The 144,179-nt window shown below is 42.7% G+C and overlaps 2 protein-coding genes across 10 annotated transcripts; both read right to left on the bottom strand.

Moving 5' to 3' along the window:
* Nucleotides 1–94,940: 94,940 nt before the first annotated feature.
* LOC129817498 (ubiquitin carboxyl-terminal hydrolase 25-like) lies at nucleotides 94,941–135,864 on the bottom strand. 6 transcript variants are annotated; one of them, XM_055872804.1, is made up of 26 exons: nucleotides 135,611–135,864; nucleotides 131,816–131,893; nucleotides 130,593–130,794; nucleotides 127,969–128,092; nucleotides 127,592–127,754; nucleotides 126,877–126,963; nucleotides 125,203–125,340; nucleotides 122,808–122,884; nucleotides 122,435–122,508; nucleotides 120,525–120,679; nucleotides 111,281–111,408; nucleotides 111,033–111,128; nucleotides 109,572–109,736; nucleotides 109,154–109,383; nucleotides 108,956–109,026; nucleotides 108,518–108,746; nucleotides 108,003–108,242; nucleotides 107,622–107,764; nucleotides 107,162–107,404; nucleotides 105,929–106,024; nucleotides 105,352–105,530; nucleotides 104,365–104,443; nucleotides 101,470–101,549; nucleotides 100,858–100,981; nucleotides 98,963–99,155; nucleotides 94,941–95,767 (listed from the first exon to the last, which is right to left on the bottom strand). In XM_055872804.1, the coding sequence occupies exons 1-26, from the start codon at nucleotides 135,650–135,652 to the stop codon at nucleotides 95,595–95,597; spliced, it is 3,609 nt and encodes a 1,202-aa protein (XP_055728779.1). In that variant the 5' UTR covers nucleotides 135,653–135,864; the 3' UTR covers nucleotides 94,941–95,594. The 6 variants fall into 6 exon arrangements, with proteins under 6 accessions (XP_055728779.1, XP_055728796.1, XP_055728788.1 ...); XM_055872821.1 differs by having other exon boundaries at nucleotides 107,210–107,404; XM_055872813.1 differs by having other exon boundaries at nucleotides 122,808–122,881.
* A 393-nt stretch (nucleotides 135,865–136,257) lies between these two features.
* Nucleotides 136,258–140,082, bottom strand: LOC129817522 (arsenite methyltransferase-like). Of its 4 annotated transcripts, XM_055872865.1 has the most exons (11): nucleotides 139,984–140,049; nucleotides 139,671–139,730; nucleotides 139,422–139,552; nucleotides 139,038–139,188; nucleotides 138,791–138,927; nucleotides 138,431–138,500; nucleotides 137,832–137,913; nucleotides 137,498–137,629; nucleotides 137,117–137,259; nucleotides 136,863–136,985; nucleotides 136,258–136,435 (listed from the first exon to the last, which is right to left on the bottom strand). In XM_055872865.1, the coding sequence occupies exons 2-11, from the start codon at nucleotides 139,701–139,703 to the stop codon at nucleotides 136,298–136,300; spliced, it is 1,140 nt and encodes a 379-aa protein (XP_055728840.1). In that variant the 5' UTR covers nucleotides 139,704–139,730; nucleotides 139,984–140,049; the 3' UTR covers nucleotides 136,258–136,297. The 4 variants fall into 4 exon arrangements, with proteins under 4 accessions (XP_055728840.1, XP_055728870.1, XP_055728848.1 ...); XM_055872895.1 differs by lacking the exon at nucleotides 139,671–139,730 and having other exon boundaries at nucleotides 139,984–140,082; XM_055872873.1 differs by lacking the exon at nucleotides 139,984–140,049 and having other exon boundaries at nucleotides 139,671–139,922.
* Nucleotides 140,083–144,179: the final 4,097 nt, after the last annotated feature.

Here is a 144,179-nt window from a genome sequence, read left to right as displayed (position 1 = left end):
TATGTTTTTTTAGACATCAAATCCAGATCAATCCAAATTCCTAAGTATTTATAAGCAGGAACATGTTCAATTAGAGAACCATTTAATGAGTGAACATGTAGTTCATCTGAAACATTGTTACGACAGTTTGAAAACAACATGTATTTCCTTTTGCTCGTATTAAGAAAAAGTTTTAAAATCAGCAAGGGATTCCTGCATAGCAATAAAATCTGACTGTAGTTTTGACACAGCCAGATCAACAGGCGGGGCAATAGCATATAGAATAGAATAGGGTCATCCACATATATATGAAGTTTACCATTTTTAACAGATTGACCAATAGTGTTTACATAAATAGTGAAGAGAATAGATCCCAAAATCGACCCCTGTTGTACACCTTTATGTACTTCAAGAAGACTTAACCCCATTAATCACGATGGCCTGAGTCCTGTCACTAAGATAATCATGAAACCATGAACAGGCGTCAGAGCTCAGGTCTATCGAGGACAACTTGTTCAATAAAATAGCATGATCAACAGTATCAAAAGCTTCTGACAAGTCCACAAACACACAGCACATTTCATTTTAGTGTCTAAAGCATTGACAAGATCAATAACAACTAAAGTGGTTGCTGTGATAGAGATAAAGTAATTTTAAAGTTAATTTCCTGCAATTCTACACGTTTTGCCACGGGATGTAGAGAAAAGGTTGCCGTTTCAAACTACGTTTTCTGTAGTTCTACACATTTCACCATGGGGCAGAGAGAAAACGTAGCAATTTTATAACACAATTTATGCAATTCTATTCATTTTTCCATGAGTGAGAGTAAAATAGAATCTGTTTTACAGCAAATCTTCTGAAATTCTACCCATTTCGCCATGGGATGGAGATAATTTCAGTTTTAAAGCAAATTTTCTGCAATTCTACACATTTTGCTATGACTGATTTCAAGTGCCTAGTTCCCAGTGGGAATTATTATTGTTTGGGGTTTTGGGTCGGGGCCCCATAGCAGCCTGGGGCCCTAAGCGACCGCTTATGCCTGGAGCTGGCCCTGCTTAACCCGACATTTGGATATGAAGCCTGACCCAAAACCAAAGGGCTCAAGTATGCCAGAATATTCTACATGTAATTATTAACAGTGTGTTAACTGTCCAAACTATTTGTTTTAGCTAATGGAATGGGTACTGAAATGCCCAACAATTTTACTTGAGTCCATCTGTCAGGTGGAAACCAAGTAGAAAATACCATGGAATGACTTGACAGAAATAGCTGATGTATAGGGCTACATGGAATTTTTTAAGTACTCTAATCATGCTTATAATATAGCACATAATTGTAAAAATGTATGATTTTATTTGCCACTATATACCTCAATTTACATCAAACCTTTTATTCTTTATGTTAAGATATACTGCTTACATCAACAAAATAAATAATATTTACTTCGCACATCTATTTACACAGACCTATCTATGCCCTCACAAACCACAATGTATCATGTCTAATATTTGAAAAAGACAAGTTGGTGTTCTCACACAACCACTTCCAATGAAGGATTACAAAGAAAAGGTGCCAGAAGAGAAGTATATTGTACCTACGATAAGAAAAAGGTCATGCAGCGCCACACAGTTACCATGAAAATCTAGCAAGTTAAAATATAATAATAATTCCAATATACTTCAATTATTTGAAAAGAAGATTGAGAGAAAATATTTCCCATGGATTACCAACACCCGTTTAAGCAGCTCAAAACCAAACGCAGCATTAAGGTGTGCCTTAATGAGTCCCTTTCTCTACGTTAAGAGTTCATTTCTCTCATTGGTATTTAATCCGGTCGCAGCTCCCTGAGCAGGTGAAGTCAGCCAAAGACTTTCCCACGGTCCGGGAGCAAATCCTCCGCCCCGAGCCCTTCCTCAGGGGCGGCCATCTGTCCGTTCTGTTTGGTGTGTGTTAGGGGGCAAGCATCAGCTGCATGACCAAATTCAACGTTCCAACACTCCCCCTGCCTGCCTGCCTCCCACTCTACCCCTATCCCCCTGCCCCCTAAAAGACATCAAACAAAACAAACTCAATGGTCACAGCCCAGGCCCTAAAAAACTAAAACAAACAAATGTGATTGCTATTTTTTTAGGTATGTGACTTATCACTGAAAAATATTTTTTCGCTTAAAAATGTATGTTATTACATTATTAGAGAAGGTTAAAATAAACAACTATACAGTGGCAAGAAAAAGTATGTGAACCCTTTGGAAATACCTGGATTTCTGCACAAATTGGTAATAAAATTTGATCTGATCTTCATCTAGGTCACAACAATAGACAAACACAGTCTGATTAAACTAATAACGCAAACAATTATACGTTTTCATGTCTTTTTTAAACACACCGTGTAAACGTTCACAGTGCAGGGTGGAAAAAGTATGTGAACCCTTGGATTTAATAACTGGTTGACCCTCCTTTGGCAGCAATAACCTCAACCAAACGTTTTCTGTAGTTGCGGATCAGACCTGCACAACGGTCAGGAGGAATTTTGGACCATTCCTCTTTACAAAACTGTTTCAGTTCAGCAATATTCTTGGGATGTCTGGTGTGAACTGCTCTCTTGAGGTCATGCCACAGCATCTCAATCGGGTTGAGGTCAGGAGTCTGACTGGGCCACTCCAGAAGGCGTATTTTCTTCTGTTGAAGCCATTCTGTTGTTGATTTACTTCTGTGTTTTGGGTTGTTGTCCTCTTGCATCACCCAACTTCTGTTGAGCTTCAATTGGTGGACAGATAGCCTAACATTCTCCTGCAAAATGTCTTGATAAACTTGGGAATTCATTTTTCCATCGATGATAGCAAGCTGTCCAGGCCCTGAGGCAGCAAAGCAGCCCCAAACCACGATGCTCCCTCCACCATACTTTACAGTTGGGATGAGGTTTTGATGTTGGTGTGCTGTACCTTTTTTTCTCCACACATAGTGTTGTGTGTTCCTTCCAAACAACTCAACTGTAGTTTCATCTGTCCACAGAATATTTTGCCAGTAGCGCTGTGGAACATCCAGGTGCACTTTTGCAAACTTCAGACGTGCAGCAATGTTTTTCTGGGACAGCAGTGACTTCTTCCATGGTGTCCTCCCATGAACACCATTCTTGTTTAGTGTTTTACGTATCGTAGACTCGTCAACAGAGATGTTAGCATGTTCCAGAGATTTCTGTAAGTCTTTAGCTGACACTCTAGGATTCTTCTTAACCTCATTGAGCATTCTGCGCTGTGCTCTTGCTGTCATCTTTGCAGGACGGCCACTCCTAGGGAGAGTAGCAACAGTGCTGAACTTTCTCCATTTATAGACAATTTGTCTTACCGTGGACTGATGAACATCAAGGCTTTTAGAGATACTTTTGTAACCCTTTCCAGCTTTATGCAAGTCAACTATTCTTAATCTTAGGTCTTCTGAGATCTCTTTTGTTCTAGGCATGGTTCACATCAGGCAATGCTTCTTGTGAAGAGCAAACTCAAATTTTGTGAGTGTTTTTATAGGGCAAGGCAGCTCTAACCAACATCTCCAATCTCGTCTCATTGATTGGACTCCAGGTTAGCTGACTCCTGACTCCAATTAGCTTTTGGAGAAGTCATTAACCTAGGGGTTCACATACATTTTCCAACCTACACTGTGAATGTTTAAATAATGTGTTTTCAATATAGACAAGAAAAATGTTATTAGTTTAAGCACACTATGTTTGTCTATTGTTGTGACTTAGATGAAGATCAGATCAAATTTGACCAGAAATCCAGGTAATTCCAAAGGGTTCACATACTTTTTCTTGCCACTGTACATCTGGTTCAATAATAATGTCGTATTATACAATACACATTAAAATATATATATAAAGTTGGTCATCCATTTTAGACAATAAAGAAACGAAACAATTAAAGAGTACAGCCAGTTCCGCAGTCATTTGCTCACATTATGAATCTATTAATTGCATTTGACAAACTGAGGCTAAAACTTTTAAGTTAAAGGCTGGGGGTGAATCCTCATTAAGAAGCTATCCCTGCCTTTCAAAAAAAGAGTTCACCACATAAACCTTGACCTTTGTTCTCTGGGAAGATAAATCATCTACGCTGCTGACTTACACAGAACAATACCCTTCCCGCAAACAAAAGCAAAGCCGCTTAAAAGCTAGAAGAATAAAAATGATATCTCACCTCCTCATCACAAAATATTTTACTTTGAATTTTGTTTCGCAGTGATCATGTGACGCACTTTCCTTTCCTCTCTACTACGCACCCCGTCGCCCCCATCCCCAAACGTATCCCCCTACTCCTATTTTTTCCTCAAACATGCCATGTGCTTTAATTTTCTTTACCACTCTGGTGCTGCTGTGGATATGGTCCTCGCCCCAGCCCGGCCCGCCCGTATTTTAAAATGCGTGACATTGCCTCAGAGGGAGCATGAGAACGGAGCTTCCTCAATAGCGGGGTTCCCATACCCGGCCCGTAACCATGGAAGCAGATGCCTGCCCTCCCGGCTCTCCTTACCTCCTGGCAGCCGCGGGCTTTGAGCTGCTCCGGCACTGAAAAGAAGGGCCCGCCTGGCTTTCTCCTCGCCCTGACTGAACTTGCACCGCTCCTCAAAAGGAGCCATTGAACAGGTCACTGGTCTAGACTTGTTTGCACGGTCCAGGGAGCAGCCTTGATGTAACCCTTGCTCTCCCCTCACTCTTTCTCTCTCCTCTCCTTCCACTCCGCCTGCCACACCAGCCGCCGAGCGACTGCAGACTGCGGAAGGGTGGCGGGGGGGACATCGGAGACGTGGATTTGAAAAGGAGTCCGTCCGATTTTGCCATTGTGCCTTTTCATTCATCGATCGAATGAATATCGAACCTTCTGTTCGTGCATGTGTGAAACAGATAGCTTAGCAAGCATTTTTTTTCTGCTCAGGTCTGGTTCGTGTTGTGGGCCAGATCAGTGTTTATTTTTCCGTTCTCTCTTATAAGACTAATTTTCCTTTCAATCTCTTTTTACTGATGCTCCAACAGAACCATTATTCAATCATTGACTTACCTTATTTTAGCTTGTTATAACTGACTTAAATAATAGCGGTTATCTAATAATTTCAGTACAACTCACTGGTATAATTTGTTCTCCACTATATCTATTGATCTTGTCAAATTTTGATATTGTGATTTTAATACATTCCCCCACCATTAATTTAGATGAATAATTATGAATCCATGGTAAATAAAATGACTCATTAGCATCTGTTATTATCACTATGATGAAGTACAGAGAAATAGCTGAAATTGTATATTGTTACAAAAATATTTTAGTTATAGAAATAATATCCTCGGTATTCATTAAAACATGATCATTTCTGAAATTATTTCTAACTTCACATTTTTACTCTTTAGCTTGTTTTCAAAATGGTCACATCAATTTAAAGGGATATTATATCTCTTTTGCCTCCTTTATATTTTAAAAAGGTAAGTAAGTTAATGATTGCATATTCATACTGTCCATATGAAGATTTTTATTATACTTTGTTTAATGATGTTTTATATGTATTATTTGTTTGCATCATAAAAAATGTGGAAACAATGCTTTAATAATAACTATTTTCAGCTTTCCGCAATCAACAGTAAATCACAAATGGCAGTCTATCCCAACATAAAAGCCCAGACCAAAACAACTCAAGATAATGATGGTTTCAACACAAACAAAGTTACATCTGACATTTATATAGTTTGTGTTTTCAGTTAGACTAACCTCCTGCTGTGCACATGTTTATGTGTGTGTGTGTGTGTGTGTGTGTGTGTGTGTGTGTGTGTGTGTGTGTGTGTGTGTGTGTGTGTGTGTGTGTGTGTGTGTGTGTGTGTGTGTGTGTGTGTGTGTGTGTGTGTGTGTGTGTGTGTGTGTGCATTAGGTGGATCAGCTCTCCCAAACTCACCAATAGCCTTAGCGAACGACTGAGAAGATCAATGTCAACATTTCACCGTTGCTCAATTGAAGATGTGTTCACAATGATCTGTAGCCCCATCAGCACAAGCTCTGCTTGCACATGTATTACATTTTAGCCATGACTTTTTACCTCTTATTTTTGACTCACTAATGAGTTTGCAGTAAAATGCAAAAAGTAGGAATAGATTTCTAGGCAAGAAAAATAATTGTAAAAGTGTGACTAGGGCCTACACAAAACCTACACACATTCACATACAGTACATGCGCACACGCACTCCCCCCCACACACACACACATACATAATTTGCTGCGGGCACTCTGTTCTTTATTTTTACTCTTTTTGTTCTTCTTAGTAGTATTATTATTTATCCTGATGCCTAGTCACTTTACCCTGTCTTCATGTACATACTTACCTCAAGTACCTCGTACCCCTGCACAGTGATCTGGTACTGGTACTCCCTGTATATAGCTCCACAGTGATCTGGTACTGGTAACTCCTGTATATAACTCCACAGTGATCTGGTACTGGTACTCCCTGTATATAGCTCCACAGTGATCTGGTACTGGTACTCCCTGTATATAGCTCCACAGTGATCTGGTACTGGTAATTCCTGTATATCGCTCCATTCTTGTGTATTTTATTTTATTCCTCATGTTACAATTTTATTTATTTTTATATCTAAATTGTAAAAAAAATGTTGGTTATTGATTTGTTTTCCTTAATTAATCGGTGACTTATTTTACATAGATTTTGTTTAGAAGCGAATGTGCAACAAAAAAATAGATATTTTGCTTTGTGAATATAATTGAGGACATTTTTTGAGAAGTTCCTATTCCATTTACTCTATTGTCTTGAATATATTGGTATGCTACGCACGTTGTCAGGGATACAACTAAATACGTATGTAAATGTAACATATTTTTTAATGCCGAGTTAAACATACGACCCATGTCTATTGTCACTGGTAATGATGGCTTATTTTACACACTAAAATGTGATTACAATAGAACATTGAAAAATCTAATTCAGGAGAGAAAACTTGCTAAACATAATTATGTTGATTTTTGTAGTTCTAAATTCTAGAGCCTTGCAATGAGAAGCAGCTATCTACTGCTGTCCATTTGACATGTTGCTATGGAGGAGGAGGAGGAGGAGGAGGCGGGGCATAAGCGGGACAAAACGGGGCAGAAAATGAGCAAATTCAAAGGCAGAGGAAGGAAAATAATGTGTGGACTGAGAAGACAAAGGCATTGTGTCCTCAGGATCCCTAAAACAATCAAGGCCTCCATAATGAACACTAGCCTGCCTTGAAACACATTGCTACTGCTGCTGCCACCACTTCCACTGCTGCCACAGCCCACATCCACCACAGAGCAACACACAGTAAAGGAAACAGTGCATAAACACACAACCACATCACTTTAACAGACAGACTGAGGGGGCTGGTGTTGGGGTTATACCACAGAGATAGAAAAGAGAACAGATGAACTTCCTAAGCACTTTGTTCTGAGCTACAGAAAAACACATCCAGGCAAGTATGTGAAACCTGGGTGAACATAAGCATCTAAATGCATATGATGACTACATGTAAATTGCTAAGACGGCATGTTGTGGCAAGGAATAAATGAAATGGTAGATTGTGGGTAAAATGGACTAATAGATTAGTATAATTGAAAACTTGAATCAACATACAAACCACAGAGTGCATACAACTATGACAATGGATTTAAAATAGTAACATATAAATACACCATACTGACATGTACACATAACATCAGTTGAAGTATGATTTTAAATGTTTAGTTCAAATGTTTTGGGAAGTTGAGTTTAAGAAAGTATATTATTTGAAGCCAACCTTTTGGATTTCTGTCATATTAATATTGTGATAATAATCTAGGCTACATTAGATATTATATAGTATTATAAACTGACATTGAATAGTTTATTATGAATTAGGTTCAAATAATACCAATCCAACTATAACAATTAAACCATTGTTTCTTTTACTTTTATGATTCCACTTGTGTGAAAACTAAGCATCAGGTTATAAATTCATTAAAGTAGGTATTTCTTGGTCAAATAAAAACACTTCAATATATTTGTATATGAGCTTCAGTCTGTATGATAAGTGCGGTTTGTGAGAATTTATAACCAAAAACTAGTTGGACTTTTATACGAAAATTTATGAATGTAAATAATAGATATTTAACAAAGAAGTTGTACTTTGCTAATTCAATTTAACTGCTTGAAATAAAGCACATTACATGCCTGATATGGGAGCATGTCAACGTCTGAAGGGTGAAAGAGTGAGTTGTGAGAGATATGGTGAGACATCTGAGGAGAGGAATGTGTATTGAAGTCTAGAGAAACGAAGAGGGAGAGAGTGGTGGAGATAGGGAGGGAGATAAGTATGTGACTGGGGGCTCATTGGCCAGGAGAGGACATAATGACTGCCACACAGACAGTGCCCTGAATTCGGTGGGAACAATAGCCCAAACGTGGTCACAGAGCGCGGAGGGTTCGAGTTTAAACCTCTCTGTGAAGATATGTGCCGCACCGACACGGAAAGACTGAAAAAATCAGCCACTGTGTAGGGCAACATGAAGACGGGCACGCTCAAACATGCAGGCACATACACATAAAACCCAATGATAAAATACAGCAAATACTTTATGTTGCATTCATTATAGTATTATTAATAACATTGAATTCAGTTATTCTAGAAGCAATTCATGTATTATATTTACTCTCTGCAATCTCAGTCTATTTAATGAACTAATCTGCATGGGATAAAGTACTGCCATAATATAAAATATACAATTTTAAATAGAATTAATAGCTATGAGCATCTTCTCCTAAAATAGTCAAGCCACAGCAAGTGCAGGAACAAATCAGTCATGTCATCATGATAAGACACAATTCAGTTCAACACAATTGTCAACTTAACCTTGACCACCACTTATAATGAAAAGCCGAGCAGAATTAAAGCAAGCTTTCAGCATTGGACCAAGCGGGTCCAGCCTGATATTGCACATATTGTAAACCATCCATCACATTTGGCTCATCATATTTGAATGACAGCAGAACAGAAATCGATTAAAAGGTAACGAGACATCTTTTGATTTCCTCAGTGCAAGTCACTGTCTCGGTCCCTGTTACCCCCCCCCCCCCCCCACCACCAGCTATCCTCATCACAAGCCCATCTCCGTTGGTCAGCCTGGCCCGTGACCTGAACGCAAACAAGCAGCTCCGTCACCATGGCCCTGCCTAGAGACAGCAGCAGCATCAGCAAACTACACACTACAATACAATCTAGCGACGCAATGTCAGAGCAGCAGAGAGGTGACCCAAGGATCCTAGCACAGAGCCATTACACATCGTTAAGAGCAGAGAATGTCAATGAGCTACAAGGGAAACTTTAGAAATATTCAAAACTTGGAGAAATGCACAGTCCATTCAGTTGTCAGATAGATAACTCTGTCTGTCCCCTACGTTTTGGTCGTGTCTAGACCATTCTTGCCTTTTTGAATGGCGATTGGATGGGCAGCATACCATGTGACTCATAAGCTAACATGTGACATCTCTGCATTGAAGTTTTGATCCCGGTACTGTGTGCTTTGGGGATGGGATCTTCACTGACACTGTTGCTTTCCACCACCATTCCATATACTAGTGCACATACACCCCCCGCCCCCCACACACACTAGTTTAACACTGACACTGTCGCTCTCAATCCCTCTTCCCCTCTCAAACACCCACAAAGGCTTGTCACACCCTCTCTCAGGTCAAGCCCACAGGCACCCACACAAAGCATTGAGTGCATCATAATCTCCCCATCCTACGTAGTTAGGGCCCTCCAACACTAGCCTAAGGCATGCAGGCAGTCAGGCAACAGCAGAAAACATAATTAGTAATCTGGCTCTTCATGGTTGCCCAATATTACCACAACATTTAAAAGTTTATTTAAAAAGAGAATTACACAAGCTGACGAATTACATTTAAATGGTTCATTTTAAAGCAAATAACATGAGCTGACAAAGTAATTTGAGTAAATTTCCCTAAAATCCACAACTCTGCCAGAATACTGTATTACACACATACCATATTTGGCAGTGCTCAGAAATGTTTTCCATCATTTTATTGTGAACAAATTCTGTAGTTGACTGCAAAAATAACATTTTTGTTGACTCTCTCACAAACACAGAAACTAGGATAATGACTGTGGTAGATTGGTACAGTTGTGTAGTACATACAAACACAGAAAAGGCTCTCATTTCAACAAATTTAGTTTGACAAATGAACCTGATAAACTCATGTATATCATTTGCAAGAGGATAGGCTAAGCAGCAGACTACTTTAGGATACAGAACCTATGCATAGTGTGAGAAATAATCACAAAAGCAGTGTGAAAGCCAGCTACTGTTTGTGTCGCCATAATGTAAGGCTCCACTTCTGTCACCACAGAAAAACACTAGCTTCAGAAGATGCTGTTGTGCTTCAGAACAAAGAAGCCAGTCCCATTACCACAACTCAGAATGCCCTTTAATTAGGTGGAAAGCAACAAATCCTCCCTATTCACCGAGAAGAGGACACTTGTGGTGGTGGAGTGGACCGTCAGTGAAAGACACTCGTCGTCATAACGCCACTGAAGGAGCGTCCCTCTCACTAAGACACACACACCGCGCCGCCTTACAAATAGCCTGTGTGTGTTAACAAGCCCACCGTCTGCTTGTCCTGCTCAATTGTTGTTTAAATGAGGCCTAATGGAGAAACAAAACAGCAGCACACAGTCATTTAGGAGAGTGGTTGCTCTTTTAGTGATCACCACACTATGGTGTATTTTACCTAATGCACTACACATCACTGCTAATGAGCTGATGACAGTCTTGAAAATGTCATAAAGAAAACGGTAAATATCAAGATCAAAATTATATGATTAAATGGTATACTGTCAGGGAACTGTATACTCCCATATTACTAAATACATATGACTAAATAAACATGCAAATTAATTAAATATATATTTCCCCCAAAAATCAAAAAATAATATTACAATTTCAGGGAAAAATTACACATGCTTTATCAGCCTATAGATTTTAAGGCAGACCATTTTCTCTCATTTTCTGAGCAGCCATAATTACTACAACCTATATCATTATGTAAACATGTTTTTTAATGGGGTTTCTCAGATGAAAAATAAATAAAAGTTATGCAACAATTTGTGATTATTCTTTAATATGTGAAGATGATTTTGTTTGACACGTGGGGGGAATAGACTGCCAATTATTGTTTGAATAAAGAACATTTCTTTCAATGTGTGATTACATATTTTTGAAATAATGAGCTATTCATTATTTTTAAGAAACAAATAACTATATCTCTTTTTAAAATGTTTAAAATAAATAAGTGCACAAACATAGCACCCTGTCTGTATTTAACAATTTTGCAACACAGAGTATTATTAGCAGCCAATCGGGTGATAGCATTTAATCCTGTAGGACAAAAACAGCATATCCACTGAGAAAAATCTCATTATGGAACCTTGCTGATATAGTTCAGTCTGGAAATGCCTTTACTTTGTATGACAGGAACACATACAAGGAAATGCAATAGAAAGGTATTAAAGATGGAGGTCCTGAAATATGATACAAATTCACATATAATACAAGGAGATATTCTAAAATACAAATAAAAACACAATCTCTTTTGTTTACGAATTACCATGGAATTGAATTAAAGAACATTTGAGGTTATACATTGTGACTCATTCGTCTTTAGTCAGCCACAGTACGTTTTGGCAAGAAGCCTAGGATATTGAATGACCTTTTACACTTAAAATATTGCTTAGCCAAACTGAGTGCAATACACAATTTAAACAAATACAATAACTAAAATTAATAATGCAAAATCTGAACAACAAATGTCAAATTCAATTGATCTAAGAGAAAAAAAAATCTAAGAACTTTGAAATTGGTCAGTAATATTGTTGGGTATTAGGTGGCTTAGTGTGAAAACTTTAAACCAATCAAAATATAAATTGAAAAGAAGGCCGCTTAGGAAATGCATCCGCTTAGTCAAGGAGAATCATGGTCATAGAGCTATACTAACAGTTTGGCTGGGCAACACACGAAAGAGAGAGCATGAGGAGGGGAAAGGATACGAAATGACAGAAGAGGACGAATCTTGGGGCATGACTATCCGTCTACTGTATATTCATGTGTACCTAATTGTGCAAGTGTGTGTACATTATGAGAACGAGTTTCAGTGTCTGTTGGTGAGAGTGTGTGTGCGCGCACACATGTGTGTGAATGTATGAGTTTGAGTGTGTGAGTTTCAGAATGTGTGTGAGTGTGAGTGTGTATAGTGCTGTTGAAATGTGATTTCCTTTCAGCTCTCTCCTGGTCCGGGAGCCGAAGGCCGCCAGTGGCATTAAAACTGGAATCCGTAGTGATGAAACTGCCACGTCCGTTTGCGATATTACACCAACAAAGACATTACTTCAAACAACGAACACTGTTTACTTTTCTTCTGATTGCACATCAGTGCATGCGTGATAGAACAGCAGAGGAGATTAGGCTTGGCCGGTATACCGTATACCGGGTATTTGGAAATAGCCACAGGATGGTTTTTCAATACCGTCAATAAAGGTGAGTCTAGCTGTCTATTGACAGGGTCACAATTTATATTGAAAGTCACAGTTTTTTTTGCTTCAATAGAGTGATCAGGGACGTGCAACTATAGTTTTCCTTCACAGAAAATACATTAGTGCCACACAATCTGCAGAAAATAGCTTAATTGTTATCAGATGACAACAGAAGTGCAACACTATTTGGCTGGCAGCCACACAAGTAAATGAAAAAGCAAGGTATTTTTTTGCAAAAAAACAATGCATGGCCATCATATTTCTAATGTTTATCATAGAAAGAATGTAACCAGCTACATTTCCTAATGTTTTGCTTAAAGTTAATCTTGCATTTTACAAGAGAAAAGTTGGCTGGCTATATAGAGAAAAGAACCAGAGAAAAGTAGATACACAGCCTATCTTTGCAATTTTCATTTGCGCTCGTTAGCATATTTAGCTAGCAGTCTCAGTGGAAATGTACTATTACTTGTGCTAATTTTGTTAGCATTCTGGTAATAGACGCTCAATGGGCTTTTTTGTGTATTTTTGTGTGCGCCCCCTTGTGTTCTAAATCGGTAATACCGTAAATCCCGGTGTGAGAGAAGAACGGTATGAGGATATGAAAATCTGGATACCGCCCCAACCCTAGAGTAGATAAAAAAAAATATTCTTGATGCTCGAGCTCCTCTCAAGGTTTTAAGAACCAAAACCAAAACAATAACAAATGTGCCTGTGGCGGTCAGTGGCACTGTTTCCCCTAATGCAGATCTCAGCTTTAAGCCAGCTATTAGTCAGCCCAAACACTGGCTGCCATTCATTACCACATCAAGCTAATGTGAGAACCTACCCACCATTTCCATATGAATGCTTAAGAAAACCGCAGGATCCCTAGAACAAGGAGGCGGCGCAAGGAGGGAAAACACACATTTTCTCCCCTGGATAATACATAGCTCACAGACCCCCTGCACCTCCCCAGCTCTCAGATCATGTGGATGACCCTGCCATATGCACGTCGTAAACAGCAAACACAGGCACACACACACACGGACAGCCGTGCGTGCACTCACACACACAAAGGTCAACCCCATTGTCAGCACAGCAGCTTGTGAATCAAAACACTAATGCATACGCACGTGCAGACTCATACACACACACTTCAAATTCCACCCAAGCTGCACCCCAGCACCAGAGTTCATCTAGACAAAGAGTGGAGCCAGAGTGACTCTACAGCGAGGAGCAGTAAGCAGCACTGCGACAACGCTAGCGACTCACACTGATATTTCAAACAGTCACACATGCCGGATAGACACAAACAAACCGAGAACAAGAGAAAATCAGAACACCTTTGTTCTCACATATGTATACAAAAAAATTATTACGGACATACACTTGCAATAATTAATACATTCACAAACTTGGACTGGCCATAAGAAACGTGTGGTGATGTACATAGCTCCTCTATGCAGACACAAGAGAGATCAGCTTGTATGGTTTATGACCACCACAGAGCACAGTGCAGAGCCACCGCCAGCCTACCTCCACCACTGGATCAGACCGCACAGTAAGAGCAGAACATCACACGAACACAGACACACACCACCTGATGCAGTGGATGAGGAATCCTGGCTGGGAGACATATTTTAAGTTCAACTTCACAGTATCTAAAAGAAAAAAACAAATAATATACTCAGGTCATCAACCACATCAAAGCTTGTTTGGAAACGATGAAACTGTGCTCTCCTTGTCTGAAGGAGGGGCTATAGCGCAAGCCGCAAGCTGGCTGTACGGCAGTAATCATAAACAATCAACACAGCGCAAAAGCAAGCAGCACTCCACTATGATAATATCGCAGTGTGATTTGGTTAAAAACAAGCTGGGCGCTAGCTAATTGCATTCATATAAAACGGTAAATACTTGGCTGCACTGAGCGCTTGGCGGGAGTGAAGCTCTCCTCCTCCATCTCTGTTATTTTTCTCTCTCACATCAGTGTTTTCCTGAGGAGGACTCAGAGCAGACCAGGCTTCCTTCCACACGTGCCTAAGTCCCACGCGCGCGCGAGAGAGAGTATCAGAAATATTTGTTGCTGTGCATCGTTGGCACACAGTGAGCATTGTGTGTGTTTTCTATTTAGAAGGAGCCAATCAGGAGGCCAGGATATAGGCTCCTCATCCAGGGAGGACAGACAGCCTCCTTTCCTCTGGTGGTGGATACACTGGAGCATACTAGCAAAGGATACCACTTACAATGCATGCCGATGAGACATTGATTCATTCTAGGTTTTAGCCTATTGCCAGTCTGGATATTATAACATAGTCACAATCTCTGAACTGTGATAGTGTACTTTCTGTGACACACATTTACATGAACACGAATAATTCAAAATTAAACTCAATATTAAACAAGACAAAGGAGATGATTGTAGATTACAGGGAAAGATGGACCGAGCAAGCCCCCATTCTCATCGACAGGGCTATAGTGGAACTGGTTGAGAGCTTCAAGTTCCTTGGTGTCCACATCACCAACAAACTATCATGGTCCAAACACACCAAGACAGTTGTGAAGAAGGCACAACAAAGCCTATTCCCCCTCAGGAGGCTGAAAAGATTTGTCATGAGTCCTCAGATCCTCAAAAGGTTCTACAGCTGCACCATCGAGAGCATCCTGACTGGTTGCATCACTGCCTGGTATGGCAACTGCTCGGCCTCCGATCGCAAGGCACTACAGAGGGTAGTGTGTACGGCCCAGTGCATCACTGGGGCCAAACGTCCTGCCATCCAGGACCTCTATATCAGGCAGTGTCAGAGGAAGGCCCTAACAACTGTCAGACTCCAGCCACCCTAGTCATAGACTGTTCTCTCTGCTACCGCACAGCAAGCGGTACCGGAGCGTCAAGTCAAGGTCCAAAAGGCTTCTTAACAGTTTCTAACCCTGACATCTACTTTGTGCATGACACAAGCCATTTTTCCAACAATTGTTAACAGACAGATTATTTCACTTATAATTCACTGTATCACAATTCCAGTGGGTCAGAAGTGTACATAAACTAAGTTGACTGTGCATAATAAACAGCTTGGAAAATTCCATAAAATGATATCATGGCTTTAGAAGCTTCTAATAGGCTAATTGACACAATTGGTGGAATACATGTGGATGTATTTCAAGGCCTAGCTTCAAACTCAGTGCCTCTTTGCTTGACATCATGGGAAAATCAAAAGAAATCATCCAAGACCTCAGAAAAACAAGTCTTGTTCATCCTTGGGAACAATTTCCTAACGGCTGAAGGTACCACGTTCATCTGTACAAACAATAGTACGCAAGTATAAACACCATGGGACCACGCAGATGCCATACCGCTCAGGAAGGAGATGCGTTCTGTCTCCTAGAGATGAACGTACTTTGGTGCGAAAAGTGCAAATCAATCCCAGAACAACAGCAAAGGACCTTGTGAAGATGCTGGAGGAAACAAGTACAAAAGTATCTATATCCACAGTTAAACAAGTCCTATATCGACATAACCTGAAAGTGTGCTCAGCAAGGAAGAAGCCACTGCTCCAAAACCGCCATGAAAAAAGCCAGACAAAGGTATGCAACTACACATGCGGACCAAAATCGTACTTTTTGTCCTGTGGTCTGATGAAAAAAAATAGAACTGTTTGGCCATAATGACCATCATTATGTTTGAAGGTAAAAGGGGGAGGCTTGCAAGCCGAAGAACACCATTCCAACCGTGAAGCACGGGGGTGGCAGCATCAGGAGTGGGGGTGCATTGTTGCAGGAGGGATTGGTGCACTTCACAAAATAGATGGCATCATGAGGGACAAAAATTATGTGGATATAATGAAGCACCATCTCAAGACATCAGTCAGGAAGTTAAAGATTGGTCGCAAATGGGTCTTCCAAATGGACAATGACCCCAAGCATACTTTCAAAGTTGTGGCAAAATGGCATCAGGACAACAACGTCAAGGTATTGGAGTGGCCATCACAAAGCCCTGACCTCGATCCTATAGAAAATTTGTAGGCAGAACTGAAAAAGCGTGTGCGAGAAAGGAGGCCTACAAACCTGACTCAGTTACACCACCTCTGTCAGGAGGAATGGGCCAAAATTCACCCAACTTATTATGGGAAGCTTGTGGAAAGCTTCCCTAATCGTTTGACCTAAGTTTAACAATTTAAATGCAACGCTACCAAATACTAATTGAGTGTATGTAAACTTCTGACCCACTGGGAATGTAATAAAATAAATAAAAGCTGAAAAAAATAATTCTCTCTACTATTATTCAGACATTTCACATTCTTTAAATAAAGTGGTGATCCTAACTGTGCTTAGGGTCGTTGTCCTGTAGGAAGGTGAACCCCAGTCTGAGGTCCTGAGCACTCTGGAGCAGGTTTTCATCAAGGATCTCTTTGTACTTTGCTCCGTTCATCTTTCCCTCGATCCTGACGAGTATCCCAGTCACTGCCGGTGACAAACATCCCCTATGCATGATGCTGCCACCACCATGCTTTACCAAAGGGATGGTGCCAGGTTTCCTCCAGACGTGATGCTTGGCATTCAGCCAAAGAGTTCAATCTTTCTTTCATCAGACCAGAGAATCTTGTTTGTCATGGTCAGACAGTCCTTTAGGTGCCACCTTTTGGCAAACTCCAAGCGGGCTGTCATGTGCCTTTTACTGAAGAGTGGCTTCAGTCTGGCCACTCTACCATAAAGGCCTGATTGGTGGAGTGCCGCAGAGATGGTTGTCCTCCTGGAAGGTTCTCCCCTCTCCACAGAGGAACTCTGGAGCTCTGTTAGAGTGACCATCGGGTTCTTGGTCACCTCCCTGACCAAGGCCCTTCTCCCCCTATTGCTCAGTTTGGCCATGCAGCCAGCTCTAGCAAGAGTCTTGGTGGTTCCAAACTTCATCAATTTAACAATGATGGAGGACACTGTGTTCTTGGGGACCTTCAATGTTGAAGAAATGTTTTGGTACCCTTCCCCAGATCTGTGCCTCAACACAATCCTGTTTCAGAGCTCTATGGATAATTCCTTCGACCTCATGGCTTGCCTTTTGCTCTGACATGCGCTGTCAACTGTGGGACCTTTTATAGACAGGTGTGTGCCTTTCCAAATCATGTCCAATCAATTGAATTTACCACAGGTGGACTGCAATCAAGTTGATGATCAATGGAAACAGGATGCACCTGAGCTCAATGTCGAGTCTCATAGCAAAGGGTCTGAATACTTATGTATATAAGGTATCTGTATTTTATTTTATAAAAATTCGCTAAAATAATTCCATTTGTCAGTATGGGATACTGTGTGTAGATTGATGAGGCAAAACATTTCTTTAATCCATTTTAGAAAAAGGCTGTAACGTAACAAAATGTGGAAAACGCTAGTTTAGCCTACTCAAACACCCGGCTCAAACAGAGGGGGATGCTATGTTATCTAGCTGGCTATGGCCATCAAACTGGAAGTCTTCCAAGTCAAAGAAAGCTTTTGATTGTATTAATTTATTGGCAACTGGGCCCGCCGTTGTAACTGCTAAATTGCTTGCTATAGACTGTACATTGTACTGCATGATTGTAGTGGGTTTACTAATGAGTTATTTCTAGGAGCTATGTTGACTATGACGTTAATATGGCGACAGCGATGTAGGTTGTGTGTAGCGGTTAGCAGTTATGATATGGAGGTTTGGCTTGGAAAGTTTTTTTTGCCTGGTCACAGACATCATGTGTGTTGTACACTGAAGTCCACAAGTGAAGTGAAAATGTGAGAGGAGGAGAGCACGTAGATGTGAGAAGTAATTATAAAACGACCAAAGGGATCATGCTGTTTGTATGTGGCAGCTGTGAAAGTGAACTGTACTTAAGTGTAATCAGCGGTGTATTAATTTAGCAGATTCTGTTGAAAAATGTTTCTTAAACAGAAGCAAACAGAACGAAACGGGAATAAACGTACCTGAATTTGTCCAATAGAAACTTTTGTTTGCAACTGTAAATCAAATCAAATTGTATTTGTCACATCTCGCCGAATACATTAGGTACCTTACCGTGAGAAGCTTACTTACTTGCTTACTTAACCAACAATGCAGTTAAGAAAATATATACATATTTTCTAAATAAACTAAAGTAAAAAAACAAACAACTAACACAAGAAATGTACATGCTGTAACAATAACGAGGCTATATACAGGGGGTACCGGTACAGAGTCAATGTGCGGGGGTACTGGTTAGTTGAGGTAATTTGTAAAGTGACTATGCACAGATAATAAACAGCGAGTAGCAGCAGTGTAAAATCAAGGGGGGGGTCAATGTAAATAGTCCAGGTGGCCATATGACTAATTGTTCAGCATTCTACGAATTTGGGGGAGAAGCTGTTAAGGAGCCTTTTTGGTCTTAGACTTGGCGCTCCGTTACCACTTGCTGTGCGGTAGCAGAGAGAACAGTCTATGACTTGGGTGACTGGAGTAGTAGACCATTTTTAGGGCCTTCCTCTGACACCGCCTAGTATATAGGTCCTGGATGCCAGGAAGCTTGGACCCAGTGATGTACTGGCCAATACACACTACCCTCTGCAGCACCTTACGTTCAGATGCCGAGCAGTTGCAGTACCAGGCGGTGATGCAACCGGTCAGGATGCTCTCGATGGTGCAGCTGTAGAACCTTTTGAGGATCTAGGGACCCATGCCAAATCTTTTCAGTCTCCTGAGGTGGAAAAGGTGTTGTCGTGCCCTCTTCATGACTGTCTTGGTGTGTTTGGACCATGATAGCTAGTTGGTGATGTGGACAACAGGGAACATGAAACTCGACCTACTCCCATTCAGCCCCATCGATGTTAGTGGGGGACTGTTAGGCCCTTCTTTTCCAATAGTCTACAATCAGCTCCTTAGTCTTGCTCACATTGAGGTAGAGGTTGCTGTCCTAGCACCACACTGCCAGGTCTCTGACCTCCTCCCTATAGGCTGTCTCATTATTGTTGGTGATCAGGCCTATCACTGTTGTGTTGTTAGTTAACTTAATGATGGTGTTGGAGTTGTACTTGGCTACACAGTCGTGGGTGAAGAGGAAGTACAGGAGGGGACTAAGCACGCACCCTTGAGTGGCCCCAGTGTTGAGGATCAGCGAAGCAGATGTGTTGTTGCTGACCCTTACCACCTGGGGGTAGCCCGCCAGGAAGTCCAGGATCCAGTTGCAGAGGGAGGTGTTTAATCCCAGGGTCCTTAGCTTAGTGATGAGCTTCGTGGGTACCATTGAATGCTGAGCTGTAGTCAATGAACAGCATTCTCACATACTGTAGGTGTTCTTTTTGTCCAGGTGGGAAAGAGCAGTGTGGAGTGCGATTGAGATTGAGTCATCTGTGGATCTGTTGGGGCGGTATGCGAATTGGAGTGGGTCTAGGGTTTCTGGAATTATGGTGTTGATGTAAATGATGAACAGCCTTTCAAAGCACTTCATGGCTACCGACCTGAGTGCTACGTGGCGGTAATCATTTAGGCAGGTGACCTTCGCTTTCTTGGGCACAGGGACTATGGTGGTCTGTTTGAAACATGTAGGTATTACAGACTCAGGGAGAGGTTGAAAATGTCAGTGAAGACACTTGCCAGTTGGTCAGCGCATGCTTTCAGTACACGTCCTGAGAATCCGTCTGGCCCCGCAGCTTTGTGAATGTTGACCTGTTTAAAGGTCTTGCTCACATCGGCTGCGGAGAGCGTGATCACACAGTTGTCCGGAACAGTTGGTGCTCTCATAAATGCTTCAGTGTTGCTTGCCTCGAAGCAAGCATAAAAGGCATTTAGCTCGTCTGGTAGGCTCGTGTCACTGGGCAGCTCGTGGCTGGATTTCCCTTTGTAGTCCGTAATAGTTTTCAAGCCCTGCCACATCCGACGAGCGTCAGAGCCGGTGTAGTAGGATTCAATCTTAGTCCTTTATTGACGCTTTGCCTACTTGATGGTTCGTCTGAGGGCGTTAGTGTCCCGCTCCTTGAAAGCGGCAGCTCTAGCCTTTAGCTCGGTGTGGATGTTGGCTGTATTGCATGGCTTCTGGTTAGGCTATGTACATATGCTCACTGTGGGGACAATGTCGTCGATGCACTTATTGATGAAGCCGGTGACTGAGGTAGTATTCTCCTGAATGCCATTGGATGAATCCCGGAACATATTCCAGTCTGTGCTAGCAAAACAGTCCTGTAGTGTAGTATCCGCGTCATTTGACCACTTCTGTATTGAGTGAGTCACTGGTACGTCCTGCTTAAGTTTTTGCTTGTAAGCAGGATTCAGGTGGATAGAATTATGGTCAGATTTGCCAAATGGATGTCGAGGAAGAGCTTTGTATGCGTCTCTGTGTTTGGAGTAAAGGAGGTCTTGAGGTTTTTTTATCTCCTCTGGTTGCACATGTGACATTCTGGTATAAATGAGGCAAAATATAATTCATTTTGCCTGCATTAAAGTCCCCGGCCACTATGAGTCTTGCTTCTGGATGAGAATTTTCTTGTTTGCTTATGGCCTTACAGCTTGTTGAGTGCGGTCTTAGTGCCAGCATCGGTTTGTGGTGGTAAAGAGACGACTACAAATAATATAGATGAGAACTTTCTTGGTAGATAGTGTGGTCACAGCTTATCATGGGGTATTCTACCTCAGGCGAGCAATACCTCGAGACTTCTTTAATATTAGACATTGCGCACCAGCAGTTATTGACAAATAGACACACACCCCCGCCCCTCATCTTACCTGACGTAGCTGCTCTGTCCTGCCACTGCACGGAGAAGCCAGCTAGCTCCATATTATCTGTGTCGTTGTTTAGCCACATCTCAGTGAAACATATGATATTACAGTTTTTAATGTCCTGTTGGCAGGATATTTTAATCGTAGATCGTCCAGTTTGTTTTCCAATGATTTCACGTTGGACAATAATACAGAGGGTAGTGGTGGTTTACCTACTCGTCTGCGAATTCTTACAAGGCACCCTGCCCTCCTCCACCTTTTTCTCTATCCTTTCTTCTGGCGGATGACGTGGATTTGGGCCTTGTCTCGACAGAGCAGAATATCCTACGCCTCTGACTCATTAAAGAAATAATCCTCTCCAGTTCGAGGTGAGTAATCGCTGTTCTGATGTCCAGAAGATCTTTTCGGTCATAAGAGACGGTAGCAGCAACATTATGTACAAAATAAGTTGCAAACAATGCAAACATTCTGGGGGAAAATAGCACAGTTGGTTAGGAGCCTGTGAAACAGCATCCATCCCCTCCAACAAATGATTACACCCTAGATCAGCTAGATGCATGCAAGAGTATGCAAGGCCGTATTCAATGTGTCAGTGTCTGTCACCTTGATTACTCCAATTTCTCTCAACCTGTGCACGTACGTTTCATTCATAGGCTAGGTTGTAGTAACCTCATGATGGGTATAGGGAAAATTAGAGTATCATGTATTAGCCTAAACCTGTCGCTGCTACATTGAGCTGGCTGAATGGAATATGAATGACAGTCATCCAATGTGCTGTAATAGAAATAAGGATATGCTCATGAAAAAAAATGTGTCTTCCCTTAAACGGCACTGACCGCCACTGGTAAACACCTTAATCGGCGTGTATTTGATTTACGCGTGTGATAGCACCAGCTGAGCGGGCCAACAACTGAATGTATGCGTCTTAGAAGTAGTTTTCACATACACACTTCATATGTCCGAATTTATCAGAGGTGTCCATGTAAATAGGATTATTAAGGAAATCGTTCATTTTGCAAAACATGTAAACGTTTTAATCAAACTATTATATTAATCTGACTATCCACATTAAATCGCATTATTGTGTGCATGTACTCATTGTGATATTGTTATTTTTCTTTTATGATATTGATATGCTGTAACAAACTGGGATTCATGACTTCTATTCTTCTAATTGTTCTTCTGTGACACTCATACACCAGAGGAAGCTGGTGAGAGGAGCTATAAGAGGATGAGCTCATTGTAATGGCTGGAATAGAATAAATGGAATGGAATCAAACACATTAAAACGTATGATACACAGTGATAAAGTTATATTGGATATTTGGGTCTCTGTCTGATTCCCTTCAGGCCCTCCCTGCCTGGCCAACTGTAGGCCAGTCTCTCTGCTGTATTTACACTGGGGTAATCACACCGGGATCTCAACCAGATTGGGTGTCTTATCTACAAGGGTGCTCACTCTCGCCTGGATCAAAAAGCTGCCTGCCAAAAATATGAGCCAAGTCTGATAAAATCCTCCAGTTTAAACAAACTCCAGTTTAAACAAACAAATTTTTCCTTTGATCATGTCGAACCCAATCAAAGGAAAAATACAATCCAACAAAGGCAACAAAAAAGTTGTTTGAAGTCATTACATTTTTTTCTAATCGAGCCATAGAGTTTTGTGGTGAGAGAGTTATAAAACCCAAAAGATAAAAAGGCCTGTGGTTTTTATCTTCTTGTTTGGATAGTGTCCTGATGGCCCAAACTGTGTGTGTCCTAACTGAGTCATAGAGTAAGTAAGGTCTCCCTCCGCCTCTCCTCAGCTGTACCAGCTAGACAAACACAGAGAGAACATGACATCATTCCTCTGTCATCCCAAAGATATGCTCAAGGCTTACAGTTCAGCCGGCTACGCACAAGAAGGCTAATGTTAACTCACTATGGCAGATCCCTCATACTGTACGCACCATTTCTTCAACCAGCCGTCCCACCACCGTCCCTTTTAAACAGACCTTGGCAGTCATCACAAGGAGATCGTGTTACTGCTTGGTCTGTGGCTTTTGACCCCCCTCCCCCTAGCCGCACTCCTGACCCCCCACCACGCCAGACCCCCATATGTCTGGCGACAGAGAGCTTTAGAGAGCTCCCCCCTGCTGCGGACTGACCGGGCTGGACTGTAAGTGAGCAGCAACCGAGAACAGTCTCTTTCGGTCTCCCTCTTTTCTGGCCGTCTGTCTGTCGGTCTGTCTCTAGCTCTCTCTCTGTGGGCCCAGTGACTAGGGCAGATGTTCTGTCTGTCTGTCTCGAGCTCTCTCTCTGAAAGTGAGACCAATCACAGCAGGAGTTTTATTAAACACACACATTTGAACACATGCACGCAGGCATGCATAGTTAATGTCGCACTGTTCATTGCGAACACTAGGAAATTATTTGGAAATAGCCTTCTATGACAAACATGCGCTTCCCAATGTTTGAAACTTTGACAGTGAGTTTAGGGCAGGGTTCCCCAACTAACGGGTCACGTGCCAAATTTTGTACATGGGTGGTTTTATTTGGCCCCCTAAATTCTGAGCAAAAAAAACCCACCCGGAAGCCAGCTCCAAGCGATTAGAATTTTAGAAATCTGTTCCCAAGTATTCCCATACATAATAGGAAGTCACATCTGATAGTATACACATGTAAGCAAGGTTTGAAATGATTATGTCAGTGTACAAATTATTTGTAATTTTGTTCCAGAAGACATAATAAAACGCTCATGAAAAAAACATCTAGTTGATGATCCCTGGTTTAGGGTGATTCCTCATCAAACTAGAACAAGAACAATACCAGGATTTGTTTGATTTTCATGACATTTAATACAAATAAAAGTGTCCTTCGCAGGAAGAATTGTTGACATATTTGAAAATGAATTGAAGTTGGAACATTTGTGACATTTTGGCCTTACCCCATAATTACTCCATAATGTTTCATCTGTAGGTGCTACATAGCAAGAATGTGTGTTAAATGAAGCACTACAGCTTCCTTTAATATGAGTAGTATTTTGTTTTCTTACATTAATAAAAACAATATTTGGCTAATTTGTCAATATATTGTTGAACATAGTATACTCTATGGGTATATCATAGTTCCAGTGTGGGATCTCTGCTAGTTTCAAAGGTATGGCCCATTTTACACAGAGAAATTGGCATAGTAGGCACTGTAACCAATCACAGCCCTCCTTTTACTTGTATCATCGCACATCCTGCAAATCACCTGCATAGGGTGACCATTTAAAAATCAATTTTCACATTCACATTGTTGGTAATTCTGACAAATTGGATCATAACTAAAAGTAGCTGAGATCCCATTCTGGAACTTTGATATGCCCATAGAGTACATTATGTTCAACAATATATGGAACATATTGCCAAATCAAACATAGTATATTTTCAATATTTATAAATTAATCTAAATCATTGTTATTGAAATAAAAATAATACTCCTATTATAGAGCAAGCGGTAAAGCTTAATATGACACCAATGTTTGCTTTAGCGCCTACAAATAAAACCTTATGTTGTCATGAATCATAAAGGAGGCCTGAGTAAGGACAAAATGTCACAAATATTCCAACTTTAATTATTTCTCAATTATACTAGAAGATACAAATGTCAAACATATGTCAACAATACTTCCTCCAAAGCACCCTTTTGATTAAATATCGTGAGGAATCACCCTTAACATACAATTATAGAAACACTATTTTAGTTCTCCTTAAAGAATGGTGGTCATAACCACTACATAAACATATCACGACCTGTATGTTTTTTATTCACTCATCATAAAAGAATGAGGTTTCACCAGGTTTCTGGTTTTTACAGGAAAATATGTCAGGACAGATGGAGGGAAAAAGAGAGGGGAAAACAGCAGTCCTCCATTAGGCCCACCATCTATTCATTGGCTCTTTTATTTCTTTTGGGTGCGTAATCCTTTCACTTTTAATGGCAAATTTAACAGTCCCCAAGGCCCCCGCACCAGACTGGTCAATAGAAAACCAGACAACTAATTACTGCGCACACCACACTCCCTCACTCTCTTCCGTCTTCCCTCTTTCTATCCAGCAGCTGTAAGGTTCATGTACACAGAGCAACAGCCAAGCAGTGTTAGGTTTCCACTCCCCCAATCTTCCTTAAAAGCTTCTAAACCTGTCTCACTACAGCCCTTTAGTCACACATATGCAGAATAACACACATACACACCCTCACTTGAAACATTTTGAAAAATAGTAAATAGATATTTGTCATGTACCTGATTTGAGTGTAATGTTCACATTTATCTAGAATTAAAATGGTTCCTAAAATGTATCTTCTTAAAATAAACCCGATTAATAGTAGATTTACATTTAGTAAAAAATATGAGGGAGAATCTAAAAAACAATAGCAAGAATGTTTTGTCCTCTAGCTTTACTAGCACATAATAAGCACACCATTGTCATGTTATGGTAAAGGATTTCATGTGGTAAAGTGTGTCATTACTGAATAAATAGTTAATACCGTTGTTGTAAATGCTCAACTAAACTATCATCATTATCTGGGCAAACACTGCTGATTATATCAGTAGATAACTGGATAATAAAATATTTGTTAAACCAAACGTATGACAGTAATTTATACATTAGGGTCATTTCTTAATGGTCTGACATAAGCATGATTTTTTTTGTCACCAAGAATCAAGAATAATATTTTCGGATTTTGAATTTACAGTCAAAGCACCTTGTCTTTAGAGAACTGTAGCCTTTAAAATGTGTATTATTCTAATTGCAACTGTGTAACATGTTGATAATATCAAAAACAATCACTTTTTCCTCAACAACTAATATCTATAGGTCATCAGATAGATGGGAAGGGATGGGAGTGCTCTCCCCCTGGCTCCCCTGGTCTGAGTAAATAGCCTGGCTATGATAATCCCATAGTGAACATTCAGGCTCTGTGTTAACCCAACCCCATGTTGTGTGGTGCTGTGTCTGACTGACTGCTGTCCAAACTACAGCCTTCCTCTCTCTCCCCATCTTCCAGGCTTTGACCATGACCCTACCCTACACCCCAGTGTCTCAGCACTCAGTTGCAGAGTCCCTAATTTGCCAGTGGGGTTTAAAACCGAACTCAATTAAGATCACTAGTGTCAGACAATGGGACGAGTTAGCCCCCCGGTGACCTGCATAGGGCAGTCCTTTGTCTTACAGCCAATGTTTGCCTTAGCCTTTTGTGCCTGCATTATCCTCCCCCTCTACCCCACCCCCTCTACACACACACACACACACACACACACACACACACACACCCCCCACCCCCCCACCCCACCCCCCCCCAAGATGGCGACAAAAAATATAATTATGGAGGCCATTTCCAAATATACCCCCTAAGTACAGCACGTCCACTCCTCCCCCTCACAGTCCCCTCCCACTCACCCCCACCTCTGTCTGTCTGTCTGTCTGTCTGTATGACTGGCCCATCAAAAGGCTGGCCTGGAGCAGAGGTGGTTAAAATGGTCCAGAGGCTAGTGTCATGTGGCTCACACCAGTCAGCCCAACACACAACTCACAAGCCAATGAAACAAGCCCCCCTTGCAAACACAGAGGACGAGCTCCTGTCAGCTCCAAAGGAGAGGAGACAAATTGCCCCATGATCTCTTGACCCTCAAACACAGGGTAACTGCCCAAAATAAACTGCTCTTAAACTGATGAAAAACAAAATTGGACAACTTAGTTCTGCCCAATGGAAAATACTGTAAAACTTCAAATAATAGCCCAGGTGTTTATTTGTTTAAATTACTGAACACAACAGGTGCTTATTAGAGACAGGGTTCTATTTGAGCCAGGCTTCTATTTCCTTAATGCACACAGCTTTTGCTTATTTGCATAGTTAATTGTTTAATTCCAGCATTTTAATCAATTTCTTAATTTCCTGCACTAGTGTGTTTTAATTTACGCACTGTCACGTTTCTTTTGTCTTAATGTGCCTCCATAAAGAAAAATACAAAAATAACTTTTTCTTGACAGAATAATAATTCTCATCTTTGACTGTGAATTTTCAGCAGTTCACCACTAGAGGGAGATCGGCCGATTTCTAGGTCTACTTCCAAAGTTTTTGACTGTTTTTGTGCTTGCCAGTAAGCTAGCAGTTCTCAGCTGTTAGCAGCCAATGTCTAGCAGTTTCTTACTAGTGATAAAAATGGATGATTGATATAATTATTTACAGTCATTACTGAAATATATAATGTAACAAATCAACACATTAAACCTCGTAAACAATTCATTTAGACTTGGCATTTCTTTGAAGCAGGCGTTTATCTGCTGAAATGTGTGCCATTGCCCGGCTATTAAAAGCGACAGGTGGCTTTTTGAGAATCTGCATTTAATTGAAATTTTACAATACGTAAATCGGCAAGCAACCAGCTACAGAAGAAACAGCAGCACTTTACATAAATAACGTGTTGGAATCGTTCAAGTTTGGGCAGAGTCTCTTAGTCTGGCCCTAATCTCTTTTATTAGTCGTGAATACAATTATCTATGTAAAGCTGGCTAAATAAAAAACAGGATACATTTGCTTGAGAATTGGGAATGGTGGTGGGTGGCATTGAGGGAGAAAATACCCCCCCCCCCCCCCCCCCACACACTTTCATTCTCTGTTTTGTGTCAGTCAGGACAGCTGGATAAGAAACGGATCAGTGGTGGAGGGACACAGTCGCCATGGCAGACATGACATCATTCTCTGTCCAACTATCCCGATGGGAGCCAGTAGTGAGAGAGCTCTATCCTGTGCAGGTCCAACACTACAAACACACACACATGTGTGTGTCTGCATATGTGCTGCATATATTTGATGGATTTGGATGCCCTATCAATTTAATTGACATAGACCTACTAACTGTACCAATTTCTTCCATATGGAATATGGGCTTGTAACATATCATATCTGATTTATACAAGGCCAAATCAATGAGTGTGATAATGATATCAACGTTCACATCGAGGCACTTGTTTAAACCCCTTAACTATGGCTCAGCATCACGTGCGCCAAAAATGACATTAATAAAAAATCAGTCCATACACAAAATAACTCATAACACCTTCAAACCATGGCAACATACATTACACGACGCAAGCCTCTCTATTTCCTGCTGTTCTGAGAAAAGCCTTTCCTGAATCTGTTAGGGTCTCTGGGTTGTGTTTTCATCCTGAATGGTACCTCTGTCAGTCACTTAGCAACTAGCAGTTGGCGGCAGGCTAGCAGTTAATAAAACACTAGGGCTAAATGAGCTTTTCCTTACATTCCTCACTAACAGCAATGAGACTAATATATAGAATGATGAGAGGCTGAGGGAGGGCCACACTGAGTAACCTGTCACAGACAGACATACAGACACGGGCTAAACAACATTATAGAAAAAGACATGACCTGGTACAGATACAGGCAACTTACTTTTACAGAGGCAGCAACATAGACACACCTGACATAAGCTTAAGGTACAACACAGGTTAATAAGACACTCACCCCAACCGGACACAGGTAAAAGATGTCACCAGATCTCCACCAAAACAGCCAGAAAGAAATCATTCTGGCTTCACAAGTCTGGTGGTTCTTGCCACCGTGTTTCCAGAAATTAGTTGAAGCTACTCTGCTGTATTATAGAAGCGCACATCTCCTAGAAAGCACCTATAGTTCAGTTTGTCTCAGGTTACTTTCGCACCAAGAATAGCTGGTGGGATGTGATAGATAGCTGGGATTAAAGGAGGACAGATTGAAAGCCATGTGGCGAGAGAGAGAAAGAGAGAGAGAGAGAGAGAGAGAGAGAGAGAGAGAGAGAGAGAGAGAGAGAGAGAGAGAGCGCGGTAGAAGTAGGTGTATGACTGAAGGGCCTGTAATGTGGAGCAGCAGCCACTTCTATCTGCCCAAAATAAAACCACAATGACTTCATCATCAGCCCTCGTTAGGGAAGGTGTGTGATTCTGCTACTTCAGGAGATAGTGACCTACATGCCCAAAATAGAGAACTAGATTCTGTAGAGGACATACTTTGTGTGTATTTATAAAAGTGCAGGGATGACAGACAGTCAATGCCCTTGATATCTTGCCTCTCTTCATACGAACACTTCAAGTTGTGCCCCAGAAAAAGACGTTGGCAGTGACAGCGAGCGGAGCCCAAAATAAAATCATGCTAGTGTTACTCCACGTTTTTTTTGCTTTCCTTTTCCATGCCGGGGGCCATGTTCTGAAATACCAACATTCACAGGAGAAAGCAGTCCATTAACGCCTGTCAAAACACTTCATTCCTGTGTCACAGGGACATTTGATAGATGGACACTCAGGAAAGAGAGAAGGAGGAGAGCATTTGAAATGTCTCTATTCTTCTGAAACTTTTGTGATGAATGTTACCTGTTAATTTCTGATTATTTATTTCATTTTTGTTTATTGCCTATTTCAGTTGCTTTGGCAATGTAAACAGACAGTGCATTCATTAAGTATTCAGCTCCCTTGACTTTTTCCACATTTTGTTACGTTACAGCCATATTCGAAAATTGATTAAATTGTTTTTTTTTTGCGTCAATCTACACACGATACCCCATAAATACAAAGCAAAAACATGTTTTAGAAATGTTTGCCAATTGATAAAAAATTAAAAACAAATATCACATTAACATAAGTATTTAGACCATTTATTCAGTATTTTGTTGAAGCACCTTAGGCAGTGACTACAGCCTTGAGTCTTCTTGGGTATGACGCTACAAGCTTGGCACACCTGTATTTGGGGAGTTTCTCCCATTCTTCTCTGCAGATCCTTTCTTCTTTCAGGTTGGATGGGGAGCGTCGCTACACATTGCTATTTCCAGGTCTCTCCATTCACAGTGGGTTGTGCTGTTCACCACAGTAGTATACACTCTTAGAAAAAAGGGGCCATCTAGAACTGTAAAGGGTTCTTCGGCTGACCCCATAGGATGAACCCTTTGAAATAACCCAAAATAGTTCTACCTGGAACCAAAATAAAGTTCCCCTATTGTGGCAGCCAAATGTCCTTTTCCGAACCCTTTTTTCTAAAAGAGTGTAGCAGAGAACTCCATCAAGGAGGCTAGATATTCTGTCTGTAGGCAAAAAAAAGTTGCTGCGTCATTCAGATTAAAATCGACTGTAATTCTCAGAGTATTGCTAGTAGCTATTTCACGTTAAAAAGCCTGTGTCTACATGTCAAATAATAAGGTCCTTGATATAGTCTAATGCAATTTCATATAGTCTAATGAGAAGTGAGAAGAACCAACTCAACCCGTTTCATAGTTCTAATCAGTCAGACAAATCAGATTGATTGATCCCTTTGAGCGAGGATACAGTAGTTAAGCAATAAGGCACGAGGGGACGTGGTATATGGCCAATATACGACAGCTAAGGGCGTCGTGCCTGGACACAGCCCTTAGCCATGGTATATTGGCCATATACCACAAACACCCAAGGTGCCTTATTACTATTATAAACTGGTCACCAATGTAATTAGAGCAGTAAAAATACATGTTTTGTCATACGCATGGTATACAGTTTGATATACCACGGCTGTCAGCTTTCGAATTATTAGGGCATGTAAACAGCTTAATCGTCGTTCCAGCAGTGTATTTGATCTTCGCATGTGCTAACACCGGTAGTGCAAGCCTCTCTCTTATGAGCAAGTGAAATTCAGAAAAACTGAAAGTATGTATCTTAGAAATGGCTTTCACAGGGTCCTCCTGAGTGGTGCAGTGGTTTAAGGCACTGCATTGCAGTGCTAGCTGTGCCACTAGGGACCCTGGTTCAAGTCCAGGCTCTGTCGCAGCCGGCCGCAACCGGGCGGTGCACAATTGGCCCAGCGTCGCCTGGGTTACGGGAGGGTTTGGCCGGCAAGATTGTTCTTGTCCCATCGCATACTAGCAACTCCTGTGGCAGGCTGGGTTAAGTGAGCAGTGTGTCAAGAAGTCTGGCTTGGCTGGGTTGAGTTTCGGAGGATCTTGACCTTCGCCTCTCCCGAGTCCATACGGGAGTTGCAGCGATGGGACAAGACTAACTACCAATTCGATACCATGAAAAAGGGGTTATTACTTTTTTTATATAAAAAAAATTAAGAAATAGTTTTCACATACAAACTTGATATGTCTGAACTCAGAATCAAATAGGCTTAGCGAAAATATAATATATAACGTGTATTTTGATTGCAGATTTTCTACATTCATCAAAAGTCACATCAGGTAGACTGACTTCAGACGTGTCCATGTAAACAGGATTATTAGGGAAATAGTTTTTCTTGCAAAGCATGTAAATGTTTTAAACGTACTATTATATTACATCTGACTATCCACAATAATCAAGTTATTGTGTGCATGTAACTGTCTTTATAAGGCTGTTTTTAATCCTTCAGCAGTCGAATTCACACACTTCTTTGATATGCTAAATCCTTGATATGCTAAATCCTTTAACGCCAAAATAGCAAAGTTCCTCTGAACAAAAAGCCATATTTTCCTCATAACCAGTTTCGAGATGCTACTTCATAAAGACGAACCCCAAACAAACTGCCAACAAGCAGCCTTTTAATAACTTTTTCATTGAATCAGGATTCATGAGGCATACTAGCAGTCCAGAGCCTGACAAAGTCAGGATTGTGCCTCTGTCTGTGGACAAACAGTGAACCACACAGTGCAAATGGCACACTCTAAATTAGCTCAATGAGCTGCAACACAATTTATTTATTTATTCTGCATTTTGCAGGATGAAATCTCTTGAGATGCACCATCTCGTTTTCAAGAGTGTCCAAATACAATAAAACAAATAAAAACAATACTTAGTAAAAATAATAATATGGCTGTCTAATAATAATAATAATAACAATGAAATTCTAAAACACAAAAAACGTATATTAACTGCATAAAAGTTGTTGTACAACTATTAATAGGCCTACAACTAATAACAACTTGTGCAACTACTAATACAAATAATAAAGCCAGGTTAATTTCTGGATGAAAATGGGACTTAGGTTGTGGCCGTGGCGAGGGCGTGGCCAATGGTCCATTCGCTGCCCGAAAATTTTTGAGGCCCTCCTGCTGGTAGCAGTGCCAATTTAAAAACATTTCTAAAAGCAAATTTCCTGCAATTTACACATTTTACACATCTGTTTGGACATAGGCGGCCCGCCATATATACATGCATATTTACAAATATTTTCACATTGTGATGATTCTATTAGTTAAAAACACAGTTTGTTCTTGACATTTGAAAAAGTGCTTTCTTAAACTCACTGTGTGATTTTAATTCTCAGATTTCCATAGGTAAATTATTCCAGTCAATTGGGCCTTTGTGTTTGAAAGATCTTACTCCAAATTACATGATGTACCCTTGGAATTTGTCATTGCTGCCATTGCTGTTGTGTGAGTCTTGTAAATTAAGGTGTTCCTTAATATATATGGTGAAATTTAAGTTGACACGTTTAAAAAGAAATTGGTACCAATGCAGTCATCTTCTGTTTGGGAGGGACAGACAATTTATTGATTCATATATTGTTTAATGTGTCTTATAATGGCAAACAAGAATGCATCTGCAAAGATTGTTATAAAAGACAGTCTTAGTTGTGTTGTGATAGATGATGTCACCATAGTCTAGGATAGGAAGCAGCAGTTGGGTTACTAAGGTGTAAGTCGCTCTGGATAAGAGCGTCTGCTAAATGACTTAAATGTAAATGTAAATGTCTTTCTAATGGATACAGTAAACAATTCTTAGATCTTTATAGTAACCTAAGGTTATAGTAATATATGCTTTCCAAAAGATATTCAGAATCTATCCTCTAACCCAGGTATCAACATTTTTCTATCACTTGCATGAATTTTGAAATTGCCAGTTGTGGAGTTTATTCTTTGCTGTGTACCAAAAAGCATGAAAAAGGACTTTGTTTTATTTAAAACCAACATATTTGCTAGAAACCATTTTTGTTGCGCTAAAATCTGCAAAATATTTTAACTTGATGTATAGAGCTCTGTATCATCAGTGTGTATTCTGACAAATTAGAAGTAATTCATTTATGAATATAGAGAAAAGGGGGGCCAATACTGAGCCTTCAGGTACACCTCTACTGAGTCCAAGAAGTTGTGATTTTTGTCCTATGAAAACATATCTTCTATTGCTAAGATATGCATGGAACCATTTTAGTGATCTGTTAGTGAAACCAATGTTTAAGTTTTCCTAGTAAGATAGAATGATAAACTAAATGCTTTCGATAAATCAATGACGATGGCACCAGTAATAATAAAGATAACACCAACGAGCCACAGTTGAGGCTCAGTCCTTTTCCAGTTTAAGGCTTGCATGTTTCACTAGAACAAGCACCAGCACTAGTTGACAAGCACTGTGAGCTGTGCTGAGGAAAAAGACAAGCAGAAGTCTTGCTGAGTTTATGCCATTATTATTGACCTGATATTAAGAATCTGGTTTTGTTTAAAACGCACAACCCCCTCACACACATTCCCTTCCCCCATCACCCTACCTTGTACCCCCCCCCCCCCCCCCCACCTTCTACCTTGACCCTCCAACACGATTCAAAAGCACAAAGCCCTCTTTTCACTGTAACACTGCAATTCAAACACATAATACATCAACAGTTCTCTGCCGACTAGAGACCAAGAAAAGTTAGAAATCAAAATAGAAAAAGGAAAAGATTGAAAAGTATGATAAGAAAATAGAAAATGATGATAAGGAAATAGAGATAATATACATAAACAACAAATAATGAACAACAAGAATATGAAGAATCAGTTTCAGAACCCGCGCATTCCTAAGAGCACAATTAGGTGCTTAAGTAACTGTTCCACAGAGTAAGAAAAAGAAGGAGAAGGAGAGAGAAACAAACACTCACCACTACGCAGAGCAAAGCGTTACATCCAGCACCAGGAGTGAAAAGATTCCTCTCTCTCTCCTCGGATCCACTCCATGTTTCTGAGCTCCTATATGGCAACCCCCCCCCCTCCCCCCATCTTCGGAGAGGGAGGATGGCGGTAGTCCCGTTGTTGGGATGGGGAGCTGAAGAGTGAGAACTGGCTTCTGCTTCCTCCGTGCAGCTGTGCATCCCCATCAGTATCTTCACCAATCCTCTACACTATGTGTGCCTGCGGCACAGCAGAAAAAGGCAATGGAAACAAAGTGATACACACACACACACACACACACACACACACACACACACACACACACACACACACACACACACACACACACACACACACACACACACACACACACACACACACACACACACACACACACACACACACACACACACACACACACCAGAAGCAGCAGCACAGAGAGAGGGAAAGAGGGAGCACAAAATAAAACAAGTAGGGCAGTCAGTGAGAAGGCAGTGGCAGCTGGAGAATAGCAGGTTTACGTTTTTGCCGTTTCCTTTAGTTTGTGGGAGAACCGCTCAGCTGGGAGAGGGGAGGGTACAAGGCAAGAGCTTCCAGGCAAGGAAAAAGCACATAATCCCTGCCGGCAGAGACTTCCTTCTCTCCCACACTCCCTCTCTCTCCCCCCTCTCCTTCTCTGTTAATAAGCCTGGCTACGACCCCCTCCTTGGGGCCCTGGAATGTAAAGGCCAGAGTTTCAAGAGGCCCAGTTAGACAAGCCTTAGAGTCACTGCACAGTGACCCAAGGGTCAGACACAGCGAGCGAGCAATGGAGAGGTGGGAATGGAGAAGAGGGGGTTGAAGTGAGTGTGTGTGTGCGTGCGTGCGTGCGAGTAAGAGTATACTAAAATCTCTGTGGCCAGTTTTGCCTCATGAGATCGCATAACCTGACCTAGAGCCACTTAACAAAGATAAAGCGGTATCTAGTTACTCTCATAGCAGCAGACGTAAATACTACTAGCATCCCTCACATGGTTAAAGCATGGTTATTAGGGCTGTGACGATACCAGTATCGCAATATTTTTTTTTATGGCAAAAATGAAAACACGAAGCAGACCAAACTATTTAGTCATTTAAACATCTGCTGTATGTAAATATTGTGTGCAATAGCCTGGAAAATAAATGTGACTCTGGATGACAACATAATGATGTTTGTTTCCAACATTAAGACTGTTTTCCTAAAGTTACCTTCCACTTCGTGTTGCTTCCTTGCCAAGATACTAATGCATTTTGTGATACTGGCATCGTCCCAGACCTAATTTACTGCAAGATAGTAATTTTAACATCACTATGATTCACAATTCAACTTTACTACCTAATACTAAGATTTTCACAAACTACAGTGCCTTCTGAAAGTATTTATACTCCTTGACTTGTTCCACATTTTGTTGTGTTACACCGTGAATTCAAAATGTATTAAATCTATTCACCAATCTACACACAATACCCCACAATAACAAAATTAAAACATGTTTTTAGAATTGTTTGCAAATTTCTTGAAAATGAAATATAGAAATATCTAATTTAGATAAGTATTTAAACCCGAGGAAACACTTTGTAGAAGCACATTTGGCGGCGAATACAGGTTTGAGTCGTCTTGGGTATGTCTGTATTAACTTTGCACGTCTGTATTTGGGGATTTTCTCCAAAAATTGATTTTCTCTAAAATGGCGCCGGAAGAAATGGCAGTAGTTTTACAGGCAACAAACCAATTGTGCTATTATGTGTTTTTTTCCCGCTTTATTTGTAACTTATTTTGTGCATAATGTTTCTGCAATCGTATCTTACGGCAAAAAGAGATTCTGGATATCAGGACAGCGATCACTCACCTCGGATTAGACAAAGATGTTTTCTACAACAAGGAGGACGCACAAGACATTCTCCAAACACCCGACAGGGCCGACATCCCCGTTATTTGCAAGAGGAAGCGACGCAGGTACAGAGGACAAAGAGCCGGATGCCTGGTCAGGACCCGGCGAAGGCGACTGGGAAAGCTGCCGTTACCGTCAATACTACTCGCCAATGTGCAATCATTGGACAATAAATTAGACGAGGTACGATCACGAATATCCTACCAACGTGACATCAAAAACTGTAATATCCTATGTTTCATGGAATCGTGGCTGAATGACGACATGGATATTCAGCTAGCGGGATATATGCTGCACCGGCCAGATAGAACAGCTGGTGCACGAAATCTAAGGAAGTCTCTAGATTTTGCCCATCTGAAGTAGAGTATATTGTGATAAATTGCAGGCCACACTACTTGCCTAGAGAGTTTTCAGCTATACTTTTCGTGTCTGTTTATTTACCACCACAGACAGATGCTGGCACTAAGACCGCACTCAGTCAGCTGTATAAGGAAATAAGCAAACAGGAAACCACTCACCCAGAGGCGGCGCTCCTAGTGGCCGGAGATTTTAATGCAGGGAAACTTATATCAGTTCTACCAAATTTCTATCAACATGTTAAATGTGCAACCAGGGGGGAAAAAAATTCTAGATCGCCTGTACTCAACTCACAAAGCTCTCCCTCGCCCTCCATTTGGTAACTCCGACCACAACTCTATCCAACTGATTCCTGCTAACAAGCAAAAATTAAAGCAGGAAGCACCAGTGACTTGGTCTATAAAAAAGTGGTCAGATGAAGCAGATGCTAAACTACAGGACTGTTTTGCTAGAACAGACTGGAACATGTTCCGGGATTCTTCGGATGGCATTGAGGAGTACACCACATCAGTCACTGGCTTTATCAATAAGTGCATCTAGGACGTCGTCCCCACAGTGACTGTACGTACATACCCCAACCAGAAGCCATGGATTACAAGCAACATTCGCACTGAGCTAAAGGGCAGAGCTGCCGCTTTCAAGGTGCTGGACTCTAACCCGGAAGCTTTCAAGAAATCCTGCTATCCCCTGCGACGAACCATCAAACAGGCAAAGCGTCAATACAGGGCTAAGATTGAATCATATTACACCGGCTCTGACGCTAGTCTTATGTGCAGGACTTAATAGCAAACTATTACAGACTACAAAGGGAAGCACAGCCACGAGCTGCCTAGTGACACGAGCTTACCAGACGAACTAAATCACTTCTATGCTCGCTTCGAGGCAAGCAATACTGAGGCATGCATGAGAGCATCAGCTGTTCCGGACGACTGTGTGATCACGTTCTCCGTAGCCGACGTGAGTAAAACTTTTAAACAGGTCAACATACACAAGGCTGCGGGGCCAGACGGATTACCAGGACGTGTGCTCTGGGCATGTGCTGACCAACTGGCAGGTGTCTTCACCGACGTTTTCAACATGTCCCTGATTGAGTCTTTAGTACCAACATGTTTCAAGCAGACCACCATAGTCCCTGTGCCCAAGAACACAAAGGCCACCTGCCTAAATGACTACAGACCTGTAGCACTCACATCCGTAGCCATGAAGTGCTTTGAAAGGCTGATAATGGCTCACATCAACACCATTATCCCAGAAACCATAGACCCACTCCAATTTGCATACCTCTCAAACAGATCCATAGATGATGCAATCTCTATTGCACTCCACACTGCCCTTTCCCACCTGTACAAAAGGAACACTTACTATGTGAGAATGCTATTTATTGACTACAGCTCAGCGTTCAACACCATAGTACCCTCAAAGCTCATCACTAAGCTAAGGATCCTGGTACTAAACACCTCCCTCTGCAACTGGATCCTGGACTTCCTGACGGGCCGCCCCCAGGTGGTGAGGGTAGGTAGCAACACATCTGCCACGCTGATCCTCAACACTGGAGCTCCCCAGGGGTGCGTGCTCAGTCCCCTCCTGTACTCCCTGTTCGACCACGACTGCATGGCCAGGCACGACTTCAACACCATCATTAAGTTTGCAGACGACGCAACAGTGGTAGGCCTGATCACCGACAACGACGAGACAGCCTATGGGGAGGAGGTCTGAGACCTGGCCGGGTGGTGCCAGAATAACAACCTATCCCTCAACATAGCCAAGACTAAGGAGATGATTGTGGACTACAGGAAAAGGAGGACCGAGCACGCCCCCATTCTCATCGACAGGACTGTAGTGGAGCAGGTTGAGAGCTTCAAGTTCCTTGGCATCCACATCAACAACAAACTAGAATGGTCCAAACACACCAAGACAGTCGTGAAGAGGGCACAACAAAGCCTATTCTCCCTCAGGAAACTAAAAAGATTTGGCATGGGTCCTGAGATCCTCAAAAGGTTCTACAGCTGCAACATCGAGAGCATCCTGACTGGTTGCATCACTGCCTGGTACGGCAATTACTCGGCCTCCGACCGCAAGGCACTAGAGAGGGTAGTGTGCACGTCCCGGTACATCACCGGGGCCAAGCTGCCTGCCATCCAGGACCTCTACACCAGGCGGTGTCAGAGGAAGGCCCTAAAAAATGTCAAAGACCCCAGCCATCCCAGTCATAGACTCTTCTCTCTACTACCGCACAGCAAGTGGTACCAGAGTGCCAAGTCTAGGACAAAAAGGCTTCTCAACAGTTTTTACCCCCAAGCCATAAGATTCCTGAACAGGTAATCAAATGGCTACCTGGACTATTTGCATTGTGTGCCCCCCCCCCCCCAACCCCTCTTTTTCCTCTGCTGCTACTCTCTGTTTATCATATATGCATAGTCACTTTAACTATACATTCATTTACATAATACCTCAATTGGGCCGACCAACCAGTGCTCCCGCACATTTGCAAACCGGGCTATCTGCACTGTGTTCCGCCACCCACCCCCCGCCAACCCCTCTTTTACGCTAGTGCTACTCTCTGTTCATCATATATGCATAGTCAGTTTAACCATATCTACATGTACATACTACCTTAATCAGCCTGACTAACCGGTGTCTGTATGTAGCCTCGCTACTTTTTTAGCCTCGCTACTGTATATAGCCTGTCTTTTTACTGTTGTTTATTTCTTTACTTACCTATTGCTCACCTAATACATTTTTTGCACTATTGGTTAGAGCCTGTAAGTAAGCATTTCACTGTCATGTCTACACCTGTTGTATTCGGCGCACGTGACAAATAAACTTTGATTTGATTTGATTTTTCCATGCAGATATTCTCAAGCTCTGTTAAGTTAGATGGGAAGCGGCGGTGAACAGCAATCTTCAATTATTTTTGCTTTATGATCTTTCACGTCTTTTTGCAAGCTCCAGGCATGCCGTCATGTGCCTTTTTCTCAGGAGTGGCTTCCGTCTGGCCACTCTCCCATAAATCCCAGATTGGTAAAGTGCTGTTGGTCCTTATGGCAGGTTCTCCAGTCTCAGCCAAGGAACTCTATAGTTCTGTCAGAATGGTCATTGAGTTCTTGGTGACCTCCCTGACCAAAGTCCTTCTTGTCCGTTTGCTCAGTTTGGTTGGACGGCCAACTCTAGGTCTGGATAGTTCCAAATGTTTTCCATTCCCCAATGATGGAGATCACTGTGCTCTTGGAAACTTTCAACACTTTAGAAATTGTTTTATACCCATCCTTAGATATATGCCTCATCATAATCTCTGAGATATACGGACAGTTCCTTGGACTTCATGGTATAGTTTCTGCTCTGACATGCACTGTCAACTGTGGGACCTTATATACAGTCGTGGCCAAAAGTTTTGAGAATGACACAAATATAAATTTCCACAAAGTTTGCTGCTTCAGTGTCTTTAGATATTTCTGTCAGATGTTACTATGGAATACTGAAGTATAATTACAAGCATTTCATAAGTGTCAAAGGCTTTTATTGACAATTACATGAAGATGATGCAGAGTCAATATTTGCAGTTTTTTATTTATTTTTAATTCACCTTTATTTAACCAGGTAGGCTAGTTGAGAACAAGTTCTCATTTGCAACTGCGACCTGGCCAAGATAAAGCATAGCAATTCGATACATACAACAACACAGAGTTACACATGGAATAAACAAAACATACAGTCAATAATACAGTAGAAAAAATAAAATAAAAAGTATATTTACAGTGAGTGCAAATTAGGTAAGATAAGGGAGTTAAGGCAATAAATAGGCCATGGTGGCGAAGTAATTACAAAGTAGCAATTAAACACGGGAATGGTAGATGTGCAGAAGATGAATGTACAAGTAGAGATACTGGGTGCAAAGGAACAAGATAAATAAAGAAATACAGTATGGGGATGAGGTAGATAGATGGGCTTACAGATGGGCTATGTACAGGTGCAGTGATCTGTGAGCTGCTCTGACAGCTGGTGTTTAAAACTAGAGGGAGATATGAGTGTCCAGCTTCAGTGATTTTTGCAGTTCGTTCCAGTTATTGGCAGCAGAGAACTGGAAGGAAAGGCGACCAATGGAGGAATTGGCTTTGGGGGTGACCATTGAGACATACCTGCTGGATCGCGTGCTACGAGTGGGTGCTGCTATGGTGACCAGTGAGCTGAGATAAGGCAGGGCTTTACCTAGCAGAGACTTGTAGATGACCTGTAGCCAGTGGGTTTGGCGACGAGTATGAAGCTAGGGCCAACCAAGGAGAGCGTACAGGTCGCAATGGTGGGTAGTGTATGGGGCTTTGGTGACAAAATGGATGGCACTGTGATAGACTGCATTCAATTTGTTGAGTAGAGTGTTGGAGGCTATTTTATAGATGACATCGCCGAAGCCGAGGATCGGTAGGATGGTCAGTTTTACGAGTGTATGTTTGGCAGCATGAGTGAAGGGTGATTTGTTGCGAAATAGGAAGCCGATTCAAGATTTAATTTTGGATTGGAGATGCTTAATGTGAGTCTGGAAGGAGAGTTTACAGTCTAACCAGACACCTAGGTATTTGTAGTTGCCCACGTATTCTAAGTCAGAGCAGTCCAGAGTAGTGATGCTGGACGGACGGGCAGGTGCGGGCTGTGATCGATTAAATAGCATGCATTTAGTTTTACTTGCATTTAAGAGCAGTTGGAGGCCACGGAAGGAGAGTTGTATGTCATTGAAGCTCATCTGGAGGTTAGTTAGCACAGTGTCCAAAGAGGGGCCAGAAGTATACAGAATGGTGTCGTCTGCGTCGAGGTGGATCAGAGAATCACCAGCAACAAGAGCGACATCATTGATGTATACAGAGAAGAGAGTCGGCCCGAGAATTGAACCCTGTGGCACCCCCATAGAGACTGCCAGAGGTCCGGACAACAGTCCCTCTGATTTGGCACACTGAACTCTATCAGAGAAGTAGTTGGTTAACCAAGCAAGGCAATAAGAATGTGGTGATTGACAGAGTCTAAAGCCTTGGCCAGGTTGATGAATACGGCTGCACAGTAATGTCTCTTATTGATGGCGGTTATGATATCGTTTAGGAACTTGAGCGTGGCTGAGGTGCACCCATGACCAGCTCTGAAACCAGATTGCATAGCGATCTGGTTCTCCCGGGTGGCGCAGTGGTCTAGGGCGCTGCATCGCAGTGCTAGCTGCGCCAACAGAGTCTCTGGGTTCGCGCCCAGGCTGGGCTGGGTTCGCGCCCAGGCTCTGTCGCAGCCGGCCGCAACCGGGAGGTCCGGTCAATGTCATTCCAGGATACCCCGGCCAGGTCGATTAGAAAGGCCTGCTCGCAGAAGTGTTTTAGGGAGCGTTTGACAGTGATGAGGGGTGGTCGTTTGATCGCAGACCCATTACGGATGCAGACAATGAGGCAGTGATCGCTGAGATCTTGATTGAAAACAGTGTTGACCCTTCTTCTTCAAGACCTCTGCAATCCGCCCTGGCATGCTGTCAATTAACTTCTGGGCCACATCCTGACTGATGGCAGGCCATTCTTGCATAATCAATGCTTGGAGTTGGTCATAATTTGTGGGGTTTTGTTTGTCCACTCGCTTCTTGAGGATTGGCCACAAGTTCTCAATGGGATTAAGGTCTGGGGAGTTTCCTGGCCATGGACCCAAAATATCAATGTTTTGTTCCCCGAGCCACTTAGGTATCACTTTTGCCTTATGGCAAGGTGCTTCATCATGCTGGAAAATGCATTGTTCGTCACCAAACTGTTCCTGGATGGTTGGGAGAAGTTGCTCTCGGAGGATGTGTTGGTACCATTCTTTATTCATGGCTGTGTTCTTAGGCAAAATTGTTGGCTGAGAAGAAACCCCACACATGAATGGTCTCAGGATGCTTTACTGTTGGCATGACACAGGACTGATGGTAGCGCTCAACTTGTCTTCTATAGACAAGCTTCTTTCTGGATGCCCCAAACAATCCTAAAGGGGATTCATCAGAGAAAATGACTTTACACCAGTCCTTAGCATTCCAATCCCCGTACCTTTTGCAGAATATCAGTCTGTCCCTGATGTTTTTCCTGGAGAGAAGTGGCTTCTTTGCTGCCCTTCTTGACACCAGGCCATCCTACAAAAGTCTTCGCCTCACTGTGCGTGCAGATGCACTCACACCTGCCTGCTGCCATTCCTGAGCAAGCTCTGTACTGGTGGTGCCCCGATCCCGCAGCTGAATCAACTTTCCTGCTGGACTTTTCTGGGCGCCCTGAAGCCTTCTTCGCAACAATTGAACCGCTCTCCTTGAAGTTCTTGATGATCCGATAAATGGTTGATTTAGGTGCAATCTTCCTGGCAGCAATATCCTTGCCTATGAAGCCCTTTTTGTGCAAAGCAATGATGACGGCACGTGTTTCCTTGCAGGTAACCATGATTGACAGAGGAAGAACAATGATTCCAGTACCACCCTCCTTTTGAAGCTTCCAGTCTGTTATTCGATCTCAATCAGCATGACAAAGTGATCTCCAGCCGTGTCCTCGTCAACACGCACACCTGTGTTAACGAGAGAATCACTGACATGATGTCAGCTGGTCCTTTTGTGGCAGGGCTGTAATGCAATGGAAATGTTTTTGGGGGATTCAGTTCATTTGCATGGCAAAGAAGGACTTTGCAATTAATTGCAATTCATCTGGTCACTCTTCATAACATTCTGGAGTATATGCAAATTGCCATTATACACACTGAGGCAGCAGACTTTGTGAAAATGTATATTTATGTCATTTTCAAAACTTTAGGCCACGACTGTAGACAGGTGTGTTTCTTTCTAAATGCTGTCCAAATAATTGAATTGGCCACAGGTTGACTCCAATCAAGTTGTAGTGACAGCTCAAGGATGATCAAAGGAAATTGGATGCACCAAAGCTCAACTTGGAGTGTCAAAGCGAAGTGGTGTGAATACTAAATTAGATATTTCTGTATTTCATTTTCAATACGTTTGCAAAAATATCTAATAACATGTTTTCACTTTGTCATTATGGTGTTTTGTGTGTAGAAGGGTGAGAGGAAAAAATATATTTAATCCATTTTGAATTCAGGCTGTAACAAAACAAAATGGAATAAGTCAAAGGGTATGAATACTTTCTGAAGACACTGTGCCCATTGCTTTCCATTGAGTAGTTACAGAGGGTGCATATATAAAACAAAACAGAGTAGTCTACCAAACTAGGTATTTACTTCGTGAACACCCTGAAATGGGGGAGGGGGGTGGCTCCTCAGTCCTGTCTTTATTCAGTCTGACCTATCAAAGTTATAAACAAGGCAGAAACACGCATGCTTCCAGCCAGGGAGAAATGTGTTGCTGATAGATTAATAACACAGCTCACTGGGTATGAGTGGATGACGCAGACGCAGAGCTCAGGCTGCATCCAGACCTTCTGATGAAAATGAGGGACAATTACAACCGGCTGCTTGAATGAACTCAGCTAACTCACTAACCTCATAGTCTCTGTGTTTTTTGGATGACATGTCAATTGCAAATTAGGGAGAGGAATGATGGCAAACGTTGTTCTCCATTTGGCCACGACCAGTTTCTTTGCAGTTGAAGCTGGCAGTACTACAGAGTTCTTTTATGATATAAATCATACATCTGATTAGCAAATACTTGAATTATAAGCTGCTTAAAAGACAAACTACCACCAATATATAAAATTAAGAACATGAAACAAATAAGTAATGATATACAGTATGTCCATGTTACAAATAATAGGATTTTTCAAAGGGAATTTCACAGTGAACATTTTAATATGCATCATTCACTTTTAAATCTTTTCCCCTTCCAGTGTAATGTTTAGAAGTCACTCAACCACAATAAAGTTCTTATCCATACTCTGCTCTGAATTCTATCACATCCAGTGTAAATCTATGCTCCAGGTAAGGGTGAGGATCAAGTAGAACATATATTTTGATTGAATAAAAACTGTTGGAAATTGTAATACATAAGAGTGTGGGCAGAGAAGGAGACGCCAAACATGCAAACGTTCTTTCATGGAGAGTGCCTGTGTTTGTAAACGTATCATAATTAATACATTTAGGTTTGGCAAGGACACGTCGGACATCACTCACTGTAGAAAGGGGTTTTCAAAACCTTCTCAAAAAGTAAGTTCACTGTCATATAGATCAGTCAAACTGCTGATATAAAGAAAGGTTTCTTGAGGACAATCTCATAAATACCTTTAATGCAAGTTATTCGCTCCTCCTGCCAAATATTTCACGGGTTATACATAAAACTAGATATGCCAAGGGATTTGGCAGGGGAAACAATGCTCTTAGTGAGTCCCTCTGATCTGAGGCGGGAGCTAGGGGAGGGCAAATGAATGGAGTTGAAAAAACGAACTGAAGGGGCTTGAGATAACGATTTATAACCCTGCGGTTTGAAATGAATGTTTCTTCATACCTTAAATACATTTCTTGTTTGCTGGCTTGCATGAAGAAGCAGATCGAGGCATTTTCTGCTGAATATAACTCTGGCTTTGGCTGCATGGTTAATGGCATGCCTGAGATCTGAAGCCTGCTCTGCCTGCAACCTACCCATGACAGGGCCTCTCTCTGTCACTCCCTTTCCCCGTCCTTCGCTCTCTTTCCCTCAGTCTCTGTCAATACTCATGAGCAGGGTGAAAGCTGAGGACACTCAGCACATAAAGAGACCAGTGCCCACTTATCGTCACAAGGTTGGGATTGAAAAATGCATGTCATCTAGCTAAATGAACAAAAAAATGCCAAACCAAAAATATGGTTCAGATGGTGCCTCGAAATGCCTGAACCACAATGACTGCCAGTATAATGGTCCCAGTCTCTTAAAATATCTGTTATCGAAGGCAAGTACAAATAGTGTTTTATTTAACATTGGCCCAAACTCTTCACATAGATGCCTAACATGTTTCTATGAGATAAAAAAGATAGAAATTACTACACAAAGCATGTGGAAAGTATTTCACTAACTGAAACGCAAAGGTGGCTGACTATCCTAAACATAGGAACCCCTGACTGTGACCATCCTCTGGTGTCAGTGCTGCATCTTGTTGAAGGCTTATCTACGGGCGACCACCCACTGGCTCGCTTTCTACATAGACTGATTGCATGGAGCGCATGACCAGTGTGTAGGCAGGCAAACCTGGAGGCACTTTTATACTCTTTCTTTTCAAGTAAGTTCCCATAGTCCAGACTGAGGCACATTATTATAGAAAGAAAGAAAGGATACACACAGAGAGCGAAAGAGCGAGAGAGAGAAAGAGAGAAAGAGCGAATCAATCAATCAAATGTATTTATAGAGCCCTTTTTACAACAGCAGTTGTAACAAAGTGCTTATACAGAAACCGAGCCTAAAACCCCAGAGAGCATGCAATGCAGATGTAGAGGCACGGTGGCTAGGAAAAAAAACACCTAGAAAGGCAGGAACCTAGGAAGAAACGTAGAGAGGAACCAGGTTCTAAGGGGTGGACAGTCCTCTGCTGGCTGTGCCGGGTGGAGATTATAAGAGTACATTGCCATTAGGGCCAGATCGTTCTTCAAGATGTTCAAACGGTCATAAACTCAGCAAAAAAATAAATGTCCTCTCACTGTCAACTGCATTAACTTTCAGCAAACTTAACATGTGTAAATATTTGTATGAACATAACAAGATTCAACAACTGAGACATGTGCTGAACAAGTTCCACAGACACGTGACTAACAGAAATTGAATAATGTGTCCCTGAACAAAGGGGGGTCAAAATCAAAAACAACAGTCAGTATCTGGTCTGGACAGATACTCCTCCTCATGGACTGCACCAGATTTGCCTGTTCTTGCTGTGAGTTACCTCACTCTTCCACCAAGGCACCTGCAAGTTCCCAGAACTTTTCTGTGGGGAATGGCCCTAGCCCTCACCCTCCGATCAAAAAGGTCCCAGACGTGCTCAATGGGACTGAGATCCGGGCTCTTCGCTGGCCATGGCAGAACACTGACATTCCTGTCTTGCAGGAAATCACGCGCAGAAGGAGCAGTATGGCTGGTGGCATTGTCATGCTGGAGGGTCATGTCAGGATGAGCCTGCAGGAAGGGTACCACATGAAGGAGGAGGATGTCTTCCCTGTAACGCACAGCGTTGAAATTGCCTGCAATGACAACAAGCTCAGTCCGATGATGCTGTGACACACTGCCCCAGACCATGATGGACCTTCCACCTCCGATCCCGCTTCAGAGTACAGGCCTCGGTGTAACGGTCATTCCATTCGACGAGAAACGCAACTGCGACCATCACCCCTGGTGAGACAAAACCGCAACTCGTCAGTGAAGAGCACTTTTTGCCCTTTTTGCCAGTCCTGTCTGGTCCAGCGACGGTGGGTTTGTGCCGACAGGTGACGTTGTTGCCGGTGATGTCTGGTGAGGACCTGCCTTACAACAGGCCTACAAGCCCTCAGTTGGAAAGTCAATTGGAAACAGACCTGAATTGCCTACCGTCTGCAAGCTGTTAGTGTCTTAATGACTGTTCCACAGGTTCTTTTTAATTCATTGTTTATGAGTCATTGAACAAGCATGGGAAACGGTGTTTAAACCCTTAATAATGAAGATCTGTGAAGTTATTTGGATTTTTACGAATTATTTTTGAAAGACAGGGTCATGAAAAGGGACATTTCTTTTTTTGCAGAGTTTAGAAGACCAGTAGTGTCAAATAATAATCGTAGTGGTTGTAGAGGATACATAAATAGAGAGAGGGGAAGACAGGATACACAGAGAGAGAGCGAGAGAGAGAGCAGGGGAATAGATTTTGCAGAAAAAGAGAAGGGGGAGAGAGGACCCACAGAGAGAAATACGAGAATAGTCATCCCAGCAGCAGTGAACACACCCAGGGAAAAACTCACAGAGCTGTAGAGAGACATGGTGGAGTTCAGAGAGCTAGTCCACACAATACAGAGACAGAACAAACCCACCAAACAGACCAGCACAACAACATCACCCCCAACAAGACCCTGAGGGCAGAAGGTGAAGATAGACGGCTGTCTGAGAGAGCTGGCTGCTCTACGGACTGAGGTGATGGAGAGAGATGAGGTCATGAGAGAGAGAGAGGTCATGAGCAGATGAGCTCCTGCATTTTTCAGCATGTTTTTACAAAAAGATAGATTTAGAGATAGATAAACTTGAGACCCCAATAACTACTGTGGGATATGCGTCAACAGCAACCTTGGGAAAATCCTCTGCATTATCATTAACAGCAGACTAGTTAATTTCCTCAGTGAAAACAATGTACTAAGCAGATGTCAAATTGGCTTTTTACTGAATTACTGTACGACAGACCACTAATTCACCCTGCACACCGTAATTTACAAACAAACAAACCAAAACCAAGGCAGTCTTCTCATGCTTTGTTGATTTCAAAAAAGCTTTTGACTCAATTTGGCATACGGGTCTGCTATACAAATAGATGGAAAGTGGTGTTGGGGGAAAAACATACAACATTCTAAAATCAGTGTGCACAAACAACAAGTGTGCGGTTAAAATTGGCAAAAAAACACCCATTTCTTTCCACAGGGCTGTGGGGTGAGACAGGGATGCAGCTTAAGCCCCACCCTCTTCAACATATATATCAACAAATTGACAAGGGCACTAGAACAGTCTGCAGCACCCGGCCTCACCCTACTAGTATCTGAAGTCAAATGTCTACTGTTTGCTGATGGTCTGGTGCTTCTCTCACCAACCAAGGAGGGCCTACAGCAGCACCTAGATCTTCTGCACAAATTCTGTCAGACCTGGGCTCTGTCAGTGAATCTCAGTAAGACAAAAAGAATGGTGTTCCAAAAAATGTCCAGTTGCCAGGACCACAAATACAAATTCCATCTAGACTCCGTGGCCCTAGAGCACACAAAAATGATACATACCTCGGTCTAAACATCAGCGCCGCAGGTAACATCCACAAAGCTGTGAATGATCTGAGACAAGGCAAGAAGGGCCTTCTATGCAATCAAAAGGAATATAAATTTTACATACCAATTAGGATCTGGCTAAAAATATTTAACCTGTCTGGCTCTGGCGTTCCGCAAGCGGAACTCCTCCCACATTCCACTGAAAAGGCAGAGCGCGAAATTCAAAAGATATTTTTTAGAAATATTTAACTTTCACACATTAACAAGTCCAATACAGCAAATGAAAGATACACATCTTGTGAATCCAGTCAACATGTCCGATTTTTTAAATGTTTTACAGCGAAAACACCACATATATTTATGTTAGCTCACCACCAAATACAAAAAAGGACAGACATTTTTCACAGCACAGGTAGCATGCACAAAGCCAACCTAACTAACCAAGAACCAACCAAACTAACCAAGAAACAACTTCATCAGATGACAGTCTTATAACATGTTATACAATAAATCTATGTTTTGTTCGAAAAATGTGCATATTTGAGGTATAAATCAGTTTTACATTGCAGCTACAATCACAGCTACCGTCAGAAATAGAACCGAAGCAGCCAGAGTAATTACAGACACCAACGTCAAATACCTAAAATACTCATCATAAAACATTTCTGAAAAATCGATGGTGTACAGCAAATTAAAGACAAACATCTTGTGAATCCAGCCAATATTTCCGATTTTTTAAGTGTTTTACAGCGAAAACACAATATAGCATTATATTAGCTTACTACAATAGCCTACCACACTACCGCATTCATTCATCAAGGCACGTTAGCGATAGCAATAGGCACGTTAGCGATAGCAAATAAACCAGCAAGATATATAATTTTTGACTAACCTTGATAAGCTTCATCAGATGACAGTCCTATAACATCAGGTTATACATACACTTATGTTTTGTTCGAAAATGTGTATATTTAGAGCTGAAATCAGTGGTTATACATTGTGCTAACGTAGCATCTTTTTCCCACAACGTCCGGATATTTTTCTGATACTTTTCTGACACACATATTCTGACCAAATAACTATTCGTAAACATAATTTAAAAATACATGTTGTATAGGAAATGATAGATACACTAGTTCTTAATACAATCGCTGTGTTAGAATTCTAAAAATAACTTCATTACGATATGCAGTTTACGTTATGGCGAGAGCGTGCCCAAAACCTGGCCGCAAACTACTAGTTCACATGTACGACAGATATATGAAATAACATCATAAAATGGGTCCTACTTTTGCTGATCTTCCATCAGAATGTTGTACAAGGGGTCCTTTGTCCAGAACAATCGTTGTTTTGTTTTAGAACGGCCTTTTTCCCTCTCGATTTAGCAAGCACACTTGCCAAGTGGCGCGAATCTCTCCATCGTCAACAAACTCAAAGAACGGAACACGGCAAAACTCCCGAAAAATTTCAATAATCTGATTAAACTATATTGAAAAAACATACTTTACGATGATATTGTCACATGTATCAAATAAAATCAAAGCCGGAGATATTAGTCGTCCATAACGACAGCTTATCAGAAGGCTAATCCAGGTCCCTTCACGCGCTCTCCAGAAAACAGGAAACTGGTGACAGGTGTAAGAAATACCATTGTAATAACACAAGCATATTGAAAAGCAAAAGTAAACAACCAGGGAAACTTTCTCAGAGACAGGTCATGCCGAGAGCTATTATTCGACCCCAGATCAAGTTACACACTCCATTTCTTCTCTCACTGCCTGTCGACATCTAGTGGAAGACGTATGAAGTGCATCTAAACTAATAAATATCAAGGACTTTAATAGGCAGGCCCTAGAACAGTGCATCGATTTCAGATTTTCCACTTCCTGCCAGGAAGTTTGCTGCAAAAGGAGTTCTCTTTTACTCACAGATATAATTCAAACGGTTTTAGAAACTAGAGAGTATTTTCTATCCAATAGTAATAATAATATGCATATTGTACGAGCAAGAACGAGTACGAGGCCGTTTAAATTGGGCACGATTTTCCCCCAAAGTGAAAACAGCGCCCTCTGTCCTCAACAGGTTAAATCAGTTATAGAACCCATTGCCCTTTATGGGTTGTGAGGTCTGAGGTTCGCTCACCAAACAAGAATTCACAAAATGGGACAAACACCAAATTGAGATGCTGATTACCCCAACCAGCTGGACAACTAATAGACACAGTGTAATCTATGTGAGAAAGGCAATATGCTAAACATCATTTATTACCGCATGATGTAAATGAGCTTCCTCCTCAGCGAAGTCAGTGATTGGCTGGGATTGACATGGAGCTGCGCGATGGGAGGGAGCAGGGTGCCGGGCCAGGTAGCTAGATGTTCTGCCGACAGCGCTGCCTCGCTTTTGTCCACTGATGGAAGTCTTGTTCAGCCCAGCTGTGTCTCCATGGTAGTGGTACCTTAGGAGGGTCAACTGCTCCCCCTGCCTAGCCGCCATCATTCCCTTCCTCGCCTCCCTGTCCCATAGCCTCATCCCGTCTTCACCCAGATTCCCCGCACACCCTGGTGCGAGGCAGAGGCTGCCATGAAACACCAGCCCCTGGCACTGGGCCCAGACGGCATTTTTCCCCCTGGTAACTTTTATCAGACTGTAAAACAGAGTCCTACGAGAGAAAGCTCTTAGAAAGCATCATTAAGCGCTAAGTGAACAGACAGCAATTTAAGCTCCAGTTTTCTTTTCTTCCATCCAAGTCTTTTTTTTTGGGGGGGGGGGGGGCTGGGTAATATTCTCAAGCTTTATACCGACTAAAGAGGTGTCGGTTGATTGATATTCAGTTCATGGAAGAAAAAGACGTCAGTGAACAAAAAGGGGAAAATATCTGTGCTGAATGGCTTTGAAAAGAATGTCCTCTGCTGCTTTCTATTCTGCAGATTGCCAGCGGCGTGAACCCAAAGCTGCCAATATTTAAATAGCCTTTTGCTCCCACAAAAGAGGCCGGCACCTCTGGTGCTACGGCTAGATTCATAAATCTCATTCTTTGCAAATTTTTCAGCCAGTCAAGGCCAAGATGGAAGGTGACTCGTGCGCAAATAAATGGTTAAATAAAAAAACATGTAGCATCCTTGTTGAGTGGTTTCCTTGTTGAGTGAGTTTTTTTGGAACTTCAGTTTGAATAGGTAGAAGTGGTATCAAATGTATCAGACAAACAGAATATACCACTGTTTTCTCCTGCCATCTATCATGAACTGTCTGCCTATGTGCCTCCTCCCTTCTCTGGACAATCAGTGCTTGGCTCACTGCGGCATGGACCAGCACAATAGCTAGGCTAGGTGCCAGCCATGATGCAGGCTGTCTGGTAACCAGTGTTTTGGCGCAGGCGGGCGGGCGACAGACTAGGGCTTATTTACTGCTCATTTATTCAAACGCGACGTGGTCATAAAACCATAGCTGCCGAGTCACTGTCTGTCTGACGGAGGGTTCTGTTTCATTGCATCAGATTAATTACAACGTGAATGCATGCTCTATCGAAAACAAACAGAGAAACAGGTGGCAGCCAGGCAGCGCGCACCCTCCTCCTCCTCCCCCTACACAGTAGGTGTTATTATGCAAAAGCTCAGCCAGTAGGCCTAATGCAAACCAAATGGGTAAAGGATAACAAAACCCTCAACAACAGGAAGTGTTCCAGGAAGTGTGATTAATCCCAGACACCATAAATGCGACACACAATTACTAGTTGCAACAGTGCATTAATTCTCTATAGAAAATAGCGTAATGATAATGTCAATGTTTAATCACACACCTAAAAGCCCAACTGTTTTATTAATGAATTGAGATATTTTTTAAAGCAGAAATAATAAGGCATCATATTAATGTTTTTCACTGAAATTAATTATCACCAAATTCACAAAAGGAAAAATGCAACACCAGCTCAAATTTTGTATTTGTATTTATTAGGGATTCCCATTAGCTGCTTACCAAAGCAGCACCTACTCTTCTGGGTTCCAGTAAAATTAAGGCAATTTTTAAAACATTACAATACATTCACAGATTTCACAACAGGCAACCTACTCCACCACTATAACATATCTACATTACTAAATCCATGTGTATGTATAGTGCGTATGTTATGTGTGTGTGTGTGTGTCAATGTTAGTGTTGCTTCATAGTCCCTGCTGTTCCATAAAGTGTTTTTTTATCTGTTTTTTAAATCAAATTTTACTGCTTGCGTCAGTTACTTGGTGTGGAATAGAGTTCCATGTAGTCATGGCTCTATGTAGTACTGTGTGCCTCCCATAGCCTGTTCTGGACTTGGGGATTGTGAAGAGACCTCTTGTGGCATGTCTTGTGGGGTATGCATGGGTGTCCAAGCTGTGTGCCAGTAGTTTAGACAGACAGCTCGGTGTATTCAACATGTCAATACCTCTCATAAATAAAAGTAGTGATGAAGTCAATCTCTCCTCCACTTTCAGACAGGAGAGATTGACATGCATATTATTAATATTAGCTCTCTGTGTACATCCAAGGGCCAGCTGTGCTGCCCTGTTCTAAGCCAATTGCAACTTTTTTTGTGGCACCTGACCACACGACTGAACAGTACTCAAGGTGCGACAAAACTAGGGCCTGTAGACCTGCCTTGTTGATAGTGTTGTTAAGAAGGCAGAGCATCGCTTTGTTATAGACAGACTTCTCCCCATCTTAGCTACTACTGCATCAATATGTTTTGACCATGACAGTTTACAATCTAGAGTTCCTCCAAGCAGTTTAGTCATCTCAACTTGCTAAATTCCCACATTATTTACTACAAGATTTAGTTGAGGTTTAGGATTTAGGGAGTGTTTTGTTCCAAATACAATGCTTTTAGTTTTTGAAATATTTAGGGCAAACTTATTCCTTGCCACCCATTCTGAAACTAACTGCAGCTCTTTGTTGAGTGTTGCAGTCATTTCAGTCGCTGTAGTAGCTGACGTGTATAGTGTTGAGTCATCCGCATATAAAGTCAGTAGCATGTCGTTAGTAAAAAATATTTAAAGCAAGGGGCCTAAACAGCTACCCTGGGGAATTTCTGATTCTAACTGGATTACATTTGAGAGACTTCCATTAAAGGACACCCTCTGTGTTCTGTTAGACAAGTAACTCTTTATCCACATTATAGCAGGGGGTGTAAAGCCATAAGACATGCGTTTTTCCAGCAGCAGACTATGATCAGTAATGTCAAAAGCTGCACTGAAGTCTAACAAGACAGCCCCCACAATCATATTATCATCAATTTCTCTCAGCCAATCATCAGTCAATTGTGTAAGTGCTGTGCTTGTTGAGTGTCCTTCCCTATAAGCATGCTGACATTCTGTTGTCAATTTGCTTACTGTGAAATAGCATTGTATCTGGTCAAACACAATTTTTTCCCAGAAGTTTACTAAGGGCTGATAACAGGCTGACGGTCAACTATTTGAGCCAGTAAAGGGGGCTTTACTATTCTTGGGTAGCGGAATGACTTTAACTTCCCTCCAGGCCTGAGGGCACACACTCTCTAGTAGGCTTACATTGAAGATGTGGCAAATAGGAGTGCCAATATCGTCTGCAATTATCCTCAGTAATATTCTATCCACATTGTCAGACCCCAGTGGCTTGTCATTGTTGATAGACAACAATACATTTTCTACCTCTTCCACACTGACTTTACGGAATTCATAAGTAAAATTCTTGTCTTTCATAATTTAGTCCGATATACTTGGATATGTAGTGTCAACATTTGTTGTTGGCATGTCATCCCTAAGTTTGCTTATCTTGCCAATGAAAAGTCATTCAAGTAGTTTGCAATATCAGTGGGCTTTGCGATGAATGAGCCATCTGATTCAATGAATGAAGGAGCGGAGTTGGCTTTTTTCCCAAAATGTAATTTAAGGTGCCCCAAAGCTTTTAACTATCATTCTTTATATAATTTATATTTGTTTCATAGTGTAGTTTATTTTTATTTTTATTTAATTTAGTCACATGATTTCTTATTAACTTGCAGTACATTTGCCAATCAGTTGGGCTGCCAGACTTAATTGCCATACCTTTTGCCTCATCCCTCTCAACCATACAATTTTTGAATTCCTCATCAATCCAAGGGGATTTAACAGTTTTTACAGTCATTTCCTAAATGGGTGCGTGCTTATTAGTAGCTGGAATAAGTAGTTTCATAAATGCATCAAGTGCAGCATCTTGTTGCTCCTCATTACACACCACAGAACAGCAAATATTCTTTACAGTGCCTTACAAAAGTATTCATCCCCAATGGCGTTTTTCCTATTTTGTTACATTACAACCTGTAATTTAAATAGATTTTTTATTTGGATTCTATGTAATGGATGTACACAAAATAGTCCAAATTGGTGAAGTGAAATGAAAAAAATTACTTGTTTATACTTTTTCTTTTTAAATAAACGGAAAGTGGTGCGTGCATAGGTATTCACCCCCTTTGCTGGGAAGCCCCTAAATAAGATCTGGTGCAACCAATTACCGTCAGAAGTCACATAATTATGTTAAATAAAGTCCACCTATGTGCAATCTAAGTGTCACATGATCTGTCACATGATCTCAGTATATATACTGTGCACCTGTTCTGAAAGGCCCCAGAGTCTGCAACACCACTAAGCAAGGGGCACCACCAAGCAAGCGGCACCATGAAGAACAAGGAGCTCTCCAAACAGGTCAGGGACAAAGTTGTGGAGAAGTACAGATCAGGGTTGGGTTATAAAAAAAATCTGAATCTTTAAACATCCCACGGAGCACCATTAAATCCATTATTAAAAAATGGAAAGAATATGGCACCACAACAAACCTGCCAAGAGAGGGCTGCCCACCAAAACTCACGGACCAGGCAAGGAGGGCATTAATCAGAGGCAACAAAGAGACCAAAGATAACCCTGAAGGAGCTGCAAAGCTCCACAGCAGAGATGGGACTATCTGTCCATAGGACCACTTTAAACCGTACACCCCACACAGCTGGGCTTTACGGAAGAGCAGCCAGAAAAAAAGCCATTGCTTAAAGAAAAATATAAGCAAACACATTTGCTGTTCGCCAAAAGGCATGTGGGAGACTCCCCAAACACATGGAAGAAGGCACTCTGGACAGATGAGACTAAAATGTTGCTTTTTGGCCATCAAGGAAAACGCTATGTCTGGTGCAAACCCAACTCCTCTCACCACCCGAGAACACCATCCCAGAACACCACCACCATGGCAGCATCATGCTATGGGGATGTTTTTCCTCGGCAGGGACTGGGAAACTGGTCGGAATTGAAGGAATGATGGATGGCGCTAAATACAGGGAACTTCTTGAGGGAATCCTGTTTCAGTCTTCCAGAGATTTGAGACTGGGACGGAAGTTCACCTTCCAGCAGGACAATTACCCTAAGCATACTGCTAAAGCAACACTCGACTGGTTTAAGGGGAAACATTTAAATGTCTTGGAATGGCCTAGTCAAAGCCCAGACCTCAATCGAATTGAGAATCTGTGGTATGACTTAAAGATTGCTGTGCACCAGCGGAACCCATCCAACTTGAAGGAAGGAGCTGGAGCAGTTTTGCCTTGAAGAATGGGCAAAAATCCCAGTGGCTAGATGTGCCAAGCTTTTGAGACAAACCCCCAAGAGACTTGCAGCTGTAATTGCTGCAAAAGGTGGCTCTACAAAGTATTGACTTTTGGGAGGGGGGGGGGGGGGGGTGAATAGTTATGCATGCTCAAGTTTTCAGTTTTTTTGTCTTATTTCTTGTTTGTTTCACAAGAAAAAATATTTTGCATCTTCAAAGTGGTAGGCATGTTGTGTACATCAAATGATAAAAAATGTTAAATTTTAATTTTAATTCCAGGTTGTAAGGTAACAAAATATGAAAAATGCCAAGTGGGGTGACTACTTTCGTAAACCACTGTACATCATCAACATATGAATCACTACAAAACTTGACCTCTTATACACTATATTTGGCCCCGCCTTTGGAACTTTGGTTTTCCTAGATATGGCTATTATATTGTGATCACTACATCCTATGGATTTGGATACTGCTTTAAAGCAAATATCTGCAGCGTTAGTAAAGATGTAATCAATACATGTTAATGATTTAATTCCTGTGCTGTTTGTAACTACCCATGTAGGTTGACTGACAACCTGATCCAGATTGCAGGCACTGGTTACAGTTCAAAGTTTTTTCCTGAGTGGGCAGCTTGATGATAGCCAGTCAATATTTAAATATACTTCTCTGTTGATATCACATACATTATCAAGCATTTCACACATATTATCCAGATACCAACTGTTAGCACTTAGTGGTCTATAGCAGCTTCCCGCAAGAATGGGCTTTAGGTGAGGCAGATGAACCTGTAGCCATATTACTTCAACAATATTTAACATTATTTAGTCTCTAAGCTTTACAGGAATGTGTTTCTGGATATAGACCGCAACACCGCCTCCGTTGGCATTTCTGTCTTTTCAGTAGATGTTATAACCATGTATTGCTACCACTGTATCAAAGGTATTATCTAAGTGAGTTTCAGAGATAGAATATTAATGGCATCTGCTACAAGCAAGTTATTGACTTTATGGACCTTGTTTCTTAGGCTACATATGTTAATATGGGCTATTTTTTAGCACTTTTCTGGGTTGCTTGATTGTTTTTAATGCTTTACCGGGAAGCTTATCAGAGGTAGACTTACTCATGTTATTTACATTGGAGCTGATAGTGCAGGGTGAGCTGCATAAAGTGGTCTTCCTACTATTGCACACCGTGTCAGTGCTAACAGTGTAACTCTGGTTTATAAGCTCATGATTACTGCTTAGAATAGCTGTAGGATAAACAGATGTATACGGTGCAATTAAGGGTACACAAATTAAATTACTTTCATTGTGTTTGCCATTGCCCCTAAGACCATGCATATTTGATGCAGCATTATGACGACTCATTGTCACAATGGTAGGGATTAACTGAGCTGGTCTTGGATCATTTACCAGTCATTGTTTCAACACAGCCCTGAAATGTGTGGACAGAGTCCAAGAGCCAAGATGATTTGGATGGACTCCGTCATTCCTGTAGAGTATCTTCTGTTTCCAGAAGGTGTCAAAGTTATCAATAAAAGTGACTCCAGCAGAGCTACAGTAGTCTATTAGCCAGATGTGTAAAGCCAGCAGTCTGCTGAATATTTCACACCTGTGGCCCAACAATGGTACTGGACCTGAAATTATTGGCAATTTTTTAAGGCTGTTCAGAGAGCAGATAACAAAATACTTTTCTTAGGTGGTCACTCACATACAGTCCTAGTATAGACAGTCAATCACCAGATAATTCTGTAAAAAACATGAGCGCTTGGATGAGAGTAGCCTATAGATCCAATATTCTTAGGATCAAGACAAGAATGTGTGATGCACGGTGAAATAAGGTGAATGACGATTTCACCACTATGTTCCTCATCAAATATTAATGGTCTTGAGAAGTCACACACACATACGGTGGCATGGGGTCACCCCCTGGAAAGTGAAAACGTGTTCAGCAGGTAGCGTAGCGGTTAGAGGTGGGCAGGCAACCAGAGAGTTGCCGGTTTGAATACCAGGTCTGACTGGAAAAATCTGTCGAAGTGAGCTGGAAACCGGAGCGTTGCTTGTATCAAATCCTAGATGCCATTGCTCATCGTTATGCCCTTGAGCAAGGCACTTAACTGCAGCTCCCCGGGCACCGAGTGTGGCAGCCCCCCGCACCTCTCCAAAAACCCTGTATATGTACACTACCGTTCACAAGTTTGAGGTCACTTAGAAATGTCCTTGTTTTTGAAAGAAAATGATTTCTTTCCTCCATTAAGATAACATCAAATTGATCAGAAATACAGTGTAGATATTGTTAATGCTGTAAATGACTATTGTTGCTGGAAATGGCTGATTTTAATGGAATATCTACATATGCGTACAGTAGGAGGAAATTGGCTCCAATTAAGCGGCATCCACAGGGTATGACATGGCGTTCCATTATCAGCAACCATCACTTCTGTTTTCCAATGGCACATTGTGTTAGCTAATCCAAGTTGATCCTTTTAAAAGGCTAATTGATCATTAGAAAAACATTTTGCAATTATAATACCACAGCTGAAAACCGGTTCTGTTGATTAAAGAAGTAATAAAACTGGCCTTCTTTAGACTAGTTGAGTGTCTGGAGCATCAGGATTTCTGGGTTTGATTACAGGCTCAAAATGGCCAGAAACAAAGACCTTTCTTCTGAAACTCGTCAGTCTATTCTTGTTCTGAGAAATGAAGGCTATTCCATGCGAGAAATTGCTAAGAAACTGAAGATCTCGTACAACGCTGTGTACTACTCCCTTCACAGAACAGCGCAAACTGGCTCCAACTAGAATAGAAAGAGGAGTGGGAGGCCCCGGGGCACAACTGAGCAATAGGACAAGTAGAGTAGAGTGTCTAGTTTGAGAAACAGACGTCTCACACGTCCTCAACTGGCAGCTTCAATAAATAGTACTCGCAAAACACCAGTCTCAACGTCAACAGTGAAGAGGCAACTCCGGAATGTTGGCCTTCTAGGCAGAGTTGCAAAGAAAAAGCCATATTTCAGACTGGTCATTAAAAATACAAGATTACGATGGGCAAAAGAACACAGACACAGGACAGAGGAAGATTGGAAAAAAGTGTTATGAATAGACTAATCTAAGTTTGAGGTGTTTGGATCACAAAGAAGAAAATTCGTGAGATGCAGAAAAAATAAGAAGATGCTGGAGGAATGCTGGATGCCATCTGTCAAGCATGGTGGAGGCAATGTGATGGTCTGGGGGTGCTTTGGTGGTGGTAAAGTGGGAGATTTGTACAGGGTAAAAGAGATCTTGAGGAGGAAGGCTATCACTCTATTTTGCAACGCCATGTCATACCCTGTGGATGCCGCTTAATTGGAGCCAATTTCCTCCTACAACAGGACAACGACCCAAAGCACAGCTCCAAACTATGCAAGAACTATCTAGGGAAGAAGCAGTCTGCTGGTATTCTGCCTGTAATGGAGTGGCCAGCACAGTCACCGGATCTCAACCCTATTGAGCCGTTGTGGGAGCAGCTTGACCGTAAGAAGTGCACATCAAGCCAATCCAACTTGTGGGAGGTGCTTCAGGAAGCATGGGGTGAAATCTCTTCAGATTACCTCAACAAATTGACAACTAGAATGCCAAAGGTCTGCTAGGCTGTAATTTCTGCAAATGGAGGATTCTTTGACAAAAGCAAAGTTTGAAGGACACAATTAGTATTTCAATTAAAAATCATTATTTATAACCTTGTCAACATCTTGACTATATTTCCTAATCATTTTGCAACTCATTTCAAGTATGTTTTCATGGAAAACAAGGACATTTCTAAGTGACCCTAAACTTTAGAACGGTAGTGTATGCAAAACAGCAAAACAAGAAATGTCCTCTCACTGTCAACTGAGTTTGTTTTCAGCAAACATGTGTAAATATTTGCATGACCATAACAAGATTCAACAACTGAGACATAAACTGAACAAGTTCCACAGACATGTGACTAACAGAAATGGAATAATGTGTCCCTGAACAAAGGGGGCCAAAATCAAAAGTAGCAGTCAGTATCTGGTGTGGCCACCTGCTGCATTAAGTACTGCAGTGCATCTCCTCCTCATGGACTGCACACCAGATTTGTCAGTTCTTACTGTGAGATGTTACCCCACTCTTCCACCAAGGCACCTGCAAGTTCTCTGACATTTCTGGGGGGAATGGCCCTAGCCCTCACCCTCCGATCCAACAGGTCCCAGACGTGCTCAATGGATTGAGATCCGGCTCTTTGCTGGCCATGGCAGAACACTGACATTCCTGTCTTGCAGGAAATCACGCACAGAACGAGCAGCATGGCTGTGGGCATTGTCATGCTGGAGGGTCATGTCAGGATGAACCTGCAGGAAGGGTACCACATGAGGGAGAAGGATGTCTTCCCTGTAACGCACAGCGTTGAGATTGCCTGCAATGACAACAAGCACAGTCCGATGATGCTGTGACACACCGCCCCAGACCATGGCTGACCCTCCACCTCCAAATCGATCCCGCTTCAGAGTACAGGCCTCGATGTAACGCTCATTCCATTCGATGATAAACGCTAATCCGACCATCACCCCTGGTGAGACAAAACCACAAAGTGAAGAGCACTTTTTGCCAGTCCTGTCTGGTCCAGCGACGGTGGGTGTGTGCTCATAGGCAACGTTGTTGCCGGTGATGTCTGGTGAGGACCTGCCTTACAACAGGCCTACAAGCCCTCAATCCAGCCTCTCTCAGCCTATATGCGGGCAGTCTGAGCCCTGATGGAGAGATTGTGCGTTCCTGGTGTAACTCGGGCAGTTGTTGTTGCCATCCTGTATCTGTCCCGCAGGTGTGATGTTTGGATGTACCAATCCTGTGTAGGTGTTGTTACACGTGGTCTGTCACTGCGAGGACGATCAGCTGTCCGTCCTGTCTCCCTGTAGTGCTGTCTTAGGTGTCTCACAGTACAGACATTGCAATTTTTTGCCCTGGCCACAACTGCAGTCCTCATGCCTCCTTGCAGCATACCTAAGGCACGTTCACGCAGACGAGCAGGGACCCTGGGCATCTTTCTTTTGGTGTTTTTCAGAGTCCGTAGAAAGGCCTCTTTAGTGTCCTAAGTTTTCATAACTGTGACCTGAATTGCCTACCATCTGTAAGCTGTTAGTGTCTTAACGACCGTTCCACAGGTGCATGTTCATTAATTGTTTATGGTTCACTGAACAAGCATGGGAAACAGTGTTTAAACCCTTTATAATGAAGATATGTGAAGTTATTTGGATTTTTACGAATTATCTTTGAAAGACAGGGTCCTGAAAAAGGGACATTTCTTTTTATGTATGTATGTATGTAGGTATGTATATGTGTGTCTTTCAGAAGGGGCTGGACCTTGTGTGCAATTGACCAACAAAGTGATCTGTCTGATCTCACTTAGGTTGTTTGAGTGCAGAGTGTAACAAGGACAGACACTTTATTGGTTGAGGCAGACAATACTGAGCCATCCAGGAAGACTCTCGCTGCTCCGGACGAGCAGGTGCTTTCGGCTCCGAGGCTGATGTGAGGAAAACAAAGCCGCCGACCCAGATGGCATCCACAGAGTGTGTGTTGATCAGCTGGCGGAAGTCTTCTCTGACATCTTCAACCTGTCACAGCCTGTAGTTCCCACCTACTTCGCTTCAAGGAGACTGTCATCCTCCCAATGTCCAAGAAAAACAAGGTGCCATGCCCAAATGACTTTCGCCATTTGGCGCTCACCCCAGGTCATCATGAAGTGCTTCAAGAGGCTGGTCTTCGCTCACATCAAGGCCAGCATTCCAGGCACACTGGACCCACTCTAATTTGCCTACCGCTCCAACAGAAGATGCCATTTCCATCGCTATTCACACGGCTGTAACACATCTGGACAAGAGGAACGCCTATGAAAGCTGTTCATTGACTTCAGTTTAGCATTCAACACTTTTGTTCACTCCAAGCTCGACACAAAGCTCAGAACCCTTGGTCTGGACACCACCCTCTGCAACTGGATCCTGGACTTCCTGATGGGCAGACCACAGGTTGTGAGGATTGGCATCAACAACACCTCCACACTGGCTCATAACACAGGGGCCCTCCAAGGGGTGCGTCCTCAGCCGTCTGCTGTACTCCTTGTTCACCCACAACTGTGTGGCTTTGCATGACACCAACTCCATCAAGTTTGCTGAAGACACCACGGTTGTAGGCCTGATAACCAACAATGATGAGTCAGTGTATAGGGAGGAGGTAAGTGAACTGGCATTGTGGTGGCAGGAAAACAACCTCTCTCTCAACGTCAGCAAACAAAGGAGTTGATTGTTGACTTCACCCACCCATCCAAGACATCTACTCGAAACGTTGCCCGAGGAAGGGCCGCAGCATTATCAATGACCCCACACATGGGCTGTTCACTCCCTTTGGCTCCCAAGTGGTGTAGTGGTATAAAGCACTGCATCTCAGTGCTAGAGGTAACACTACAGATACTGGTTCGATCCCAGGCTGTATCACAACCGGACATGATCGGGAGTCCCATACGGCGGTGCACAATTGGTCCAGCACCGTCTGGGTTAGGGGAGGGTTTGGCCGGGGTAGGCCATCAATGTAAAATAAGAATGTGTTCTTAACTGACTTGCCTAGTTAAATAAAGGTTCAATAAAAAATAAAAAGCATCAGGTAGACAGTATCAGAGCACAAGGTCTGATAGAAACTGTCTCTGAGCCTGTTATCTACAAGCCATCAGACTGCTGAACACTTGAATTGGACTGACCACCTGCTCTGATTGTGCGCACCTTAGCACACATGCACTCACTCAGATTTTCTGGTCTGATGAAACCAAGATTGAACTCTTTGGCCTGAATGCCAACGTCACGTCTGGAGGAAACCTGGCACCATCCCAACGGTGAAGCATGTGGGGGGACTGGGACTCCAGTCAGGATCGAAGAAAAAATGAAGGGAGCAAAGTACAGAGATCTTTGATGAAAACCTGCTCCAGAGTGCTCAGGACACTTTAGAATGGGGCAAAGGATCACCTTCCACCTGAAAATAGCTGTGCAGCGACGCTCCAGAGCTTGAGGGGATCTGCGGAGAAGAATGGGAGAAACTTCCCAAATACAGGTGTGCCAAGCTTATAGCGTCATACCCAAGGAGACTTGAGGCTGTTATCGCTGCCAAAGGTTCTTCAACAAAGTACTGAGTAAAGGATCTCAATACTTACAGTACCAGGCAAAAGTTGGACACACATACTCAGTCAAGGGCTTTTCTTTATTTCTACTATTTTCTACATAGAAGAAAAATATATTTTAGATTCTTCAAAGTAGCCACCCTTTGCCATGATGACAGCTTTGCACACACTTGGCATTCTCTCAACCAGCTTCATGAGGAATGCTTTTCTAACAGTCTTGAAGGAGTTCCCACATACGCTGAGCACTTGTTGGCTGCTTTTCCTTCACTTTGTGGTCCAACTCATCCCAAACCATCTCAATTGGGTTGAGGTCTGATGATTGTGGAGGCCAGGTCATCTGATGCAGCACTTGATCACTCTCCTTCTTGGTCAAATAGCCTTTACACAGCCTGGAGGTGTGTTTGGTCATTGTCCTGTTGAAAAACAAATGATAGTCCCACTAAGTGCAAACCAGATGGGATGGCGATCCCTGACAGTGTGGGGGGTGCTTTGCTGGTGACACTATCACACCTCCTCCTCCATGCTTCACAGTGGGAACCACACGAGGAGATCATCCGTTCACCTACTCTGCGTCTCACAAAGACACAGCGGTTAAAAGAAAAAAATTCAAATTTTGACTAATCAGACCAAAAGACAGAGAGAGTGAGACACAGCTGCATGTGAGCTCTCACATTTTTCAACATGTTTTTTTACCAAAGGATAGATTTGGAGTGAGATACACTTGGATTTTTCGGGCAGGGACATATGCAGGATGATACCCTCCACAGCATGGCCTTTGCTCCAGATCAAAACTCCAAACCTACAACCTAATTTTGGCCAAAATTAACTGGATTACTGCTACCAAGGCTTCCTTTTTCCAAACTATAGGGAGGGTGCTCTAGCAAACAAATAGCAGAGACGTGAGGACACCATCCAACCTGGAACTGAGTGAGTAGTGTTTGGTCTGATGCTATTTTGAAAGCCAAGAAGAAAAAGAAAATGAAAAAAAAGACATAAAGTACATTACAATGATATATTTTACTTTATGGGGACTATTCTGCCCTTGAGTTGCGTTCCCATGCAAAACTAGACAGATAGCTAACAACTAAGTCTTCAATAAAACTCCCAAGGCGTGACTTTTCTTGAATGAATATATTGAAAACGTTTATGTTGTAAAACTGCAAAATACAGAAAAGAATATACTTTAGTATTCAATTCAGACCGACATACTGTAGCTGTACATTATACATTTGAAGTTGCATGAATACAAAGCACGTGCTAAGGTACCATGCATCTGGCATGATGCCAAACCATATAGCTAATTGTTACTCATATGGTAATTGACTAACTCCTTTCATTACTCTAATAATGTACAACCATCTATGTAGAATAACAAAACATATTACACTAGAATCGGCAACAAAACTACAGTATTGTATATTTTACAATTCATTTGCATGACGCACGAGCAAAGTAATACAGCTAACGGCATACATGAAAGGCATTGCAATTTGTGTGAGTAAATGCAACCAACCAACATGGATATGTAAACAACTCTATCAATAACAAGATTATCATCACTAGCTAAATGCTTGAATCGAACTTACAAACAAATATTTTCCAAGGCTGAAGCGTGACAAGAAATAACTACACTGAAAGATCTGCACTGTAGTGTTGTTTTTAGCTGCTTCTATGCGTGCAGAACGAATTCTCTACTTCCTGTTTGCGTACATTCTAAGTACCACAAAGCTCCACTGTGGGGCAAATAACACAATGAATGAAAATTCATTTTAACCATTGTAATAAAATAATCTGTTAACAGGATGGCAGCACAGGGACTGAATTAAGTTAAGGCTGCCAGTTAAGGCTGAATTAAGTTAAGGCTGAGTTAAGGCTGCCAGGCTTGCTAGAACAGACCAGATACAACTTCAATTAGCACTGATGTGTGAAGTAAACGGTGTCGAGGCCTTTGGGCCCAACAAGTGGAAGGAGACTGAAGCCCCCTTTGAAACCCCCTCCTGCTGTTCAAAGACCATCAACTGGCATTTTCGACAAGAAAATCAGAATCCAGAAATAATAGTTTCTCCCAAGTGGGTGTGACACCTACTCCCGTTGCCTGCTGCACTGCTGCTTGGATTCCACCTGTCGATCTGTTTACTGTCTGCCCTGGCCTGTCTCCCCGTCTTGTACAGGTACCCCCACCACACCTACCCCTCTCTCCCGAGCTTTCGCTCGCCTCTAGCACACACGTGATGTTGGGGCTAGAGACTCTGAACTTACAATGGCTACCCAAGTCGTTATATATTTATTTTTTTCTTGTGCATTTTGCTATTTGCCTATTAACTCCTGCATGCTTTGTTGACTACGAACTTTCTTTACCCAACCGTGGGACAGACTATGTATGTTCCCAACACTCGGGACTCTGACTCTCTATTGATTACACAGACTTTTGGCCTCCCATCCCATTCTAACTAACTAAATAAATAAATAAATCAGCACCGCAGAGCTCTCCCTGTCCTATTCCGTGCCTTGATTGTATTACTGTTGATGATATCTGGAAATGTGCATGTACACCCTGGCCCATCTACTGTTGCTAGCCCCAATTCTGACTTTTGTTCTGATATCTGCTTTACTGTTTTCTGCTCTCGTAACAGCCTGGGTTTTCTGCACGTTAACACTAGAAATGTATTACCTAAAATGGATAAATTGAAAGTGTGGGTTCACAGCTCCAAATACAGATGTGTTGGTCATTACTGAAACGTGGTTAAGGAATAGTGTTTTGAATACTGATGTTAATCTTTCTGGTTATAACCTTTTTCGGCAAGACAGATCTTCCAAAGGTGGGAGTGGCAATCTTTACCAAGGATCACCTTCAGTGCTCGGTTGTCTCCACCAAGTCTGTCCCAAAACAATTTGATTTGATGGTTTTAAGCATTAAACTTTCAAATAGCTCTTTGTTGACTGTTGCTGGGTGCTATCGTCCTCCATCAGCACCGGCCTGTACCTGTTCCCATTGCTTGGAAGGAAGCCACGGTTCATCCTTTATTTAAAGGGGGAGATCAAGCTGATCCTAACTCTTATAGGTCTATTTCTATTTTGCCCTGTTTATCAAAAGTGTGGGAAAAACTTGTCAATAATCAACTGACTGGCTTTCTTGAGATCTATAGTATTCTCTCTGGTATGCAAACCGCGTTTCTGCTCAGGTTACAGATGTGTCACTGCAACCTTAAAGGTCCTCAATGATGTCACCATTGCCCTTGATTCTGAGCAATGTTGTGCTGCTATTTTTATTGACTTGGCCAAAGCTTTTGATTCGGTAGCCCATTCCATTCTTGTGGGCAAGCTCAGGAATATTGGTGTCTCTGAGGGGTCTTTGGCATGGTTTTCTAACTATCTCTCTCAAAGAGTTCAGTGTATAAAGTCAGAAAATTTGCTGTCTCAGCCACTGCTTGTCACCAAGGGAGTACCCCAAGGCTCCATTCTAGGCTCCACATTATTCTCAATTTACATCAACAACAAAGCTCAGGCAGTAGGAAGCTATCTCATCCATTTATATGCAGTTGATACAGTCTTATACTCAGCTGGCCCCTCCCCGGATTTTGTGTTAAATGCTCTACAACAAAGCTTTCTTGGTGTCCAACAAGCTCTCTGCCCTTAACCTTGTTCTGAAGACCTCCAAAAACAAAGGTCATGTGGTTTGGTAAGAAGAATGAACCCTCTCCCCACAGGTATGTTTACTACCTCTGAGGGTTAGTGCTTGAGGTAGTCACCTCAAATAAGTACTTGGGAGTATAGCTAGATGGTACACTGTCCTTCTCTCAGCACATATCAAAGCTGCAAGCTAAAGTTAAATCTAGACTTGGTTTCCTCTATCGTAATCGCTCCTCTTTCACCCTGATTCAGATGACCATCCTACCCATGCTAGATTACGGAGACATCATTTATAGGTAAGGGTGCTCAAGAGCGGCTAGATGTCTTTACCATTCGGTCATCAGATTTGCCACCAATGCTCCTTATAGGACACATCACTGTACTCTATACTCCTCTGTAAACTGGTCATCTCTGTATACCCGTCGCAAGACCCACTGGTTGATGCTTATTTATAAAACCCTCTTAGGCCTCACTCCACCCTATCTGAGATATATACTGCAGCCCTCATCCTCCACCCACAACACCCGTTCTACCAGTCACATTCTGTTAAAGGTCCCCAAAGCACACACATCCCTAGGTCGCTCCTCTTTTCAGTTCGCTGCAGCTAGCGACTGGAATGAACTGCAACAAACAAACTGGACAATTTTATCTCAATCTCTTCATTCAAAGACTCAATCATGGACACTCTTACTGACAGTTGTGGCTGCTTTGCGTGATGTATTGTTGTCTCTACCTTCTTGCCCTTTGTACTGTTGTCTGTGCCCAACAATGTTTGTACAATATTTTGTGCTGCTACTATGTTGTTGTCATGTTGTGTTGCTACCATGCTGTGTTGTCATGTGTTGCTGCCTTGCTATGTTGTCTTGGGTCTCTCTTTATGTAGTGTTGTCTCTATTGTCGTGACGTGTGTTTTGTCCTATTTTTATATATTTTTTGTTGTTGTTATTTTTAATCCCAGCCCCCGTAGAAGGCATTTTGGTAGGCTGTCATTGTAAAAAATAATTTGTTCTTAACTGACTGCCAGGTTAAATAAAAATAAAATAAATAAATCTCCATTGCTCGTGTTTCTTGGCCCAAGCAAGTCTGTAAGTTTTATTGGTGTCCTTCAGTAGTGGTTTATTTGCAGCAATTCGTGAATGAAGGCCTGATTCACCCAGTCTCCTCTGAACAGTTGATGTTGAGATGTGTCTGTTACTTGAACTCTGTGAAGCATTTATTTGGGCTGCAATCTGAGATCCAGTTAACGCTAATTAACTCTGGGTATTCTTTTCCTGTGGTGGTCCTCATGAGAGCTAGTTTCATCATAGCGCTTGATGGTTTTTGCGACTGCACTTAAAGAAACTTTCAAAGTTCTTGAATGTTCCGCATTGACTGACCTTCATGTTTTAAAGTAATGATGGACTGTCGTTTCTCTTTGCTTAGTTCAGCTGTTCTTGACATAATATGGAGTTGGTCTTTTACCAAATAGGGCTATCTTCTGTATACCACCCCTACCTAGTCACAACACAACTCAAACGCATTAAGGAAAGAAATTCAACAAAATAACTTTTAACAAGGCACACCTGTTAATTGAAATGCATTCCAGGTGACTACCTCATGAAGCTGGTTGAAAGAAAGCCAAGAGTGTGAAAAGCTGTCATCAAGGCAAAGGGTGGCTACTTTGAAGAATCTCAAATATTAAATATTTTGATTTATTTAACACTTTTTTGTTTGCTACAACTATTTCATAGTTTTGATGTCTTCAGTATTATTCTACAATGTAGAATAAAGGAAAAATTAAGAAAAACCCTTGAACGAGTAGGTGTGTCCAAACTTTTGACTGGTACTGTATATATTTCTTATTGACCTCCCGAGTGGCGCAGCGGTCTAAGGCACTGCATCTCAGTGCTAGAGGTGTCACTACAGACCCTGGTTCGATTCCAGGCTGTATCATAACCGGCCATGGCTGGGAGTCCCATAGGGCGGCGCACAATTGGCCCAGCGTCGTCCGGGTTTGGCCGGGGTAGGCTGTCATTGTAAATAATAATTTTTTTATGAACTGACTTTGCTAGTTAAAGGCTAAATCCCCACCCCTCAAAAAAACAAAACATATATGGTTTATTTTTTACTGTCCTTTTTCCATTTATGAACGTGTTATTCAATGGGTGTCTATGTGCATTAGAAGACCAACATTTTTTTATACCTAAAGGTCCTAAAATTAAAACAAAATAGCTAAATAATCCATAGTATGACCACCTTAAAACAATTCCAAGTCAGTTTAGCACCCCCCCCCCCCAACATCTTAGACTCTGAAGAATGAATAGCTTCTAAGTAGTGTGGTAACTATGCAATTGTGTTCATGCTATGTAATATTGTTTAATTGATATCCCAATATGTGTTTCATTTTATTTATAAACTATAGCCCGCAATCATTTTTGAAGCCACAACAGACTGCTGCTGGATAATTCTAGTTAATGGAGCTATGGATCAACCATCAGGACAGTCAATGAGATCAACATACGTTTTTTTAAACTACGACTTAATGACAACAATCAAACAAGCGGAAAAACCCCAGCTATTTTAGGTTACAGATACAGTAGTACTGAGCGATTAAACCGAAATGTTTGGTATTTTTAGTTTTTTAAACAACCAATTGACCCGACATCAGTTCAGTTACTGGAATTCCATTTATTTCGAGGGTTTTCTGTGAGCACAATGTGCAGTTTCTGTACAGATAAATCAGATGAAGCCTATACTGTGCGATGTAGTAGGGAGTTGTAGTTTACAAAAGGTTTCCAAATTCTATATTGTTTAGTATAGAAAACATGGAACTTAACTACAATGACCATAATCCATTGCGAGCCCGTTTAAACTTGTCTGGTCCATGCGGAGCAGACACAGACTAAGAGGAGAGAGAATGCTCAATCAAGAAGGATAGAAAGCAGTTGCTTTGTGAGCCTGAAAATACATGATATAAGTGATTGATAGTGTCACGGTTTTCTAAAGTTGAACCCAGAAGCAGACCAGGACAAGGAGTGTAAGACAAAGGTGAGTATTTATTTACAAGTTTGAATGTAGTGATAGAAAAATCCAAGTGACGGAGCGGGCAGCGGAGGTGAGTTGATGGGATTGAATAGGCAGATCCAATGAAGTAACTGAAGTCACCGACGACCAGGTAGGGATGAGATGAGTGTTCCGGGTGAATGACTGTAGACAGAAAAAACGGAGGTGAGTTCAAGGCAAGCAAAACGTACAAAACAAACTCTATCAAACTGGAGGCTGATACACTGGCACAACATACTGTTCATGGCTAACGATCCGGCAGGGAATGGATGTCAGGTCAGTGGAGGGGTGATGATCAGGACCAGGTGTGCAGATAGCGGATTGGAAACAGGTGCGGTAAATCAGAGATCTCCCAACCAGCTACGTCGCCCGGCAACCAGACAGGGTGCGTTCCAGGACACCGGAAAAAACACTCCAGGACAGAACACAGGCAAAAACAGACTCAGGAAGCGGGATTCGTGACAGTACCCCTCCCTCCGACGAACGCCACCGGGCGTACTACCCGGAACGCCAGGGTGGAGGCGGTAGAAGTCACGAAGCAGGTCAGCATCAAGGATCTGACGCCGAGGAATCCAACTCCTCTCCTCTGGACCATATCCTTCCCAATCCACGAGATACTGGAACCCTCTACCCCGCCGTCTGGAGTCCATGATGCGGCGCACCGTGTAGACAGGACCACCTCCGATCATCTGAGGAGGAAGAGGACGAGGAGGAGGGGACAACAGAGGACTGAGGAGAACCGGCTTGAGGCAGGAGACATGAAAGGTGGGGTGTACTCTAAGCGTTGCAGGCAACTTGAGTCGAACCACAACAGGATTAATGATTCTCTCCACCACAAACGGACCAATGACCTTCTGTGACAGTTTCCTCGACTCAGTCCGTAGAGGAAGATCCCGTGTAGCCAACCAAACCTTATCTCCGACGGTATAAGCGGGGGCAGGAATACGGCGACAATTCGCCTGGATCTGATACCGGTCAGAAATACTGAGGGCCTTCCTGGCCCAAATGCCAGGTCCGGTGGCAACAACGAATGTGGGCCTGTACAGAGGGAACCGAGAGATCCCTCTCCTGAGAAGGAAACAAGGGAGGTTGGTAACCATACAGGCACTGGAAGGGAGACATCCCAGTGGCAGATGAAGGGAGAGTATTATGGGCATACTCGACCCAGGGTAACTGAGAGGACCAAGAGGTGGGATCAGAGGAGACAAGACAGCGCAGCGTGGACTCCATCTTCTGGTTGGCTCTCTCCGCCTGACCATTAGATTGGGGGTGAAAACCCGATGTGAGACCGACTGTAGCTCCAATGGCCAAACAGAAGGATCTCCAGACAGCAGAGGTAAACTGAGGACCATGGTCAGAAACAATGTCACTGGGCAATCCGTGGACCCTGAAAACCTCCCTAACAAGGATCTCGGACGTCTCAGTGGCAGATGGAAGCTTGGAGATGGGGACAAAGTGAGCGAACTTGCTGAATCTGTCCACAATGGTCAGAATGACCGTGTTCCCACCAGAAGAGGGCAACCCCGTGACAAAGTCCAGGGCCAGATGCGACCAAGGTCGCCGGGGAATAGGTAGGGGGTGAAGAAGCCCAGAGCTGGGCCGATTGGTACTCTTATTCTGCGCACAAACAGGACAAGCGGCAACAAACCTCCGGGTATCTTCTCCCATGGCAGGCCACCAAAAACGCCTGCGCAGTAGCGCCATAGTCCGGACAACGCCAGGGTGACAAGCTATCTTGCTGGCGTGGGACCACTGAAGGAAATCAGAACGGACCGACTCAGGCACGAACAACCGACCGGGTGGACCGTTACCGGGGCGCGTCCGAAGGGCCGCCATCACATCCTCCTCAATCCTCCATGTAACGGCTCCCACAACAATGTTCTGGGGAAGAATCGTCTCAGTCTTGGCCCCACTCTCCTCCGTCTTGGAGAACATCCGGGACAAGGCGTCCGCCTTGCCGTTCTTCGACCCAGGTCGGAACGTCAGAGAAAAATTGAAACGTCCAAAAAACAAAGCCCACCTGGCCTGACGGGAGTTGAGACGTTTAGCCGATTGCACGTAAGCCAGATTCTTGTGGTCAGTCCAGACCACAAACGGTTGCTCCGCTCCCTCCAACCAGTGACACCACTCCTCCAAGGCAAGCTTCACAGCGAGAAGCTCCCGGTTACCCAAATCGTAGTTTCTCTCAGCTGGTGAAAGACGACAAGAGTAGAAGGCGCAAGGATGGAATTTACCGCCAGTGGAGCTACGCTGGGACAGGATGGCGCCCACCCCCACATCAGACGCATCCACCTCAACAAACTGACGGGAAGTGTCAGGTTGAGAGAGAATCGGGGCGTTGGTGAATCGGCTCTTCAAGTTCAGAAATGCTCGGTCTGCCTCAGGAGTCCAACAGAAAGTTCTGGTGCAAGACGTCAGAGCAGTTAAAGGGGCGGCCACCCGGCTGTAATCACAGATAAACCTCCGATAGAAGTTTGCAAACCCCAGGAATCTCTGGAGCTGCAATCTCGTACCGGGCTGGGCCCAATCCCGAACCTTCTCTTGGTCCATCTTGATCTCTCCCCTGGAGATGATGTACCCGAGGAAGGACGTAGTGTGGGCGTGAAAATCACACTTTTCAGCTTTCACGAACAGGCAGTTCTCCAATAACCGCTGCAGGACCTGCTTAACATGCTGGATGTGGCTGGAAAGCTCCTTGGAGAAAATAAGGATGTCATCCAGGTAAACGAACACAAACAGACCGATCATATCCCTCAGCACGTCATTCACCAAACTTTGGAACACTGCTGGAGCGTTGGAAAGTCCAAACGGCATCACCTGGTACTCGAAATGTCCCATAGGTGTATTGAACCCAGTCAACCACTCGTCCCCCTCTTTGATCGGAACCAGATGATACGCATTGCGTAGATCAAGCTTCGTAAACACAGTAGCACCCTGTAAAGAGTCGAAAGCGGAGCTCATCAAGGGCAGGGGGTACTTGTTCTTGACCGTAATATCATTCAACCCCCGATAATCAATACACGGTCGAAGAGAGCCATCCTTCTTACTCACAAAAAAAAAAATCCAGCTCCCAGGGGTGATGACGAGGGACGAATGAGACCTGCAGCAAGAGACTCCTTTATGTAGGTCTCCAGGGCTTCCCGCTCAGGTCGAGAGATACTGTATAACCGTCCCTTGGGAAAGGCAGCTCCAGGGAACAGATTAATCGCACAATCATAAGGTCGGTGGGGAGGAAGTGACTGAGCCTTCTGCTTACTGAACACCTCACCCAACTCATGATATGTTTCAGGAACCAGGGACAAATCAGGAGGAGCAGACTCACTGACCCGACTGGGGACAGCCAGGGAAAAGGCAGTCCTGAGGCAGTTAGCATGGCACTCAATGCTCCAACTAGTTACCTTTCCAGTCACCCAATCGAACGAGGGATTGTGTTCTTAGCCAGGGGTATCCAAGAACCAGAGGAACATGGGGGAAAGGCAAAATGAAAAAAGAAATAACCTCTGAATGATTCCCCGACAACAACATCTTAACCGGTTCAGTCCTCATAGTGATCCGTGCCAGACTACTGCCGTTCAGAGTGGTTGCTTCAATGGCTTCCGGTAATTGCTCCTCGGAAAGCCCCAGCTGTTCCACTAAGTCGGCATCAATGAAGCTGTCATCGGCACCTGAATCGATGAACTCTGATTCTTATTTATGAGGGTAGCAGGAAAATGAGGTCTGACAGGGCTCTTGAGGTTGAAACTGGCTCGCTAACAAACCTCCCAAACTTAACGAGCCGAGCAGTTTAACGGGCGCTGAGGACAAACGGAGATGTAATGTTCCGAGCTACCACAGTAGAGGCAGCTGTTGGTCTCATGTCTACGTTGGCGCTCGTCCTTAGTTAACCTGTGCCGCCCCACTTGCATAGGTTCAGGATCTGGCGGCAGGACTCCTGACCCGAATGGTAACCGAGTAGCTGATTGATTGGACGGGATCCACTGCTTCTCCCTCCTCTCTCGAACTCTGTTATCCACCCTAATAGCGAATGCGACCAAACTGTCCAGGTCACAAGGCTCCGGACAACCCCTGGTAAAAAGCCGCTTGTAGTGCCTCCTCATTCCACCCACTCTCCACAGCCAATGTCCGGAACTCAATCACAAAGTCTGCCGCGTAACAAGCTCCTTGGCGAAGAGAGAACAAACGCTTAGCTGCGTCCTTACCTCGGACTGGATGGTCAAAAAGCTTTCTCATCTCTGCCGTGAACTCCTGGTAGGACGCCATGCAGGTGTCCTGTTGTTACCAAACAGCTGAAGCCCATTCCAAAGCTCTACCACGCAGCAGTTCAATAACAAAAGCTATCCTAGCCTTGTCTGTGGCGTTAGAGTGGGGCTGCAGATCAAACACTAAACCACACTGCATAAGAAATGAACGGCATCTTCCCCAATCCCCTTCGTACTTATCAGGCGTCGGTACATTGGGCTCACGGAAGGAAACCGCTCCAGAAGCGGCAGGTGAAAGGGGTGAAACAGGTGGTGGAGGATCCGTCGGCAAACTGAGCTGATCCTGGATACTCGTCAAGCTAGCAGAGAAGTTCCGGACTGAATTCGCTATCTCCTGTAGCGCCGTGCTGTGTTGTCCCAATATATTCCCCTGATGGGTAATGGCATGGCGAACGGATTCCAGGTCCGCTGGGTTCATTCCTGGCCGGATCGTTCTGTCACAGTTTTCTAAAGTTGAACCCAGAAGCAGACCAGGACAAGGGGAGTAAGACGAAGGTGAGTATTTATTTACAAGTTTGAATGTAGTGATAGAAAAATCCAAGTGACGGAGCGGGCAGCGGAGGTGAGTTGATGGGATTGAATAGGCAGATCCAATGAAGTAACTGAAGTCACCGACGACCAGGTAGGGATGAGATGAGTGTTCCGGGTGAATGACTGTAGACAGAAAAAACGGAAGTGAGTTCAAGGCAAGCAAAACGTACAAAACAACAAAACAAACTCTATCAAACTGGAGGCTGATACACTGGCACAACATACTGTTCATGGCTAACGATCCGGCAGGGAATGGATGTCAGGTCAGTGCTTATGAAGTGGAGGGGTGATGATCAGGACCAGGTGTGCAGATAGCGGATTGGAAACAGGTGCGGTAAATCAGAGATCTCCCAACCAGCTACGTCGCCCGGCAACCAGACAGGGTGCGTTCCAGGACACCGGAAAAAACACTCCAGGACAGAACACAGGCAAAAACAGACTCAGGAAGCGGGATTCGTGACAGATAGTTGGTATTCAACAATCATAAAAGTATGCCTTATTTACTTTGAAGAACAGCATAGGCAGCAGCTCTAAAGAGATGAGATGACTTGGAATGAAATAATGAAGTTATCAAATAAAATATTTGATTTAAGTAATGTGAATAACGATGGTTAATAAGTGATAAGCAGTAAATTGGCAGTCACTACCATCATGGGCCTTTTATGAATTGTTTAATTCAGTGTTGTTACAGCATTCAACCCACATAATGCATAGTGCATTTAATGTAAAAAAAAAAATGATCAAAACCGTGACAATTTTTTAATAATCTGACTGAAACCGAACCAACCTCAAAAAGCACTAATCGCTCAGCACTAGTTACAGACCAAAATGTTATGTTTAACCATTTGCATAAATCTAAAAAATGAGAGGGGGGAAAAGAGAGAAGTATGTTCAGATGTATTCTTGACATTGTATATACAGTATAACGGGTGGTAGTCTGAACAGTATATCAGAGGGATGAGACTATGCAACAAGCTGTTTAGCTAATAGTCATAAAAAAAAGGTTGAAAGACTTTGAAAGCAAATGGTGGATGAAGGCGAGAAAACTAGCGACCTATTGTCTAATGAAAAAACATCTATGGTATAGCACACATTTAAAAGAGTGTGGACATTGCAAAGATCAACTTCACCGCTCACCTGATAGATCATTCAGACCTTTCTCTCTCTGAATACATTCTATTTTTATCCATGTTAATAAAAGTATACTAAAGAGAGTGAGTGAGTGTGTCATGTGCTCACAACAGTCCAAGCTCAACATTTTAATCTTCAGAAGCTGCTACACTTGATTATACATACTCTGGACTTTGAGGTCTGCCTCCGCAGCTACCTTTTACATTTCTTTGTGCAGGAGTTATGTCCTTTTCCAGGCGTCTCATTCTTTCAGGTCTTTGTTCTTCCCCTTTTTTTTTCTCTGCCATCCTGTGGTTCTGCTGTGCATCTAGGTAATCTTGATATTTCTGCCTTGGAGGAGGATGTATTGGTGAGGTTGACAACTTTTTTTAAAGTCTACTCAAATTCTCTACAGTGTCATACACCAGTCTCTGTGCTGTGTAGCACTGCTCCTTTTTGTTGACAACAGTGAGAGCAGAGTTGACTGAAAACCCCCTTTCTACTGAGGCCTGTCCGTGGAAGAGCACAAAAGAAAATTTGACAATTTACTTGTCACAGGTCTCTGTAGTTCTCCTTACCCTTCAGATGCTCTAAAAAGGTGTCCAGAGCAGTCCTCTGCAGATCATACTCGCCATGTCTGTGATGTCTCAACACATCCTGCTGTATGAAACACTCCACCTGCCTTTGGGCATCGTGACATCATGCCTGAGGAAAACACTACAGGTCAATGAAGCGTGTGAAAAGATGTTTGAATTTGCTCTCAAAAAGCAAGATTCCATCCCATCTGTTGTGGGTCGGGGCAAGCAGCCTGTCTCACAACTGGACATGATTGGGGTTTTGAACCTCAACAACTGAAAGAGGTACTTTGTGTCACTTAAACAAAAAAAGTCCTCCTCTCACTCACTTTGCTAGCCACTTGTTTTAGCACATTACATGTAGAAATCCCTATGTCCACGGCATCAACCTCTGTCACAGAGCATTTTGAGAGTTTGGGGGCTGTGTAAGTGTGTCTCACCTCTTTCTTCAAGACTACTCATGACATTGGTCAATAGGTCTGCCCTGTCTCCTGTCAGGAATGTGATTATGGGACTATCAGTTTGGTAGCTTTGAAGGTACCAAACTGGTTGCTGGGAGAAGTTGGTCTGCTATTGCTTCTTTTACAGCTGTGAATGTAATGCATGTCGGTGTTCTGTAGGATTTATCACTTTCGACCATTTGTACAATTGTTACTGGGTTTGGCAATTCCTCTAAGGCTCTAGTTGCAACTTCTGTTTTCTACCCAGCAATGTCAACAAAACTTTAGGGAAAACTGAGGAACCTGCGATTGTCACAAAAATCATCCCGTCTTGCTGGAACGTCATGCATCAGTCTATAGAAAGTATTTAAAGTGCCCTTTACACCCCAGTTTATGAAGTCAAATGCATTTCGAAACACTTTATGGACACTGCAAGGAAAATTTTGCAGTGTCAATTAGCTCTAAATCTGTGGCTTCTGCAAGGACAGATGTGAATTCTCGTAAAACTTGTGGTTAACATTTGGTTCATCCATCAAATTTGTAGACTGTGGGACATGTTAAGTTTCTCTCAACTCTGTGAAGTGAGAAAGACAGTCCTTAGCTGTGCCATGTCCCATGAAGGGTGAGTCCAGATAGTACATGGTAACCTTGTTGGTTGTGGGGTCTAAATATCTTATGTGGACATCCATTTGCTTGAGCTGATGTGGTTTGTTGAGCGATTCGTCAAAAAGCAGCACATAACCTTCATTCTTCTGCAACTTGTCCAGGAGGTGGTGCCGAAAGTAATGTGCAAGACCATGACTGATCATGTAGGCTGTCTTCTCCCTACAGGCATATGACTTGGCAATAGCACAGTCCGGAAAAATCCAGGTGGAAATTGTTGTCCTCCACAATTTTGCAGGAGTAGTGGGAGAAGACACTCTTCATTGCCCATAGGATCTCTGCACGCTATGAATCATTGTTTCAGACCCATGAAGAGAGGTTTGAGGAGGACTCAGGTTGAGGATTCTGCAAGTAAGAAAACAAATAACAATTATTAACTTGTCAGTATTACCGTACCTACATATTGCAAGTATTTTAATATTCCCTTCAAATCCATGCCTGTAGGTTTATAATCACTGAACAGACATAAACATACATACCATATTATAGACATTAAACAAACAAATTGTAATTACAATGGTAATTAAAACTATGGTTTCACGAGAAATGTATTAGATGCCTAACGTTATTGCTTGCCATAAAGAGCAGATGTAGAAACTACTTTCAACAATGGTGCTGAATGATGCCTAGTTCATAACTTAGCAGATCTTCACTGGCTTTGATGGAAAAATGTAACGTCAGTGTTCTGTATACAGAAATTAACAGTGCAGTGGTGGGGTTTGCTAGCTAACTAGCCAAATGTTAGCTAACTAACTAACATTGTAGTGGCTTGCTATCTATTTTAGCCAAGTTGGCTAACGTTTGCTGGCTAGCATCATTTCGCCCAACTCATTCAACACACTCACTGTCCCATTTCAACTTTCTTGAAGGAGGCATAGAGAAAGTGCTATAGTTATCTATAAATAGTTTAATACTTCAGCTTCAGTTCCTTGGCTAAGAAAACTAGCTAGCTAACGTTAATTGGCTAGCTTAAGCTAGCTGGTAAACTATGGCTTGCTAACGTTAGCTAACATTTACATTTACATTTAAGTCATTTAGCAGACGCTCTTATCCAGAGCGACTTACAAATTGGTGCATTCACCTAATGACATCCAGTGGAACAGCCACTTTACAATAGTGCATCTACATCTTTTAAGGGGGGGGGGGGGGGCAGAAGGATTGCTTTATCCTATCCTAGGTATTCCTTGAAGAGGTGGGGTTTCAGGTGTCTCCGGAAGGTGGTGATTGACTCCGCTGTCCTGGCGTCGTGAGGGAGTTTGTTCCACCATTGGGGTGCCAGAGCAGCGAACAGTTTTGATTGGGCTGAGCGGGAACTGTACTTCCTCAGTGGTAGGGAGGCGAGCAGGCCAGAGGTGGATGAACGCAGTGCCCTTGTTTGGGTGTAGGGCCTGATCAGAGCCTGAAGGTACTGAGGTGCCGTTCCCCTCACAGCTCCGTAGGCAAGCACCATGGTCTTGTAGCGGATGCGAGCTTCAACTGGAAGCCAGTGGAGAGAGCGGAGGAGCGGGGTGACGTGAGAGAACTTGGGAAGGTTGAACACCAGACGGGCTGCGGCGTTCTGGATGAGTTGTAGGGGTTTGATGGCACAGGCAGGGAGCCCAGCCAACAGCGAGTTGCAGTAATCCAGACGGGAGATGACAAGTGCCTGGATTAGGACCTGCGCCGCTTCCTGTGTGAGGCAGGGTCGTACTCTGCGGATGTTGTAGAGCATGAACCTACAGGAACGGGCCACCGCCTTGATGTTAGTTGAGAACGACAGGGTGTTGTCCAGGATCACGCCAAGGTTCTTAGCGCTCTGGGAGGAGGACACAATGGAGTTGTCAACCGTGATGGCGAGATCATGGAACGGGCAGTCCTTCCCCGGGAGGAAGAGCAGCTCCGTCTTGCCGAGGTTCAGCTTGAGGTGGTGATCCGTCATCCACACTGATATGTCTGCCAGACATGCAGAGATGCGATTCGCCACCTGGTCATCAGAAGGGGGAAAGGAGAAGATTAGTTGTGTGTCGTCTGCATAGCAATGATAGGAGAGACCATGTGAGGTTATGACAGAGCCAAGTGACTTGGTGTATAGCGAGAATAGGAGAGGGCCTAGAACAGAGCCCTGGGGGACACCAGTGGTGAGAGCGCGTGGTGAGGAGACAGATTCTCGCCACGCCACCTGGTAGGAGCGACCTGTCAGGTAGGACGCAATCCAAGCGTGGGCCGCGCCGGAGATGCCCAACTCGGAGAGGGTGGAGAGGAGGATCTGATGGTTCACAGTATCGAAGGCAGCCGATAGGTCTAGAAGGATGAGAGCAGAGGAAAGAGAGTTAGCTTTAGCAGTGCGGAGCGCCTCCGTGATACAGAGAAGAGCAGTCTCAGTTGAGTGACTAGTCTTGAAACCTGACTGATTTGGATCAAGAAGGTCATTCTGAGAGAGATAGCAGGAGAGCTGGCCAAGGACGGCACGTTCAAGAGTTTTGGAGAGAAAAGAAAGAAGGGATACTGGTCTGTAGTTGTTGACATCGGAGGGATCGAGTGTAGGTTTTTTCAGAAGGGGTGCAACTCTCGCTCTCTTGAAGACGGAAGGGACGTAGCCAGCGGTCAGGGATGAGTTGATGAGCGAGGTGAGGTAAGGGAGAAGGTCTCCGGAAATGGTCTGGAGAAGAGAGGAGGGGATAGGGTCAAGCGGGCAGGTTGTTGGGCGGCCGGCCGTCACAAGACGCGAGATTTCATCTGGAGAGAGGGGAGAGAAAGAGGTCAAAGCACAGGGTAGGGCAGTGTGAGCAGAACCAGCGGTGTCGTTTGACTTAGCAAACGAGGATCGGATGTCGTCGACCTTCTTTTCATCATTCAACATGTAACTATACAGATAACTAATTCACGTTTGAAATGTTTATTTACCTGTTGGTCTGGTTGTGCTGCTGGTTGTTTTGTTGCTGCTGAAGCTCTGGAGGTTACTGCAGAGAAAAGGTCATGCAATGTAGAACTGGCACTAGCCCCTGCTGCAACTTTGTCTCTCCCCCTTCGTGCGGCTCTTCAGGGCTGATTCACCCAAGCTCAGTGTCAGTATTTTACGCATTTCTTTGCACTTTTCGGGTTGGTTGGGTCTGGTAAAACCCATTCATAAACATTAATATCGATGTGATGTTTGGCAGCGACTCAGTCAGTTCTGTAACGTTACCTGCCTGGCTGAATTGAAGTGTGGGTGGAATGAGCGTGCTCGCAGTACAACCAGAGCTTGAAACACTTGAGGGAGAAAATAAAAAACAATTTCGGTAGTCTGCCTGGAAATTCATACGCGAGACCAATATATTTCTGTAATATTAACATATTTTATCATTCTGTTCTCCTCTCATTTAAATTCAAATACTTTCAAAGTAGTCTACCAATTTAGGAAAATATAGGATAAGATAAAATAAGATATTCCAGTAATTTCAGAGTGCCACATTCAACTACTTCAAGCAACATGTGCAAACTCTGTTTTGAAAACCAGACCAAATTTAAAGAAAGCCCCCAGAAGGGATTAAAAATCTATAATTCACTGAATGAAGAGAAGGATGCTTCTGTTTACCTAATCTAGGGTTTGCAAGGTTACCCTTTCAGGATTATTTATGCCTATAGTTTAACTAACTATAGCCATTTGATTAGATGTTCAGGAGTCTTATGGATTGGGGGCAGAAGCTGTTTAGAAGCCTCTTGGACCTAGACTTTGTGCTCCGGTACTGCTTGCTGTGCAGTAGCAGAGAGTACAGTCTATGACTAAGGTGGCTTCAGTCTGACAATTTTTAGGGCCTTCCTCTGACACCGCCTGGTATAGAGGTCCTGAATGGCAGGAAGCTTGGCCCCAGTGATGTTCTGGGCAGTACGCACTACCCTCTGTATTGCCTTGCGGTCAGAGGCCTGAGCAGTTGCCATACCAGGCACTGATGGAACCCGTCAGGATGCTCTCAATGGTGGAGCTGTAGAACCTTTTGAGGATCTGAGGACCCATGATAAATCTTTTCTCCTGAGGGGTAATAGGTTTTGTCGTTCTTCACAACTGTCTTGGTGTGCTTGGACCATGTTAGTTTGTTGGTGATGTGGACGCCAAGGAACTTGAAGCTCTCAACCTGCTCCACTACAGCCCCGTCGCTGAGAATGGGGGCGTGCTCGGTCCTCCTTTTCCTGTAGGCCACAATCATCATCTTTTCTTGATCACGTTGAGGGAGAGGTTGTTGTCTTTGCACCACACGGTCATGTCTCTGACCTCCTCCCTATAGGCTGTCTTGTCGTTGTCGGTGATCAGGCCTACCACAGTTGCGTCGTCTGCAAACTTAATGAGGGTGTTGGAGTCGTGCCTGGCCGTGCAGTCATGATTGAACAGGGAGTACAGGAGGGGACTGAGCACACACCTCTGAGGGGCCCCCGTGTTGAGGATCAGCATTGCGGACGTGTTGTTACCTACCCTTACCACCCGGGGGTGGCCCATCAGGAAGTCCAGGATCCAGTTGCAGAGGGAAGTGTTAAGTTCCAGGGTCTAGCTTAGTGATGAGCTGTGAAAGGGCAGCGTGGAGTGCAATAGAGATTGCACCATCTCTGGATATGTTGGGGCGGTATGCAAATTGGAGTGGGTCTAGGGTTTCTGGGACAATGGCGTTGATGTGAGCCATGAACAGCCTTTCAAAGCACTTCATGGCTACAGACATGAGTGCTACGGGTCCGTAGTCATTAAGGCAGGTTACCTTAGTGTTCTTGGGCACAGGGACTATGGTGGTCTGCTTGAAACATGTTGGTATTACAGACTCAGACAGGGAGAGGTTGAAAATGTCAGTGAAGACACTTGCCAGTTGGTCAGCGCATGCTCGGAGTACACATCCTGGTAATCCGTCTGGCCCTGCGGCCTTGTGAATGTTGACCTGTTTAAAGGTCTTGCTCACATTGGCTGCCAAGAGCGTGATCACACAGTCATCCGGAACAGCTGGTGCTCTCATGCATGTTTCAGTGTTACTTGCCTCGAAGCGAGCATAAAGGTAATTTAGCTCGTCTGGTAGGCTCGTGTCACTGGGCAGCTCTCAGCTGTTCTTCCCTTTGTAGTCTGTAATAGTTTGCAAGCCCTGCCATATCCGATGAGCGTCAGATCCGGTGTAGTACGATTCGATCTTTGTCCTGTACTGACGCTTTGCCTGTTTGATGGTTCGTTGGAGGGCATAGCGGGATTTCTTTTAAGCTTCTGGGTTAGAGTGCCGTTCCTTGAAAGCGGCAGCTCTAGCCTTTAGCTCAGTGTGGATGTTGCCTGTAATCCATGGCTTCTGGTTGGGGTATGTACGTATGGTCACTGTGGGGACGATGTCATCGATGCACTTATTGATGAAGCTAGTGACTGATGTGGTGTACTCCTCAATGCCATCAGAAGAATCCCAGAACATATTCCAGTCTGTGCTAGAAAAACAATCCTGTAGCCCAGCTTCTGCTTCATCTGAGCACTTTTTTATTGACCGAGTCACTGGTGCTTCCCTGCTTTAATTTTTGCTTGTTAGCAGGAATCAGGAGAAAATAATTATGGTCAGATTTGCCAAATGGATGTCGAGGGAGAGGTTTGTACACTTCTCTGTGTGTAGAGTAAAAGTGATCTAGAGTTTTTTCCCCCTCTGGCTGCACATTTAACATGCTGGTAGAAATAAGGTAAAACGGATTTAAGTTTCCCTGCATTAAAATGCCCGGCCACCAGGAGCGCTGCCTCTGGATGAGCGTTTTCCTGTTAGCTTATGGCGTTATACAGGTCATTGAGTGCAGTTTAGTGCCAGCATCCATCTGTGGTGGTATGTAGACGACAGCTACGAAAAATACAGATGAAAGCTCTCTAGGTAGTGTGGTCTACAGCTTATCATGAGATACTCTACGTCAGGCGAGCAAAACCTTGAGACTTCCTTAGATATCGTGCACCAGCTGTTGTTTACAAATATACATAGATAGCCCCCCCTTGTCTTACCAGAGGCTGCTGTTTTATTCTGCCGATACAGTGTTTAACCCGCCAGCTGTATGTTATTCATGTCGTTGTTCAGCCACGACTCGATGAAACATAAGATATTACAGTTTTTAAGGTCCCGTTGGTAGGATATACGTGCTTATAGTTCGTCCAATTTATTATCCAGAGATTGCATGTTGGCCTAAAGGACCGATGGCAAAGGCAGATTAGCCACTCATCGGCGGATGCTCACAAGGTACCCCGGTCTCCTTCTGCGATAGCTCTTCTGTCCTTTTCTTATGCAAATGACGGGGATGAGGGCCTGTTCGGGTGTCTGGAGTAAATCCCTCTCGTCCGACTCATTAAAGGTGAGTAATCGCTGTTCTGATGTCCAGAAGCTATTTTCGGTCATACAAGACGGTAGCAGCAACATTATGTACAAAGTAAGTTGTTACAAACAATGCGAAAAAACAAAAGAACTATCACGGTTGGTTAAGAGCCAATAAAACGGCAGCCATCTTCTCCGCCGCCATTACGTGAGCTTGGCACACCTGTATTTGGGGAGTTTTTCCCATTCTTCTCTGCAGATCCTCTCAAGCTCTGTCAGGTTGGATGGGGAGCGTCGTTGCACAGCTATTTTCAGGTCTCTCCAGAGATGTTAGATCGGATCTCAAGGACATTGAGACTTGTCCCGAAGCCACTCCTGTGCAGATGTCACAACACAATGCCACAGATGTCTCAAGTTGAGGGAGCTTGCAATTAGCATGCTGACTGCAGGAATATCCACCATAGCTGTTGCTAGAGAATTTTATGTTAATTTCTCTACCATAAGCCTCAGCTGATGAAACTGTTGGTTTGCACAACTGAAGAATTTATGCACAAACTGTTTGAAACCGTCTCAGAGAAGCTCATTTGAGTGCTCATCGTCCTCACCAGGGTCTTAACCTGACAGCAGTTTGGTGTCGTAACCAACTTCAGTGGGCAAAGGCTCACCTTTGATAGCCACTGGAAAGCTGGAGAAGTGTGCTCTTCACGGATGAATACTGGTTTCAACTGTACTGGGCTGATGGCGTCGTGTAGGCGAGCGGTTTGCTGGTGTCAACGTTGTGAACAGAGTGCCCCATGGTGGCGGTGGGGTTATGTTATGGGCAAACATGAGCTACGGACAACAAGCACAATTGCATTTTATTGATGCAAATTTGAATGGACAGAGATATCGTTACGAGATCCCGAGGCCCATTGTCGTGCCATTCATCTGCTGCATCACCTCATGTTTCATCATGATAATACATGGCCCCATGTCGCAAGGATCTGAACACAATTCCTGGAAGCTGAAAATGTTCCAGTTCTTCCATGGCCTGCATACTCACCAGACATGTCACCCATTGAGCATGTTTGGGATGCTCTGGATCAACGTGTACGACAGTGTGTTCCACTTCCCACCAATATCCAGCAACTTCACACAGCCATTGAAGAGTGGGACAACATTCCACAATCAACAGCCTGATTAGCTATATGAGAAGGAGATGTGTTGCACTACATGAGGCAAATGGTGGTCACACCAAACACTGATTGGTTTTCTGATCCACTCCTCTACTAGATGCATAGCTGTACTCCCAGTCATGTGAAATCCATAGAGTTGGGCCTAATTTCTTTATTTCAATTGACTGATTTCCTTATATGTGCTGTAACTGAGTAAAATCTTCTAAATCGTGTTTATATTTGTGTTCAGTGTAGTTGCCTACCTCTGACAAAGAGTATCCAAAGAGCAAATCAGAGATACAGGGAGCTGCCTAAATACACACTTGAGTAAATGAGGGACACAAAGTATATTGTAAGCAGGTGCTTCCTTCCTCCTGTGGTTCCTGAATTAATAAAACAATTAACATCCCATCATGCTTACGGTCATGTATAAAAACGCCAAGTTACCCATTATTTTGGCTACCATGGCTGGAAGAAGAAATCTCAGTGACTTTGAAAGTTTCAAGATGTAATAGTGGTACTTATGGGATACCCATCCTACAAAATGCTTACTTGCAGGGTCCTTCTCAACAATGCAATAACAGTAAGAAATAATAAAAGATAAGAATACGAACATAAAGTAAATGGCTCAGTAGAATAGAATAAACATTTTAGCATAAATATAATACAGGAAGGCACAATTTATAGCCCAATATTTACATGTGTTTTGGGGAAGTGTTTAAATTGTGCAGTATTTAGCAATCATAATACGAGTCTGGTAGTAGCAGTTGTGATGTGTGTGTGAAGTCATAGCCGCGGGAAGTAGGGTTGCAGCACCCCCTTAAAAAATCTGGAATAAAAAAAAAATCTTCCAAAAGTAGTGCACTGGGCCTTTACTAGTCCTGTAAACCGATATAGCCTTCTATAGTGAGGGCAAATATATTTTCTTGTCTCTGAGCCTGATGGTATCGGACCTCATGCTCCGATACTGTCTCCCCGACAGTAAGGGAGTGAACAGCTCATAGCTGGGGTGTGTGGTGGAGGTCGACCAATTATGATTTTTCAACGCCGATACCGATTATTGGAGGACTAAAAAAAAGACGATACAGATTAATCGGACGATTTTTATATATATTTGTAATAATGACAATTACAACAATACTGAATGAACACGTATTTTAACTTAATATAATCAATTTAGTCTCAAATAAATAATTAAACATGTTCAATTTGGTTTAAATAATGCAAAAACAGTGTTGGAGAAGAAAGTAAAAGTGCAATTTGTACCATGTAAAAAGCTAACGTTGAAGTTCCTTGCTCAGAACATGAGAACATATGAAAGCTGGTGGTTTCTTTTAATGCAAGAGAAGTGACACAATTTCCCTAGTTAATAGCACTTCGAGATATTATCTGATGTACGAAGGGCTATATAAAATAAAATTGATTGAAAATTGATTGATTAATATTGCCTGCTAACATGAATTTATTTCAACTAAATATGCAGGTTTAAAAAATATATACTTATGTATTGATTTTAAGAAAGGCATTGATGTTTATGGTTAGGTACACTGCTGCAACGACAGTGCTTTTTTCACGAATGCGCTTGTTAAATCATCACCCGTTTGATGAAGTAGGCTGTGATTCGATGATAAATTAACAGGCAGTGCATAGATTATTTGCAACGCAGGACAAGCTAGTTAAACTAGTAATATCATCAACCGTGTGTAGTTAACTAGTGATTGTTAAGATTTATTGTTTTTTATAAGATACGTTTAATGCTAGCTAGCAACTTACCTTGGTTCATTGCTGCACTCGCGTAACAGGTGGTCAGCCTGCGACACTGTCTCCTCGTGGAGATCAATGTAATCGGCGTCCAAAAATGCCAATTACCGATTGTTATGAAAACTTGAAATCGGCCCTAATTAATCGGCCATGCCGACCTCTAGTGTGTGGGGTCCTTGATGCGGCTGGCCTTCCTCAGGCACCGTTTCGAGTAGATGTCCTGGATGGGTGGGAGAGCGGTGTCTCAAAGGCTGCGTTTAGACAGGCAGACTAATTGTGATCTTGAAAAAATATCAGAATTGGGCCGCCTGTCTAAACAGCCAAAGGAGCATACCGGTTAAAAGGGTGAGTGTGTGTCTGTCACCAAATCGCTACCCAATTGAACACTTATAGGAGATTCCGTAGCGGTGCCTTAGTGTTTTCCACCACCATCAACAAAACACAAAAAGGAGGAGACTAAATTACTTGGCATCACCTTAATTGTAAACTGTCATGGTCAAAAGATACAGATTCAATGGTTATAAAGATTGGGAGAGGTCTGTCCGTAATAAAGAGATGCTCTGCTTTTTTGACACCACACTCCAAAAAGTGTTTTAGTTTTGTGTTATCTCGATTAATGACCAGTCGTGTGGTCGAGTGCTGCAAGGAAAGACCTAGTTAAGCTGCCTCTGGCCCAGAACAGAGTGGCACGTCTTGCTCTTTATTGTAATCAGAGAGCTGATATACAGTGTATTCAGAATGTATTCAGACCCCTTGACTTTTTCCACATTTTGTTACAGCTTTGTTCAAAATTAAATTAAATCATTTCCCCCCTCAAAAAATCTAAACACAGTACCCCATGACAAACCAAAAACAGGTTTTTAGACAAAATAAAATGAAATGTCACATTTACATAAGTATTCAGACCCTTTAGTAGGTACTTTATTGAAGCACCTTTGGCAGCAATTACACATTTTTGGGGGGGGCTTGCCTGTTTTGCTTGTTATTTTGACATTAATACGTGTCACATATTAGTTTGCAAACAATGTATAAAAAAATGTAATTGAGTTAACGCAGTACACAAATATGGTCTCTTTTTTGCTTTCTTGAGAAAGGCAGCTCCTAAATGCAGGTCTTTCAGCCTAGCTCAGTGCTTTGTGGTGGTGGGGCTAGCTAGCAGAAAATACAGAGCGTGGCGCCTGATTGGCTCAGTTTTCTGTCACTCATGGGACAGTACGTCATCCCCAATTCTAAGGTTAGAGCTCAAAAATGTTTGCCCCTTGGGTTCTGCCATAGAGTTATATTAGAAGTGCCCATCCAAGAAGGCTCAAGGTCATTGGCCACAGATAACGTGATTTGATGTCATTCTATCTACAGTAGCTTTGATTGGACTGATCATGTCAACATCATACTTTCAAAATCTTAGCTAGCAGTCGTCACCATGAATCAAGTCGACAATCAAATCCTTTTCTATCCTTATCATATGAAGAGAAATTAGAGATAAAACGTCTCGGTGCTCATCAGACATAAACATTACACAACAAGTTGGAAATCGCAAATTCAACAATGAGTGGTTTGGGAAGGAATTAGTGGCTAACTGAGTTCAAGACAACTGAGAACTCGGGAAAAACGAGCTACGACTGGGAAAATAAGTTTTGAACAGTCATTCAACTCGGAATTGTAAATCCGGCATCTTTCTCTTTGATGACAAAATTTGCTGACGAAGGACCGCCCATGTGCCTCACCCTAATAATTTGGTCTATTTTCACCAACACGGTATTGTAAACATTGTTCGTGGCCGGTGTGTGCTTGTTTGCAACTTTTTTTTGTACAGCTTTGGCAGTGCTACTGATAGTAGTGGTGGCGCTTGACTTGCATGTGCAAATTCAGCACACACAACATTCTATAATAGAATTGCGTTATTTTATGTGTCAAATTAAAAGCTTATTTAACACGTCAAATAGTGTTATGACGTGTATTTTTTTGACATGCAAAGACCCAAACGGCATTCAATGTTTAGAGAAATTGAATCATTGAATATTGTAAGAGCTTTCTACTGTTGTTTTTATTTCTTTACTTACCTATTGTTCACCTAATACCTTTTTTTGCACTATTGGTTAGAGCCTGTAAGTAAGCACTTCACTGTTTTTTAATTTTTATTTTATTTTACCGTTATTTTACCAGGTAAGTTGACTGAGAACACATTCTCATTTGCAGCAACGACCTGGGGAATAGTTACAGGGGAGAGGAGGGGGATGAATGAGCCAATTGTAAACTGGGGATTATTAGGTGACCATGATGGTTTGAGGGCCAGATTGGGAATTTAGCCAGGACACCGGGGTTAACACCCCTACTCTTACGATAAGTGCCATGGGATCTTTAATGACCTCAGAGAGTCAGGACACCCGTTTAACGTCCCATCCGAAAGACGGCACCCTATACAGGACAGTGTCCCCAATCACTGCCCTGGGGCATTGGGATATTTTTTAGACCAGAGGAAAGAGTGCCTCCTACTGGCCCTCCAACACCACTTCCAGCAGCATCTGGTCTCCCATCCAGGGACTGACCAAGACCAACCCTGCTTAGCTTCAGAAGCAAGCCAGCAGTGGTATGCAGGGTGGTATGCTGCTGGCAGGTCTAAACCTATTGCATTCGGCGCACGTTACAAATAAACTTTGATTTGTCTGTTTATATGTAAGAACAGCCCATGTCCTGAATTTTGTCGCTGTACATTTCAAAAGTTATATTGGTTATGGCCGTCGTCTCTTGCTCATTGTCTTAATCGAAATTACGGCTTGCCTCTTATCCGCTTGTCGTCCCGTTATGCCACAGCTTGTACATCTCAATTGTCAGTAGAAACCACATTTGTTTGAACAAGTCAGCCATATCAGCTATGTTTTTTTTAAAGGCAGTAAATTAGGCTGAATTAACTGTAGCAGTGGTAAGGTGTTGGGACTGCTGTTGGGACAGCTTTATATAGGCCCTGTGTCTTACCTTACCAGTTTGTGGGCACCGTTTGTCACTGTTATAGTGCAATTCATTAATTATTGTGTAGATTGATGAGGAAAACATATAATTGAAATCTATTTTAGAATAAGGCTGTAACTTAACAAAATGTGGTAAAAGGTAAGGGGTCTGAATACTTTCCGAATGCACCGTTAATACGATGCATGCCAGTCTCTCTTGGCTAACAATTGGAGAGACTAACTGCATCCCTTATTTATATAAGAAACATTGTGTTGAAAATCCCAAATAGTTTGCATAGTCAATTTACACACACACACACACACACACACACACACACACACACACACACACACACACACACACACACACACACACACACACACACACACACACACACACACACACCCGCCAGACATGCCACCAGATGTCTTTTCACAGTCCCCAAATTCAAGAAAGCGTACAGTATTATATAGAGCCATTAGTGTATGGAACTCCATCTCATATTACTCAAATAAACACCAAACCTTGTTTTAAAAAACAAATAGATAAAGCAACACCTCATAGCACAACTCCTCTCCCTAATTTGACCTAGATAGCTTGTGTGTTTGTATTGATATGCTACGTGTGCCTTTAAAAAAAACACATGTATGTAGTCCTGTCCTTGAGCTGTTCTTGTCGATTAATATTCTGTGATATATAACATATAACATATAATATTCTGTGATATAACATGTCTCATGTTTTGTGTGGACCCCAGGAAGAGTAGCTGCTGCTTTTGCAACAGCTAATGGGGATCCTAATAAAATACCAAAATGACACTTGTAGAATCAACGCCAAGTCTCATTAAAGCTGTTCAGGCGGTTCATGGTGGCCCAACACCCTATTAAAAGGTCCAGTGCAGTCAAAAACGTCACTTTGCTGTGTCTTTACTTTAAAATATAATTTTATTTGTAACATGCGCCGAATACAACAGGTGTAGAATACAACACCGTACCATGAAATGCTTACTTATAAGCCCTTAACCAACAATGCAGTTAAGAAAATATTTTCTAAATAGCCTAAAAAAAAGTAACAATAATGAGGCTATATATAGGGGGTACCTGTACTGAGTCAATGTGCAGTGGCACAGGTTAGACGAGGTAATTTGTACATGTAGGTAGGGTTAATAAAGTGACTATGCATAGATAATAAATAGCGAGTAGCAGCAGGGTGGGGGGTGTGACAATGCAAATAGTCCGGGTGGCCATTTGATTAATTGTTTAGCAGTCTTAATTAATAGAAGCTGTTAAGGAGCCTTTTGGACCTAGACTTGGTGCTCCGGTACCGCTTGCCGTGCGGTAGCAGAGAGAACAGTCAGATGCCGAGCAGTTGCTATACCAGGCGGTGATGGAACCGTTCAGGATGCTCTCTATGGTGCAGCTGCAGAAATTTCCGTGTTGAGGATCAGCATGGCAAGTGTTTTTGCCTACCCTTACCACCTGGGAAGTCCAGGATCCAGATGCAGAGGGAGGTGTTTAGTCTCATAGTCCTTAGGTTAATGATGAGCTTTGTGGGTCCTATGGTGTAGAACGTTGAGCTGTAGTCAATGAACATTCTCACATAGGTGTTCCTTTTGTCCAGGTGGGAAAGGGCAGTGTGGAGTGCGATTGAGATCATCATCTGTGGATCTGTTGGGGCGTATGTATATTGGAGTGAGTCTAGGGTTTCCGGGATGATGGTATTGATGTGAGCGATGACCAGCCTTTCAAAGCACTCATGGCTACCGACGTGAGTGCTACGGGACGGTAGTCACTTAGGCAGGTTACCTTCGCTTCCTTGGGCACAGGGACTATGGTGGTTTGCTTGAAACATGCAGGTATTACAGACTCGGTCAGGGAGAGGTTGAAAATGTCAGTGAAGACACTTGCCATTTGGTCCGCGCATGCTCTGAGTACACGTCCTTGTAATCCGTCTGGCCCCGTGGCCTTGTGAATGTTGACCTGTTTAAAAAAGTCTTGCTCACATCGGCTATGGAGAGCGTGATCACACAAGTTTTGGCATTCCTGGTGATACCATGCGGTAAATTAGTTAATAGACCAATAGGAAAGACAGATCCAAACATCTCTGCCAATAACAGGTACAGTTGAAGTCAGAAGTTTACATACACCTTAGCCAAATACTTTAAACTCAGTTTTTCACAATTCCTGACATTTAATGTTAGTAAAAAGTCCCTGTCTTAGATCAGTTAGGATCACCACTATATTTTAAGAATGTGAAATGTCTGAAAAATAGAAGAGAGAATGATTAATTTCAGCTTTTATTTCTTTCATCACATCCCCAGAGGGTCAGTGGGTCAGTTTACATACACTCAATTAGTACTTGGTAGCATTGCCTTTAAATGGTTTAACTTGGGTCAAACGTTTCAGGTAGCCTTCCACAAGCTTCCCACAATAAGTTGGGTGAATTTGGCCCATTCCTCCTGACAGAGCTGGTGTAACTGAGTCAGGTTTGTAGATCTCCTTGCTCGCACACACACACATTTTCAGTTCTGCCCACAAATTTTATATAGGATTGAGGTCAGGGCTTTGTGATGGCCACTCCAATACCTTGACTTTGTTGTCCTTAAGCTATTTTGCCACAACTTTGGAAGTATGCTTGGGGTCACTGTCCACGTGGAAGACCCATTTGCGACCAAGCTTTAACTTCCTGACTGATGTCTTGACATGTTGCGTCAATATATCCACATAATTTTCTGCCTCATGATGCCATCTATTTTGTGAAGTGCACCAGTCCCTCCTGCAGCAAAGCACCCCCACAACATAATGCTGCCACCCCCGTGCTTCACGGTTGGGATGGTGTCTTCGGCTTGCAAGTCACCCCCTTTTACCTCCAAACACAACGATCGTCATTATGGCCAAACAGTTCTATTTTTGTTTCATCACATCAGAGGACATTTCTCCAAAAAGTACAATCTTTGTTCCCATGTGCAGTTGCAAACCTTTGTCTGGCTGGATTTTGGATTTTGTATGGCAGTTTTGGAGCAGTGGCTTCTTCCTTGCTGAGTGGCCTTTCAGGTTATGTCGATATAGGACTCGTTTTACTGTGGATATAGATACTTATGTACCCTTTTTCTCCAGAATCTTCACAAGGTCCTTCGCTGTTGTTCTGGGATTGATTTGCACTTTTCACATCAAAGTACGTTAATCTCTAGAAAACAGAATGCGTCTCCTTCCTGAGCGGTGTGATGGCTGTGTGGTCCCATGGTGTTTATACTTGCGTGCTATTGTTTGTACAGATGAACATGGTACCTTCAGGCATTTGGAAATTGCCCCCAAGGATGAACAAGACTTGTGGTCTACAATTTATTTCTGAGGTCTTGGCTGATTTATTTAGATTTTCCCATGATGTCAAGATAATAGGCACTGAGTTTGAAGGTAGGCCTTGAAATACATACACAGGTGCAGCTCCAATTGACTCAAATTGTCAATTAGCCTATCAGAAGCTTCTATAGCCATGACATCATTTTCTGGAATTTTCCAAAATGTTTAAAGGCACAGTCAACTTAGTGTACAGTCGTAGCCAAAAGTTGAGAATGACACAAATATTAATTTCCACAAAGTTTTTTGCTTCAGTGTCTTTAGATATTTTTGCAATAATTATTACAAGCATTATAATTACAAGCATTTCATAAGAGTTAAAGGCTTTTATTGACAATTACATATAGTTGATGCAAAGAGTCAATATTTGCAGTGTTGACCCTTCTTTTTCAAGACCTCTGCAATCCGCCCTGGCATGCTGTCAATTAACTTCTGGGCCACATCCTGACTGATGGCAGCCCATTATTGCATAATCAATGCTTGCAGTTGGTCAGAATTTGTGGGTTTTTGTTTGTCCACTCACCTCTTAGATAGACCACAAGTTCTCAATGGGATTCAGGTCTGAGGAGTTTCCTGGCCATGGACCCAAAATATCGATGTTTTGTTCCCCGAGCCACTTAGTTATCACGTTTGCCTTATGGCAAGGTGCTCCATCATGCTGGAAAAGGCATTGTTTGTCACCAAACTGTTCCTGGATGGTTGGGAGAAGTTGCTCTCGGAGGATGTGTTGGTACCATTCTTTATTCATGGCTGTGTTCTTAGGCAAAATTGTGAGTAAGCCCACTCCCTTGGCTGAGAAGCAACCCCACACATGAATGGTCTCAGGATGCTTTACTGTTGGCATGACACAGGACTGATGGTAGCGCTCACCTTGTCTTCTCCGGACAAGCTGCTTTCTGGATGCCCCAAACAATCAGAAAGGGGATTCATTAGTGAAAATGACTTTACCCCAGTCCTCAGCAGTCCAATCCCCGTACCTTTTGCAGAATATCAGTCTGTCCCTGATGTTTTTCCTGGAGAGAAGTGGCTTCTTTGCCGCCCTTCTTGACACCAGGCCATCCTCCAAAAGTCTTCGCCTCACTGTGCGTGCAGATGCACTCACACCTGCCTGATGCCATTCCTGAGCAAGCTCTGTACTGGTGGTGCCCCGATCCCGCAGCTGAATCAACTTTAGGATACGGTCCTGGCGCTTGCTGGACTTTCTTGGGCGCCCTGAAGCCTTCTTCACAACAATTGAACCGCTCTCCTTGAAGTTCTTGATGATCCAATAAAATGGTTGATTTAGGTGAAATCTCACTGGCAGCAAAATCCTTGCCTGTGAAGCCATTTTTGTGCAAAGCAATGATGACAGCACGTGTTTCCTTGCAGGTAACAATGATGACAGAGGAAGAACAATGATTCCAAACACCACCCTCCAGTCTGTTATTCGAACTCAATCAGCACTCACAACTATGTTAACGAGAGAATAACTGACATGTCAGCTGGTCCTTTTGTGGCAGGGCTGAAATGCAGTGGAGATGTTTTTTGGGGGATTCAGTTCATTTGCATGGCAAAGGGGGACTTTGCAATTCATCTGATCACTCTTCATAACATGCGGGAGTATATGCAAATTGCCATCATACAAACTGAGGCAGCTGACTTTGACACAAATATTAATTTTCATTCTCAAAACTTTTGGCCACGACTGTATGTAAACTTGTGATACAGTGAATTATAAGTGAAATAATCTGTCTGTAAACAATTGTTGAAAAAATTACTTGTCATGCACAAAGTAGATGTCCTAACCAACTTGCCAAAACCATAGATTGTTAACAAGAAATTTATGGAGTGGTTGAAAAACCAGTTTTAATGACTCCAACCTAAGTGTATGTAAACTTCCGACTTCAACTGTAGTTTTCAGTTTTCCCCTCCACACTCAGTCCACTCACAGACAGTCCTAGCTAAATTCTTGCTTGAAAAATTGCTCTTTGCTGAAAAGCTGTTTATTTTATTTTATTAGAAAAAAAAAAATCACAGCAACTTACTTGCTACCCAGAAATGATATTGAGATAAAAATGGCTGAATTGGACCTGTAAGACACTTTATGTTGGCGTTTCCTTTATTTTGGCAGTTACCTGTACATTCACACAGTTAACAGCCATGTAATACATGATTGCATTATATCAGTTAGTGCAGAAATAAAGACATGGGACATCAGACAAAGGAACGATGTATTTGGCCTAAAAGGGCCATAAATAAAATTTTATTATCTTGATTTATTAACAAGCCACAGAGTGTCCATGGCTGTCTACCACAGCACTTAAAACTTCTCATTCTGGTGCAGTACAGAGTTCAGACCCACTTGAGATACTTAAAGCCGCTGATAAAATCTCAAGGTTCTCATTTTGTCGCTTCTTTTAGAAAAATAAAACAAAAACGTGATAATACTGTACCAAATTGGTGGCAGAGCAGCAGGGCGATCCTTCTTCTGCAGAGAAGGGGTGCTTTTAGAAAGAGGCGGGTGGGGGTGGGAGGGGGCATAAACTGAACAACAAAAAACAAAAAAACACCCCACCTCATTTAACAAAGCTTGGAGCAGCATGCACTGGCTTTCAATCACTGCAAGAGCACCATTTCCACTACCCCTGCTTTTCCTTTTCCAACTGTCTGTTCATTAATTTCTGTTGCGTTTTACTTAAATTGAATTGAAATAATTATTATAATGATAAAACCTATAGCAGCAAAAGAGATAGAGGAGAAACAGCTATAGCGAGTGACCCCTGGTTTATAAGGAAGGCATGGGTAAAGAGTTTCATTGATGAGTGGCCTGGGTGCTGAGGGGGCCGTGGGACTGTGAGGGGGGCTGCTGCCCCCTCAGCTCATCTCCCGTCTGCAGGCACCCGGCTCAAGGAGGCCATGACACGGCCGTAGCGCTCAACCAGCTCTAGGGTGGAGTAGGTGGGCAGCTTTGGAGGGTCGTGGAAGCTTTTTATCTCTGTCGAGCAGTCAAGTAACTTGGGTAGGAAGTCAGTCAGCTTCTCCTGCAGGTTGGCTGCAGCAGGAGGTGGAGAACAATAATGGAGAGGGCAGAGAGAAAAAGAAAGAGTTGGAGAGAGTGATTATTTCGATGTCCTTGCTTGCGTCACTCTTCAGAGTCACATCCAGTTACCAAACAGATAAATCATAAGCTAAATATTTTCACTGTGATAGCACAAGCTCTTGGTAAGCATGCTCCTCTAGGAAAACACAGATTGAGAAAACAAGATGAAAGAGGCCCAGGGTTGGCTGTAGTTCTAAGAAGACGCTGCTGGGTCACTTTTCTGAAAACCAATCAAACGTTTTATTGGAGTAGAGGCTAGAACTCCACTGAACCACGTTCTCTGAACTAACAATTTGGGTCAAATTCTGCCAACACAAGGTGGGTATATCCCTGGCTGTTCTGGCTGCTAATATCAACTAACTTGACCGTGTCCCTGACCATGTTCCATGTCACTCCCAAATTAAACTACAGCAGAAAAACAACCAATAATCCAACAGATCTCCAGTACCAAAAATCGAACCCCCCTGCCTCTAGGCTCTTGTACTCTTTTCACATTATTGCGCTAGCCCAAACCGTACTGTGTTGCCTCAGATATGTTATTGTTGGTTCCAGCAACTACCGAGGGTGCCTAATAGGGTAGGACGATATTACAATAGCATCGTCTATCGACGATGATTGACAGCCATTGTCGATGGTGATAACATTGTGATGTGACAGACGATGGTTTAGCATATTTGAACTTGACTGGAGCCTGGCAATAAAATAAACTGTCTCGCAGCATCACACAAGTGACATTCCGAGTAATTTTTCTATTCCTATAGGCTATTTCAATAAATATGTTATATAGCCTACAGAACGCAAGAGAGCAGGAATCTAGGGAGTTTTCCCTAGCCACCGTGCTTCTACACCTGCATTGCTTGCTGTTTGGGGTTTTAGGCAGGGTTTCTGTACAGCACTTTGAGATATCAGCTGATCTAAGAAGGGCTTTATAAATAAATTTGATTTGAAATTTTAATTGAATGTAGGCCAGACAGAGCGGAGAATTCCACCAAAGCGGCGCAAAATGCCCAGTCAGAAAATATTGTTTCTCTCTCTCTCTCTGTCAGATGCATGGGCTATAGCCTAAACCTATACTTTTTTAAATAATGGACACTCAAAGTGAAACTGACAGCGTTTTAGCTACTTTGCAGATATGAAACAGACAATCATAATATATCAGTCAAAAATATAAAATTCCCAGTTTATGCTACAAAACCAACTTTATAAGAAGTTTTCAAAATAGGTTCTATTTGACTCAACATTCCATGACATACACTAAGGCATTGTTGGCAGAATAGATCAATGCAGTTCACTGCATGATTAATATAATTTACCAATAATTTTTTTCGGAGTCCAAAAACTACTGCTATCAGGTTTCAAATCACAGCTGGCCTGGTACATTGTTTGCTGCCTCCATTCGGAATGCACTGTCAGTTCCAATGACTAAATATTTTTGACAAAAACAGAAATGTAACTAAGGCTGGGAATGTCAATACAATCAAACTATCAAAGGCAATGATCACAAGTCAATCATAACGTGGCTAATATGCTAGCGTATCCATTTATCTAGCTAGGACGTCATGTCATTGGAGAGGGTGAGTGACTGACTTATCTCCTCGTATAATTTTCAGTGGCTACACAGCTAAAGATGCATGTGTCATTTTGTTAGCTAGCAAAAAATGTGAATCACTTAACTAGCTAGCTATTCTGAACGAGTTATGCAGTTAGCATGATTTTTTTTTATAAAAGTAAGACCCGCTGAATATGACCGGTGTCAGTAAACGTAGGCAAATAAAAGTACTAGTTCCTCGCAGACACTCTATACAACAACGCTCTATATAACATGTAAACAGCTCTGCTAGGGCGAGTAAAATGGTCAGTGATGTGTTCTCTCATTTGTGTCTGGAAGTAGCTAGCTACTTTAGCCAGTTAGCTTGGGTGCTTGGTTGGGACAATGCATGCATTGGCAGGCAAGTTGCGGAAGGATGAGCAGGCTATTCCCCATCGTTTATCAGTGCAATTTTGACAGCCAACTAGCTGAAAAAGTTTGAGGGTTTATCTAATGATCCTTCTTTAGATTTTAGCTCATCTTGCTCTGGCTAGGATTAGTTGTTGATCTTGTTGATGTGCATATATTAAAAGATAACCTACCTTTTTATGGTTGTTTGATCAATAGGACTGTAAAGTTCACAAATGTAAGAGGACTTCCGTGGCATTTAGCTAAATATTTGCAGAAATCCATTCAAGTTTATTTTGTGGCTTTTGTGGAACGCGTTCTAATGATCTAAATTTACACTGTTGCAACTGCCTGTAAACACACAGTCCAGTTCAAAGTGAATGATGGCAGGCCCTTGTAGCAAAAGGTTTGTTTGCATGTAGACCTACTGTAGCTCTCTGATTGGCAACGGTGCACGGTGCGGTGCGGTCTGCATAGACTCCACTCCTACCGTAATCACTATTAATTGTCCAAACGCACGGTCGCTTTCCCACTCTATATTGCTATAGAATATTCACAAATGCCTTAGTAATTGCCAAACATTATGAGAATTTATTAAAACGTGAAAATTACCATATCTAAGTGCTCACTGGTCAGAAAATGTAAAACATTTGCAAATTATTATTTTAACTATCTTGTGTTTTAAAAAACACAGCCTATATTGCCTTCTCTCTTCAAGACGGAAGGCTATGCGTCATCGTTCTGTGCATGGCTTTCTCCTGATCAAACAATGAATGTAACGGAGTTCCATCTCAAAACATTATTTGAATACCCTAAAAAGGTACGATAGCTAGAGGACTAATAATGAGAAGGAACAAACAATATCAACAGCCAATAGAAAAATTGAATGACAAGTTGAAATTAGTTTAAGCTTTTTAATCATCAATTCGGGCCGTGAATATCCCTCCATGCTAGGTTGAAAACCAAATGGCCAATAACCTATCCTCCTACTAGGCCGATCATAAAAGCTTTAACACAATAGGGGCGATAGCATCGTATATTATAATGTTTTATAGGTACATACAGCACAGGACAGTACAGCTGGGTCAGTAGTGTGAAAATGCTCTTTGTTCCCTCTGCCCTATGACTTTTTTAGACTCTTGGTAGATTAGTCCCCTAATCTTCAAATTTGGGTTAAAAATAATCCAAAACAAACAAACAAACAAACTCACGCTCCATCTCCTGCCCCAGGTAGGAGCACCAGCGGTTCCTCATGTCCTCCACAGCCAGCAGGTCCTTCTCTGTGTCGTGGACAAGCAGTAGGGGGATACACGGCACCACCAGCTCATTCATGATGCTCAGCCCATTGCAAACCTCCGGCTCCTCACCAGACTCAAACATCCCCGCCGCATTCTCGTTCAGTTTCTATGGGCAAAGCACATGCATATAGATCGATGAGTTATGGATTTGCTTCATATGTTAGGGATTAGCTTGAAGTGGTATGCTAACAAATTTACCAGTATTAGCTACTCTGTCAAAACAGACTTACAGGACAGCCAGGTATTACATGTTCCTATGTTATTAATGTATATGTATTTTACATTAGAGACCACCTCTGTGTGAGGGGCTGCAGCTCAGGTAAGACACAGACCATTTGCATTGCTGGGGGCGGCAGATAGCCTAGTAGTTAGAGCATTGGGCCAGTAACCAAAAGGTTACTAGATCAAATCCCAGAGCTGACAAGGTAAAAATCTGTCGTTCTGTCCCTGAACAAGGCAGTTAACCCACTGTTCCTAGGCCATCATTGTAAATAGGAATTTGTTCTTAACTGACTTGCCTAGTTAAATAAAACATATATAAATTTCCACTATCTGGTAGTCACCCATCCCCAAAGACATTGTCAATGTCAGAGGATGTTCTCAAGGCCTGTGGTACTGACATGGGCAGTGACGTACTACATGATGCACACAGACACTTCGCTATGTTCGCCTTAGCTAAGCCTTGCAATGCTGCTGACACAGAAACTCCCTGACCTCAGCTCTGGGGTACCTTACACAGATGCAGACGGCCATTCCGGAACCAGAGAGACTTGGTGGGGGTTCACAAAACATAACTGTGTCAATGTCAGCAGTGTTTTCAATTAAAACAAGGAGGAGGTAAACAGCGGGGCTGGAGGGAGCGGGGCTGGAGCGGGAGCCAGGGGTTCATTCTGGCCAGAGATCTGAGATGGTAGCTAACTCTAGCAGAGCCCTGAAGGAGCAGAGCCAAGGTTAGCTCAGGACACAGCCATGTCTCCTGGTAATGTGTTTACACTTGCTGGGCTTACTGCTTCCTATTCCCACTCGGATGATTACATTAGGAGCACAATGCCGGTGTAGGGTTACTGAGTGCAGGAGCAGCAACAGGGTCAACCGAGGAGAATCAGGGTTACCCCTTTTTCTCTCCCAGTTCAGACCAGACCAGTCACAGCTTGATCTGACCGACCAGGGAATCATTCCATCTAAGCCCTAACAAATAGAACCAGAGCACAGTTTGGAGATGGGATATGAAAAACAAAAGTGAAGCTGTAGTCTGATCAGAATATTGAAAAGATTAGGATCTTTCCCCCACACCAAGAGCATTTGCTGAGAAAAGTTATGTGGGAATCTTTATGGGCAATAAAAAAGACAATGTAATATCTCAGCTAGAACAGGAACAAGCCTTGCATCAATCCTAGAGATTAATGGGTGGGGGGATCATCTTGGTCGACATCACAGTTTGGCCGAGTCAACGTGACTCAAGGGAAGACAAGGATGAGTTAGGAGGTCAGAGACAGACAGCCTTGCTGATAAGACGATAGTGGTGATCATTTCAAAGAGAATGACCTAACTACTTCCACTGTGACCTATTGTTTTGACTGGAAACATGTGATGATCTTTAAAACACTATGGATGAACTCCGACCACTTCCTCTCATTTAGGCTGCAACTGTCTTTTTAAAAAGTTTCTATACGAAATGCTAAACTTGCTAGCATCAGAAAATCCTACATGAACTTACTAACTAAATAAATAAAGTCAACTGCTGACAGAGATTTGCAATGGTGCAGTGGTTCAGTTGTATGATTGTGAGTGATAGAGGTTTGTCTCACCAGCAGGCACTCTCTGCGGTAGTGACCTATGAGCTCATCGTTGTGACCTCTGTACAGCCCTTTGACCAACAGCTCTCTGTTGTACTGGTACGAGTAGATCAGGTACATCAAGGCCTCCACAAAGCTGCAGAAAAGCAGACACAGGACAGTCAGATACATTATAGAAGCATCAGGCTGGTACAAACATAACCACAAGGAGAGGCAGCAGAGATATAAATCAGGTTTAGCTGAGTCTACAAAAGGAAACTAGAGAAGGAACTGTCAGGCTTTTTTCAGAGGATTTAAAAACGGATGTACTGGAGGGAGAATTAACAGAAGAAATAACCAAATACATGAACAACCATCTTGATCAATGAGCTCTATGCTCCAGAAGGATCTGCTGGGATCTGCTGCCCTCTGCAGGTGACTTTAGGAAGTTCAGGTCCTACTATTAATAATGCAATCATCTACAGAGAGTACTTCAATCTCTATTTTCAAAACAATATATTCAATACAGAAATGGTTCAAGAATATCAGTTCACGCTTAAAGTAAGAAAATGACACTTAAGTTAGAAGCTCTGCATCGTGGAGAGCAGAATGTAATAACAGTCCTGCCAATTAGCAGAGCCTCACCATTTCTTCTGGAACAGCTCTAAACCAATCATCAGGAAGATTGTTGTCTCGCGGAAATTCCTGTAGTCCTGATGCCACATCTGGGAAAAATGTAGGGGCCAAAGGTTCATAAATTAGCTTTAAAGGATTTTAAGGACGGATCTGGAACATTTGGATCTAACATTGAAGATTAACATGACATATGTTTTTATTTCCATTGGATAGAAGTGTTAGTGGGATCAGTTCAAATGTAGAGATTATAATCATTTAAACATTTTACTTGAATGCTAAATATTGTGCACACGCTCATCTCATTTCATTTGGGCTCCTGAGTGGCGCAGTGGTCTAAGGCACTGCATCTCAGTGCTTGAGATGTCACTACAGACCCTGGTTCGATTCCAGGCTGTATCACAACCGGCCGTGATTAGGAGTCCCATAGGGTGGTGCACAATTGGCCCAGCATCGTCCCGGTTAGGGTTTGGCCAGGGTAGGCCGTCATTGTAAGTAAGAATTTGTTCTTAACTGACTTAACTAGACACACCTACTCATTGAAAGGTCTTTATTTTTACTATGTTGTACATTGTAGAATAATAGTGATGACATCAAATTATGAAATAACTATGGAATCATGTAGTAACCCAATTTCTTTTAAACAAATCTAAAAATATTTTAGATTTTTCAAAGTAGCCACCCTTTGCCTTGATGACAGCTTTGCAAACTCTTGGCATTCTCAACCAGCTTAACCTGGAATGCTTTTCTAACAGTCTTGAAGGAGTTCCCATATATGCTGAGCACTTGTTGGCTGCTTTTCCTTCACTCTGCAGTCCAACTCACCCCAAATCATCTCAATTGGGTTGAGGTCGGGTGATTGTGGAGGCAATCTAATGCAGCACTCCCTTCACCCGCATTCTTGGTCAAATAGCCCTCACACAGCCTGGGGGTGTGTTGGGTCATTGTCCTGTTGAAAAACAAATAATAGTGGGACTAAGCGCAAACCAGATGGGACAGCGTATCGCTGCAGAATGCTCTGGTAGCCATGCTGGTTATGGGTGCCTTGAATTCTAAATAAATCACAGACAGTGTCACCAGCAAAGCACCCCCCACACCACCTCCTCCATGCTTCATGGTGGGAACCAAACATGCAATGACTGACTGTCTCCTCATAATTTTTCAGTGGCTACACAGCTAGAGATGCACATGTCATTTGGTTAGCTAGCAAGAAATGTGAATCACTTTACTAGCTAGCTATTCTGAACGACTGTTATGCAGCAAGACCCGCTGAATATGACCGGTGTCAGTAAACGTAGGCAAAGAAAGCACTAGTTCGTCACGAACGCTCTATATAACATGTAAACAGCTCTGCTATGGCGAGTAAAATTGTCAGTGAGGTGCTCTCTCATTTGTGTCTGGAAGTAGCTAGCTACACTAGCCAGTTAGCTTGGGTGCTTGGTTGGGACACCGCATGTATTGGCAGGCAAGTTGCAGAAGGACGAGCAGGCTATTCCCCATCGTTTATCAGTGCAATTTTGACAGCCAACTAGCTGAAAAAGTTTGAGGGTTTATCTAATGATCCTTCTTTAGATTTTAGCTCATCTTGCTCTGGCTAGCATTAGTTGTTGATCTTGTTGATGTGCATATAGTAAAAGATAACCTACCTTTTTATGGTTGTTTGATCAATAGGACCGTAAAGTTCACAAACGTAAGAGGCATTACAATTCAAGTGTATTTTGAAGCTTTTGCAGAATGTGTTCTAATGATCCAAATTTGCGCTGTTGCAGCTGCCTGTAAACACACAGTCCAGTTCAAAGTGAATGATGGCAGGCCCTTGTAGCAAAAGGCTTGTTTGCATGTAGACCTACTGTAGCTCTGATTGGCAATGGTGCACTCAGTCTGCATAGACTCCACTCCTGGACAAGACAGATGTTTTTATTTCAGTTTTATTTACGGCAGTGTCTATTAATTATCCAAACGCACGGCCGTTTTTCCACTCTTTGCTATAGAATATTCACAAATCCCTTAGACACGGCGGTTGGAACCAAAATTCTCAAATTTTCCTGCAGACCAAAGGACAGATTGCTCCATTGCTCGTTTCTTGGCCCAAGCAAGTCTCTTATTATTAGCCTCCTTTAATAGTGGTTTCTTTGCAGAAATTCAACCATGAAGGCCTGATTCATGCAGTCTCTTCTGAACAGTTGAGATGTGTCTGTTACATGAACTCTGAAGCATTTATTTGGGCTGCAATTTCTGAGGCTGGTAACTAATGAACTTATTCTCTGCAGCAGAGGTAACTCTGGGTCTTCCTTTTCCCGTGGCGGTCCTCATGAGAGCCAGTTTCACCCAAGCATTTGATGGTTTTTGCAATTGCACTTGAAGAAACTTTCAAAGTTCTTGAAATGTTCCTTATTGACTGACCTTCATGTCTTAAAGTCATGGACTGTTGTTTCTTTTTGCTTATTTTAGCTGTTCTTGCCATAATATGGACTTGGTCTTTTACCAAATAGGGCTATCTTCTGTATACCCCCCCACCTTGTCACAACACAACTGATTGGCTCAAATGCATAAAGGAAAGAAATTACACAAATTAACTTTTAACAAGGCACACCTGTTAATTGAAATGCATTCCAGGTTACAACCTCATGAAGCTGGTTGAGAGAATGCCAAGTGTGCAAACCTGTCATCAAGGCAAAGGGTGGCTACTTTGAAGAAGTTGTTTAACACTTTTTTGGTTACTACTTGATTCCATATGTGTCTTTTCATATTTTTGATGTCTAAACTATTATTCTATAATGTAGAAAATAGTAAAAAGAAAGAAAACCCGTGGAATGAGTAGGTGTGTCCAAATTTTTTGACGGGTACTGTATGTACCAGAACAAACATTTGAAACCAGTCAAAACCAGAGTGTTGCAGAACGCTGACCTCATACTCCTCCATGTTGACCTCTTCTGGCTTAACAAGGTCTAGTTTGCCACGGGCCACCTTCATAATGCTCTTACACCTGAGAGAGAGAAGGGGGGAATGGAGAGAAAGGGAAAGTGAGAGAGAAAGAGAAGAAAGCGGAGAGAAAGGGAGAGTGATGTTACAGCAGCTTGGCAGTGGTACAGCAGCTTGGCAGTGATACTGGTGAAGTACTAGCTACTCCAGGAAATTAAATATTACACGTGGTCTCGCGGCCGTGAAACACAGGCCCAATGAATCACTCCTTACTACTTAACCAGACGCTCCTCCTCTCCAGAGTGTCTTATTGAGACCACATGCAACACATAATTATACCGCTCAGAAGAGGAGAGTTGACTCAATGAATTTAAGAATATGGATTACCACAAACATCTCAGTGCGTGTGCGATAACTTTGAGACATTAGAAGAGATGTGATTTATCCAGAGAAATGTGATGTTCTTCTTTAGTCCTCAAAAAGGGCAAACTTATAAAGTAGCTGGATATATGGCAGGGTAGGATGTTTTACACTGGTGCAAAATATAAAAGATGTTCAACTCTATAAAAGTTCTGTAAGGCTGTCCTACTGGAATAAATATAACAGACTGGGCATTATCAAGCTATAGTTGACTTCATAAACGACTTCAGGTCATTTGAGGTCATATAACATATTCAAAGGCTTTGCTTTTTGCTACCCTCTGCTGGTGAATTTGGGAAGTTCGGCGGTAATAACCTGGTGTTGTCTTTGTTTAATTTTTTATTTAACTAGGCAAGTCAGTTAATAACAAATTCTTATTGACAATGACGGCCTAGGAACAGTGGGTTAACTGCCTTGTTCAGGGGTAGAACAACAGATTTTTACCTTGTCAGCTCGGGGATTCGATCTAGCAACCTTTTGTTTCCTGGCCGAACGCTCTAACCACTATTTTAATAAAGATAAGACGGTTATGGTGGTGTAACCCATACAGACCGTTCGTCAAAGCTTAGGTTGCGGTCTGCGAACTGCATGAGGAGGGTTCTCTCCAGGATCTTCTTGGGGGCCTGGTTATGGATGAAGTAGACGATGACGTGCCGCAGACGGTAGTCATTCTCCGGGGCCGTGTCCTCCTGGGCAAACCTCAGCAGACGGGTGTACTCCACCTTAATGGCCTGAAAAACAAAAAGCATTGGGTGAATGGACATGGTAGGCCCAATAAGCATTAGAACTTTAGAGTGTAGGCCTATATTACAACACTGACAAACATCTACAGCAGCAGGAGACAAAACTAGCGTCTTCCACGTAAGAGTTGTCAAGATCATCATCATCATCCTTCTCATCCAAAACTCAAAGATTGGTTTCAAGTTTGCTTTGTTCAAATGAATCTCTAGTCCCACTTCTGGAGGATGCTTTTGAAAAGACCAACTAACTCAAAAAGAACAGATGGAGAAATGCCAGGTAAAAAGGGATGAGAGGATGGTTGTGGAGAGGCATGCAGTGAAATAGAGTGAGTGAATAAATAAAGGAGTGAAAGAGAAAAGAAAGAGAAATGGGATCTGGATTTATGTACCTTGAAGAAGGCGGCTTCAGGCCCAAGCTTTTCAAACACACTCCTGGCCTTGCCAATGGACATTATAATACCCTGCATGTTGGGAGTCATCATGGCCTGCAGTAGCCAAGGAGGGGAAGCAGGTTACAACAGTAGAAAATAGATCCCTTGGACCCCTCGGAGCAAGCCCCCCCCCCCAAAAAATACACCTTTTTGGCACAGCACTATTCGAGCTTCCCTGGGCCATGCAACTCTGTCACGACAAGCATACCGTACATCACTCAGCAGTCCATGCATATGTTAATTATTCTACTACTGTGAGGTACATACAAAGCCCCTGTCATGTGAAGGACGAAGTACATGCTTAAATTGTCCTATGAAGGAGAGTCTCTGTCTATGAAGTAGGGCCTCTGAAAGGCAGCCCTGTGAAAATCAAGGTCCCTATGGTACAGACAGTACCTACAGACAGTCATACTGTGGTACAGCCAGCAGACAGCCTATGGTCCATCTGAGGGGGTTTGAAACTAAACAACATTGATTCTACTGCAGCACTTTGACAACATTATTCACCACACACTACTATAAAATGCCAAACCAAGCAAAATCAAATCATTTATTGTTAGGAGCAGTGAGACAAAGCGCTTACATTATTCAACTTGTACTTTTCTTTTCCCCTCAAGAGTATAGTATGTATCAACTATCAACTATGTATCAAAAATTATGTTGGCAATAGTAATACAAACTGTGCAAATCTCATTTACTTCTCACATTTGCTGCCGAGATGCAGTTAAAAATAAACTCTCCAGACAATTGAGTCGATGTTTAGGTGAAATTTATGTCCATATATCTCGGATGAGAACCGAAGGCTTCTGTTTTGTGTAGAAGAGAGAGAGCGCTTCTGTTGCAAGATGCAGGTAGGCTTGACAGGGATAGGCTTTTCACACAATATGTTTTTAAAGCTAGCCCAAGGCTAGTTTCATCTTCTAGGATAGTACACTGACTGTAGTCTAATATAGCACTCCTATCTTGGTCTGCCAAGAAGTTTGGTGAAAATGCCAACTGTGAGAAACTTGCACTGAGCTAACCATGACTCTGGTTTGAAGACTGGTCTAAATGAAAATTTACTCAAGTGTGAAAACCCTATAAAAAGAGCCAAGAGGAGAACATCTCCTCATTCTAATCACCAAACAGGCAGAGAGACTTTTCAGCACACCAAAGAAGAGTCAGCTGGGTGAGCTGAGTGTCGAGCGCTACCTCATCATCGTACCCCCCCTCCTCTGACTCGATGACAAAGGTTCCCACCTGGGGAATGGCAACCTCTACTGTACGCTGGGAAAGGGGCTCATCCTCCATGGGGGGGTCAGGGTCAGAGCGAGGGGTGAGGGAAGGATCCACAGGCTGAGGGTCAGAGGGAGGGGCGAGGGGGGTTTCAGTGTCCACCTGGACATCGGACTGGGGTTTGGGGGGAAGGGGTGGGGAGAGACTCCCTCCACTGGACTGTGGAGAGAGCGAGAGAACAAACAAGAAAGAGCGAGAGGCATGGTGGGCAACGTTAAACAGAAAGAGAAACTAAGAAAAAGGGGGAAATTAAGAACTTTAACTGGGGTAGGCCTACGTGGTTCAGTAACAGAAGCGTAGGAGTAGTGGTTAACGTGGTTAAGAGGTGTATGCGTCCGAGTGTGTGTGTGTGTGTGTGAGAGATGTTTGGTCTTACTGCAGTAAGCAGTCCCTCAGGGCTCCTCTCCTCCTGCTGCTCGGCTGCAGCCTTGGAGATGGCCCTCTCTGTGTCCTCCTGCAGGTGCTTGGAGTCGTCTGTGGGGGACGGCTGCTCCATGTACTCTGGGTCCTGCTGAGGACCTGGAGGAACCACACACAGACACAAACACATAAACCAACACTGCAGTGGAAGCACAAGTCTCTCATTGACAAATGTCATGAGTATCTGCCTAATATAATTTACACACTATTGTGCCAATTGGCCCCAACTGTGCTGGCCTGGAAATGTTATTGTCACACTTCCAGAAACTTTGGTCAAGGCGTAACCAGACCAGCTCAGTAGTGTTTAAATGTTGTAGAGAAGACCCCTGGTCCTCACCCCAGCTGTCTGGTGGACTGGGCTCTGTGCTCATAGGTTGATGGGATGTTGTTGTTTCTGCTGCTGCAGTGGCTGCAGCCAGGGCCAGCTTCTCCTGCTGGGCCTTGCGTGCCTGCAGGGTGTCCCACTCCTCGATCTCCTTGTCAAACAGGCCATTGTCCTCCTTCACGTATGCCTTCAGGTCCGAAGGGAGCTTATCAAGACCACTCAGCATCTGACCCGTCTCCTTATCAAACTCCTCTGCAGAGACACACACACAACCAGGCAGTCAGCTACAGTCACCAGGTGTATATTATAAACATGCTCAGAAATGGAAAGTCCTGTGCACGTACAGCATAAACAGACCCTAAGAATAACCAACAAGCTTGCCCATGTCCTAATTACATACTCTGAAAGGATAGTGATTACAGCTGCAATTACTGCTTTTTAACACAAGAACAAAGAAAATACAGTATACCATAACAAGAGAGGCAAAAGCCAAATAAATATATTTATCTACAGTGAGCGGTAGCTACCTTCTATGAGGAAAGGCTTCTTGTCGTTGATGTACATGAGGCAGTAGGCGCTGGCGTTGCGGTAGCCTCCGAACGAGTCCCTGACCAGCTCCTCCCAGGAGGACTTGGTGACCGAGATGTCGTTGTACTTCATCCAGCGCTGCTGGTGGGGGTCGTAGATGTAGGCCCAGTAATGGCCAGCGTTAGCCTGGCCCTCGTGCACTAGCACCGCATGCAGCCGGAACGGAACCTGGTAGCCAGCAGGGGGGGGGGGGGGGGAAAGGAGTGACCAGGAACACAATGCAATCCGCTGAGTTGTGTTAACTCAATGTGTGTTAAATGTGAGTGCTCTCAAATCAAGACAATAACACCTCCATTGGTGTTTAAGTATTACAGCCAGTGAAAAACATTTTTTTTGTGTGAAGGTGGTTCGTCAGGTTTAGGCAGGGCATCTCTTACTTGCATCATGGACTTGTCAGAGTACATCAGCTCGATGGTTCTGTGGATTCTGGATATGCTGCCCTGAAGATCTGGAGAAGCAAAATCAACCCATCATTAGAATTAAGATATTTGTGTGCTTGAGAGCATATGAGACAGATGGAGGTAAACAAGACGCTGTATTATACGAGGCTGTTTGAGGCCAGAGGTCGTACGTACCATGGGTGTCATTCTCCACCTCACTCCTCCAGCGGTGCAGGCAGCCTTCCAGCACCCGGAGCTCCTCCTCAGTGATGTGGCGTGGGGCTGGGTGCATGGGCAGGTCAGGGGGCAGTCGGGACTGGGTGAAGGGCTTGTGGATGGGCACCCTCTGCTGTGTGGAGGGAGCTTGGGTGGGGGCGGGGGACAAACCCTCTGGAAGGGTGCAGGAGGGACCCTGTTCGGCTGTGCTGTAATGTCAGGTGCAGACGAGTGTGAAGAAGTCAAAACCACAACTATGTACTTCTGAATCCCACTTATTTAACAGTTCAATAAGACAGAATTACTGAGAAAAAAAAGGTATCAGAAACATGTACACATGAACACTTAAATCCTGACACAAGGAGCGGTTGTAGCTGCATGGTGTTGCATGACTTGCCTTAGAGCGGGCAGCAGCTGCCCCGTTGTGCCACCGGGGGGTGCTGATGTGTCGAGGTCCTCCAAGGGAGAGGTGCAGACTGGCTTACTGGAGGCAAACTCCATGGCGTACTGCAGGACATCTGCCAGAGGAAACCTCTTGGGACCAGAGCCATAGCTCAGATACCTGAGAGAGAGAGAGAGAGAGGGGGAAGAGAGAGGATGAAAGACTATCTATAAAGTGAAAGAGCATCTATAAACACCATACCAGCATATAAAATGTTAAATGCATTACGAAAGTGAGAAATTGTGAACAGAATGTGACTGCTGGGGACATGTTGTACATACCAACAATGCCAGAAATAAAACCAGTCGTTAATGATTACACTGTTCTGTTTTGTCTCCAGGAGTGGGTATTGTATTGTTGCTATGACTGTTGCTAGGGAATGACCAGTCATTTTGATAGTTTATCAATGTAAGAAAGTAAACAGAGGTGTGTGTGTGTAGGTGTATACGTGTTAGGGCTGGACGATATGATCAAAATATCTCAATATTTATCATATTTTTGATGGTATATAATGTCTCTGAATAATAACATTTCTAAATATGCTGTCTGGGTAGTTTTAATAGGCTTTCTCCATACTGTTCAACCAAACTTTCACTAAAAATAATAGGAGGACAAAACTGACAGTCTTATTTATAGAACTTTACATAGGAATCAGAATCTGGTACTCAACCAATGGTTACCATTTGCAGTTATTTGTTCAATTCAACAATTTTTATAAATTTCTTAATGTCCTGCATCATGCACACTAATAATTCGATATTAAAATGGATTATGGCAGTAGGACGAAGCTGGGCCAATTGTACGCCACCCTATGGGACACCCGAACACGGCTGGTTGTGATACAGCCCAGGATTGAACCCGGGTCTGTAGTGACTTCTTAGACCACTGCGGCACTCGGGAGGCCCAAAATCATATTAACATTTAGAACTAACTATCATATTAAATCTGACTATCCACAATAATTGCATTATTGTGTGCATGTAACCGTACAGTGTCACGTTTTATTTCGTCTTAGTATGCCTCCATTTCATAAAAATAAAAAAACATTACATTAATGAAGAATAATTATTATCCTCTATATTTTTGGCTTCAATTGCAGTTCTTACTTTTGTCCCTAGAGGTAGTTGGACGATTTCTAGGGGTCTATTTGGCAAGCTTGCCCTCCTGAAGTTGTTGACTTGTTGTGCTAGAAAGTTAGCTAGCAGTTTTCAGCTGTTAGCAGTTTTCTTACTATAAAAATGGTTGAGCGCCATTTTTGTCATGAAGGAATTATTTTAATGTAAGAAATCAAACATTAAAATACCCTTGTAGACGGAAAAGTGACAACCCAAACCGGTCTGTGAATGAATAGTTATATAATTTCTTTATGGTTTACCCCCCCATGTGTGTGTGAAAGCCTAGCTCAGTTTACTGTACCTCTCCAGACGCTGTTGAAGTAAAGTCAGTTGCTCTTTCAGTCTCCTGATCTCCTCTCGTTTAATCCTGGTGATCTCTCGGTTCCTGTCCATATACCTGATGAAATAAAACAGAAATCATACATGGAGAATCTCCGTTGAATGTGTTTTTTAGGCCAGGAATATGCTTAATCTGGGTCAGAGAAAAAGGCCCTAAACACAACACACACAATTTTCTTTGATATGCGAGTTGAATAACATTTTCCTTACCGGTCCATGTACAGCATGGAGGGGAACTCCAGCTTGTTGTGGATCTTCTCAGGTCGACCCAGGGCTTGGTTGAACTCAAATCTCGACAGTTCAAAGGTCAAGACAGGAGGAAGTTCGGTAAACCAATGCTGAGGGGGAAATTCCAAATATGTCATTATAATTGAGTTCCTGTTTTCTAAAATAGGTCATATGAGTCATTGGTTTTCCATAAACACCACATTTTAGAATGTTTTAATTGGGCCCTTCTTAATGAGTAGTTTTGAGTAGCGTGCTTAGAAATCATTCCTACATGACTCGCCTGTCCCACTAATATTGTTGTGTCTCCAGTCTATTATTTATGTCCAAGCAGACGTCGATGGTATATACACTGAGTGTACAAAACATTAGGAACACCTGCTCTTTCCATGAAGCTATGATCCCTTACACCTGTTAAATCCACTTCAATCATTGTAGATGAAGGGGAGGAGACAGCTTAAAGGATTTTTAAGCCTTGAGACAATTGAGAAACAGGCTGCGGTCCAAACACATTTATAACCCCTCAGGCCTTACGCTATCCACTTTCCCTCGGGGGAATCCCCATCGAAACCGGATACAGTTTGACTGCCATCTTAAGGGGAGGTCCAATTCACTAACGTTGCCTCCTCGGCCATCAATTTAGCTCGAGGGAGCAAGTGAACAACTTTTCACTTGCGGGGTTGATATGACCCACAATTCAATGCAAACTGTAGTCACATGTCAAACTCTGGTGGCCGTGAAGTTTCGGCATGTCATAAAAAAGTATGAAGCTAACTTGCTAAAACACATACACTAGTGATGCACTGAAATTACATTTTTGGCCGAAAGCGATATGTTATATTTTCCTTGCCAAAAAAAAACAATACCCGATATTTAACATTTTTGTGGCCTTTTAAGCATTAACACACACACACATGGATGCAGCGGTCTAAGGCACTGCATCTCAGTGCAAGAGGAGTCACTAGAGTCCCTGGTTCGAATCCAGGCTGTATCACATCCAGCCATGATTGGGAGTCTCATAGGGCAGCGTTAAATTGGCCCAGCGTAGTCTGGGCCGTCATTGTAAATAAGAATTTGTTCTTAACTGACTTGCCTAGTTAAATAAAAGGTTACACACACAAAAAAGTTATTTTGCTGGCATTTACTTAGGTCTCCATTACCAGAAAAACATAATCAAAACCTATTTCTTTCACTTACTTGCTGTGCTGTTTTGTTGTTCATTTGTTCAGTCGTTTCATTCTCAATCAGGATTTCTATGGTACGCCATTTTGGGTCTTTGCGTGTCAAAAAAAGATGCACGTCAAAACAACACTATTTGACGTGTCAAATAAGCTTGTTGACCAATCAGGACCTGAATATAACTGCACGTCAAATAATAATTGAATGCGTTCATACATTTTTTACGTAGTTATTACACATTGATTACACTATCACTCGTATTTCATATGTCACAACGATACGTATGCTATGATGCTGGAAAAGTTGTCTAGCGCATGTACAGTGCTGGTCATAAAAAAAAGCTAGCTAGCTCATGGATGCAAACTATGTAGTTCTTCACCAAAAACATAGCAAAACAACAATGTTTGATTAGTTATAGTTAGCTAGCTAACTATATTGCTAAGTGTCATGTGAAATAAACCCTAATTTATAAGACAGTTCTTATTTGATTAATGGTGGTCGGACCCATCTATGTGAAGCTAGCCACAATAAGGATTAGCCACAGTTGCCGTAGTTGACTTTGCGCTTAGCCTTCAAAATAAAAGTACTACTATTTGTATTCATTTGCATCACTGTCAATGACATACTTTTATTTTGAAGGCAACTTGCAAATTCCACTATTGTGCCTAATCCTTATAATCCGGTCTGGTCGAGCTTCACTAGCCAGATGAAGCTAGTTGGCTGCTTATAACGTTAACTTTGGGCAACAGGGTTAAGTAGCTGGCTAGCTATTTATTTTCATGAACTGAAGTTCAATTTCAATAGGCGAACAACAAGTGGCTACCTAGCTAATACTTACTCACAAGGATTCCTAAACCATTGCTACGAATAATGAAAATGGCCGGTGTTTGCAGACTTTTTTTGTACAGCTTTGACAGTGCTACTGTATCTTTTTTGACACGCAAAAAAGACCCAAACGGAGTTCCATAGTATGTATGTCGTGAAGCTAATAGCAGTGACACTATTACTGTGTAACTCCGGTAGGGCAACATCATCGGAAAAATAGCACACTTGGTAGTGTGTACCGGTGCTCGACCAGTCGGCGTAAGCCAACATAACCCAGGACAGAGAACGGTTGATTGTCAAGGGCAATGAATTCCATTATCTTGGCTTTAACGGATTTCGCCTTTGAGTTGTCAAAGGACTGCTCAACTTGTTGACTGCTCTATCCACACAGCAGACATTGTGGGCTAGGTTAGAATGCTGTGTTGCACGTGTAGCGCAACATTTTACGTGGCGTCTACGTCCTGTACCTACGTTATATAGGTATGCACGGTAGCTTTGACATCGGCGTTAAACTAGACAGACATCGGGCCGATACCGATGTTGGCATTTTTAGCTAATATCGTCCGATTCCGATATGTTCACCGATATATCGTGCATCCCTAACACACACACTTACTTGTTGGTACCCTTACAGCTCATTGAAATAATGCTTAATTCCTCCTGAAAAGCGATGGAATTAAAAGCTATTTTATTATGTATACTTGCATGCCTTTGGTATGTCAAAGAATAAAGCAAAGAAGCTGTGAAAAGAGATTAATTATTGCTTATTTTACAAAGATATTCCAAAATGGCCTGGACACATTTGTTGGTACCTATTAGAAAAGATAATAAATAATTGGATTAGTGATATTTCAAACTAATTTGTTTCTTTAATTAGTATCACACGTCTCCAATCTTGTAATCAGTCATTCAGCCTATTTAAATGGAGTAAAGTAGTCACTGTGCTGTTTGGTATCATTGTGTGCACCACACTGAACATGGACCAGAGAAAGCAAAGGAGAGATTTGTCTGAGGAGATCAGAAAGAAAATACTAGACAAGCATGGTAAAGGTAAAGGCTAGAAGACCATCTCCAAGCAGCTTGATGTTCCTGTGACAACAGTTGCAAATATTATTAACAAGTTTAAGGTCCATGGAACTTTTGCCAACCTCCCTGGGCGCGGCCACAAGAGGAAAATCGACCCCAGATTGAACAGGAGGATAGTGCGAATGGTAGAAAAAGAACTAAGCATAACTGCCAATGAGATACAAACTGAACTCCAAGGTGAAGGTACGTCAGTTTCTGATCGCTCCATCTGTCACTTTTTGAGCGAAAGTGGGCTCCATGGAAGACCCAGGAGGACTCCACTTTTGAAAGAAAAACAGAAAAAAAAACAGACTGGAATTTGCTAAAATGCATATTGACAAGCCACAATCCTTCTGGGACAATGTCCTTTGGACAGATGAGTCAAAACTGGATATTTTTGGCAAGTCACATCAGCTCTATGTTCACAGACGAAAAAAATAAGATTAAAGAAAAGAACACCATACCTACAATGAAACATGGAGGAGGCTCAGTTATGTTTTGGGGCTGCGTTGCTGCGCCTGGCACAGGGTGCCATGAATCTTTGCAGGGCACAATGAAATCTCAAGACTACCAAGGCATTCTGGAGTGAAACGTACTGCCCAGTATAAGAAATCTCTGTCTCAGTAGCAGGTCATGGGTCCTCCAACAGGATAATGACGCAAAACACACAGCTAAAACGCACCCAAGAATGGATAAGAACAAAACATTGGACTATTCTGAAGTGGCCTTCTATGAGTCCTGATCTGAATCCTATCGAACATCTATGGAAAGAGCTGAAACTTGCAGTCTGGAGAAGGAACCCATCAAACCTGAGACAGCTAGGGCAGTTTTCTCAGGAAGGGTGGAAGGGTGGGCCAAACTATCTGTTAACAGGTGCAGAACAAAAGAAAATGTTTGATTGAGGTGATTGCCTCTAAAAGGTGGTGCATCAAAATATTAGGTTAAGGGTCCCATCATTTTTGTCAATGCCATTTTCATTTGTTTCATTATTTACGTTGAACAACATTATTTATGTTGAATAAAAAAAAAAAATCAACAGCAAAGTCTGATTTCTATTAAATATGTAATAAACAATTTAAGAGAAAATTGTGCATTCATTGTTTTTTGTGGAGGGGTACCAACAAATTTGAGCGTCCATCCGTATATAAACTCAGCAAAAAAAGAAACGCCCTTTTTCAGGACCCTGTCTTTCAAAGATATATTTTTATGAATTAACTTCACAGATCCTTATTGTAAAGGGTTTAAACACTTTCTCTTGCTTGTTCAATGAACCATAAACAATTAATGAGCATGCACTTGTGGAACAGTCGTTAAGACACTAACAGCTTACAGACGGTAGGCAATTAAGGTCACAGTTATGAAAACTTAGGACACTAAAGAGGCCTTTCTACTGATTCTGAAAAACACCAAAAGAAAGATGCCCAGGGTCCCTGCTCGTCTGCGTGAATGTGCCATAGACATGCTACAAGGAGGCATGAGGACTGCACATGTGGCTAGGGCAATAAATTGCAATGTCCGTACTGTGAGACACCGAAGACAGCGCTACAGGGAGACAGGACGGACAGCTGATCGTCCTCGCAGTGGCAGACCACGTGTAACACCTGCACAGGATTGGTACATCCGAACATCACACCTGCGGGACAGATACAGTACACCAGGAATGCACAATCCCTCCATCAGTGCTCAGACTGTCCGCAATAGGCTGGACTGAGGGCTTGTAGGCCTGTTGTAAGGCAGGTCATCACCGGCAACAACGTTACCTATGGGCACAAACCCACCGTCGCTGGACCAGACAGGACTGGCAAATAGTGCTCTTCACTGACGAGTTGCAGTTTTGTCTCATCAGGGGTGATGGTCGGAATCGCGTTTATCATCGAAGGAATGAGCGCTACACCGAGGCCTGTACTCTGGAGCGGGATCGATTTGGAGGTGGAGGGTCCGTCATGGTCTGGGGCGGTGTGTCACAGCATCATCGGACTGAGCTTGTTGTCATTGTAGGCAATCTCAACGCTGTGCGTTACAGGGAAGACATCCTCCTCCCTCATGTGGTACCCTTCCTGCAGGCTCATCCTGACATGACCCTCCAGCATGACAATGCCACCAGCCATACTGCACGTTCTGTGCATGATTTCCTGCAAGACAGGAATGTCAGTGTTCTGCCATGGCCAGCGAAGAGCCCAGATCTCAGTCCCATTGAGCACATCTGGGACCTGTTGGATCAGAGGGTGAGAGGGCTAGGGCCATTCCCCCCAGAAATGTCCGGGAAATTGCAGGTGCCTTGGTGGAACATCTCACAGCAAGAACTGGCAAACCTGGTGAGCAGTCCATGAGCAGATGATGCACTGCAGTACTTAATGCAGCTGGTGGCAACACCAGATACTGACTGTTACTTTTGATTTTAACCCCCCCTTCTTTCAGGGACACATTATTACATTTCCGTTAGTCACGTCTGTGGAACTTGTTCAGTTTATGTCTCAGTTGTTGAATCTTATGTTCATACAGATATTTACACATGTTAAGTTTGCTGAAAACAAACAGTTGATAGTGAGAGGATGTTTCTTTTTTTGCTGAGTTTATAGATAATTTATTTGGCAAATTGGCTTAGTCTCATAGTAAGGAGTCTATAAAACGTTGCTAGATTCATAAGCATTTTTTGCAATTATGAAATGTTTTGGAATAAATATTACTAAACTATAAAACTAGCTAGCCAGCTATGGGTAACTGTAGCTAGCTACCTGACAGGAGGGCTACCTAGCTATGTTAGCTTACTAGGTACATTAATAGCTTTAGGCTAGTTGTTTTTAAGCTCAACTTCAAGATTTCCACCAAGGACCGTGCCTCTCCGATCACCACTCTCTCTCACTTGGGCAAGGGACATTTAAGGTATACTCGGACGTGACGATGTAAAACAACATTCAAGGGCTGAGGGTTTAGGGCAGAGGGCTGTCTACTTTGAGTTTGAAACACAGCCATGGATTGTGTGTGTGTGCCATTCAGAGTGTGAATTGACAAGACAAGATTTAAGTGCCTTTGAACATGGTATGGTAGTAGGTGCCAGGCGCACCGATTTGAGTGTGTCAAGAACTGCAACACTGCTGGTTTTTTCACACTTGTGTATCAACAATAGTCAACCATCCAAAAGAAATCCAGTCAACGGCGAATTGAGGCTGTTGAGGGCAACTCACTATTAGGAAGGTGTTCTTAATGTTTCGCATACTGGGTCCAGTAAAGAGGGCTCAGTTCCAGGTCCATCTGTGATGTGAGGGGGACTAGTAATTAGCTAGTCACAGCTGCTGTGATGTGGGGCTGGCGACCAAGGCAAGGCTAACCCCGGCCAGGGGTCAACGCCAGGCTAGCAGGGTCATAGCAAAGGTCAGATGTCACAGGCTAGGCCAACGCTGTGGGAGTCTGTCGGTCCCCCACTGAATCCCCGGAATTATTCAAGTGCCCGTCAATTTTTAAAGTAGGCCAAGATGGGCCGTTTTAAATCAAATTGTATTTGTCACATGTGCGTAGACATCACCATGAAATGCTTACTTACAAGCCCTTAACCAACAGTGGGGTTCAAGAAGAGTTAAGAATATATTTACCAAATAAACTAAAAAGTAACACAAAATAACAATAACGAGGCAATATACAGGGGGTACCGGTACCAAGTCAATGTGCGGGGGTACAGGTTAGTCGAGGTAATTTGTACATGTTGGTAGGGATGAAGTAACTATACATACAGTTGAAGTCGGACGTTTACATACACCTTAGCCAAATACATTTCAACTCAGTTTTTCACAATTATTGACATTTAATCCTAGTACAAATTCCCAGTCTTAGGTCAGTTAGGAACACCACGTTATTTTAAGAATGTGAAATGTCAGAATAAGCATAGAGAGAATGATTTAATTCAGATTTAATTTCTTTCATCACATTCTCAGTGGGTCAGAAGTTTACATACACTCAATTAGTATTTGGTAGCATTGCCTTTAAATTGTTTAACTAAGGTCAAACGTTTCAGGTAGCCTTCCACAAGCTTCCCACAATAAGTTGGGTGAATTTTGGCCCATTCCTCCTGACAGAGCTGGTGTAACTGAGCCAGGTTTGTAGGCCTCCTTGCTCACACATGCTTTTTCAGTTCTGCCCAGAAATGTTCTATGGAATTGAGCTCAGGGCTTTGTGATGGCCACTCCAATACTTTGACTTTGTTGTCCTGATGCCATTTTGCCACAACTTTGGAAGTATGCTTGGGGTCATTGTCCATTTGGAAGACCCATTTGCGACCAAGCTTTAACTTCCTGACTGATGTCTTGAGATGTTGCTTCAATATATCCACAATTTTCTTACCTCATGATGCCATGTATTTTGTTAAGTGCACCAGTCCTTCCTGCAGCAAAGCACCCCCACAACATGATGCTGCCACCTCCATGCTTCACGGTTGGGATGGTGTTTTTCGGCTTGCAAGCCTCCCCCTTTTTCCTCCAAACATAACGATGGTCATTATGGCCAAACATTTCTGTTTTTGTTTCATCAGACCAGAGGACATTTCTCCAAAAAGTACGATCTTTGTCCCCATGTGCAGTTGCAAACCGTAGTCTGGCTAATTTATGGCGGTTTTGGAGCAGTGGCCTCTTCCTTGTCGAGCGGCCTTTCAGGTTATGTCGATATAGGACTTGTTTTACTGTGGATATAGATACTTTTGTGCCCGTGTCCTCCAGCATCTTCACAAGGTCCTTTGTTGTTGTTCTGGGATTGATTTGCACTTTTCGCACCAAAGTACGTTCATCTCTAGGAGACAGAACGCGTCTCCTTCCTGAGAGGTATGCCGGCTGCGTGGTCCCATGGTGTTTATACTTGCGTACTATTGTTTGTACAGATGAACGTGGTACCTTCAGGCGTTTGGAAATTGCTACCAAGGATGAACCAGAATTGTGGAGGTCTACAATTGTTTTTCTGCGGTTTTGGCAGATTTATTTAGATTTTCCCATGATGTCAAGCAAAGAGGCACTGAGTTTGAAGGTAGGCCTTGAAATACATCCGCAGGTACACCTCCAATTGACTCAAATTATGTCAATTAGCCTATCAGAAGCTTCTAAAGCCATGACATAAGTTTCTGGAATTTTCCAAGCTGGTTAAAGGCACAGTCAACATAGTGTATGTAAACTTCTGACCCACTGGAATTGTGATACTGTGAATTATAAGTAAAATAATCTGTATGTAAACAATTGTTGGAAAAATTACTTGTGTCAAACACAAAGTAGAAGTCCTAACCGACTTGCCAAAACTATAGTTTGTTAACAAGAAATTTGTGGAGTGGTTGAAAAACGAGTTTTAATGACTCCAACCTAAGTGTATGTAAACTTCCGATTCCAACTGTAGATAATAAACAGCGAGTAGCAGCAGTGTACAAAACAACAACAACTATTATATAGGTCCTGGATGGCAGGAAGCTTGGCCCCAGTGATATACTGGCCGTACACACTACCCTCTGTAGCGCCTTACGGTCAGATGCTGAGCAGTTGCCATACCAGGCGGTGATGCAACCGGTCAGGATGCTCTCAATGGCGCAGCTGTAGAACCTTTTGAGGTTCTGGGGACCCATGCCAAATCTTTTCAGTCCCCTGAGGGGGAAGCCCTCTTCACAACTGTCTTGTGTTTGGAACATGATAGTTCGTTGGTGATTTGGACACCAATGAACTTGAAACTCTCGACCCACTCCACTAAAGCCCCGTCGATGTTAATTGGGCCTGTTCGGCTGTCACATCGTTGTCGATGATCAGAACATGGGAATGGTGAAATACATCTAACTAGATCTAACAAAGACACAGCATTCTGTAGTGGATAATTATTACACTGTTGTGTCGTTAGCAAACTTAATGATGGTGTTGGAGTCGTGTTTGGCCGCGCAGTCGTGGGTGAACAGGGAGTACAGGAGAGGACTAAGCCCCAGTGTTCAGGATCAGCAATCACAGTTTAGTGGGCTACTGATAACATTTGGTAGTTGAACAGTAGCGTAATGGTACTTCTCTTTTGCCTGTACATTGTGTGAATAACCATAGATTTGGAAGATGTTTTTGAGTTTCATTCTCCCTTTTACACATCTATTACGGTTAAAATGCCAAACTCCACTGTCAGTTGTTGTTGGTGCGTTTCAGAGAGCAGCAGCACTGACCTCCTGTCCAGACTTGGCAGAGTTCTCTGCAGATGAGTGTAGGGACTCGATCTCCCCCTCGATCATGGCTGCCTCTAAACACTCGTGCAGGTCCTTAAAGCCATTCACCTGCAGAGGGTACTGCCCGAACATCTCTGTGTTCTCAAACTTCTTTCCTGTGAGGAAGGGAACAGGAGCACAGAAATGTAAACTACATTTATGTACCTCACAATAACAGTTGTGGCCATAACCAACAACTAATTAAAGAAGCACTGGGATTTGGTAGAGGCAGTTGAACCCGATTATGCAATTCTACTCCTCCGAGGTGCGGCCCCATGGCCTAGCCCTAGCTTGCTTGCGAGCACGTGCCATATGGGGAGGCTAGGGAGAAAGTGGCCCAGGCTTGTGAGAGAGGAGAGACCCATTTCACACTAATTTATCAGCCAGGCCTGGTTTCAAATAGGATTTGTTAAGTTTCAAATGCTTTAAGTATTTGATTGAGCCTGCCTGGGATGCCAGATGGGCAGGGTTTATACCTTTTCCATTGGTCCATTGCGCCAGGCAAGCTCAACCACACAAAGAAGACAAATAACATTTGAACCCAGATGTGGCCATCACATCCACTAACTGACTAAATACAGCACAGAGCCTCAGCCGACCCACTGCACTGACTACAGCACCTGAGTGCTGACTGACCAGAAAAAAAAACTGAACCCAGGGAGTGGAGAGGGAATGCTAGCGGACATGCAAATGAGGCATGAAGGTCATAAGAAGAGCAGAAGCTGCCTTGCTGGCCCAGCTTTGTGTCTGGCGGTTCTGAGCCAGTATTGTCATGCATAATAAGCACAATGTCAATCAGACGTCAAGGTCCTCCAGGATCAATGCTCTGCAGCCCCGGTACTTTTACATGTGCCACATCTCATTAAAGATGACCTCCAGGATCTTAAGCGCAACAAATTCATAACATATTTCTTTACAGTCTCACAGGTTGGGGGGGCTGAGCTGACATATGGCATTGTGTTAAGATGGATCATTTAGCTATTTGATTTTGAATTTTAGGAGCCCTTTACGTATACATTTTTAAAATAACATTCCTAAATGGCAAAAAGGACAGTCCAAAAATAAATGATAAGAAACAAGGTTTTGAAGTGTCTGTCCTATATCTAGGAGATATTTAACCCCTTTTTTGGGTAGTCACAAAACTACCTTCATACTTCCATTAATTTTTAAAACCGGTACCGGTTACCTTCAGACGATTCTTGTGACACTTGTGTGAGAACAGCATCGTGTTCATGAGAGTGGTCATAATAGTTTGTAGTTCAAACTTTTCGGACGCTACAGACATTTTCGTAAGAAGACCGATTTCTGGGACATCGCATGGTCTGGACAAACACCGCTCTAGCTCTGCCACCCTTCACCGCAGATGCGGAAGTGTGACACTGGCGGCGGATGCAGTGGATTGAGATGCACCCAATGCAAAAAAACACCTCTCTAGCTTAAAACTGACGTATTTTGATGGGGATTTTTTTATTATGTAACTTAGATTGATGTACTGATGCGTCAATAGACCCTAGGAGGATATAGTACGAATTGGATTCGCAATATAAATCATACGAATTGGACAAAAAAAAGGACGAACATATCATACGAAATGGATGACCTAGTACACAATTTGATGACGTAGCACACAAAAACAGGGACCACCTTTGGCTCGTGAGCACCACTTTCAAAACTACTGTCTGAAATTATACAAACATTTGAGAGTGCATCTTTAAAACAAGGTCACCTTTCATTACCGGGGGCAAGTACACGTTCTCCCTCTCTCATTGCTGCTACTGCTACAGACGGCTGAGCCTCATCTCTCTATCACTCTCCAGTCATCTATCCTCCTACACCAGGGGCGTTCTAACATGTTTGCTTCCCTCTCTTACCTTCCAGAACCCCCACAGCCTGGAAGCGGCCATAGAACAGCTCAACCATCGGGTTCTTTGGCTTCTCACCCTCTCTGGGAACGGAAAGAGGTCAGAGTCAAAACACACACTGGGGTGTCACAGTGTGCGCACACACACACACGTGGAAGAGGATGTTTAGGCCTCTAAGCTATGTGAATAATGATCCTAGCCCCTTTTGCACAGGTACCTTCATAAAATTCTTACTAAATTCACTACGGTACATACTGTATGAAAACACAGAGGGCATTTGTCCCATTGTCCCCTAGGAGGATTAATCACAGTGTGTGTGTGTGTGTGTGTTTCATGTGCCTTTATATGATGCGTGTGACATTAGCGAGGTGTTTTTCCATACCTGTCCTCCTCTGCCTTCATCTGGAAGGCATCCTCCAACCAGTCCAACAGCTTGTGTGTAAACTCACTGACATCCTGCTGTTCCGGGAACACAGAGAGAAACAGACCAATTACAACACTACTTACAAGTAGCACACAAAGACAAACCAATTAGAAAGCTGCTTTCAGGGCACAACATAGAGAGACCGGACAATTAGAACAATGCTTTAAGGGAAACTGTAAGGAGTGAAGAGTTTACACAGGCTCCAACTATGCCCAGCAGCACAGGTCCAATCACTTAAAATCACTGTATAATATAATAGGCCTAGAACTCCTAGACCTAGAGAACTTAGCCAAGGTTTAAAACATGGAAAGAAGGTAAGTGGGATTATACTGAGGGACTCGTAAATTGCCAAAGTCGATTTATATTCCCCCAGTTGGGTCAAATGTAATTGTTAGGCTTCAAAAGCAACCAACAGCCCAGAGGATCCTTTACAGATGTCCACTGCACCCTCTGATTGGGGTCAACGCTTCTCTAACCCCAGACACACGAAGGGGCAAGAGCAGAGCGCACTGCAGACATTACTGATGAGTACAGTGGGCAGACGGCCGACCTCACAGGACCTTAACAGAAACATTAGCTCATCATTATTAGGTTTTGGGGGGCAGACACTGAACAGACACTGAACAATATTACCATTACATTACAGCATAAAGGAGCTAATCGTGTTCTAGGGATTAACATTATAGACAAGCGTGGTTGATGGTGTCAGGGGGACAGGGGAGGGCCTGGTGTTCCAACTTCCGCTGTTTCACTGGGCCTTGTTACCCTTGCTGACTCAGCCAAATAGTTAAGGGAGGGGTCAGTCCTCTGCCAAAGAGACAAGGGACAATGGGAAGGTAGGAGAGAATTCTAATCATGTATTTACTTACTGATAAAACAATGGTATACAAAGACATACTTTGTGTATATAGTGTATATCAGATATGTAAGTGGACACCCCTTCAAATTAGTGGATTTGGCCATTTCAGCCACACCCTTTGCTGACAGGTGTATAAAATCAAGCACACAGCCATGCAATCTCCATAGACAAGCATTGGCAGTTGATAGAAGCCACAATCGGCAATACTAAAGCTGACCTAGCACCCACTTTTTTTATACAAAAAACAAACAAATGGCAGTAGAATGGCCTTTCTGAAGAGCTCAGTGACATTCAACATGGCACGGTCATAGAATGCCACCAATCCAACTATTTAGTTCGTCAGATTTCTGCCCTGCTAGAGCTGCCCCGGTCAACTGTAAGTGCTGTTATTGTGAAGTGGAAACGTCTAGGAGAAACAACGTTTCAGTTGCGAAGTGGTAGGCCACACAAGCTCACAGAACAGGACCACCGAGTGCTGAAATGTGTTGCAACCACACTCACTACCGAGTTCCAAACTGCCTCTGGAAGTAACGTCAGCACAAGAACTGTTCGTCAGTAGCTTCATGGAATGGGTTTCCATGACTGAGCAGCTGCCTAAGATAACTATGTGCAATGCCAAGCGTTGGCTGGAGTGGTGTAAAGCTTGCTGCCATTGGGACTCTGGAGCAGTGGAAGCGCGTTCTCTGGAGTGATCAATCACACTTCACCACAGGGCAGTCCGATGAACGAATCTGGATTTGGCGGATGCCATGAGAACCTGCACCAATGCATAGTGCCAACTGTACATTTTGATGGATGAATAATGATCTTTTTTTTTCTTACTTCATGGTTTCAGGATAGGCCCCTTAGTTCCAGTGAAGGGAAATCTTAACGCTACAGCATACAATGACATTCTAGACAATTCTGTGTTTCCAACTTTGTGGCAACAGTTTGGGGAAGGCTCTTTCCTGTTTCAGCATGACAATGCCCCCGTGCACAAAGTGAAGTCCAATAGTTTGTCGAGATCGGTGTGGAAGAACTTTGCTGGCCTGCACAGAACCCTGACCTCAACCCCATTGAACACCTTTGAGATGAATTGGAACTCCAACTGCTCGTGGTTGAATGGAAGCAAGTCCCCACAGCAATATTTCAACAACTAGTGGAAAGTTATAGCAGCAAAAGGGGGACAAACTCCATGTTAATGCCCATGATTTTGGAATGAGATGTTCAAAGAGCAGACATTTATTTTACAGCAAGCCCCTCTAGCCCTGTCCATGTACCCATAGTTACACTTTCTGGATCAAATAATACACAGAATTTGATCACACCAGATGTCTGGATGACTATGGATGGCATAGCTGGCTTCATAAATAATTTCTTGCCTTGCCACTGTGCTGTTGCTTGCTTTTTGAGGGGTCTAGGCTGGGTTACTGTAAAGCACTTTGTGACAACTGTTTATGTAAAAAAGGCATTATAAATACATTTGAATGGTAGAGTGATAGCTAGGAGGTTTACCTGCTGAGACTCGCTGGACTTGAAGGCATCCTTGAGGATCTCCACGGCGCGCGATGGGTCAACGTACTTCCTCTTAGAACCCACCATGAGTGAGAAAAGGTTTCTCAGCTCCTGCATGAAGGGCAGGTTCCTGTGCTCCTAAGGAACGACAACAGGAACAACACACAGGGATGTCAGTTACCATGACAACTCGCCTTCTAGAGTAAGGGAATAATGGTTTCCAAATCAGTCATATTCCAGAGTTTTAATGTTAACCATCTTTCAGACCGTAGAGACTGCATTGAGAAGTAATACTATTATAATATTTTCACATTCAGTGCTTTATGATGGTGGTAATGTACCTATCAAAATAGGAAGAACGGGTATATCCCCAGTTTATGCGAGGGAATGTGTTTTTCTGTTGGATCCTTAGCTGACCCAGTAAATCTGAGCTGGTGCGAGATGTGACAACCAGAGGGTGTCCTCCACTGCTCTATATACAGTAGGACACTGACTGGATGGCTGCACCACAACTACTGGCAATGAGTTATAAATGACACACTAAGCCTATGGTAGGTGTTAAAAGCAAAGAGCAAAGCCTTGCTTCGAAGTCGAGCCTTGTTGACAGAAAAGAGCAGATTAAAAGAAAACTAGAGCAAGGTTCTCTCGGTGCTCAAGGGTTGCGGCTATTGATGACAGGTTAGGGTCCAAGCCCTAAAAGGACTGAGTATGGGAGCCCTTCTGTTGAAAAACGATAAAAAAGGGGCAATATTACCATTTGCCCCACGAGATGCCGTAGCAACAACATAGCCAGAAACTCTTCCTCAAAATAGTCTGAGTTTCTCAAGTCAAAATATGTGCAGGAAAACTAGTCTTCTCTCTTTGAATGAAAACAAACACTTCATGTTCCACTCCTACTAGGAGTAGTACTGTTGACCAATCACCGAAGAAGGGGGGTAGACTTTGGCTACCGAACTTCAACTTGCCTCAAGAAAAAATTATTTCACAAACAGCTGGAAAAAAAACCTGCCCAAAGACCATGACGAACAAAAACATCAAGATTTCGGGCATAATGCGCAAACTGTTTAGACTGTCGCTATATGGCAACAGCAGCAGAGGCTTATCCCAGATCGGCAGATGTGCGCTAACCACTAACCCTATGGAGTGCTCCATGGGAAGCGGATGGGAGGAACGTGCTGTGCAGATAAGTTGTGGAAACCAATGAGGAAACCATTGTCGCAGTTGTGGAAACCAATGAGGAAAAGACTGCAGCTGCTACAGAGAGAGGGGGGGGGGGGGGGGGGGGGCTAAATAGACAGGGCAGTCAGCGGGAGCGTGAACCACTGGAACCTGGGGGGAAATCAGATCATGCTGCAACCAAATAGAGATGTTGCACAGTGAGGGTATTTACAACCCAGAGAGTCAAGCCTCTCTTCAGAGGGCCACTGCCCAGCTCAGAGGCTAACAGGAATGACAGCTGTCCAGCTGAGGGCCATGGATCTCAAAGTCAGGAGAGAGCTAACCGGACCTTTCCCCAGCTATCGCCTATAGGGTTTAACATATGTTCCTAACAGAAGGGGAGTTTTTCAGTGCCACTATCTCTGTAGCGTATTGGTCCGGTGGATTTGACCTAAGCTTCACTGCTGAGAGTTGATATGAGTTGTCTGGGTGAGTGGAGGACGATAGGTGGTTCACCTTCTGGTTGCGAGGCAGGTCCTGGACTCTGGCAGGAGGGGAGTAATGCAGCACCAGCCTCTGGAACTCCAGCAGGTTGAACAGAGACTAGAAACAAACAGAAACCAGTCAGCTTTCTTGAATAACATTAATTTAGCTTTGAACCAGCACTAAACATTTGTGCACTATCAAAAGAGATCATGCATGTTGCTGTACAGTGAGGTAGTCAACAGCTGTTTTACTATATCACACTGTTGCTGCTAGCTGGAATGCTGTATGGGTATGATGGATTACAGAAGATTGTTAGCGTTCAAAGTTACGAACCAAACTTCCATACCTTTTGAATAAAGGATTAAATAGTAAAGGAGAATAATTAGTGGAGTTGTCACTTCATTTTATCAGCTGCTTTCATTGAATCTCTAATTGTGGTTAGATACCGAACTGAAATCTGTCTCCTTAAGGAGTCCCATTACACACAGACAGACAGGGACCATGTGACAGTGTATCCAGTGTTCATTCAAATATTTCAGCTCACTTTACCCTCTACTAGGGGGTCTAGACATTAACAACGTAATCCATATCTTATGACGGGGAGGGCTAGTCTTTCCAAGTCTCTCTAGAAAGAACTCTACATCTATGCCATAAGAGGATGAGGGTCAAGGCCTATATTGAATACATTACAGTGATATAGGATGTTTAGCAGAGTCAAAATGGAGGGTGTGTGTTTATCCCCCACCTGGATGACGGCGCTGAACCAGCAGGTGTTGCCCACGTTCTTGAGCCCGACGGGGCAGTTCTCCATCCTTTTCCTGTCGTGAGGGTTGGGCGAGTCACTCCACACCTCCGTGTGTGTCCGCTTCAGGCTTGCCTTGTTCTCCGCTATGCTGGCCTCCAGAACTCTGCAAAGAGTACAAGTTAAAGAAAAAATATAATTTTGATGAAAGGGTTATTATTTCAAAGCCCTAACATGAATAAAGCATATTAGCGAAACTGCACAGTGACTTGCTCAGTCTGATCCTCTCAAATGCGCAGATCGTTGACATTTTTCCACTCAAACTCCCTGAATGCTAGTCCTCTCCCCTCAGCCCAGCTGATGGCGTGACGGTGGTGTACCTGCTGATGGCTTGCTCCTCGTCGGTGATGCCCGTCTCCCTGAAGGCCCGGCTGGACTCCTCCAGGCTGAGAGCGATTGCTCTCTGGAGGTCATCTTTATCATCACCAGTCAGGTCAATCACATCTAAAACAACACATACGTACAACTCCTTACTTACATACACATACTTACATTACTTAGACCTTCTTCATAACATAACTCAAGCTTTTCACACCAATCTTCCACTGACATCAATGCACGATTTATGCTTAAAGTTAAGTACTCCAAGTTAAAATCCCACCCTTACTGATTTTATAATCCGAGTCATGCTGCAGTGTTTCAGAGACAGACTGAGAGGAAAGGGCAGACAGGCAATATCCTTTTTTTTATCCCAGCTTAAAAGACCACAAAGAGAAGAGGAGAGCTTAAAATTTGGTGCAGTAGCCTATAATATTAGACAAACCTATAAAAAGACTAAGGTGAGTCATCATCAGAGTAGTAAATAGAGCAAAAGGTTCTCCCCTCTTCCCAGACAACTCTCAATTCTATTGACTGGGTTAAATTATAGGTCACGTGTCAAACTCATTCCAAGGAGGGCCGAGTGTCTGCTGGTTTTCGCTCCACCCTCGTACTCGATTGATGAATTAAGGTCACTAATTAGTAAGGAACTCCCCTCACCTGGTTGTCTAGCTATTAACTGAAAGAAAAACCAAAAACCTGCAGACACTCTGCCCTCCGTGGAAGGAGTTTGACACTCCTGTTATAGGTTGTTTTCCTTATTTGACACATATCCAAAGGAGTGAATAAGTTCATTAATCAGGCCATTCCTGCATGAAAGTCAAAAGGGGTGTATCAGAATCTGGTGTTCTCCAGTGTTCCCGAACAGAGAAGGATATGCCTCTGCAGTAAAGGCAGGACTTCTCGTGCCCATCTCAGAAAATTCCACAGAGATGACATCACTTAATTTCAACAAAGTAACCCCTTGTCTCACATGAGAACCAGGAGGCCTCCTACTAAGAGCCATCCCACAGACCTTTATACAATGCTAAATGCTTACTTTGAGCTTCAATATGAAACTAAATGGGAACGATTTGAAAAATATGATCAAATATAATTAGGGGAGACAGTAATGTTAATCATTCACGTACAGTGCATTCAGAAAGTATTCAGAACCCTTGACTTTTTCCACATTATTACATTGTAGCCTTACTATAAAATGTATTAATAAAAATGTTTCCTCGTCAACATCACAATACCCCATAAAAACAGGTTTTTATAAATGTTTGCACACACACACACACACACACACACACATAAATGAATTACCTTATTTACATAAGTATTCAGACCCTTTATTAGGAGACTCGAAATTGAGCTCAGGTGCATCCTGTTTCCATTTATCATGCTTGAGTGGTTTCTACAATTCAATTGATTGGACATGACTTGGAAAGGCACACACCGGTCTATATAAGTCCCGGAGTTGACAGTGCATGTCAGAGCCAAAACCAAGCCATGATGTCGAAGGAATTGTCCGCAGAGCTCCGAGACAGGTATTGTGTCGAGGCACAGATCTGGAGAAGGGTACCAAAAAATGTCTGAAGCATTGACGGTCACCAAGAACACAGTGGCCTCCATCACTCTTAAAATGGAAGAAGTTTGGAACCACCAAGACTCTTCCTAGAACTAGCCGCCCGTCCTAACTGAGCAGTCGTGGGAGGAGGGCCTTGGTCAGGGAGGTGACCAAGAACCTGATGGTCACTCTGGAGTTCGCTAAAAGGCACCTAAAGGAACAAGATTCTCTGGTCTGATGAAACCAAGATTAAACTCTTTGGCCTAAATGCCAAGCATCATGTCTGGAGGAAACCTGGCACCATCCTTACGGTGAAGCATGGTGGTGGCAGCATCATCCTGTGGGGATGTTTTTCAGCAGCAGGGATTGGGAGACTAGTCAGGATGGAGGGAAAGAAGGATGGAGGGAAAGATGAATGGAGAAAAGTACAGAAAGATCCTTGTTGAAAACCTGCTCCAGAGCGCTCAGGACCTCAGACTGGAGCGAAGGTTCACCTTCCAACAGGACAATGACCCTAAGCACACAGACAAGACAACGCAGGAGTGGCTTCGGGACAATCTTAATGTCCTTGAGTGGCTCAGCCCGGACTTGAACCCGATCAAACATCTCTGGAGAGACCTGAAATTGGCTGTGCAGGAACGCTCCCCATCTAACCTGACAGAACTTGAGAGGATCTGCAGAAAAGAATGGGAGAACCCCCCCCCCCCAAATAAAGCTGTGCCAAGCTTGTAGCGTCATACCCAAGAAGCTTCAAGGCTTTAATTGCTGCCAAAGTTGCTTCAACAAAGTATTGAGCAAAGGGTCTCAATACTTGCGTAAATGTGTTTTTTAAATTTTGTATTAATTCGCAAAAAAATTTGAATAAAATGTTTTTGCTTTGTCGTTAACGGGTATCGTATGTAGATTGATAAGTGATTTAAATAAATAAATTAAGAATAAGGCTGTAACATAACAAAATGTGGAAAAAGTCAAGGGGTCTGAATACTTTCCGAATGTACTGTATATAATGGGTTTGAGGCCTACAGATTTTTTTCTTATGCACACACCGGAGATGAGGTAGGTAGTGGTACTCACTGGTATCTCCCTGGCTAGGGACTGCACCGGGCAGTGCTGGGTGAGGTAAGTACTCACTAGTGTCTGCCTGGCTGCCCACGCTGATGTATCTGTCGTTGCCCACCTGGGTGGTCTGGTAGTAGGTAGCCTCATCCTGCTGGGGCACCTTGGCATTCTTCTCCGTCAGAAAGGCCACCGCCTCCGCCAGGTCTCCATTACTGACCTGCAGGGATAGCAGGGTTAGAGCTCTACTGTCAGAGACTGGTTTAGATGTAGACTGTCAACACTTACTCTGGGAGATCAATAAAGCTGATGAATTGGGTGAAAATAAGCAATTTCCAGAACTCCCACTGGAGATTTCAGAACATAAAATTGGTAACATTTCAAATTGTGTCAAACCATTTTGAAAGCATCTCTGAAAATCAATATCCGCTATACGGTCTGGCAGTATCAGTCAGCCAGCCAGACCATATAATGGTATCTATGTGCTCCCCATATTGTACGGTGTTCCTATTACGGTAGCTATATGCCTAAGTATGCTGCAGAGCTGTCTGATTAAATCATTTTACTAGTTCTTCAAAGTAGATAAAGCATACTTTCACAAACTGTCTCGATCCCTCTCGTTGCGGTCTCTGCGGTCTGTGTGCATCTAGCCCAATGACTGTACGATCTAGCCTAAGGTAGCAGGCGTAAAAGTGTATCCATCCAGAGATCTGTATAGAATGTCTCCGCACTACCAATGGGGGGAGTTGTCTCAAAGGCACGAGACAAACTTCCAGATTAAGCCAATATAAACTCATTGGGCTTATTTTGGACAGATTTTGGCAAGTGAAACCACTCGCTTTGCCTCTTCCCCTCTAATCTGTCCGAGCCTGAAAAAACTGGCGCAATGGATTAGGGTCATTGTAGTTAGTTACCACGTTTCTGTGCTGAACTAGGTTGGATATTTGCTAAATGAAAACTACAACTCCTTTCAGCCTAGCGTCCCATAGTTCTTGACTTGATTTCTCTCTGAGAAACAGCATGTTCGGCTCACAAAAAAACGAAATGTAATTCAAGTAATTAGTTGTTTAGTAACTGGATAAAACAAACACATTTCAGTTAAATTGTTCAGCACTACAGACTAAATACAACAGCTTGATCAACACTCAGACATTGTAAATTGAGAAATCTAACAAGATCTCTCAATTTGACATCACTGCATCTGCACCGCAGGGCCTTGTGTGTGTGTGTGTGTGTGTTACCTGCAGGGCCTGCTGGAGCAGCTGGACGTCTGTGGTGCCTGTGACCTCCCTCAGCTGGTTCAGTAGAGTCTGCTGGTGCTGTCAGGAGCGAGAGACGCACACGTCATCAGAGAAACAGGCAGTCAGAGATGTTGGGGGGGGGAAGAGGCAGAGAGATTCATAGAAAGCGAGAAGAGGACATAACAGGACAGGACACACATCACTCTCCATCACTTCAATAACTGCACTACACATCAGCAGGAGCACATAATGTCTGAGTGAATCATAAGTGAACCAAGCTCGCTAGGTAGGCTGCAGAGGGTGTTGCATTGCAAGTAGACTACAATGTTTTACCGAATCCATGCAGGCCTTATCTGGACCCCTGACCGTTTCTCTAAACACCAGACAGTTAGGCTTTAGCTAGTGGAGAGGATGAGACTGCACTGTGCACTCATGTCTGCCCTGCTGTAACTGTTGCATGTCAACCCCAGCTGGGATGCAAGGGCTTACCGTCACACAATGGCTGTGTCCACTAAACAATGAGCCAGTGCATTACACACACTGGCCGAGTGCACTCCAACACTCCAAACAATGATGGAGAACACTTACTGTCAGGGCCTGAGGCTCAGGCCACTATTCTAGGTCCTAGGATCGTAGCCATAGAGGCTTGTACAGTAAGTAGGCCCTACACTGTTAAAAGTGGCTGTTGTGCTGCAAAGATGTCATCATGGACGGCCCATGTTTGAGTGGGCAGTCCAAACAAAGTGGGCACTTACCTGCATCACTGACTGTTGTGCAGAAAAATTGATACATTGTGAGTTTGGGAATACATCAAAAACGGGGCGGAACGTCATTCTACATGATTTGTGTGGTTCACTGTTAGCTAGCTAGCTAAATCATTCTAATGTATCCTGGCAATATAACCGGTCACTATGTAGACCTAACTATTAGCTAACGTTATGTTGTCTTATAGGTTTCAGGTACACAAAAGAGCCGATGGGAGTGAATATCCTCGCAACAATGTTGCCAAAGATCTTCAAAACAGCTGGCAGGTCGCAGATTTACACAAACCACTGCCTCTGAACCACCATGATCCAGAAACTGTCGGATACCGGACTAGAGGCACGAGAAATAATGTATGTCAGTGGACACAGACTCTAAACCTCGCTTAAAAGTTACTGGATGCCAAATCTGTAAGCGAGGAAGCACTACACAGCAGCATCTTCCCCAGCTAAAAGAACGGCATCAATTTCCAGCAGAGCCAACAAACAATAACATGGGACAATTGATTTAGATCGTGCACAATAAATGGAAATATTCAGATCAACATTAATAAATAATTGGCGAGTGTTAGTCACTCTAGAAGTGGCGCTAATGCTCGGTATTTGCATACATTAAATGTAAGCTTGCTAGCTAGCCTGTGGTTATGTTGCATTGCAACAAGAATTTTGTCCGTACTACTTTTTCAGGCAAAGTGAATTTATTATGAATTTACTTATTAAAGCATTTAATTAAATTTAAACATTTTCAACTTAGATGTGTAGTTCCTTGCATTACTGTGTTGGCAACCAGTTTATTAAAGCAATAAGGCACCTCGGGGGTTAGTGGTATATGGCCTATATACCACAGCTAAGGGCTGTATCCAGGCACTCCGTCTTGCGTTGTGAATAACAAACCACTGTCTTGTAGGTAGAAAGTGCATTTTAGTTCGGTCACGTTTATGAACACATTATATAGGCTAGCTACAAGCAGGCAGAACATGACAGTGGGTGAGAGGAGAGAGAGAGGTCAGGCCCCCTTTAATATTTTATTTAATTTGACCTTTATTTAATTAGGCAAGTCAGTTAAGAACAAATTGTTATTATTTTCAATGACGGCCTAGGAACAGTGGCCTGGAAGCTGACCCAAACACACCTCAACACATCCTCATGTGGCAAGTCTAGAGCGTCTGTCTGTCTGTCGCACAAAGTCTCTCCTTACCATGAGGTCAGTGAATGACACTAGCACAGCGAGCCTTATAGGAATGAGCATTCCTAAGTGTTACAAGACCAATGAGTTTACAGGAGTAGCTTTTAGTCATGCCACCTCAAAAAGCACAAGAAAGAGGATTGACATCCACCATCTCCGATTGTTCTGAAATAATTTCTGTAGTTAGAAACAGATAAGGTCAGCATTACTGAAACATTATTTTGTCAAAATATAATTTTCTCTCTGAGAAATTAAGATAATTGATTAGGTACTATTATTACTGAAGATTATATGAATGCAATAGATTTAAATAATTGTTCATTTGTTTGCAATCAATTTGCTTAATTTCGCAGAGGTAACATTTTATTTCAACAAAATAATGTTTCAGGAACGCTAATCTTATCCCATATCCAATGTGGGTGAATTTAAGCCTACATGCAACCAGGCATGAAGGCAATATACTTGTGTTTTGAATGCTAACTGTGTGTCACTACCTAGGTGTATTGCAACTTCATAGGGCAGCAGTATAAATAGCCGTATATAGTCCAATAACATGATGCTGATAAACCTCCTGCTGTTCTGAACTAAGTCAATCGAGAATAGTCTAAACATGTTGCCAAATCATGTCACCATCAACACTGATCAAAGGATGTGGTGCTGGATGGTAATCTGAGGGATGGTAAAACCTTCAGACAAATCCCATGACAGTGTAATACTGCTGGTAGGTAGCTAGCTCCCTTACCTAAAAAGAGTTGAGTTATGTAACCAGCTGCTATGGTGTGAGGGCTATGCTGTCAGCAGCCAGCTCACTAGTACTAGGCTAGATCATTTGCTTCATATAGTTAATGTTGATTAACAACCTATTGCTCATTCTGCCCTCTAATAATGAACTAAAATGAAGAAGTCATGTTGTTGCACCTCCTCTTCCAAATCCAAATAAGAGATAAGGTGGAATGTGACCAATGTTTTTCCATCTTACAATCAAAACACAATCAATTATGCATATCTGCATAGTTGTACTAGATACGTATTTATCAAATATATGTTCTCTAACGTAACCTGTCAAACTAACCAACCCACACCCAGCAAGCTTGCAGTAATGTAGTTGCAGTCACTCATCGTTGTCACTCCTGGCTGCCTGGCAGTCACTGCACGTAAACAAACATATCCCAACAGTAATTACAATAACGTTAGCAAACCAGACCACGCACACAGCCTGGGTCAAGTGTCTTGCTTGCATGTTGAACGCAATAGTGACTTGCTATTATAACCCCTCAACAGTCAATAACTGTAAATTACTTCTAACTCCTTAGCTGACTAGCTAGCTAACATTATAGCTACATTTGACGGTAGCTGCTAGCATCTGACGACAGATGATCACAGGGCAAAGATTGTCTGAACTTGAGATAGCTAACATTTGGCCACCCAGTAACGACCAGCTTGTAATGCTGAATTGACGACATTAGCTAGTTACCCAGCTAGCTGACGTTAGCTGTTGCCCTCATAGGCGTGTCACTGTTGGTAAACTTATGTTAGCGGGGCTAGCAATAACGTTAGCAAGATAACGCGCTAGCTAACTTGCTGACACTGTAGCTAGGTCTAGGTACCTAATTAACTACTGTAGTTGGATACCTATCTGCCCTCATGATTTCTTTGACAAGGCAATGGGATTATTTAACGATGCATGTTGTTTGTAAATACTTTCAGGGACTGTACAATCGATTGAGTAAATATCCCAAGGATCTGACGCCACACTTGGGAACAAACGACAAGCTAACTTTCTCTGGCAGTTTTGCTAGCTAGCAACCAGGCGGAGAAGGAAAACATTCCCACTACGATGTACCCTACCTTCTGAGAATGCTGTTGGAGGACATTCTGCTCCACGGTCATGGCCGGTTGAGAATGAAACGAAAATATTTTCAACAAAGGTTAAAAAAAAACAACCTAGTTATATCCAAGTGAAATAAAATAACAGTTAATATGTCCCCCAGTTAACCAACACGATAGCGGGCGCCATGGGAAATGCAGCCATGGAGGAAAAATAAATGCAGCAGGTAAGCGATCGCTTTTCTGTTTTCGATTAGTACTGCCTTGTTGGACTGCATTTACGTCACTGATCTAGTTTTAGAATTACGTAATGAACAACTTTCAGTTCTGTATTCTTGCATACGTTCCCTTTTCATTTCTTCCAATACGAAACCAATCATTTAAAACCAACGGTTTGGATTTTGTTTAATAACATGTCAGCTTCACTATTAAAGGTTTGAACATATTTGTGTCTTGTGTGATTACCAATGACTATGAATAAGGGTAATAATGTGTGTTATATAATATAATAACTTTATTTTTCCTAAAGAGAGAAAGACAGCCTTGATACAATGTGTGTATTTTCTAGATTACACTTTAATGCCTTAAATGTGTGGCATAAGGTTAGGGACCAACTCAGCCCATTTCTAATAGCAATGTATTAACAATTAAACAGAGCCCACATTAAATATATTTGCAAATCATGTAACATGTTTATTATATTAATTTTCATGAAGAAAGTAGTATATCCCAGTTGGTAGTGTCATACTTTCCCACTGGTTCTCCAATGTTCCCAATCTTGGTGGAGGGCTTTGAATGAAGTTTGAGGTTATCAGCAAGTAGGAATGGGTTACTAAGGTGACAGCTCTGAAAAGCACATCACAAAGGAGAGGAGAGAGAGGAGAGAGGAAGAGAATTAGCTACTGGTGCTTGCAGACTACTGCATATAGCTATCTATTCGGCAGTAGGGCTTTTGAGACACTGAGTGGGCTGAGCTGTGTGGTAAGCCTCCTCCTCCTGCTCAGAGTGATGCTGTGACCTGAGTGGGATGAAGGGGCTGAAAGTGCTGTACTTCTACATAACAGAGAACATGTACCCCTGCCAGATACAAGACCATAGGATCAACGTATGAGGATTTATTAATTACAATGATAAGAATTGCTGACTAGAATTTCTCTTTCTTTCTCTTTATGTAATGTAGCACATATTGTTATGGTCTATATGTGTGGTGGAAAAATATACAAATGCATGATGGTTTCTGGATAGCCCAGAGGAAATATAGTATGGGGTTTACCTGAGGGGCACATTTAGGGCTTGGTGCAGGTTTGTCTGAGTTTTGGATGGAGAAGTCAGAGGAGAATCGGGAATGCTGAAGCACGGCTGCCATTTCTGCATCCACGGTTACCTCTATGTCTGTCTGTAGGGATCAAGCAGAAACACAAAACACAGCTCTTCAGAGGCAAAACGCAGGTCCAGAAAGGGAGAAGAGGAATACTTGCCAGCTTTTTAATAGGGGAATAAGTTTGGTGACAAATTACTTGGACACACCTCAAAACAATGATACATGTCAAACTTGAGTAGGTCGGGATGGTCAGGGACCGTTCCTTTGTAAGCCACAACTGCGTCGCTCTGCTTTCTATTTTTGGGCAACTTGAAGAGGCGATAAGTTGCAGAGGTGTGTGTGATGCCACCTGTGGGGAACAAAAAAACAAAGAAACAGATGTTTTGATCTGATAGTCGGTAAAGGGAGTGGTTGAAATTAAACAATATATTCCTTTGTTCTCACCCAATCATGTTTCAGAATAATGCTCAAAAGAGATGGTAACAGAGAACGGAACTGTTGCACCTTGCTAGACATTGAAGTCTACCTTCATCTCGTTATCCTATTTATGAGATCATTGAGAGGCAGACATTAATGTGCCATCTTACTTGCTTTCTTCTGTAGCTCACTATTGTGGACTATGATGTGGCTTGCAGTGAGAAGGTATGGAGTACTAAAGCCCACCTCGTGCACTAGAGAGATCAGGTCTCGCCAGTAGAGGGCACCACTCAAGCCTTCACCTGTCACAACACAGAAACCATGACATTAGATGAACAATTCCCAACCAACTCAAACCCCCCTCCACTGCTATGTTGTTGATATTTTAATGTATCTAGAACAGTGTGTTATTGGGTCTCGCATTGGCTCAACATCATTATTCCTGTCAGATAGCATACATTCAACTTTTAACTCTGTCAGCTGTCACAAATCAAGCATTCTTACCCCACAGAACTGGGTCTTGTTTCAAATGTTCCGGAACAGCCTTGCTGGAATATATGTCACTAAAGTAAAGTTCCCCACCCTCCTGTAAATACATAGGATTTGACATTAATTAAACATTTTACAATCTACAAAACTTATCAGAGTTCTGACAAGAAGGCTCAAGAGACAATCAAAATACTATATTATTGTATGAAGTTCATGTGATATATTATGAGGGAATAGTTTTATTGTTTTATTTTGGTCATTTATTTTGGTGCTAATCTTTACAAAAATAAATGTTTTACAATGTTGTAGGTGAAGGTAAATCAAACCATATCCTCATAAGCAAAAGTTCATTCTTTCTCCAGCAGATGGCAATAGAGTATCTGATTTCACACTGCGTGTTGCATAACGATAGGTTCACATACCAACAAAGATAAATGAGGAAAAGCAAATGATTCATGAAAATGATGCCACTTTGTAAATCAAGTAGTTTGAAAATCACATAGTCTTGTTTCCAATTTTCAGCATTGCTACTTAATCAATATCTTACATATTTATGTGAGGCATGCAGCATGCTGCTGAGGTATTGGCTGACCACCAGAGAGTGTGAAGGTTACCTTGAGCACTCTGAAAGCCTCCCTGAGAACCGGCTTCTTGTCAGGACACAGACACATGGCACAGTTTGACCTACAGACAGGTAGGAAGACGGCAGAGACATCAGTTAGTCAGGGTATCTGGGAACCGATCAGGTCACCAATCAGGGAACAAATTGATAAATCAATCTGTGAGCCAATCAGTGAATAAATGGTAAATAGATAAGGCATTTTCCTTTAACAGACTATTAGCTCAAAGGAGATGGAGAGGAGGGATTGTCATTGGAAATGTGTTGTGTGGGATTTTCATCAGTAAGACACTCGAATAGATCCCCAGCAGAAAGCAAGCCTAAGGGTGTTGAAGGAAGGCACAGCTTTACTCACACCAGAACATCCAGCGAACCACTCTGTATTCCCGTCTCACTCAGTTTCTCTATGTAACCCTGCACAAATATGGTGTTGGGCTTCTCGTAGCCATACTTCTCCTGGTGGTACTGGACATATTTGCGTGATGCCAGGATCTGGGTAAAGGATACATAGTATGAAAATCACTTGTGATCCAGTTTTATTTGTGATAAGATATTAGATAGGGAATTCCCACAAAATATATTGTGCGGCACTGTAAGCCTACCAGTTCTGCTGTCATGTCAATGCCGATGACATGACCGCTCTGGCCCACTAGTTTACTGAGAATGAAGCAGTCTCTGCCAGAGCCACTGCCCAGATCCAGCACCTTACAGCCCTGTAGCTTCTCAGGAACAACCAGCCCACAACCAGAATATCTGCAGAACAGCACAGTAGCACCCATGATAGTTGATACTGATGCATTGAAGGTGCATTGTTACTGAGAGTGACCAATGCTGGTGCAATGCAAATATAGTATTGATGCTTTTCACATAGACAAACAGTGAATTAGATGTTATTGATTTTGCCTGTTATCAGTTACAACATGTTTATTATTAGGAACATAACAATATAACAATATGGGGTTATAAACCAGAGAGACTTAGCATACTTTTTGCAGACCGAGGGGTGGACTAGTCGAAGTGCATCAAAAGTGCTCTGGGGTATTGGGGTGGATGGTGACATGCATGATGCACTGGTCTTTAGATTACCATGTATCTCCAGGCGAGAGCCATAGTATCTCTACAGTGAGGAGGATTATAGTAGATCAAATAAATATGATTCAGACATTTAACATCAGATACAGTGGCAAGAATCTGTTACATAAGAGCACAGTATGCTAATGAGGGAAAATATATACCTGAACAAGTTCATGGTATTCCAAGGTTTCCATGTTTTAGGCTGACTATAGCTGGTTTCACTTAAATTGTTGCCAAGAAAACAAACACTTTTTTGTTCAAAACACAAAAATGATAGGCTGGACACACTGAAACATTCACATACCAGAAGACAGTCTGGCGGATTTGCAATTACTGTGTAACAGAGATACTAATAGTGTAAGGTGTAAGCACACCTTGAATTTATTGTAATCCCTGCATATTTTAATTGACATAATTATTTTTTCATACAATTTTTTAGCTGGTAGTAGGACTGACCGAAATGACAGAGCTTACCTGGCTAGAAAGATCGCTTCACAGTTGACGTTCCCTTTCCCCTCTCTGCATTTATTGAGATCTAAGAGCAAGGTGAGTATTGATTTTATGACAACTGATTGGACTAGTTAAAGCCAGTTGGGTTTGGAAAAAGGGCATCCAGCAGAGGCCTATGTCCTGTAAAATCCATCCAAACTTGATATTACCAGATTTTGACGATTTGTTGAGGCCAAGTTCACTTACCCCCACTTCATGCAACAAACTACAATTGTTCTTCAGTTGTATTCATGTTTTTCATGAATGTATTCTTTAATGTGTTTTTTATGTTTTTACCTGTCAATTGTCCAGGCACTTTCTTTGTACTGTACTGAACATTGTTTTTTGAGTCACGTATAGCAAATGTTTTCCTCTATCCCCTCATGTTCCACACAGAGTTTGTGTTGTCTCTGACTGCACATCTTTCACAGTTCAAAGCATAATAACATAAATATGCAAGCTATGTGAGTTGGAGATGTCTCAAAATCACCTCTGAATGCCAGATGCAGTAAGTAATGTTGAGCCTCTGTCCCTCCCCTCAACCCATGGAACTGCAGGTCAGAAACCAGTCAACAACAGAGTTAAATGTTGCATGTTTCCCCTAAATGGCCCTTGGACTCCACTGGCACAAAGTTTACATCTCAATCTGGTCTCAGCAAGACCAGCTGACACTGAACTGCTCTTTCTCATTCGACTGGGGTTTTTGAGAAATGTTTACTTGGAAAGTTCATGAACACAGTGTCATCATATGTGGTGGAACTGCACAGACAATCACAATCAAACTGTTTCCTTAAAAAAATGTGCTTTGAGAATTGAAAATGGGGTTAAATTGGTCAAATCAATTTGAATCATTGTTGTTTTATAAAATTGTTTGATTTGGATAATGGAGACATAGTCACAATCGAGAACTGTGCAGTTTCAATTCTAGCCAATGTTGAACTTTACTGCTCAGTGTGAAATTTGGCCTAGATAATTGCGGATAACCCCAAAAATCTTTAGGCATTTTGTAGGAATACTGTATACTCGCCTCGAAGAGCATAAATATTAGTAAAAGGTTTTGTTTAAGGAGAGTGGGGGAAAGGATTATATGTGAGTACCTTCCTGGGAGGAAGACAGACAGGAGATTGACACCACTAGCTCTCCCCAGCCAGTTTGTAAAACATTTACCCTTGTGCTTGTCTGACATTGCAGATGTCAGCCATGCTCTTTCATTGTCAGCCAAGATCCCTCAAACGGACAGGCAGGCAGGCTGCTGCACTGAAGCTCTGACTGCAGAGAGACGCTCTTAGGGATCATTCATATTTCACTCACTCGGTTTACATGTATTCACTTGACCATCAATATGCAGGCTATACAAAATGCGTTCTTTTTTTACCTTGTCAATAATTTAGGGCATACACACATTTAAACCAAACATATATTTTTTTGTGATTACTGATCAATTAAATTTGTGTACTTATGTACTGTATATCATTTTTTTGTGGTTTGGTTTTCATATAAGACCTTGGGCATCCAACCTCACCTGCACACCGTTTTATTTTTGTATTTTTTATCTGTATTTTTGTCTTTCACTTGTTTTCTTTGGTGAAGAAAAATATTTAAAATAAATGAATAAATGTGTACCCTGTGCATCTTTGAGACTGGTTTCCTTGACACAGTAAACAGTGTCTTAGTAAACAGAGCAGTTATCCATTAGCTCTAATAGACCATCATATTTTCAGCCCATTCTATATTAACCTATTGAATTGTAACTATCACTAGAACCACGGAAATCATCTTAAAGCGCCATTCCACACATCAATATAATTACTAATTTATGACATGTAATAATTACCAAAACATTTATGTTTGCCCACAGAGAGGTCTGGGGAGCAGAGAAAGTCAAAAGGTCAAAGGGCTATCAGGTGTGATTAAAATAAAGAACCGAAATCATGCTGCCAGTTGTTATATTTACGGAGGCCCTTTGAAGAATGGGATTGTGAAGCGGAGGGGGGCCCGGCTCACAGCTGCGGGGCAACACTTGATCCTGGGCTGCCAAGAGACAGAGGGCGGTCAGGCTGAGAGGAGGTTCAGAGGTTATGACCTTTGGGGGTTAAGGCTCCAGACTTCACAAGAGGTACATCTTCAAAAGCTAAGGCCCCATTGGGGAAACAGGTTAGGGCAGGAAAATAAACAAATGTGACCTCTTTCTCTTAGAACAGGATTTTCCTCCCCCAGTTACTTGATTCTATTTTTTATTTGATTTTATGTTGGTTCTCTTCAAGTTTTACTTTTACTTTCAAATTTCATCCATTCATTGAAGTATTAAAACAATCTAATTTCAAAGAGCTAATCTATTGTATCAAATAAAAAAATCTTTACGTTCTTCTTAGTATGTTTACTCTTTTTTTACTCTTTTACTTCTAATTGTGAAGTTCTCATCAGGACGAGGAGCGCCTGACACACCTCTTTCAAAGGAGGTCACATTACCCATAAAATGTTAATTGCACTCCTCCATAGGGAGGTGTTGTGTGTGTTTACAGTACATAACATGGCAGGTCAAACCATGTGCTCAAAGATCAAATACTAGTATAAGCAGGGATGACTGAACATCTGTGGGGGGGTGCATTAGAACAATCACCATGACAACTAAAGACAAGTGTTGGCAGTGCATGGCCCCCATGTGAGTAAACAAAAGGATTTGATAAAATAGGACAGAAAATAAAAACAACAGTTTCAATGACCATCATCCCAATAAAAGTAGTTTAAAAAAAAAAACTTTTGAGAACTTTTGTACATTTGAATTACCCTCATTCGTGGAAAGATCTGCAGATCCTTGACAAACTTTCGAATTTCAAGTGAACAATGCTACCAATGTCAGATGCCATGTGAAAAATCTTATTATTGTGATTATTTTCACACTTCTGATTGACTCTGATTGTGAAAAAAGCGTGAAAAGCTCACAGTTTGAGAATTTTCACTGGTCAATGAATTGCTTGCGCTTCTGCTTCAATTCTGTTACTAGGTTATCTGTGTTTCTTAGGTGGATAACGTCAGTGCCTGATTGAAATTGAAACTTCAAACGTGAATAAATAAGTAATGATCCCTTTTAAAATATATTATTGATTGTTTTGTGCCCCGCTTCTATCGGGGCACAAAACAACTGGGTGGAATGGCGAGAGTTACTGTAGCTGTTTATGCGTCAGCACAGTGATTTAGCAGCAAGCCTGTTAGCAAGTTGTGAACACTGACTCTGTAGATGGCTGAGCACGTGGCTGCGGATCTCTTTCCTCTCACTTCCCTCAGCCACATCTCCACTATCAGTTACTTTTATTTTACATTGTTCAAATATGTTATATTGATCAGGGGCGTCATGCATCCCAAAAATCAGAGGGGGCACAAATTATGTGAAGATGGTTCGGAGGTGCTCCGTCGGGTAGTTGGAGAATAAAGCATTTTTCAAACACCTGAAACTGTTTATTTCCTGCTATCTAGAGCCACAATCATTATGCTTCATTCTACAACAAAAATATGTTTATTTGTTCTACATATCTAAGCATACGTCTTGAGCTGTCTTAATCCTCCTGACTGGTGATTTTTTTTTTAAGAATCTAGCTAACCTCTGCATCTATGCTAAAATCCGGGTCAAATATTGAAAGGAATGTGAATCTTATTCAGCTTGCTTTTCTAAAGTCAACCAAACATTAGACAAGCTAACTACTCAAACTTGATTGATAGCCTGAAATGGCTTCTTTGTAGCTAATTATGAGGTTGAGAGACTGGAAACCTATCTAGGCTAGCTAAAGTCAAGTTCAAAAAATTGCTAGGTGGCTACAGAGAAACAACAACCAATTATTTTTGAATATATATGTAAAGGTTGTCAATGTCGTTCTCCTCCTCAGACGAGGAGGAGCATGGATCGGACCAAGATGCGGAGTAGGAGGTATTCATGATTTTAATGGCAAACCAACAAACACTACAAATTAACAAAACAACAAACGTGACTAACCTGCAACAGTCCTGTGTGGCCCAAACGCTAACACAGGAAACAAACACCCACAAAACACCAGTGAAACCCTGGCTGCCTTAGTATGACTCTCAATCAGAGACAAATTAGATCTTTAGGAAGAGGAGAGATGCTTTTTGTCTGTTTTTTTAAGCTAAATTAGCTTTTTTCCAAAGTAAACTCTAGTGGTCGAAGA

This window comes from Salvelinus fontinalis, chromosome 2, assembly GCF_029448725.1.
Source record: "Salvelinus fontinalis isolate EN_2023a chromosome 2, ASM2944872v1, whole genome shotgun sequence".
Lineage (NCBI taxonomy): Eukaryota > Metazoa > Chordata > Actinopteri > Salmoniformes > Salmonidae > Salvelinus > Salvelinus fontinalis.
This window is presented reverse-complemented; position numbering and strand designations above follow the sequence as displayed.

What these genes read in the sequence shown, in the direction of transcription:
- LOC129817498 (XM_055872804.1), bottom strand. Translation starts at nt 135,652, where the DNA reads ATGACCGTGGAGCAGAATGTCCTCCAACAGCATTCTCAGAAG. An exon ending in TCCATGCTGTACATGGACCG is followed by an intron (nt 111,129 to 111,280) that starts GTAAGGAAAATG and finishes TTATTTCATCAG; the next exon opens with GTATATGGACAGGAACCGAG. An exon ending in CAGCTGCTGCCCGCTCTAAG is followed by an intron (nt 109,384 to 109,571) that starts GCAAGTCATGCA and finishes CTGACATTACAG; the next exon opens with CACAGCCGAACAGGGTCCCT.
- LOC129817522 (XM_055872865.1), bottom strand. Translation starts at nt 139,703, where the DNA reads ATGGAAACCTTGGAATACCATGAACTTGTTCAG. An exon ending in TTGACATGACAGCAGAACTG is followed by an intron (nt 138,928 to 139,037) that starts GTAGGCTTACAG and finishes TCCTTTACCCAG; the next exon opens with ATCCTGGCATCACGCAAATA. An exon ending in GCCCTAAATGTGCCCCTCAG is followed by an intron (nt 136,436 to 136,862) that starts GTAAACCCCATA and finishes TGTGCTTTTCAG; the next exon opens with AGCTGTCACCTTAGTAACCC.